General features: G+C 40.2%; 1 protein-coding gene across 4 annotated transcripts; it reads left to right on the plus strand.

Moving 5' to 3' along the window:
- Positions 1 to 17,531: 17,531 nt before the first annotated feature.
- On the plus strand, positions 17,532 to 80,576 carry zgc:174356 (uncharacterized protein LOC100137120 homolog). 4 transcript variants are annotated; one of them, XM_056768214.1, is made up of 7 exons: positions 17,532 to 17,660; positions 19,636 to 20,380; positions 21,510 to 21,607; positions 34,119 to 34,257; positions 45,196 to 45,279; positions 48,945 to 49,101; positions 80,260 to 80,576. In XM_056768214.1, exons 1-7 carry the CDS (start codon positions 17,544 to 17,546, stop codon positions 80,303 to 80,305), a joined length of 1,386 nt encoding a protein of 461 aa, XP_056624192.1. In that variant the 5' UTR covers positions 17,532 to 17,543; the 3' UTR covers positions 80,306 to 80,576. The 4 variants fall into 4 exon arrangements, 1 of the variants encoding a protein (XP_056624192.1); XR_008909132.1 differs by lacking the exons at positions 17,532 to 17,660; positions 19,636 to 20,380; positions 21,510 to 21,607; ... (1 more) ...; positions 48,945 to 49,101; positions 80,260 to 80,576 and adding exons at positions 22,078 to 22,124; positions 22,202 to 22,276; positions 23,079 to 31,090; XR_008909133.1 differs by lacking the exons at positions 17,532 to 17,660; positions 19,636 to 20,380; positions 21,510 to 21,607; ... (1 more) ...; positions 48,945 to 49,101; positions 80,260 to 80,576 and adding exons at positions 22,078 to 22,124; positions 22,202 to 22,276; positions 23,079 to 30,138 and having other exon boundaries at positions 34,119 to 34,250.
- Positions 80,577 to 144,179: the final 63,603 nt, after the last annotated feature.

Consider the following 144,179-nt stretch of genomic DNA (forward strand, 5'->3'; position numbering starts at 1 on the left):
CCAGTACCCTGGCATAGACTTTCCCGGGGAGGCTGAGAAGTGTGATCCCCGGTAGTTGGAGCACACCCTCCGGTCCCCCTTCTTAAAAAGAGGGACCACCACCCCGGTCTGCCAGTCCAAGGGCACTGTCCCCGACCGCCACGCGATGCTGCAGAGGCGTGTCAGCCAAGACAGCCCCACAACATCCAGAAACTTGAGGTACTCAGGACGGATCTCATACACCCCCGGTGCCCTGCCACCGAGGAGTTTCTTGACTACCTCGGTGACTTCATCCCGGGTGATGGGCGAGTCCGCCTCTGAGCCCTCGGCCTCTGCTTCCTCAATGGAAGACGTGACGGCGGGATTGAGGAGATCCTCGAAGTATTCCTTCCACCGCCCGATGATATCCCCGGTCGAGGTCAACAGCTGCCCCCCTCCACTGTAAACAGCGTTGGTGGGGCATTGCTTCCCCCTTCTGAGGCGTCGGACGGTTTGCCAGAATCTCTTCGAGGCCGACCGATAGTCTTTCTCCATGGCCTCGCCGAACTCCTCCCAGGCCCGAGTTTTTGCCTCCCCAACCACCCGGGCTGCAGTCCGCTTGGCCTGTCGGTACCTGTCAGCTGCCTCGGGAGTCCCACAAGCCAACCAGGCCCGATAGGACTCCTTCTTCAGCTTGACGGCATCCCTTACTTCCGGTGTCCACCACCGGGTTCGGGGATTGCCGCCTCGACAGGCACCGGAGACCTTACGGCCACAGCTCCGAGTGGCTGCGTTGACAATGAAGGTGGAGAACATGGTCCACTCGGACTCAATATCTCCAGACTCCCTCGGGATCTGGTCGAAGCTCTGCCGGAGGTGGAGGTTGAAGATCTCTCTGACAGGCGATTCGGCCAAACGTTCCCAACAGACCCTCACAGTACGTTTGGGTCTGCCGAGTCTGTCCAGCTTCCTCCCCCGCCATCAGATCCAACTCACCACCAGGTGGTGATCGGTTGACAGCTCCGCCCCTCTCTTCACCCGAGTGTCCAAGACATACGGCCGTAGGTCAGATGAAACAACAACAAAGTCGATCATTGACCTCCGGCCAAGGGTGTCCTGGTGCCATGTGCACTGATGGACACCCTTATGCTTGAACATGGTGTTCGTTATGGCCAAACTGTAACTAGCACAGAAGTCCAATAACAGAACACCACTCGGGTTCAGATCAGGGGGGCCGTTCCTCCCAATCACGCCCCTCCAGGTGTCACTGTCACTGCCCACGTGGGCGTTGAAGTCACCCAGCAGAACGACGGAGTCCCCAGTCGGGGCGCTTTCCAGCACCCCTCCCAGAGACTCCAAGAAGGCCGGGTACTCTACACTGCCATTTGGCCCATAGGCGCAAACGACAGTGAGAGACCTATCCCCGACCCGGAGGCGCAGGGAAGCGACCCTCTCGTTCACCGGGGTAAACTCCAACACATGGCGGCTGAGCTGGGGGGCTATAAGCAAACCCACACCAGCCCGCCGCCTCTCACCCTTGGCAACTCCAGAGTGGTAAAGAGTCCATCCTCCCTCGAGGAGTGTGGTTCCAGAGCCCAAGCTGTGCGTAGAGGTGATCCCGACTATCTCTAGTCGGAATCTCTGAACCTCACGCACAAGCTCCGGCTCCTTCCCCGTCAGAGAGGTGACGTTCCATGTCCCTAGAGCTAGATTCCGCGTCCAGGGATCGGGTTGTCGAGGCCCCCGCCTTCGACTACCACCCGTTCCACTTTGCACCGGCCCCTTACGGTCCCTCCTGTAGGTGGTGAATCCACGGGAGGGTGGCCCCACGTCGCTCCTTCGGGCTGAGCCCGGCCGGACCCCATGGGGGAAGGTCCGACCACCAGGCACTCGGATACGAGCCCCAACCCCGGGCCTGGCTCCAGGGTGGTGCCCCGGCTGCGCCATACCGGGCGACGTCACGGTCCTCGAAATTGTAGTCATCATATGGGTTTTTTGAACCGCTCTTGGTCTGACCCGTCGCCTAGGACCTGTTTGCCTTGGGAGACTCTACCAGGGGCATATAGCCCCGGACAACATAGCTCCTAGGGTCTTTCGGGTACTCAAACCCCTCCACCACGGTAAGGTGGCAGTTGAAGGAGGGGAAATATTTACCATTGATTTTAATTAAAAAAATCAAATAACACAATTTGTGGGAAAATACTTCTGAACACAATATGGCAAACTGTCTCCCTTTTCCTGGTTAATTTGGCATCTTAAAATGTTTTTATCAGCTGTTTTGTTCTGCTGTTATTATAACTTTGAGATATTTCTTTGTACCAAATTATATTGTATTTGTCACATTTTCTGGGAATAGAAAGGTTTGTATCAGTCAAGCAGTATGTTTTTTTTTTTATGAAGAATAGAACCTCCTAACCTTCACTAACAGGCTGTAAATTGTTGTCACACACAGTTTGTACATTATAAAAACCAGACCGCTATCTGGTTCAGTGTAATTAGTATGCTTCATTTTCTATTTATTTTGTCATCTTACTTGTCACATTTTAAAACATCAAAATTCTGTTTGCTGGATATTGCATTGTCAAAATGACATAATTAGACATGTTCTCTCTAAACGTACACCTTTGTACTCTTTCAACGTATGTACCTGTTTCTCCATAAACAGGTTTAGATTTCATCAACCTCAATTGTCATTCCTCATACTGTATCTCTGTCGCCCAAAACTCTTCCATTTCTTTTGTTTGTGTATATTGTAAATTGGTTAATTCAATTGTTCTCAACTCCAGTCCGCTGGGCCCTCCTTACAAAATATTTTAGATGTCTCCCTATTAAACACATAAACAAGCTAATGAGATAATGAAGTGATGATTCAGTCAGTAATGATTTGTTCAACAGGGAGACTATATTCTGTATAGTGGGCCACAAGGACTGGAGTTGAGAACCGGGTTCATTCAATGCAGTCTTTGGTCATTTTAGAAAATATTTTGTTAGCCGATTTTTTGCATTATACTAGGACTATATAGTTAACATATAAAATGGAAGTATTTCCAAAAAGCCAGTTTGAAAAAACATGTAAGAATAGAGTATCAGGATTATTTACTGCTTCTGACGAAATTTATAATCATGTATCATTTTATGAAGCCAAGAAAGCACAAAAAAACATTAAAAAATAATAATAATATACCAGAAAACTGTGAGCTGGATGGCTCTTTTAAAGTGAGACTGATGTAGATACTAAGAACTGTATTCCGAAGATAAAATGAATGCACTGGTGAATGAATGATGCTCTAGAAGTAAATTCTTTACCTAAGTCACAGTATTCACAGGGTTTCTGAACTGACAGCCATTTAAAAGGTAATTCTAATATAAAGTATGCTAACAGATTTTTCCCCAAGGAACATAATTAAAATAGATCTTTACAGTACCTGACTTTTACTTTTGGAGAGCTCTTAAATGCCTGAAATGGAGAGATTTTTTCTTGTCCACCACATTTCACATCACGGCTTCAAAGAACTGAGCTGCAAGATTGGCAATTGTACCATGCAAATTGCTTTAAGCACAGATTTTGTGGGAGCTTTTCGTCCGTTACCTTATTTGCATAATTTATTTAGTGAATCAGGTGCTAAAACAGCATGGACAACTATCAGTGAGTATAATTTATTCTTGAAGAACTCTTCCTAGTCACACCCTCTCAAAGACTCTTAGCCATCCCTCAATTCTTTTTAATTTGGCATTATCTGATTCAGCCTCTGTCAATTAAGAGTGAGACTAGAGTTAAAAATGACACTTCTGAAAGTAAAATTGTGTAATAATTCTACCCCATATGATCCATAAAATGAATTTCCTGTGTGTAACGTAATGTAGTCAAGTTGAACAGTTACTGAATATATATATATACACAAAAATGCACAATCCAAACTTGCCAAATGGTCATAATTTAGAAATGCTTTAGAAAACAGACCTCAATTTGGTCTCTTATGAAAGAAGATAATTGCTGATCAAAAAATCATTGGTTATTTTAGACCAATTTCTTTTTTAACATAATTTATATTGTAATAAACCGTTTACTATAAACTACATTTTTATAGTTTGTCACAGATATAGATTTAACTTTTCATTTAAAAAATGTCCTCCAAAGTGACATTTAAGAAGTCAATTCATTTTGCCTTGAATAAAAAAGCTATACCACATGAAGCCTATTTTGGTTACCTGAACAAAATATTGCTTATAGTCTTATAGTTGTAAAGAAATTTCAAGTGGATTATTCAGCAGGTGGAAATCTACTCCATTTTTGGCTCACATTCTGTACTGTGTATAGCATTACAATGCTTGGAAAAATAAAAGGATCTCATGCTCCTGACTGGCCTCCCAGAAGAACAGGTCACCCCACCTTCATGTGAGCCTCGGTGTGCACAGCAGGGTTTGTGATGGCTCTGTTAGATGTTGCACAATGGTCCCCTGACACACACACACACACATTTAAATGAACGTTTCAGGGTATACCTTTAGAGTATAAATCATAAACACAAATAGGTCATAAATACATGCTGTATACTGCACAGCAGTGATTTCGTTTCAGGCTAAATTTTCTGTGCAACATGTTTTATGTGTTGCTAATTTTCACTTTCAAGTGGGTCCCTAATGTGTTTTGATATATTTTTTTCCGTCATGATGTCATGAGATGTGTGTGTTGGGCAGGTTCCGGACCCTGTCGGACATGACCCACATGTGCAATAAGAGCTGCTACGGCGAAATGCTCGCTCTGCGTCTGACCTTGCAGTGCATTTGGGTTGCGCTCATGCATAAATGCAGGCTTTCAGTTCTTTTGGACATCATTATCAAATGATACACCTACTAGACAGATATTATATGTTGGATTACACATAAGTGATATATGTGTGGCTGAGAATAAACCGAGAACATTAGGCAAATGTGTTTTGAATCCTTTGTTGTTTTCCTCCCAATGCTCATTTACAACATTATTCTTCGTTTGAACAGCATTCCTCTTAATCAAACGCACCCAAGTGTTACAGAGAACCTACGCCTCATATTCTGTAAAATCATCTTAAAATCCCTTCACACAACCTTCACAGATTTATCTTTATCTAAACAGAAAGCATTGTGCACATGCTGTGGTCTTTAGGCATTCCGAGGCTGCGAAAATGGTTTGAAAGTGCTTTGAAAGTGTTACAAATTGACATTGTGCATGCAGTGTAAACAATCGCTTGTGATGAAGCTACAAAAATTCATCGTTATAAATAATTACAATATGTGCTTTGTGAAGCTAATGACAGTAATAAAAATGTTAAAAGGCTTTGAGGATGAGGCCAACAGCTTAAGACATCAATTTGCTGGCATTAAGGCAGATTTCTACTGAATTTAACAGTAAGCGCTTGAAATGAGTGTAATAAAATTTGACTGAGTGCAAAGTCTTGTTCCAAACTGAAGATCATCATTATTTATCTGCTGCTGTAAACAGTTTAGTTGCTTGAGAAAGAATTGATTTATAAGTCATAAAAACACTGTTGTCACTTTAATTAAAAATGCCAGGGAACAATGAGGGAAACGTTATGGCGTGGATATTGAGCTCGGGAGACAGTGATCTCAGTTATGCTTAATTATCTCAGATGATTTTGGTTAACTTTCCAACAAATGGTTAAAAAAATGATATGTTGTAAAAGTATTGTGCTATAAAGTTTGCGGGAAAGTGTTAAAGTATTCTAAAGTTTTGGTGTGAACAACATTCAAATTCATCTTAAAGGAATAGATCACCCAAAATTGATTTGGATTATTTACTCAACTTCATGTTATTCCAAACCTATATGACTTTCTGTCTGCAGAACACAAAAGAAGATATTTTGGGGGATGTTGGTATAACAAACAACATTGCCCCCTTATGACTTTGTTTGACACAAAAGCACCTCAGCCGATCACCTAAACTGTAAGTGTCATGTAACTGATCAACAAAGATGTTGAAAGAGGAACAAGCAGAACTTGGAAAATCTTGTTTGCCCTCCAGGTACCTCTTTAAAATAATCAGCCAAAGGGGTCTGATCCCCTTTGATAGCAAAACTCAAATAGTTCACTATTTGAAGAACTTATAGAGAAAGATTTGAGTTTGATATGGAAATCGCTGGATTTTGAATAATGCATTTCTAATTCTAACCGCAGTTTAAGCTATTACTGAGATGTTTTCTAAAATTCCATTGAAGAATTAAGATACGAATGGGGCCATTTTAAAGACAAAATCCACCTCCATTTTATTTCCATTTAATCTCAGGGCTCTCTATAAGAAATAATGTCTTTGTGATTTTTCTTTCCTACGCGAGTTAAACATTAATAGTGACATGTAAGCATGTCTCAAACAATGGGATTTATTTACTTTTGCCTTTCAAATTTAATCAACTCAACTCAACTCAACTTTATTTATATAGCGCTTTTTACAATTTTCATTGTTACAAAGCAGCTGTACATGAGACACATTTAATACAAGTATGAATTCTAAAGCAGCCCCCCCGGCCAGGAAGATAGTGCAAAACAATATGCAAACGGTGGTGAGGAACCCAAAACTCCCATCGAGAAAAAAAACCTCAGGGGAACCCAGGCCCAACCAGGGGATTCCAGTTCCCCTCTGGCAAAAGCTGCTGCCTCTGCACAAGCTCATCAGTGCTTGCACAACAAGGCTTAATAAAAATATAAAAATTAAAGATTATCATTAACAATCTAATAGCATTTGAAATGTTGTAGAAAAAAACAAAGTTGTCGCGTCCTTTATCCAGCTCTATCCTCTTAGCACTTGTCAGGTCACCGCTTCCCATTCTCAGCTCTGCCATCAGGTCTGGGCATGAACTGCATCCTGCGGTAACCTTGGAACAAAGAGACAAGACTGGCTGAGAGTAGAGTACTGTTCTGCACTCTTTGATGCAACAAGTACATCATTTGTTGTTGGATGTGTTCCTGGTTCCGGTTGATCTAAATAATGCAGCCTAAATCCTCTGAGGATTAATATTATGGAGGTGTAGTGTATGCAAGATTAAAAAGATGAGTCTTTAGTCTAGATTTAAACTGACAGAGTGTGTCTGCCTCCCGGACCGTGCAGGGAAGAATATTCCAAAGTTTAGGCGCTAGATAAGAAAAGGATCTACCACCTGCACTTGATTTTGAAATTCTAGGTATTACCAACTGACAGGACCCCTTAGAACGTAATGTACGTGGTGGTCTGTAATACAATAGAAGTTCATTCAAATACTGCGGCGCTAGACCATGTAGGGCTTTATAGGTAATAAGCAAGATCTTAAAGTTAATGCGATGCTTTATAGGTAACCAGTGCAAGGTTGACAGAACCGGGGTTATATGCTCATACTTTATTGTACGTGTAAGAACTCGAGCTGCCGCGTTTTGAACCAGTTGCAGTTTTTGTAATAGGCCCGCAGGGCAACCACCTAGAAGTGCATTACAGTAATCTAGTCTTGATGTCATGAATGCATGAATTAATTTCTCTGCATCTGACAGTGACAGCATATGACGTAATTTAGATATATTCTTAAGATGGAAAAATGCAATTTTACAGGTGTTTGCGACATGGCTTTCAAATGAGAGAGTACTGTCAAATACAACGCCAAGATTCTTAGCTGATGACGAGGATTTTATGGAGCATCCGTCAATCGTTAAGCAGTATTCTTGGTTGTTACGCATAGCAGTTTTCGGTCCAGTAAGTAACACTTCTGTTTTGTCCGAGTTTAGTAGTAAAAAATTGTTACTCATCCACATTTTTAAGTCAACTATGCAATCCTTTATTCGATGAAACTGCTGGGTTTCATGAGGCATCGAGGAAATATAAAGTTGAGTATCATCAGCATAACAGTGAAAGCTAATTCCGTGTCGCTTTATTATATCTCCTAGAGGTAGCATGTATATTGCGAAGAGCAGGGGTCCCAAGACTGAGCCCTGTGGTACACCGTACTGGACTTGTGATTTGCGGGACACCTCATTGTTTATTGCTACAAATTGAAAACGGTCGGATAAATAAGACTTAAACCATTTCAATGCTATTCCGTTAATGCCGACGTAATTTTCGAGTCTATGTAGAAGTATGCTGTGGTCAATGGTGTCAAATGCAGCACTGAGGTCTAGCAGCACCAATAACGAAATACAGCCACGGTCAGACGCTAAAAGCAGATCATTTGTAACTCTGATCAAAGCAGTCTCTGTACTGTGACATGCTCGAAATCCAGACTGGAATTCATCATTAATGTCATTCCTTTGGAGGAAGGAGCATAATTGAGTTGAAACTACTTTTTCCAGAACTTTAGATATAAAAGGTAAATTCGATATAGGCCTGTAATTCCCTAGTTCTTTGGGGTCGAGTTTGGTTTTTTTTAAAAGAGGCCTTATAACAGCCACCTTAAATGCTTTAGGCACATGTCCTAATGTCAGAGATGAGTTAATAATACTAAGAAGAGGATCTATAATTTCGGGGAGCATTTCTTTCAGTAGTTTTGTAGGTATAGGGTCTAGCATGCATGTTGATGATTTAGATGATTTAATGATTTTAGACAGTTCATCGTGATCTACTGTAGAAAATAATTGCAATTTCTCCTTAGGGGTGCTGTAGTTAGTTTGTTCAGCGGATTTCACTACAGGTTGCATTGTTATAATTTTTTCTCTTATATCTTGGATTTTACTTGTGAAGTAGTTCATAAATTCATCACTGTTATGCTGATAATCAGAATCTGACGTCGATGACGACTTATTTTTTGTTAATTTAGCCACGGTGTTAAATAAGAACCTAGGGTTGTGATGGTTTTCCTCTATTAGTGTTGAAAAGTAGGCGGATCTAGACGTTTTTATTGCATTCCTGTAATTTCGAGTACTATCCTTCCATGCTATACGAAATACCTCTAAATTCGTTTTCTTAAAGTTGCGCTCCATTTTACGGGATGCTTTTTTTAGAGTCTGAGTGTGTTCATTATACCACTGTGTTGGGCTGCTATTTTTAATTTTCTTTAAACGCAGAGGAGCAACTGTGTCTAATATTTCCGAGAAAGTAGAGTTAAAATTTTCAATAGTAGTGTCAAAATCGTCAACGTTATTACTCATGCTGGATATTTTAGACAATTCAGGCAGATTATCGAGAAACGCATCTTTGGTAGTTGAAGTAATCGTTCTACTATATTTGTAACAAGGAGTTTGATTTGCAGCCGTAGGCCATTGAAGCAAACATAATATCAGATAATGATCCGAAATATCTTCACTCTGCTGAACGATTTTAACATCGTCCACATTTATACCATAAGAAAGTATTAAATCTAAAGTATGATTACGAAGGTGAGTGGGTCCTGACACATGTTGACTAACGCCCATGGAGTTAAGAGTGTCTTTGAAAGCCAGTCCCAAGGCATCTGTATCATTGTCTACATGGATATTAAAGTCACCGACGACAAGGACTCTATCTGCGGCCAGTACTAGTTCTGATAAGAACCCACCAAAATCTTTAATAAAATCTGTGTGGTGCCCTGGAGGCCTATATACAATAGCTAGAATAAATTTTAAAAATGTTTTGTCCTTAGTATTAGGTGTCGATACGTGAAGTACCATGACTTCGAAAGAACTGTACTTAAAATAAGACTTCTGAGAGGTAATAAAAGAATTCTTGTAAAGTGCAGCGACACCTCCCCCTCTACCTTTTAGACGAGGCTCGTGTTTATAGTAATAATCATGGGGAACGGATTCATTTAGAGTAATAAAATCATCTGGCTTTAGCCATGTTTCTGTCAAACAAAGCATGTCTATTTTATGATCGGTTATCAAATCGTTAACAAAAAGTGCTTTATTTGAGAGAGATCTAATATTAAGCAATCCGAGTCGTAACAGCTGATTATCTGTATTTTGTTCATGTTTGATTTGTTTAACGTTTATTAAATTACTTTCAAGAGGTTTACGCAATATCTTATGTTTGCTAATCCGGGGGACAGACACAGTCTCTATTTTATGTTGTTTGTAAGAAGGGATTATTACATGTTGTATATTTTGTGTATTCTGTAACGCGAGACGGCAAGCAGACAGTTGGTTAAGCCATTCTGTCTCCTTCCTGACCTGGGCCCTAGGTAGTCAGACTTTAGCATTATTAAGACTGTGTGCCAAATTTCTAGAGAGGAGGGAAACCCCATCCCAGGAGGGATGGAGACCATCTCGTTTCAACAGGTCAGGTCTGCCCTCAAAACTCTTCCAGTTATTTATAAAATCTATATTATTCTGCAGGCACCACTCAGACAACCAGCCATTTAGTGATGATAATCTGCTATAAATCTCATCACCACGGTAAGCAGTAAGGGGGCCAGAGAATATTACAGTGTCTGACATCGTTTTTGCGAGCTCACACACCTCTTTAATATTATCTTTAGTGATCTCCGATTGACGGAGTCTAACATCATTTGTGCCGACATGAATAACAATCTTACTGTATTTACGATTAGCCTTAGCCAGCACATTTAAGTTTGACTTGATGTCAGGCGCTCTGGCTCCCGGTAAACATTTGACTATTGTGGCTGGTGTCTCTATGTTAACGTTCCGGACAATAGAATCACCGATCACTAGGGCACTTTCAGCAGGTTTCTCAGTCGGTGCGTCACTGAGCGGGGCAAACCTGTTCGAGACTTTAATCGGAACGGTTGAGTGATGTTTTGTCCTGCGACTATGCCGTCTCACCGTCACAAAGTTTCCCAGCTGCAGGGGATTTTCAACCGGAACCGAGCTGTGTGCGCTAACATTGCTCGCATCCGAAGTGTTTTCTACGGTTCTTACACTCTTACTATCCTCAAATAAAGATTGGATGCGAGACTCTAATTCTAAAATCTTCTCCGTCAGCCTAACTACTTCCCTGCATTTATCACATGTAAAACCCTCGCCGCTGACAGAGAAGGCTAAACTAAACATATGACATGAGGTGCAAGTAACAACAATAGGAATAGAAGCCATAACTCACCGGGTATGAAGTGCAATCCTAACTTACCAAGGTTGCTTGATGAGTCTTAGTATATACACTTAAAAAGAGAAACAGTTAGCACACAAGACAAATAGGGGGAGATGATATTCCACAATGTAAACAGAAGGCAAGCTAACACGCTAATATGCTAGCGGCGTTACGTTTCAATGAATATAGGTTTAAAATATAAAGTTATAAATAATTCGGCAACGACAGTGATATGTAACGATAGTAAAATACACTAATAATAAGACCAAGAACAAATGTGAGGTGAAGCAAGTGTCAGAGGATACAAACTAGCCGCCGGCAGCGATGCAATCAGGAACCGGAAACCGTGCCCTCTACACTGTTAAGCTCCACTAGAGCCTTGTCTTGTGGGAATTCTTTACCTATTTACCTACCGGTATTAACAAACACATACACTCACAAATAAGTGCATGCAACTCTTGATTCACCCACAGAATGTACCTAAGTTAATGTGGTTTGGTGAGAGATCCACAAGATCTGTTTTATGTAGAGGTGAAGCCGGATCCCAAGAGATAGATCAAATGGAATTATGATGAGAGAGAAATGGAGAAAGAGACCTGTTACAATGCTTATTGCACCAACTTTTCAGAAACGCTATATGTCTTCACCACCCTTTCTGATTTACAGCACAAAAAAAAGATAAATAGAGAGGCTGTATAAAGGTATTTCAGCAAAAAGATCATTGCCATATCAAAGACCTTGACTGGTGGACTCAGTTAATTAGCATATAATACGAAGTATTACCACATTTAGAGCTAATGGTGTTTTTTTAATTCAAACCTGCAGATGTATTGAAAGCAATACAGTAAAGTAAAAAATTGAGATTTTGGAGGTTTTTGTAACCTTAAATGAGATAGCAACCCAGAAAAAGAAATCACACCGTACGTACTGTAGCGTGACAGGAAACCTACAGTAATGGTGAGAATACCATTTTCTGCATGAAAAGAAACCTGTATTGAATTCTTAACAAAATGAGTGAACTAAAACCAGCGTGATGACGCATGATTCACTGCCCATCAGGAAAAAATGAGAGAGACATTTTTAATAATAAAAATCAATTTATCTCATAACCGGCACATACATCACTGTTTCTAGTTGGTCTGTTTACTGAGAGAGTTTCCTGAACAACACTTCCATTGTTTGTCTGGCCCTCATGCTTTCAAACCTAACTAAAGAGAAATGAAAATGCAACCAAATCACTTTAGTTAAAGGCACAGAATGTAATCATTTTGCATCAAGATGTCCAAAAACTACAAGCACATCAAAATTTGCAATTCTAACCAGTGTGACGTCACTGCACTTGAAAGTCAAGCGAGACGCCCACTGAGTAGCAGAAAGACTGTAAGACTGTAACCGCTATCTGTTCTCTATTTTGAAAGGGGAAAAGTTGTTAGATAGAGCACGGAATCGGAGATTCATTTAAAAGACTGACCTTAAAAAAAAAGAATCACTGCAATAAGCTGAGACAAATGGAATACTGAAAAGTGGATGTTTGCTAGCCATTTCATATTAGACTCTGTGAATGTTTTGTTGAACCATACAAAGTAGCGTAACCTACCTACTTTCTCCAGCGTTGAAATCAGGTACAAAATAAACATCAGGAAACACAATTCCTATGCAAGTCACAAGAATCACCGTCGAGTCCAATTGCTTTTAATATCAGTAAATAATTGAGTGTCTTAGTTCCGGTTTCTTTGTTTCTACTATTGAAAGCAGCCATTTTGCTTGGAATTTTGTCACCAGCATGTTTGCGTGGGAAATTGACATCAGTTTATATTGTCACCTGTCAATGGTATCATTACCATGTTTTCCTCGACTTCCATTTTTACTGTCATGTACTGTAGGTGTGTTTGACTTCGACACTGAATAGACTGGAATACAGTAGGACATCAAAGTATCTTCATAGTGATTTGAAAGCAGTTTCTGTCGAGTTCACTCATGTAATAAAACACACCACATTGTAAAACATGAATCAATTTCTGCAAAGTTTCATGAAAAAAGGCAGACGTGGTAGTTGTAGCCTCTAGCTGTAGTAGACCCATTCTGTTACGTTGAAATGTAACGGCAATAAAACTTTATGAACTTGATTTGTGAATTTCAATGGATTGATATCTATCAGCAACTCCCCATTCGATGCACATTTACAGTGTCAACAAACTATACAACTTTGTTATCGTTTTGTGACCTCTAGGGGGAGGAAATTACATATTGTGCCTTTAACTGTTGACATGTTGCAGTAATTGTGTGTGCAAACCAAAAGGAAATTAATTATTTGCACAAGCAGATTGTGTATAAAGTCAATGCAAAGATAAAAAATAGACTCAAATTCACCTCAATGGGTATGGCGTGAATTGTGCTACGTCATTGCCACAAACAAACAATATTCGCCTCAATCAAACTTGAGCAGAAAAATTGCGAAGAGTTAATTGACAGATACGGTTTGAGACCTCCGCATGCCTGAAGGTACTCCCTTCAAGTGATGTTTTATTCACGCAAATTATGTGAAAACACGTATCCGCAAGTTATTTAAAGCAAGAAACGAGATGATTTGCTTTTGGTGTGAACACACCATTAGGTCTCATTATTAATTCAGATTTGTGCATTTATTTAGTGATGTGTATAAATGTCTTAGTAGGGAGTCATTTTGCTCTGTATTTAATCTCATCGGTCACTAGGAGAGGCAATAAAAACATTTCTTTAGATGGGGTGGATGTGTGTCTGTGCCTGGATCATAATGGCTAAACAGTTTGCGACATTTTCATCAGAGAAACAGCGCTATTTTGACCTACTGCTGTAGCACTATTACAGACTTTGTGCTAAATGCGTTGGCTGTTCAGTGAAGGTCAAAGCATTTATCTCACCCTTCAGAACACAGTGCTCCACATGTCATCACACCGGGCTAATGTATAGTGTGGTGGAGTTCCAAGAAAAAAAACACTGATTCTCTGCACAGAGCTTTTGTGAGTACTATTTTATGAGGTAATTTGGAACAATTACAATTTTCATCTACCGGAATATGCATTCAGTATTCATGCCTGTCTAGGCAAATTCTTTCCATTTTATATCTTCCATCGGTTGTGTAATACAGTTCGTAAATGGGAGGAAGAAAGGAGGTGGGGTCGGTGATACTGGGAGATAATATTGCTTCTTTTATTCGTAATTCGGTGTGTAACAAGACGTTGCGCCACTGCGCTTTAACAATAAACAATAACTCAAAATATTCAACTCCTCTCGGCTTTTCCAGAACTCTGTCCGTAAGTCTCTCAAAGGCAGGTCTGCTGACACGTCTCCCAGTATCGAACTGTCTCATATTCTTTGCCCGTTGTCAGCATTTTAAGTAGTCTCCTCACCATCACTGTAACAAGACGCAGGTGCAGACGTCACTAAACCCACGCCCCCCATGCCACCGGTTGGTTTCGAAATGATTTGAAAAGAGGAAAAAAACATTATGAGTGATATTTATCTTACAAGAGGGGAGATGGACATCAAACTTGTAGATGGAGGGACATTCTCAACATTCTCATTCTCAGTTTTATCATTGCCAGGTTTCTAAGTGTGATATTTACTGTAGACCCAACAGCTATTAAAAAAATCACAAAAAAACAAAGAAGAATTTGTTATAAGGAAATGTAGAATAAGCACACTTTTCGAGTACAACACTGCATAAATAGAAAATTGCTATACCAATTTAATGATTGAGTTATTATTGGAACATTCAATTGTTTAAGTAATAGTTTACCCAAAAATCTATATTCTGTCAGAATATATTCTGCAGAACACAAAAGAAGATATTTTGAAGAATGCAGGTACCCATTCACTTTTATTGTACAGGCACAAAACCAATGCAAGTCAATGGGTGCCGCCATTGTTCAGTATATCTATAAAAGAAACACAACAGACACTTAAAGAAAATCCCCTGGAGGTGAAAAAGCAACCTCCAACAAATTTGACAAATATTTTGTCATGAGCAACTAATCCTAAGAACACACTAGAAATATTACTGAACTAAAATGTGTATATGCATATGTACATATACTCTAAATAGTATTGTACAGCTTCAGCATAAATAATACGTTACAACATTCTTGTACTTGACAAGAAATGTGTTTTTCAAGTTGTACACATGACAAACAAAATGTACCATTTGACGAGGGATGAAGACGATATTGACAAATCTATGAGAGTGCAGTGTGATAGACCAGTCCAGTGTGCAGACACAAATACATCTCCTCAGACAGCTAGCCTGTGTAAATATTTGAGCTCTGCCCAGCAGATATCAAGGTCTCTAGAGAATCTGACACTATACCAGGTGAGAAAGGGCTTATTCCCATACTGCTTGTCTGCTATATCAGATTTTTTCCTGTGTCTCATCTTTATGTTCACTTTGGATATCCAGTCTGTACGAGAAAAACAATTTAAGGCATCTGCACAAAAATTCCTTAAGACCAGATGGAAATTTGTGGTGAAAGAAAAGTTATTATTTAGTCATTGCCTATTGAAACCGAAGAGTGACTTCTGAGTGGTAATTTTGTTTTTACGGTATGACACTTTTTTGTAACAAGTAACAAGTTTGTATCTTTGTTTTTAAAAATTGCTATGTTTTGCTTTAATTGGATTAAAAGGATTTAAAAGGCAGTGCACTGCATGTTGTATCTGCGCTGAAAGCTTGTCAGAAAATAGAAAATTATAGGTTTAGTGAGGTTTGTGAAAGGGAAAAAATATCAAAATACTCTTTCTTAGAAACCATATTTAGAAAATGGGGGGGAAATGCAATTTTAAATGTGGGATAAATTGACAAGAAAAAAATTATAAAATCATCAGTGAACAGAGTCCTTGGTTGTAATAATAAAACATCAGAATTTTTTCATTAATGTTCATCCTATATCAATAAATGTCCCCTAATCCGATGACTCTCAGTGATATTGTTACAGACATGGGTCCCGTGATACCAAATTTCTACTTGATTGCTGTTGATATTCATTTTTTTCCTTAATGACCACTGAATACCCATCTTCTAAAGGCAACTAGCAGATGATATATAACACATCAAATAACTTCTTGAAAATCACAAACAGTCACCAGACCTCAAATCAAACGAGCACATTTGGGGCATGGTTTAACAGTTGATTTGCATTACGAACGTGCAGCCAAAAAATCTACAGCAATTCTGTGTCATGTCAAAATGGACCAAAATCTCTGAAGAATGTTTATATTGAATGAATGCAAGAAAAAAGGCATTTGATGTAAAAAGGTGTCATGAAACTCGAGGTGGTGGAACCCAATTGCAAGGCAGAGTAATAGGCAGGACGAGACAAGATGGTACGGGGTTAAACAGATTTAATAAACAATAACAAGACTATAAAACACAAAACCCACGCGGGGGAAAACAGGAGCAGGAATATATATTACAAAACAAACAAGGACACGGACTAACTAAACTATAAAACCAAAACACTTGAACAACAATGACTAAACTCACTTAGACTGGGGAACACGAAACAGGAACAAGGAACATCCAAATAGGCAACAAGGTACGGTATAAACCGCTACAGCAAGGGTAAGACATACAACAACATCAAACCTCTAACAATGAACGCGCACAGGACAATGAAACATGAGGATTCTTATAGGGAAGATAACAAGAGGGAACAGGTGCAAGGGATTACAATCAAGGAAGGCTAATCAACACAAACTAGGGAACAGGAGGGTAGGAACGATGACGAGACAAGAGAGAGATGAAATCGTCTCTCTCCCACATGAAACAGAGGATTCTGTATGATTCCACCTCTAAACCAAGAAATACCTGACAAGGAGAGGTGGAACCATGACAAAAGGACCAACCTGACACTAGCAAGGTGTACCTATTAAAATGTCTGGTCAATAGGCTAATTTAACATTTTAACAAGAAGTCATCTAAATCAAATTGATTAGAAACAAAAATAGCTGTGATAGATTTAAAAAAAACTGAAGCAGGTAATTTATTCACCTGACTACACTGTAAAAGACCCTACACTTTGTATTATGTAATTAGTACAATAATATTTTCTTCCAGTAAAATTTCATAGTTTTACCTCTGTTTTTCTTGTTTTCCTATAATTTGACTTTTTTTTGACCGTATTTTAAAATAATAGACTATAAAAAAATCTGATTAAAAACAGACATTTTTTTCATCAGCTGGGAAATTTTGATTGGCTTTTGCACGCTTAGAATTCTAAAAGCACGCCCTCTAGAAAAAAGAGCTATTCTATCAGCTTTTATTCTAATGCTGGAGAAATGTGAATCTGTGGGGGATCTGCTCATTGTAAATAAAGGCCAAGCCACTTTTACAACCACGAAAGCACAATTCCTGATAATAGAGCGTCGAGTCAGACAGTTTTTTTGTGAGTTGCACCTGACCCGCGTGTGACTAGCCTCAGAGATTGTTTTAACAAGTAAACACAACTCCCCTGTTCATTATTTCTGTCTGAACAATATAAACGCTTGAGATGGATTTACTCAACATAACACAGCTGTAACACTGAGATTGGGCCCCATTTCCTTCCTTGTTCCTGTGGCCTTCACCGCTAAACTGAATATGTCGACATGGACAGAGAAACTGAGGAGAACTGTTACAGTGGAGCCGGTAATATTCCTCTATATGACCAGTACTTTCATCATGACACCTGCATATCAACAGATGATTATCACAAAGGTAAGAGAACTGGTACTTCATATCACAGTGGCTGATTTTGTAAATTCACAAAGTACAGGGGGAGATAATGGAAAAGGGAAGCATTAATCAAGCTTGTCCGAGCGAGTCAGTGTTGTGTTCTGTGCCCTGAAAAACAGGTCAGCAGGGTACAGAACTGAACACAAAACGGAAATGCCCGAAGCGAAACCACAAGTGCTTGGAGAATTGTAGTGGAGCTCAAGATGTACTCAAAACCCAAAACTACAGCAGGCATTAATCATGCCGAACCGGCCATGACAGTCCCAGAGCAAAACAACAGGCTCCGCTATCACTCATGCAGCAGATTAAACAAACGCCGACAGTCATTGGTCTGGATTCTTGTTGCTGAACTTAAATGTTGGTAGTGGTTGAGATAATTCAATGTCTTTGTTTTAACCTTGTGCTTTGTGTAAGTGCATAGCTAATACAAAAAACAAACCAAAAAATTATTTTCAAATGACTATGCATGCAGGATTAGGATAAATTTGAGATTATTTGTTAAATATACAATGCTCTGACATTGGTCAGTGAAATGTTTTTATGCAACATAATATATAACATGGTGATATACAGCCATGGAATAAATTAAGAAATCATACCAAAATGTTATTAAATCAGCATTTCTAGACATATTGTGCTCATTCCAACCCAGTGTGTTAAATTGCCACAAAATAAAACAAGTCCATAAAGTGAGTTACATAAAGTCATCCAACAGCAATGTGAAAGACTGACAGTGTGACAAGACACATAATACGGATAAAAAGCCAGGTTAACACAAAAAAAAAATTGAACTCCTTAATACATGCAGAAATATTTTCTATTTTCATTTTCTGCGAATAGAAACTATATTTTTATTAAAAATTTGGGAGAAATATTGTTACCAGTTCATAGAATGAAACAAAAATGATAGTTATAGCTTAACACATAATAATAATAATAGTAATAATAATTTTAAAAAGCAAACATTTTCTGTAGCTGTACAAGATATAAACTAAGTATATATATTATACATGTCAAAGCATGAATTAAAAATGAATTAAACGGCAGTAGGAGTAAATGTTAAATGTTTTCAAAATGCAGAGAAATATTTTATTTAAACTGCTTTCAATGTTTATATTAGATTACTCACCAAATCACTCTCTTTTTAGTTCCTGCTCCTGTTACAATGCATTTTTTCTCTCTTTAAATTCTCTTACCCTTCCAATGAACTCTGCGGATCTACACAGAACAGCTTGCAAAAAAATGTGGATGAATATATCATATGAATGAGCACGGCTCTGCGCAGTGAAAACTGTTTAAAGATTAAAAAGGGCCCGATCATTTATTGCAAAGTGCTCACTTATGCCACTATTAATGGCCTTGATTCTTGCCATTTACTTCTCGATATCATCATATTTGTGAGGTTGCGGCTCGTGATCTTCTCTATGACTTGTTCTTACGATAACTGAAGGAGTCCCCTGGCGTGATGAGTTAGTGGGTTCTGAATTAATCCCATAATGCCTCAGAGAATCATTACTGACACCGGATGAAAAATAGAGAGCGGAAAAATCCTAAAAGCTGACATGAGAAGTAAAACCTGATTTTCAGGTAACATCTGCAGTAACTGGAAAAAGAGCGTTAAATGTCAAGACCTCAGTGTGGCCGATGTTATGACAGAAATCAATTGAAGCTTTGCTAAGCCTTGTATTAAAACGTTAGCGACCAATTTTTCCTTCGCAACTGTTGCTCTCCACTTTATTATTTGACAAGCTCTTTCTCTTTTTGTGTTCTCTTTTCTTCATTTTAGTTTTCACTATTACTTTAAAAATGACAAAATGATTGATTCCAATGCTCGTAATAAATTTTTGTACCTGAAAATTGTGCTGTGTACAGTTGATTACTCAAGGATATTCTGCAAAGCTACCAGTGATAACCAAGAGTTAAACAGGGAAATTACCTGCTCTTTTGTGTATTGCAGGTTTGTCATCAATTACTCAAGAATGATACTATCTGCAATAATCCTGAGCACCACAAAGATAATGAGGTTCAAGTGAAGGCATCCTACATCCTTCTCCTCTTCAACGCCACCCTCAGCCTGGTCTCCGTCCCTCCTGCAATACTACTGGGCTCCTGGTCGGACCGCGCTGGCCGCCGTACGGTTATGGCGTTCCCGTCTGTGCTGTCTCTGCTGAGTGGGGGGTTGTTACTGGCTATAGACCTACTGGACAACAGCAATGTTTATTGGACCTTGATGGCTGCTGCCCTAGTAGGCCTGACCGGTGGCCACGTTTCCATCTTCCTTAGCTGTTTCAGTTACCTGGCTGACTTGACCATGGGCTCCAACTCAAGTCGCACCTTACGCATGGCAGTGGCCGAGTCCATGATCTTTGTGGGAGGGATGATTGGCTTTCTTCTAGGTGGATTCCTAGAGCAGAAATATGGGCTGAAGTCATCGTTCGGGGCTTATATGGGTTGCCATGTTCTGGCACTTCACTATATCGTCCTATGGCTTAGAGACCCTATGTCGGTAAAAAGTACATTAACTGTTCCCTCTAAAGATGATACGGTTAAGGAGGAAGCCCAAGCAGACCAGTCTGGAGTGTTTATCATAAAGTACGCCAAGCTTTCTTTTAAAGCAGTATTTAAGAGGAGACCAGGGCAGGACAGACTGAAATTGCACTTTCTCATTATCTGCACCTTTCTAAATAACCTGGTAGCTGTTGGTTAGTATACACAGACTATCTCTCACACATACACACAAATAGCCTATATGTTCAGTAAATTGTAAAAGTATGTTGCTGTCACAAACAATTTACAGAACACATTTAAACCCCAAAATATCGGCTTTGGTTTAAAACAATAAAAACTATATTTTTAGGACTATTGGGTTTTTTTTCAGTGTGTTTTTTATTGGTAGGTTCAAGAAAATAAAGCCTATGTTGTAGGAACATTAAAATGTTAATTATTACTACATTATTATTACTAGACCAACGTTTGAACAAATTAAATCCAATAGAAGATTTATAACCTATTATCTATAATATTTTAAATGATGATATATATATATACATATATATATATATATATATATATATATATATTAAAGATATTTGTTTAATATTTAAATTTTAAATGGTATATAACCGTTTATAATTATCTATACATGAATAAATAAGATACAAATCAGTGCTTCTGGACCAGTGTTTATATCTTGCAACGTCATTCCATATGAATACATGAATACACATTTATAATTGGGTATTTATTCAATGGTCATTGAAAAGTCCACACTGATCACCTATTAATAAAACTCATCTCCAAACATAATTTTTACATGATCTTAACATGTTTATAAGATTCACTCATGTAGATCTGAAGTTATTGTCAATAAATAACAGATATTTACATTAAATCTGCATTTGTCAGACACTTTCATAGGCAATATATTGTAGCGATCAAGCTTTTTATAAGGATCTGATGACCTTGGAATTGCTTGTTCTACAAATTAAACAACAAAACAATTAAAACAGTTATAGCAATGCATAAACGTTCCTCTGTATATGATAACCAGATGATCTTGCTTTGTTAAAGGTTATCAGCATAGCTAATATGTGCCCGCAAGTCTTCTGTTTAGCTTTATAATGCCACTAACTGTACTCACTTCATGCTCTTAAAATACCTACTTTAATTTCATTTAATTATGACATATAATTTCCTTATAATCTAATATGGAACATGAATTACACTTCATATTGCTTTAAAAAACAGTGAGTCTGGTAAGTCATGCCAATAAGCGGTGGAGAGAGAGAAGACATAAATAATGTGTGCTTTTGTGTGTTTATGTCTCCACAGGGGATCAGTCCATCTTGCTGCTGTATCTGAAGTATGAGCCCAGAGAGTTTACAAATGCCCTGTTTGGGGTATTTAACTCTGCAAGGATGCTCTTGTTGGTAAGTGAGCTTCTTTAATGTAGTAATGCTTCCTCTAATGAATCATGGCTTACTGCATCTGATTACTATTATTGAGAAGAGCTCTGTGAATGTCCTTGAAATACCAAGATATCATTAAATTTCAGCCTCTGCGCCTGCAAACACCAGTGGCCCAGCTAAATGGCCATAGACTAGACATGGCTGTGTACTTTTGCCGATTTTTAAAACAATACACTGGTACGCATAAGTAAAACACACAATGGGGGGCTTATGGGGGCGGGGGTCATCATAACCAAAAAATCTAATCACTGTAATTTGACCTGCTTGACACAGAAACACTGGATCAGAATTTTTTTTAATTGGGGCAGAACTCTCAGGCATGTGTCGAAGAGAGGCATATGTAACCCGCATAAGGGTACTGGAGTTTAATTCTCTATTCTGCCTGTTGGTGGCGCATACACCCTAGGACATTTCCCAAATGAGTAAATCAACACACCTTTCCGCCGGAAAAGACGCTGTTAGGAAGAATCACGGACTGGTATGAAATTATCCTCTCAGGGATAGGAATTTGAAGACTATTGAATACCAGATATTAAAGTAGTGTGTGTCCATTAGGTTGGAAGCTGTTGAAGAACAACTGTCAACAATTGTTAAGCCGTGTTGACACTGCGAACCCTTAAGATACCTCCGGTAAGGATGCTAATACTAATGCGAGTGTTATGCTGACTGTGTTAGCTCCGTTAGGGCGAAAAATACCGTTAATCTAAAACCAATCGGAGTTGTGACCCTAATTTTTACTGTTTTATACCATATAGACACAGATTCGGATTGTTTTATGTTGTTTAAGATGCTCGTAAAAGAGAGCTACTCGCGCTAGCCGCATGCTAACCTTTAACACTTAAATGTGAATTTGTTTAGATTTGAGCTCTGCTGCTAGTTTAGCTAAGCTAGTCACCACAGTACCATATTTATTATAGTATTCATACCACGAAATGTGTCTTTATACTCTGTTCTGTTGACTTAGAAGTCATTTGATTGAGGAAATATTTACCCTTGTTGTCATATGTAAAATAAATCTGATTTAGTTCATTTAGTTGCAAATATACATGTTTGATATGTGTATGAAGAACAGAAGTTCATCATAACTGTCATTAAGAATAAATATATTAAAATGTGATGTTTAAAACGTTATTAAGGTGCTTAAATAGCTTTAAAAAGAAAAGTTAAAGAACATAAATATCTTGTTTCAGAAATCTAATGATTTAATTTCTATACTGTGAAATGGAAGTACATGATTGATTGTTGTTCATTGGAACTGACCTATGTTGTGTTGTGTGGTGTGATGTGTAATTATTCATTTACATAATGATTAGAGTATCTATATCCTTTACAATTGGTTATATTTGATCTGACATTTGAATAGAGATAAGTTGATCGAATTTGAACAGAAATGAGGCAATAGTAACTAATGCATTCTGTACTGTATGTATAGATTGGTTTTAAGAGAGGGATAGATCATCTGAATCTGACCCTTGGGGTCAGTGGCGAGCCAACCGCAGAAGTCAGAAAACGGACCAAGAGCCTGGTGTGGCCAGCCGTGGCATCTTTGGAACCATCATCATCCCGTGCCTTCGTTTGAAGTAAAGATAAGAACACACGTAAACCTACCCGGGTAGTGAAAAGAACATACATACTCCAAGAAAAACACACACACACCAAGAACTTTCATGGACTCTTCCTTTGTTTGACGTTGTTTATTTTGGGTTTTATTGTGCGCTTGTGCACTCAGGAAGCCGGCTTAGGTAGGCAGGGATTGTATATAACTGTCTTTAATTTTGTGTAATACACTTCTAAAACGTATCTGTTTTGTGGTATTTGTTGTCTGACTTTTTACTACTTCAGGCTCCGTAGTCGTACCTAGATTTTCTGATTTTAGCCCAGTTTCAATTTATAGCTAATTCAATTAGTTATCGGTTACACTAAAGCGAGCAGAGGGTTACAAGTGGCGAGCCAGCCAGGAGCCTGATTTTGTGTTAGCAGTGAACCACATTACACGTGTGTGAAACGACTTTCAAGTGTGTAAGCTCTTTGTTATCTGTTTAACATATCACCCTTTACTAAAGATGGAGTTCATAACAAGCTCAGGTATCAAAGTCCCCAATGCAGTAATGGTGAGTGGTTTGCTTGAATCACCAGAAGATGAGGAGATCATAGACTTCCTTAGGAGGTATGGCTCCATGAAACTTGTCCCAGTTACTGACACTAACTCAGAGTTTTATAAAAACCTGATTGTTGAGTATCAAGAAGGTGCTGCTTTTGAGGCCTTAGCCCCCCTTCTGCCCTACTCACGTGAACATAAGGACAATCCAGACGTGAAATACTACGTTCAAGCCCTGGCAAGTGTGTACACTACTAAAGTTGGCTGCAGTGTTACCAAAGCCTACCTTGATGAAATAAAGAAGTTAGCGAAATTGAGTGGACGAGGCTTCGAAGAAGTGCTGAAAGACATGATGTCAGAGATCAGTGAGACAATCGAGACTGATGGCAGTGGTGATGATGAGTTTGGAGCCAGACAGCTCAACACGTCGCTTGACACATTTGAACCCACACATTCTCAGCTGCTTCCAGATTCTTCTCGGGAAAAGTTAATTCATAGTGGTGCTGAGCCATACCCACCAGCTGATGTGAAGCGAAGTCTGTCCGTTGTGGAGAGCGACCTGAATCCACCTGAAATTCAAAGGGTCATTGTTGAGCACATTGTGAGGAGAGATGAATTAAACACACATTCACACTTTCCCATCAAGCTTCGTTCATTCTCAGGCAAGCTTCCCAGACCCAATGGTGAGACAGACTACGACACATGGCGTTCACATGTTGAGCTTCTCAGGAAAGACCCAACCCTGTCTAATCTTCAGAAATCACGGAAAATCTTTGAAAGTTTGCTCTTCCCGGCAGCAGATATTGTCAAAAGACTAAGCCCTGAAGCTACTCCTGAGTCCTACCTTCAACTGCTGGATGCAGCCTTTGGAACTGTTGAGGACGGCGAGGAGCTTTTCGCCCAGTTTATAAATACTCTTCAGGATCCAGGTGAAAAGGTCTCTACATACCTCTGTCGCCTTCAAGCTGCCCTGAACCTTGCTGTTAAAAGAGGAGGAGCTGCTGCCGGAGAAGCAGATAGACACATTCTCAAACAGTTTTGTCGCGGGTGTTGGGACAACCACTTGCTCTCTGACCTCAACCTTGAAGAAAAGAAAAGTCACCCACCAGCATTTTCAGAGCTCCTGTTATTAATCCGCACTGAGGAGGATAGGCAGGCAACTAAAGCCACACGTATGAAGAAGCACCTTGGCTCACACCGGCAGAGGATTATGCTAGGTTCTCAGGGTGTATGCGTCTGCAGTCAACAAGCAGCACTCCAGCCTGAGTCCGACCCATTGACAGAGCTTAAACATCAGGTGGCGTCGCTGCAGAGCCAACTCACCACGCTGATGTCTAAGAAAGCCAAGAATGCTCCGAAGACCAAGGGGAACACTGAGCATCCATCAGGAGGGCAAGCATCTAAACTTGACCCTAGAGCACCAAGCTGGAAACCGACCAACTCAAAGACAAACACCCAGCCGAGACCTTGGTACTGTTTCAACTGCGGCGAGGACGGTCACATCTCCTCAGCTTGCAATAGCAATCCGAACCCCACTCTCGTCAATAAAAAAAGAGGTCAATTGAGAGAAAAGCAGCGCCTCTGGGAGGCTAAAGTACAATTACCAGACAATAGGGATTTTTAGATGGAGTCTCAGTTGCAGGGCAAACTGAGGCTAGAGCAGTTCATCAACGCCCTGCTAAGGATAAAAGTGATGCCGGACCCAAGTTCAGTGCTGCCTTGAACCAATCTAAAGTTAGAAAACACCCCTTCAGAGTCCCGAAGAAACTTATAGGCACGAAAAGTACTGCCCAAGTTACCATCCAAGGAAAACAGTTCAGCTGTCTCCTCGACACAGGTTCACAAGTAACTACAGTCACCAAATCTTTCTATAACGAAAACCTACCCGAGCAGCAAATCAAACCACTCTTTAACCTTCTGGAAGTTGAAGGGGCCAATGGTCAAGCTGTGCCCTACCTTGGATATGTTGAAGTCACTATCACCTTCCCAAAACAGTTCCTTGGAGCTGAATATGAAGTCCCAACATTGGCCTTGGTTGTTCCAGAACGCGGCACTTCAGGGTACCAGATACTGGTTGGTACAAACACACTCGATGTAGCATATGGTATGTGCAAAGAGAAAAGTCCAGCAAGCTACCACTCTGTCCCAAACGGCTACAGGACGGTACTGAAAGTACTTCAACTACGACAGGAACAAAGCCTTGACAGTAACATTGGACTGGTGAGGATGCAAGGCCGAGACAGAAAACTCATTCCAGCTGGAGGAACACTTGTTCTGGAGGGAGTGGCATCAGTGAAAGAGTTCCATACTGAGAGGTCTGCTATCATGGAGTACCCTTCATCCTCTTCTCTGCCTGGAGGGCTGCTTGTGAAGCCCTGCCTTGTTGATCTACCAGTCAAACTTCCAGTTGTGGTCTCAAATGAGTCGGAACACGACATTATTATCCCAGCTAAGAGTGTGATTGCTGAGCTCAGTTCAATCCAGGCCATTCTGTCTCATAAACAGAGCGTGACCAATCCATCTGAACCAGAACCCTCCAAGGCAGCTGACCTAGCCTTTGACTTTGGTGAGTCCCCGGTCCCTCCAGAATGGAAAGACAGAATTACCCGAAAATTGAATAGCATGCCTGAGGTCTTCGCCCAGAATGACACTGACTTTGGAAGGACAGACAAAGTCAAGCATCACATCAAATTGTCTGATGAGACACCATTCAAACTCAGGGCTCGGCCAATACATCCACACGATATTGAAGCTGTTCGTCAACATCTTCAAGAGCTTCTTGATTCTGGGGTGATTCGTGAAAGTGAGTCTCCATTCTCCTCTCCAATTGTTGTAGTCAGGAAGAAGAATGGCCAGGTACGCCTCTGTATTGACTACAGGAAACTGAACCTGCAGACGGTGAAAGACGCCTATGCACTTCCGAGGATGGATGACACCTTCACAGCACTCTCAGGTTCCAGGTGGTTCAGTGTCCTCGATCTAAAGTCCGGCTACTATCAGATCGAAGTCAACGAGGTTGACAAACCAAAGACCGCCTTTGTATGCCCACTTGGTTTCTGGGAGTTCAATCGAATGCCTCAGGGAGTGACAAACGCCCCAAGTACTTTCCAGAGACTGATGGAAAAGTGCATGGGAGACATGAACTTGAAGGAAGTTGTCGTTTTCCTGGATGACTTAATAGTCTTCTCGAAAACTTTAGAAGACCAAGAAGCCAGGCTCACCAAGGTCCTCAACCGACTGAAGGAGTATGGGCTCAAACTGTCCCTGGAAAAATGTAGATTCTTTCAGTCCTCAGTCCGGTACTTGGGGCATGTGGTCTCAGAGCAGGGAGTGGAGACCGACCCGGAAAAGATTGCAGCGCTAGAGACCTGGCCAGTCCCTCAGCATCTAAAGGAGTTGAAAGCCTTCCTTGGATTTTGTGGTTACTATAGGAAGTTCATTAAAGGCTATTCAAGTGTAATGAAACCTCTGAACGACTTAACATCCGGTTACCCACCTCCAGGGAAGCACCCCATATCCAAAGAAAGGAGTGGCCAATACTACCACCCCAAAACCCCATTTCTGAACCGTTGGACTCCCGCCTGCCAACAGGCATTCCAGACGATCATCGGCAAGTTGACAACATCCCCAGTTCTGGCCTTCGCAAATCCAGCACTCCCTTACATCCTTCACACGGATGCAAGTTCCACCGGCCTCGGAGCGGCCTTATATCAGGAGCAGGAGGGACAGCTGCGTGTCATTGCCTACGCTAGCAGAGGGTTATCGCGTAGTGAGTCCCGTTATCCAGCTCACAAGCTTGAGTTTTTAGCGCTGAAATGGTCTGTAACAGAGAAGTTCAGTGACTACCTCTATGGCAATCAGTTCACAGTTGTCACTGACAACAATCCCCTTACGTACATACTTACTTCAGCCAAACTCGATGCAACCAGCTACAGGTGGTTAGCTGCTCTCTCTACCTTCTCCTTTAAGCTCCAGTACCGCCCCGGAAAGCAGAATGGAGATGCTGACGCACTATCGCGACGTCCCCATGGCAACCTGCGTGACGACCCCTCATCCCAAAAAGAATGGGACAGGATCCGCCAGTTCACACAGCACCATCTATCAGATCCAGATAACATTGAGGCTGTGGATCAGGGGGTTGTTCATGCCATCTGTGAGAGACAACTTATTTATTGTGCCAATGATGGAATGGGTAGAGATGGAAGTATCTCCCTAGTCGAGAGCCTTGCCATCTCTGGAGAGGCCGTACCTGACAGTTTTGAGCAGGAAGATAAGCTTGGAGGTCTTCCCATCGTCTCGCACCTATCAGAGGCAGATCTCAGAGACAAACAGAGAGCTGACCAGTGCATCAAACATGTCATCTCGCAGATCGAGCGTGACGAGAAACCACCACCCGCTGTGAGAGCTTTGCTTCCAGACCTACCTCTGTTGTTGAGAGAGTTGACCAGACTTGAACTGCGAAACGGCATCCTTTATAGAACACGCCAAGAAGAAGGTCGCACGCAGTACCAGCTAGTCTTACCCGAAGAACTTCGTGAGACGGTCTTAACGAGCCTGCATGACAACATGGGTCATATGGGAAAAGACCGTACGCTGGACTTGGTCAGAGCCAGATTCTACTGGCCGAGGATGGCCTCTGACATTCAGAGGAAAATTAAGAAGTGTAACAGGTGTGTGCTCAGGAAAACCTTACCTGAGAGGGCAGCACCTTTAGTGAACATCATGTCAACAAGACCGCTTGAACTGGTCTGCATGGACTTCTTGTCCATTGAACCGGACAGAAGTAACACAAAGGACATTCTTGTGATCACAGATCACTTCACAAAGTACGCAGTGGCTATCCCAACACCAAACCAAAAGGCTCAAACGGTTGCAAAGTGCTTATGGGACAATTTCATCGTCCATTATGGTATTCCCGAGAAACTGCACAGTGACCAAGGTCCTGATTTTGAGTCGCGGCTGATCAAACAACTGTGTGAAGTTGCAGGCATACAGAAAATTCGAACAACTCCATACCACCCAAGGGGTAACCCCGTGGAACGTTTTAACCGCACTCTGTTAGACATGCTTGGTACTCTGGAAAACCAGGATAAGTCACACTGGAAGGACTTCGTGAAGCCTTTGGTCCATGCATACAATTGTACCAGGAGTGAAGTGACTGGGTTCACACCGTATGAGCTAATGTTCGGACGCCAGCCACGCCTGCCGGTCGACCTTGCATTCGGCTTACCTGTCAAAGAAGAGCAACAGAAGTCACACTCCCAGTACGTAAAGCACCTCAAATCCCATCTCGAGGAGAGCTACAAGATAGCAACAAGGAGTGCTGCCAAGGTGGCTGAAAAGAACAAAACAAGGTTTGACAAGCGTGTGACCCCTTCTGCTCTGGACATTGGAGACAGAGTACTTGTCAGGAATGTACGTATTCGTGGAAAGCACAAGCTAGCTGATAAATGGGAGTCCACTGTCCATGTGGTAGTGAGGAAGGCTGGAGACCTCCCCGTCTATACAGTAGAACCAGAGACCGGAGAAGGCCCTCAGCGTACGTTGCATCGAGACCTCTTGCTCCCATGTGGGTTCCTCCATGTAACACCAGAAGAACAACCCAAACCACTCGAGCGCCGCAAGACACGCCAGAACACTCGCAGTGACCCAAGAGAAGTTCATCAGTCCTCAGATGAGGACGATATCATTCCTGTTATCTGGTCCCAATAAAAACCAGTTCAAGAGGTAACCGGATATATTGTCTCGCGAGATGTTCCAAGACACCATGGCCCAAGCCATTCTAAAGAGAACCTGATGACAGACCTCAACAAGGTGACTGATTAAGTTCCAGATAATGTGAGTAGCCTACCTGATGTTACAGTCAACCGAGTAACACTGGACCTGAACTTACCTGGAAATGAACCTGTGGAAATAAAAGACCTGCCTGGATATGAACCTGCACAAAGAGAGACAAACTTACCTGATAGTGACGACCTTGTGAAAGAGTTGGATGAGGACTGTCCTGAACAACCTCCAGTCCCCTCCGACATGCCAGAATGTGATGAGACAAATGTCTATGAAAATGAAAGAGAAGAGGAGATTAAGGAGACGGAGGAACAAGCACATACTGATGATCTAGTCAGGAGATCCGAGAGGAATCGTCAGCCACCTAGGCGGCTGGACTACACTGAACTGGGAAACCCCTTAGTCACAGTGGTGAAGTCACTCTTTCAAGGGCTGACTACTGGTACCACGGACTGGTATGAAAATATCCTCTCAGGGATAGGAATTTGAAGAATATTGAATACCAGATATTAAAGTAGTGTGTGTCCATTAGGTTGGAAGCTGTTGAGGAACAACTGTCAACAATTGTTAAGCCGTGTTGACACTGCGAACCCTTAAGATACCTCCGGTAAGGATGCTAATACTAATGCGAGTGTTATGCTGACTGTGTTAGCTCCGTTAGGGCGAAAAATACCGTTAATCTAAAACCAATCGGAGTTGTGACCCTAATTTTTACTGTTTTATACCATATAGACACAGATTCGGATTGTTTTATGTTGTTTAAGATGCTCGTAAAAGAGAGCTGCTCGCGCTAGCCGCATGCTAACCTTTAACACTTAAATGTGAATTTGTTTAGATTTGAGCTCTGCTGCTAGTTTAGCTAAGCTAGTCACCACAGTACCATATTTATTATAGTATTCATACCACGAAATGTGTCTTTATACTCTGTTCTGTTGACTTAGAAGTCATTTGATTGAGGAAATATTTACCCTCTTGTTGTCATATGTAAAATAAATCTGATTTAGTTCATTTAGTTGCAAATATACATGTTTGATATGTGTATGAAGAACAGAAGTTCATCTTAACTGTCATTAAGAATAAATATATTAAAATGTGATGTTTAAAACGTTATTAAGGTGCTTAAATAGCTTTAAAAAGAAAAGTTAAAGAACATAAATATCTTGTTTCAGAAATCTAATGATTTAATTTCTATACTGTGAAATGGAAGTACATGATTGATTGTTGTTCATTGGAACTGACCTATGTTGTGTTGTGTGGTGTGATGTGTACTTATTCATTTACATAATGATTAGAGTATCTATATCCTTTACAATTGGTTATATTTGATCTGACATTTGAATAGAGATAAGTTGATCGAATTTGAACAGAAATGAGGCAATAGTAACTAATGCATTCTGTACTGTATGTATAGATTGGTTTTAAGAGAGGGATAGATCATCTGAATCTGACCCTTGGGGTCAGTGGCGAGCCAACCGCAGAAGTCAGAAAACGGACCAAGAGCCTGGTGTGGCCAGCCGTGGCATCTTTGGAACCATCATCATCCCGTGCCTTCGTTTGAAGTAAAGATAAGAACACACGTAAACCTACCCGGGTAGTGAAAAGAACATACATACTCCAAGAAAAACACACACACACCAAGAACTTTCATGGACTCTTCCTTTGTTTGACGTTGTTTATTTTGGGTTTTATTGTGCGCTTGTGCACTCAGGAAGCCGGCTTAGGTAGGCAGGGATTGTATATAACTGTCTTTAATTTTGTGTAATACATTTCTAAAACGTATCTGTTTTGTGGTATTTGTTGTCTGACTTTTTACTACTTCAGGCTCCGTAGTCGTACCTAGATTTTCTGATTTTAGCCCAGTTTCAATTTATAGCTAATTCAATTAGTTATCGGTTACACTAAAGCGAGCAGAGGGTTACACATAGTGTTCAGAAAACCTATTTCAAATGTTTTGTTTTGTTACACAAGTATAAACTTAATTATTTGCACTGAAATTTGGGGTTTATTATTGATGAGACTTTCATAAAAGTCTTTCCCACACCCTGACATCAGCAGAATAGGCATGCGGCTTGAGGTCATTTGTACGGCAACAATGATTCAAAACAGGTTGAAGTCAGCTTTGTTTTTGCTGTCTGTAAAGAGGAACTATGCCTCTCACTGAAGTGAGCAGGTCGATTACTTGTCTTACAGTGACGCTTTGACAAAGACAGCCAGTTAAGAAGCATCTTCCTGATTGGAGTGGTGATGTCTCTCCATTTATTCCACAATGCACCGCCGAGGCACCAGACGCTCATCTACCTTTTGTGTTGAACCTGATTCTATCGATCCGATAGAACCTATTATACATTCTATCTGTAGGGGGTGTCACCTGGCAGGCTGCCACCCAATACACAAAGCCGTAAAAAGTTTTAATTAACTACAATTGAATAAGTCAATTGGAAAAAAGGAGTGAAAGGACAGAACACGAAACTTGAAAAAAGGTATAGCAGAGGTGAACAGACTCCTAAAGATCTGAGGCATCAAATTCTTGGCAGGTGTAAAGGCTGCAGTGAACAGTTTTTGTAAATGGCTGAAGGGCTGGAATTGACTTGTAATTAGGCTGGAGTTGGTGACGAATTATTAAACACTCCAGGCTCTAATGAGTTGATGAAAGTAAAAACACAGAGCAGTGACCTTTTCCATGGAATGTTTATGCATTCACACTATGTTTTCAACTGCAAATCAGAGTCGGTGGCAAAGTCTGTAGACACAGGGCCCTCACCGACGAGGGGGTAATTAAATCAGAACTGTTTGCATAAGCGGGCAGGGAAAATGAGTCAGGATGCGTCTCACATGCACACACCTTCACACGTGTTTCTACACAAATGCAGAAGCAAGTGTGTTTGCTTTCAAATGCTCTCCAACGTTCTGAGTGAGACGCTGACAGTGTTGGACGATGCCTTATCAGGTTCACTCATTGAAGGTTATTTCATTTACTGATAAGGTTTATAATGCATCTGAGAGAATCAGAATATTTCTGGCCTTTTTTAATCAAAAGCTGACCTGAAGAACATTCTATTGCCTACCAATTTCAACGCTGTGTATTTTAGATCTTTTATGAGCATTTTATTATTTCTACATCAACACTTTAGAACAAAATTTAGCTGACTGTAGACTAAAATTCCACATGTTGAACTCTAGGTCTATCTGCTTGTTAAAGGAACAGTTCACTCAAAAAAAATTTGGTGTGATGAACACAGAGAAATATATTTGGAAGAATGCTTGTAACCAAACACTTCTTGGGCAACACTGACTACCGAAGTAAGAAAGATTGCTTTATAAATATATTTGTTCTGTTGAACACAAAAGAAAATATTTTGAAGAATGTAGGACAGCAAAAAGTTCTGGGGCACTTTTGACTACCATTGTTATTTTTCTTACTGAGCTAGTCAATGGTATCCAAGAACTGTTTGGTTACAAGCATTCTTCCAAATATCTTTAAAAAAAAAAATCAGAGATTCAGAACAACTGGTGACTGATTAAATGATGACAGATATTTTTTGTTTTGGTAGAACTGTCCCTTTAAGTGACGTAAGGAATACTGTTACCGGGTCCAAGCCTCCACTTGTTCTGAGGGGGGCTACTATTTTAACAGCCGTTTATTCTTATTTAAGCACACATTTAAGCAACATTTTTAGAAATTCCAATCTCCGGGCTCAAAGAATCACAGATATCAATGTTTCAATAATACATAAAAAATGCATTGCAGTCTGGCCATCTGGGATTTTGTTATGGAGATTAAGTTTAGGACAGTAGTATTCAGACATCTAGGGCATCATAAAAAAAGTAACATTGTTGTTAAGTGAAATTACATGTTTTTGAATGTTATTTTACTCCCATTTTGTAAATCTTCTGTTTATTTCTATATTTTTTTGTTTACCGCATTTCAAAATTCTGTGAAAATTCTGTAAAAAAAACAGTAAAATTCTTTAAATTACAGTTTATTTACAGTGTTGATTAATAAAACATCAGAAGTTTATATTAGAAATGTTTTTGTTTATCTAGTACTTTCCAAGCAAATAGAGTCCAATCGACCTACATTAAGAGACAAATTCTTTTGAATTGAACTGGTAAACAATGCTGTTGCATCTCCTTAACCTGCAATATTTCATTTGTCAAACATTTTTTAGAGAAATGGTTGACCAGCACTAAACAAGCTGTTTTTTATAGCAAAGAACCACCTTTCAAAACCCTAGCCGCCACATTTCATTACCATAGCAACTGCCTCACACACCCTAGCAACTTCACAACGACATCATCAAAATGCGCATAAGCACTATGCATAGTCGTGGTGAGTCTCACACAGGCAAACCTCATTTCTATTTTATCAAAAAGTGATTTACAATGCACTAAAGCTACACGTTATGTCAGCAGGCTACAGGGGATTCAAACTATGCTCTTCCAGTTCTTCCTGTTGAGCTACAGGAAAAATAGCCTCTTTAGAAGATGCTTCAAAAAATCTAAAGAAATGGTTTCATCTTGTTCCAGACACTTTTCCTTTTACTGTTTAGATCCAGATGTATTCATCTCTATCCTGCTCCATTGTAGGGCTTTGGTCTCCTGGGTCTATTTCCTGTGCTGATGAGGTGTATGAAGGAGATGACTCTAGCAAAACTTAGCGCTGTGTTCAGAAGCGCTTCTTACGTCCTACTCGCCCTCTCCAACAATACATGGATGGTCTTCCTGGGTAAGATTCCATGACTTATATGATACAACATATCATGATTTATTTACACGAACAAAGCTATTGTGTATGTAAAAGGTGTGCTATCCAATTCTTTATATTTATTCTGTCATCATTTACTCCACCTATTGTGTGATCCTCACACAAAACAATTCTGAATAATAAAATGCAGTGGGGGATTAGACTACTGTTTATGGTGCTTTTTGTGAAAAGCTCCTTCTCACCATTCACTTTCATTGTGTAGAACAGAACTGTGTGGAAAAAGACAACTGTATGTAAAGCTGCTTTAAAACAATATACATTGTGAAAAGCGCTATATAAATAAACTTGAATTATGTATTTTGGGGTCTCCAAAAGAATCAAAATGGTTGAAACAACATGCGGATGAGTAAATGATGACAGAATGTTGCTGAAGTGATGTTGTGATGTGTTATTTTTACCACGCAATTGCTCACAGCATGGGAGACTTTCCAAAAACAGTTCGAAACAGCACAACTGACCCCGTTTAAAAACTGCCAGAGGATATATCAAAGATGGTATTTCTTCCCTAAAACAATGTAGATTTCTGGTGTCATAAGCAGCAAACTTTTTTCCCACTGGAGGCCGATCGATTTCACTTTAGCTGATTGTCTAACAAATCAAATGCGTAAATGTTCTCCAAAAAAGTCTACCTGACCAGACTTTTTATGGCTCACATCCTTACAACTGTCTGAAGTCTCTGGCTTGTTCCAGGAGGGCTGCACCTCTGAAGGAGATTTCTGAGAATGGCATGTAATGATAACATTGTGTCGAATGCAATAGAAGGACGCTCTTTAAAGAGAGACACAGATTGGCATTAATACCGTTAATTAAATAAATGGTGGTGGAAATTGTTATTTTAATCGATGCCTTTTAAATGAAGATGAGCGCCCACTGCGAGGGTTAAATTTGCATGCTGGGGTTCTGTTGGCTTCGATAATAAGAGGCACAAGCGGCAGCACATGGAAGCAGGGCCGGCCCAGCCTCTGTAGGTGCCCTAGGCAAGATTTAGATTGCACCACTGCTAAGCAAAATAAATAAATAAAAATATCAGCATATTAACTTTTTTCAAAAGCATATTTATTAGTGGTGGGCCGTTAACGCAGTGAGACTCTTATCGCGCGATAAAAAAAATGTCGCCGTTAATCTATTCTCAAAGTTGGGTGGGAGCTGGGTCTATACTACGCAAGCTATGATGACTTTCACCTTGATATTTTAGCGCGGATGTATACCAGCTTAACTGCACTGTACGGGTCGAGAACGAGATTTTTCAACTCGCGTGATTTGCGTCATTCGCGGAAGCAGAAGCCGCCTCATCATCTCATAACCAGGGCTTCATTCGCGTCCTTAGCGCCGCCTCATCATCTCATAACCAGAGCTTCATTCGCGTCCTTAGCGCCGCCTCATCATCTCATAACCAGGGCTTCATTCGCGTCCTTAGCGCCGCCTCATCATCTCATAACCAGGGCTTCATTCGCGTCCTTAGCGCCGCCTCATCATCTCATAACCAGGGCTTCATTCGCGCGCTTCGCGCCGCAAGGTCTATTGCCTCTTTGCATTAACACATAAATCACTCGCGCTTGACACGCCATTTGCGTTTGGTCTGAACACAACATAACGTTACTGTGAAATTACCGCATCAAACGTGACGTGCTAACATGGATGCAGCTATAAAGCCGCCGGGTTTGCTTCAGGGAATATTAATTTTTAAGAAGCTTCCCAATAGAAACATCGACAAGACTAAGGTTGTTTGCACCTTGTGCAATGCGGAATTGGTTTAAAAAAAACTTTCTCTCAACATGTACTGGTCTAGTTTTAGTTGAAACCAGTAACTTTGTATTGAGATCTAATGTATTATGGCTCCTGTATGACATATCGCTTGTTGCTCCCTCACTCTTTGTAAGTCGCTTTGGATAAAAGCGTCTGCTAAATGACTAAATGTAAATGTACTGTAGGAGCTCTTCCAGTCTCAAGTACCACCTAAACGCAAATCATCCCTTAGCTAATGCGGAAGTAAACACAAGTTCATCTTATTGAACATAATTTAATTTTCATCACCAATTATCATTGTAGAACAGCTTTCTCAAGCAGTTTGTGATGCATTTTGGAAACAGGATATGAGCCCCTGGTCTAATGCGCCACCTGGCTTCAGAAACCCGTTCTCAAAGACTTACTTTTAGTCATTATTTGGGTAGCACACATATTCTGAATGCCTTCGGCAGAATTCAAATGAGCCATTTTAATCTAGATTAATCTAGATTAATCTTGGAATTAATCTAGATTAATCTAGATTAAAAAAATTAATCTATGCCTACCACTAATATTTATTTAAATATAACATGAATTGTGATGAACATAAATAGGAAGTAAATAAATAACAACAAATTAAATATTTGTCATAAAAATGTTTCTTATTACGTACTCATTGTTTGTACTCAAACAAAATAAAACTTTCACAATAATACTCTAGTAGAAAATAACAGCTCATAAAACGAATATTTGTGTATTATTATTATTATTTAGATAAATGTCAACTAGAATTTTTTTTACCATTGGTGAAGCTCTGCGCAAACGCAGTAGAGACACAAATAAAAGCTTATTGGATTGTTTGGGATTTTCTCAAATAAATGGTATGACCTTGTCACTGTGTCAGTAAACACTTTTTGCAGCTCGCTTAGTTGAAAGCAGTGAAAAACAGCATGCAGTGTCAGTGTTACCAGTAAAATGGTTCTATCTGGTTTCCGTTACACGTGCATAATTAATGCGTTAAGATTATCAATCATAGTTAATCATAATCGGATCATGATGCAAGAAGGTGTTCACATGTCGCGTATTTAGATTAGATTTTTTTTAGATTAGATTCAACTTTATTGTCATTCCACATATACAAGTACAGTGTAACGAAATGTAGTTTAGGTCTAACCAGAAGTGCAATTAGCAAGTGCAGGATATACAGTGTGAATAAATACAGAATACAATATTAGGAAAATACTATACAATGGCCATGTACTATGAAAATATGACAGTCGGTATGTACTATGAACAATATAGACAGAAGGCTATATACTGTGAACATTAATGTACAGGTGGTTATGAACAGATAACAATATAGACTATACAATAGTGCAAGTGATTTGAGTGTGCATTAGTTACAGACATTAGCTATTAAAGTTACAGTGCAGTAGATGAGTTGATGCGGTTATTAAAGGTACAGTGCAGTACATGAGTTATTGAAGTTATCGTGCAATACATGAGTAGATGCAGTTATACATTTACAGTGCAGTAGATGAGTTAGTGCAGTTATTGAGGTTACAGTGCAGTAGATGAGTTAATGCAGTTATTGAAGTTACAGTGCAGTAGATGCGTTAATGCGGTTATTAAGGTCACAGTGCAGTAGATGAGTTAATGCAGTTATTGAAGTTATAGTGCAATAGATGAGTAGATGCAGTTAGTTATGCAATAGATGCAGTAATGCAATAGATGAGTTACAGTAAAGTATAGAAGTTGGTGCAGTTATTGAAGTTACAGTGCAGTAGATGAGGTAATGCAGTTATGAAAGTTACAGTGCAGTAGATGAGGTAATGCAGTTATGAAAGTTACAGTGCACTAGATGAGGTAATCTAGTTATGAGAGTAGTCCATTAGTGCAAATGAGCATTCAGTGTAATATGTGGTGTGCAAGTGAGCAGTATAGAGTGCAAATGATGCTATGTGTGTGTAAACTGTCCGATAGAGCAGATACATGAAGTACTGGTGTGTACAGTTCAGTCATGCATGGCAGCCCTGTAGTGCAATGTAAACAATTTAATAGCAGCATTAAAGTTAAAGTTATGAGGGGTAGTGGAATCAGTGGGAAGCAGAGTTCAATAATGAAACAGCTCTGGGAAAAAAGCTGTTTCCTAGTCTGCTGGTTCTTGTCCGGAGGCACCTGAAGCGCCTGCCGGAAGGCAGGAGAGTAAACAGTCTATGAGCGGGGTGAGAGGAGTCCTTGAGAATGCTGCGAGCTCGACGCAGACAGCGTTTCTTATGGATGTCCTCAATGGAAGAGAGTGTAGTCCCTGAAGTATTACCAGACGTCATGCAGTTTACTTATGAACACGTTTACTCAGCATCCATTAACTTACAGCGTACATACACAGAACACATACACTTCCGGTGCACGCACACAGCGTGCCTACGTATTACAACATCCCCTCTGTTTACAAGATTGTAAGAACATTTCAGACATCCAAACAATAAGAGTGTCATCATTATTATTTTTAATTTACTGTTTAACAAGACACTCTACAACAGGATAAACGTCTGTCTCCGTAACCCAATACAGTTTTTTTTTTTATTTTTATTTTTTATCAACAATACTAAACCGTTTGATTATGTATGAAGAAAAATTATTCAGTCCATATTTACTGTAATCTTTACGAACTGACTTTCACTCAGATTTACACATAGTCCTTGTACTGTTTTGGCTTGATTATGATCCGTCCGGATCTAGTACATTTTGGTCTTGTTTTCTCAGTGTCTGTGTTGTGTTGCCCTGTTTCAGGAGGTTGTGTGATTGGGTTTTCAACAACATCATTGTGACTTTGTTCAGTTGAATCTTTTCTCGATGTCTCGTTAAATGTTACTCTTTTCTGGACGTTGAATGTGTGTGGTGCATACATTTCATGGAGGTGACTCCTAGTACGTCGAAATGTTTTTCCATTTGGTGTTTGGATCAGCTAACTTCTCGGCTCCTTGCATTTTTTCACAACAGTCCCTGGGTGCCATGTTTTCTTCTCCTTGTCCAGCACTCTTACACACTGTCCAGGGTACAGTGGGGGTGAGTCTCTTCCACTGCATCAGTCATGTAGAGTTTTCATCATATTTGTCCTCTTTTCTAAGTACTGTCTGTGTTCCAGTTTTCCTGGTGCTGTGTGACTTGGTAGGAGTGTTGTTATGGGTCTCCCGAAGAGCAACTCTGCTGGGGATGGCAGGTCACTATCGATGGGTGTCGCTCGAACCTGTAGCATGGCCACTTGTATTTCTCCTGTGCGTTGTAATGTTTTCTTGATGATGGATTTGATGTGTCTCACATGCCTTTCAATAAATCCATTGCTCTTTGGATAGTGTGGTGAACTTGTGGTGTGTTTTATTCCCCAGTAATCTATAAATTTCCTGAAGGGTTGCCCTGTGTACTTTGGTCCATTGTCTGTTATCAACTCATCTGCACGTCCAAATAAAGACATGTAATTTTGCATCTTTTGTGCAACTGCATGAGTGCTTACCGATGTGGGCATTTCATCAACCAGTGGATATTTAGAATATCTGTCCACGGTAAGTAGGTAATGATGTCCATCAATCTCAAACAGATCAGACGCCAGGTATTGCCATGGCTTTGTGGGTACCTCGTGTGGAATGAGAGGTTCTTTTGGTTGTGCATCCTGGTGTTCTGCACAGGTACTGCAAGATCTGCACATTTTCTCAATATCTGCATTTATATTTGTCCAGTATACACTTTCCCGTGCCAACCTTCGTGTTTTTTCAATACCTTGGTGTGCCGCATGGAGTTGTGTGAGAATGTCGTCGATCATTGACTCCGGCATAAGTATTTGTCTGCCTTTGAAGATAACTCCAGCTTCTATGGCGAGTTCGTCTCGAAAAGGCCAATAGCTGCGCAGGTCTTTGGGCAGTTCTTGGAGTTTCTCTGGCCAGCCCTGATGGATGATTTCTTTTAATGCACTGAGCTTTGGGTCATTTGCAGTCTCTGTTCTCAGAGTTTCCTGTTTACTCGGAGAGAAGTTTACCATAGCAATGGTATGATGCTCAGGTTCTTCAAATTCAGCATCCAATCCATCAATACGTTCATCTAGCTCAATGTCTTCATTGTTTTCAGGGTTTGGCAGTCGGCTGAGGGCCTGCGAGAACCATTTGGTTTCCAGGACGGTACACAATGTTGTAGTTGTATCCTTGTGTTTTGATCAGCATCCGCTGTAGCCTGGGTGGGGCAGCATGCAGGGCTTTTGTGCATATGGTGACAAGTGGCTTGTGGTCGGTCACGACTGTAAATGATTTGCCATACAAGTATGTGTGATATCGCTGCATTCCATACACGATAGCAAGCATTTCTCTCTCAATGTTGCTATATCTTGACTGGCATTCGGTTAATGTCTTTGAGCCAAAAGCAATGGGTCTGTTGTCTTGCACCAGAGCTACACCAATGCCTTTTTGCGAAGCATCTACCTCCAGTATGAGGTTGGCTGTTGGGTTGTAGTACTTAAGGCAGGCTTCCACAGTCACTGTTGCCTTTAGGTCCTCAAAGTATTTTTTATAGTCAGTGTCCCAAGCCCACTGTGAATCATTTTTTAGTAATCCTCTCATGCTGTGTGCTTTATCCGCAAATTTCGGAATGTAAGGGGACAAGTAATTCAACATACCCATGAAACATTTTGTGGTGTTGGCATTTTCTGTATGTCATCCACTTTGGCTGGATCTGGTCTGATTCCTTCATCCGTGTAAAGGTTTCCGAAGAAGGATATGCTCCGCTGCTTAATAGTGCATTTGTCACTGTTAAACACCAATCCTGTTTTCACAGCTCTTTCCATCAGGTTTATTAGGTTCTTGTCATGTTCTTCTCCATTAGCTCCACACACTGCAACATCATCTGCTATGCTAATAACACCTTGGAGGCCCTCCAGGATTTGATCCATTTTTGCTTGGAACAGGTCTTGAGATACACAAAGGCCGAATGGTAAGCGTTTCCAGCAGTATCTGCCAAACGGAGTACGAAATGTAGTTAGAACTTGTGATTCTTCATTCAGGTGCATTGACCAGTACCCAGCTTTTGCATCCAGTTTGCTGAATACTTTCGCGTTTGCAAACTTGGGGTTTAGTTCTTCCACGGTCGGAATTTTGTGAGGACACCTCTTCAAGCTTGCATTCAATTTTTGTGGATCCAAACAAATTCGGATTGATCCGTCTTTCTTTGTGCTGAAGGCGAGACTGGAACACCAGTCTGTGTGCTCCTCTACTTTTCGCAGAACTCCTTGATTAACAAGTTTGTTTAACTCATTTTGTAGTTTGTCCTTGATGTGGATGCTGCATTTACGTGGCGGGTCAATGAATGGGTTTGCATCCTCCTTCAGAATGAGCTTTGCTGTGCCTTCAAAACTGCCAATTTTGTCGAAATTGGTCTGGATATTTTTCTTTTAGGTCGCTGATGCTTTTTATGCCTTGCTGGATGTTCACTTTTGGTTGTTCTTTCACATGACCATCGTCTTCTCCTTCAGCCATTGCATCCACATTTACAGTCACAAGGTTAAGGAGCTCACTTGTGGGTAATCCAACTACAGCTGGTCCTGGTACGTTGACCACATAGAATTTTGTATCTATCCATCTGGACTCCTTGTACTGGCACAACATGTTAATAGTTCCAAAGCAGGGAATCTCATCACCTGTATATGATGTTAACTTTACCTTGGATGCTGGCTTTATATGTTCCATGCTCTGTGGTGATGTACCATACATCTGTTTGAATGTGCGCAATGGAAGTGTATTCCCTGATGCCCCAGTATCAATTTTCAGACGAAGCGTGTGTCCACATCCTTTCAGGTGGGGTGGTTTGACATTCAGAGTTGTGAAAGCCTCATCTCTCGGCTCTTTTACATGGATGCTGTGCAGGCATTTTGCGCTAATAGTTATCGAGTAGAAATGTTTTTGGTACGAATACTCATCGTCATCTTTGTTGCAATCCACACTGTTGATGCTGGCCTCTTGATGTTTGTGGTCTTTTCTCTGGATGAAGTTGCCTTGGTATTTGTAGCGTGTTTCTGACTTACTCCTTTTGTGCTGGCTGGATTCCTGTCTTTGTCGTCTGCTTTTACAGCATCGTGCCCAATGGCCTCTGATGCCACACATAGAGCATGTATCGTTGTATGCAGGACACTGCCTTGGCTTGTGATTCTTATCACATTTCTGACATGTTCGTCCTCTTCCAACAGCATGGAATTTTTCTGTATGTGACAAGCTGAGCTGCTGTATTTGATCATTTCCAGCTGCTAAGGCTTCATACTTCCTTCCTTCTGCTAGTACATCAGCAATGGGATATCCTTTAGGCTTACTGTACAAGTCATTTCTTAATGCATCAAATGGTGTGCTGGCAATAATAAGCTCGACTAATCGTTCATTAAGCTCCTCGTCATTGAATTGGCATTTCAGTGCTAAAGTTCTGGCTCTAGTCACAAAATCATCTATGCTTTCATTTGTTTTTTGTCTGTACTGCATTAATTGAAGCCTGTGTATTCTGAAGTTTACGTTAATCTTTAATTGTCCTTCAAAGAATTTCCACAAGGTGTCAGGCTTTCTCTTGTCTGCGTCACTGAGTCCGCTTGCATTGAGTCGCTTTAATCCTTCATCTCCTATGCCTCTGCATATTTTTCTTGCTTGTTTCTCTGCATCTGATATTTCTTCATCTTCCAAATACAGATTCATTTTTTGTTGAAACAATGACATGGTTTCACTCAGATCAGGATCGGACCAGTTCATCATTGGTATATGCAAAGCCATGATAGCGCTTGTATTTTCAATGTACTCACGTTATTAGTAGCGGTTTATTCTCCTTGTTGTATTGTCTTCTTTGGACCGATTAGCACTTATCACGCAGACAACGTGCTGCTTCAGATCCCGTGTGTGCACACGAGCATATCAGAGAATAGCGTTTGCCGTTCGCGTCAGCTTTTTCAGTAGCCATACACTGTATTTGCTCGTGGTTTCTGCTTCACCGGACACGAACACTTATTAGACGATGCAATAGTTCGTTTAACCGCTGCCACCATGAAGTATTACCAGACGTCATGCAGTTTACTTATGAACACGTTTACTCAGCATCCATTAACTTACAGCGTACATACACAGAACAGATACACTTCCGGTGCACGCACACAGCGTGCCTACGTATTACAACAGTCCCTGTGATGCGCTGGGCTGTTTTCACCACCCGCTGCAGTGCCTTGCGCTCAGCAACAGAACAGTTCCCGTACCAGACTGTGACACAGTTGGTCAGGATGCTCTCTATCGTGCAGCGATAGAAGTTCACCAGGATAGTTGAAGACAGTTGGTTCTTCTTCAGTGTCCTCAGAAAGAAGAGACACTGGTGAGCCTTCTTGACCAGGCATGAGGTGTTGGTGGTCCAGGACAGGTCCTCCGAAATATGGGTCCCCAGGAACTTAAAACTGGAAACACGTTCAACAGCCATCCCGTTAATGTGGATTTAAGGTCTCGTCTGGAGCCCCTCTGGTCATTTTGCGCCCATAGGCAACTGCTAGGAATACTTTTATACTTAGGTATTTGCAATACCCTGGATCAAACCCACAACGTTGCTTTGTTAATGCAATGCTCTTACCACTGAGCTACAGGAAAGCTGTGACCGGTATAAATAGAGTCCGGGGTGATTAGCTGCAGGTGCGGGGTGCCATATGTCGCAAGTGTGGGTATACTCAAGGTGGAGTTCGGTGGAGGGGGTGATGGGAAATGGAGTTTGAGGCATTAGTATTTCAAGATTGTGAACTCAACTCAACTCAACTTTATTTATATAGCGCTTTTTACAATTTTCATTGTTACAAAGCAGCAGTACATGAGACACATTGAATACAAGAAAAATAACTAAAGGCATATACCTGTAAAAACAAGAAAAAGGTGAAAACAACAAAAGACAGACATACAAATGCTCCACACACACAATATGCATACATAGTTACACACATTGACAGAGACGCACACACGCAAACACACTCGCACACACGCACAGTGAAAGCACACATAGGAGAGAGAACCACAGGTCAAATATTAAACAAACTATAAATTCTTATATGCAATATTAATTATGTCTAACTTCTAAATTCTAAAGTTTCTAACTAACATAGGGCCCTATAATACAAAATATTTTTGCTAGTTTCAGCCTAACTCAAATATAATTTTTAAGTCATGCACCACATTGTTTAAAAAGCAAATGCATTTGCGCCCATTTGGCGCCCATGGGCATGCTGGTCTGAAAACAAGGTTTTCATGCGCATTGTTGGCGCGTTTCTATTTTGAGGAGACTTAAACCAACTTAAACCAGGTCTAAGGTCAAGTGTGCAATATTTTTTGAGGTTATTTAAAGAGCTTGTTAGTATTATGCGCCTATAGAACACAGTGGGACGCAGCACACAAACGAGCCAAATATCAAAAATAAAAGGACAATATAAAAGATATATAATACGAAAACTAAAGGATTCTTATTGTGTACATAAAAATCTAAATCTATGCGTAAAGCGCCTGAGCAGACAATCTACAGGACAAGTCGGATTTTTATCTTTTTGTACACAATAATAATAATGTGTGCTGTTTCCTCGCTAGAGAAGTGTCCAAGTCTTTTTTCTTGCAAATTTCGCCGTGTAAATAGTAAATTCGCCATGGTGTGAGTGCAACGGTCTCTTAAAGGGAATGGGAGATGAGACTTTGATCGGTTTACTGCACATTTTCCTAAAACATACTCATTACTCATTAAGAAAATAGGGACAACCCATTTAGACCATGCGCATGGCGCGCCAACCATTTTTCCCATCGTTTAACTACCAAAAGTGAATTCAGAAACGCTAAGTGCACCTGCGCCATGCACTTCAGACCATGCGCTTAGATTGTTAAAATAGTGCCCATAGTGTTCATAGATTATCAGGTTTTAAACAAGCATGTGAAGTCTACGCCAGATCTAAGTGCACGAATTGCATGTCTAATGATGAAATTCATGCTAATGTTTCAATCCAAATTTTTTCTCAAATTGTTATGCTGGAAATCAAAATTGTATTAATGAACATAGAAATTTCCATTAGTTGACCACATTGTATATTCTATTAATGTAGTACTAAGCATATATGTTTCTGAGGGTGCGATGTATCCTGTGTTGTTATAGTGGCTTTGGTTGGAGCTCCAGCTGGGATCAGTCAAGCAGTGATTCGTTCTTTGTCTTCTGCTATTGTGGGACCACAGGAACAAGGTAAAACATTAAACCTAACAGAAAGTGAAAGCAATGCTTAAGTGAGAGAGGAAGAGAGTGACACCTCCAGCGTTCAAATCACATCAGAGATCTTGAGGAAGAGAGCCCTGCCCTTCATTTCTGAAAGATGATTTACAGTTTTTTTCTAATAACAAAGGCCAGGATCTGTAGTGTCAGACCATTCTATAAACATTTCACTTTTGTTAAACTGCCTTTGGTGCATGTGGATACGTTTAGACCCTTCTGACAGAAAGTCAATTTTGGACCATTGGAGAATGGTTGCAAAAACAAATAACGGTTATGTTATCTCCTTGGTAATAGTATGATGTTCTGTAATATAATAATACCATGATTTTTAAGGATACCATGAATATAGTAGAACCATGTTATTTACTGCACATACTGTACAAACTGCAGTGAATAAAAATAAAAATATATTTTTGCATATTTTGATGTTCTAGGGTATTGCTATCTGACATCATTACTGTACCATGCTTTCACAACAGTGCTGTTTCCTGAAGGTCGTGCTCTATTCTTTAATGTTTATATGACATCATGATTTACTATCCTACTGTTTGATCATCAGGGCCAGAAATGAGCTGAAATACCTTCAGTAAGCACAAAAGTGTTTTGACCCACACTACGACAAATAGATTTGAGGCATGCTTTTCTACAAAATTTTCACTTTCTCTAACATTTGTTTCTTCCTGATAACATAGGCAAAACCCAAAGATTTTAATCTACATTGTCCTTTCACAAACACTTAACCAGAGGCGTTACAGAGTGTGTAATTCACTAGGGAATCGAAGGCCTTTTCAGAAATCACTGAATTATCAAACTGCTAAGTGGATAAAAATGCAAGAGAAATTAACTAAAGCTAGAGTAGACATTCATATTCAGGACCACACAGACTCCTTTCACACAGTGTGAAGCTATTAGCCAAACTCACAGGAAATATCCACTTTGTTCGAGGATACAAGCATCCTTCTCTCCATTAATGTTATTTATCTTCTAGTTGATATAAGAGTGACAAGCCTCTGAATGGACATATTGATGACAAGTTATGCCCAAGCGTGAACGCAGCATTTCTTCTCCATTTCGACAGCCATTTTCTCAATCTGCGTCTCAGATTGCATGTGTCACTGAATGTACTGCTGTTTGCACTCATTCAGGTACACTCAGGCAACTTCCACATTCAGCTGAGATCAATAAGTATTGCATGTTTCAGGCCCTTAATGGCTACCTTGATTCCCGTTGGCTTATTCTGCTCCAGTTAGTCAGAGTGGTCACGAAGTTTAGAGAAGGTCTTGGAGATATTTTATCAAAGTGGATCAAGCCATTATTCATGCCGACGATCCACTGCACACACATCAGATTCCAAGGCCATTATTTTTTCATTCAGATAAAATCGCGGGTTATGAATTTCAGGTGCGTCCACAGGATATTAAAGACTGTCACGATCTCACTTGGTGTTTCCCCGTTATTTTGGACTTTTAGTGCCTGTTGGCGTACCATGTTTGTAGTCTTTTTTGTTAATTAGTTTCCTCAGGTGTTTCTTGTTTCCTTTTTATCCTAGTGATTTTAAGCCCTAGTGTTTCCTATGTTTGGTGTCGGTCTTTGTTTCATGCTTTGTTTTTGTGCCTCCTTCATTCTAAGGATTACCTAGGTTTGTTTTATCTTGTATTATTTTCTTTAAGTAAACATTGCACATGGACATGGGTTTGATCACAAGGGAACACAAACTGATATACCATGACCATACCAGTCATGTTGAAAAAATATTTAAGGGTCATTGTTGTGGTCAACATTATTTTTCTGCTATCTCTGTTATTACATTTTACTTTGATGAACCAATTTTAAAGAACTCAAGAACTGAAATACAATAAAATACAATACAAGGGCTTTGTGGTATTTATCGGCCTAAAATCCACAGTGAAATATACAGTTGAAAGAAAAAGTATGTGAACCCTTTGGGCTTACTTGGATTTCTTCATAAATTCGTCATACAATGTGTTCTGATCTTCATCTAAGTCACAACAATAGAGAAACACAGTCTGCTTAAACTAATACCGCACAAACATTATACGTTTTCATGTTTTTATTGAACACAACATGTAAACATTCATAGTGCAGGGTGGAAAAAGTATGTGAAACCCTAGGCTAATGACTTCTCCAAGAGCTAATTGGAGCCAGGAGTCAGCCAACCTGGGGTCCAATCAATGTGCTGAGATTGGATATGTTGATTAAAGCTGGCCTGTCCAATAAAAAACACACACCAGTTTTGAGTTTGCTGTTCTGAAGAAGCGTTGTCTGATGTTTACCATGCCTCGCACTAAAGAGCTCTCAGAAGACCTACGATCAAGAATTGTTGACTTACATAAAGCTGGAAAGGGCTATAAAAGTATATCTAAAAGCCTTGATGTCCATGTGTCCACAGTAAGACAGATTGTCTACAAATGGAGAAAGTTCAGCACTGTTGCTACACTCCCTAGGCGTGGTCGTCCTGTAAAGACGACTGCAAGAGCACAGCGCAGAATGCTCAATGAGGTTAAGAAGAATCCTAGAGTGTTAGCTACACACTTACAGAAATCTCTGGCAAATGCTAACATTTTTGTTGACAAATCTACAATAAGGAAAACATTAAACAAGAATGGACTTCATGGGAGGACACCACGGAGGAAGCCACTGCTGTCCAAAAAAACATTGCAGCACGGTTGAAGTTTGCAAAAGAGCACCTGGATGTTCCACAGCACTACTGGCAAAACATTCTGTGGACAGATGAAACCAAAATTTAGTTGTTTAGAAAGATCACACAACGCTATGTGTGGAGAACAAAAGGCACAGCACACCAACATCAAAACCTCATCCCAACTGTGAAATATGTTGGAGGGGGCATCATGGTTTGGGGCTGCTTTGCTGCCTCGGGCCCTGGACGGATTACTGTCATCGATGGAAAAATGAATTCCAAAGTTTATCAAGACATTTTGCAGAAAAACTTAAGACCATCTGTCCACCAACTGAAGCTTAACAGAGGATGGACGATGCAACAGGACAACGACCCAAAGCATAGAAGTAAATCAACAACAGTATGGCTTCAACAGAAAAAATACGCCTTCTGGAGTGCCTCAGTCAGAGTCCTGACCTCAACCCGATTGAGATGCTGTGGCATGAACTCAACAGAGGGATTCACACCAGACATCCCAAGAATATTGCTGAACTGAAACGCTTTTGTAAAGAGGAATGGTCCAAAATATCTCCTGAACGTTGTGCAGGTCTGATCTGCAACTATAGGAAACGTTTGCTTGAGGTTATTGCTGCCAAAGGAGGGTCAACCAGTTATTAAACCCAAAGGTTCACATACTTTTTCCACCCTGCACTATGAATGTTTACATGTTGTGTTCAATAAAAACATGAAAACGTATAATGTTTGTGCGGTATTAGTTTAAGCAGACTGTGTTTCTCTATTGTTGTGACTTAGATGAAGATCAGAACACATTTAATGACCGATTTATGAAGAAATCCAAGTAAGCCCAAAGGGTTCACATACTTTTTCTTTCAACTGTAAATGTACTCAAATATGTAGTTTCAGGTTCAACCTGGTCCAAACTAAATTTCTGTGTATGTCTGTTTCATGTTTTCATTGACTTGAATTTTGATGTCCTCAGGTGCCATGTTCTCCTTCTCTGCCTCAGTGGAAGCGACCTGCATTCTTATTGCTTCCTCGATCTTTAATGGCCTCTACCCTCTGACCTTGTCCACCTTCCCTGGGATGCCCTTCATCATCATGGCTGCCTTCATGCTTATCGAACTCATTATTTTACAGTAAGTTCATCATTATTTTAAATGAACACGCATTTTAAACAGTAATAAACTGATCCCACAAAAATGGAATTTTGTTCCAACAAAAACTGTCAAATTCTTCCAAATCTGTTTAAATTACCATAATACGAAAAATGTCTTCGTTAATTTACATGCTTTTTATTATGAATTACTGTTCAGTGCAATTGGGTCTACCTATAATCATTATTATTATCAGTTCAATCACGACTTTCTTGGGAAGCAACTCTGTGACAGCCTTACCCACCTCTGCTCTGCCATAAGTTCATAATATTTTAATAGAAAATCATAATTGATTATGTTAGGACTTCCACAATTGCTAATAGTGACTTTATTTTTGGCATGGTAACTCTTTTGGTCATGAGGAGATACAACTATGGTGTAATTTTAATGATAATTGCACCATTGGTATTGAGGATAATTGCTTAGGACTTTTGTTTTTAAGGTAATAGCAAATTAATGCATCATTTGTTCAGAAAAGCTACAACATTTACTGACCAACAAAGTGTCTCAAAAATATTTTAATAACCTTTATGTCTTCAATACGAATACGAACAAATGATGTAAACTCTAAATACTTTTCTGACAGTGGTGGAAGTGTCTCCAATGTTTAGTGTGGCATTGTTTAAGTTTTTTGCTATGAAGTCTCGATTGATTTCGTTTTCATTTGGATGGAGAAGAGCATAACATTTTGTGTGCTAATAGTATCGCATAAGTACATATTTCTCACTGATATACGAAAACACTGAAGATGACAAATTAGGTATTGATCCATCTCTTAAGTGTTTTTTAATGGAAGAATGGTGATCTTAACACACTTCCATTGTTTAATCTAGTGCAGTTCTAAAAATAATTATTAAAAATAACTGAGGGACATTTTAATGAGGGGATTTTCCTTCATTGGGAGAAATTCAAGCTTTGTTTTTTTGTTTGTTCTTATTTTTGTGAATCCTCGGTATGCAGTATTTACTAGGCAATATACAAACCACCACTATTTAATTGTCATAACATAAAATTAGTCTGAAGCCTTTGACACAACTTTCTGGCATTCTCAAACATCTAGACTGAGCAAAGTGGAACAGAACATTGGTGTCTTTTAACCCCAAGGGGTGTTCAAAGAGAGCACATTCTTGTGTTTAAAAATGAAACTCATAATGCAACATTAGGGAAACATATTTGTTTGAAAAATCAGAAAAGAATTAAAGCCTTTGTCTACATAATCAACAGCACCAGGTCAAACTAAGACTAAAGTTTAGTTTAAATAAGTTAAGCTTGATTTAGAGGGTTTTTAAAAGAAAAATATGTTCTTAAAACTCAGTGTGGAACTTGTGCTGATGTAAGGGTCTCCCACTGTTAAATAGCTCTTTATAAAACATCAAATACTTTCACCTGTCAGACTAGAGGGCTGTCTACTGTAGTTTGTGAAAGAATGTAAACTTCTTATGTCCCCTATCTAAACAATATTCTACGGTTGAAGAGTCTAGTCGACGGAACACACAGAGTTTCTGGATCCAGGAGACAAAGTTTGACACAGACACAAGTGCTTGTTCAATCAGAGTCCCAAGTTTACTATTTTAGGACTAATACTTATAATTTTGCCTTAGGAGGCGTCATATAAAACCACCAAAACAGTGGAAAATCACCAGACTTTCTGTTTAGTCTTTCCTCCTGAACAATCAGATATGATTACATATTCAATATTACAATAACAAAACCATCATCCATAGGCATCATTAGGAACCTTGATATGGAGAACAACAGATACTTATATCAACATAAGACAGCATGACATGATAGAACTTTCAACGAGGTTAAACAACAAGAATGAAAGGCACATCTAATATGAATAGAAGCTAATATTAATAGGAATGAATACGAATGAATACATATGATACATGAACTTTGTATTAAACACAGATGCAATATTTGTAGAGGACAGGACGAAATCCAGATTCTCACAATGGCCACTTTCAGACCAACGGTCTTACAAGCAGTCCTGTGTCCCTTTAAAGAACAAGGTGTTAATACAAAATCTTTAATAAAATGAAAGTTCCATTCGCGTATTTTTAAGTGGTTTTCCTTCTTGAATATTCAGAGTCATTTGTACTATTAGAGACATTTGTTTTGGCATCTCGTAGTTACCATCATCATTTAAAATCATGTCTGTTGTAAGCAGTTAATTTCTCTCTAATTTTACTTCTTAATTTAGGATTATACCAGTGATTATTATACTTATTAGGATTAGAATAATCGTTGTTCCACGCAGTCCACCTGGCTGACTGAACGGGTGCCATGGCCTGTTAGGTTCTATCATTTAAGAATTTAAGAATATCTGGGCCAAACATAATAAGGGCTTCTGTAAGTGTGCACGCAGTATAGGAATTGATATCTAAGAATTCCATGGGAAATTTGCACTTAGGATAACAATTTTTCCCTTTTTCCTTTTAAGAATAGAATTTGGCCCTCAATGCACCTCAGGGGAAGCTACAGAGTCAGCACTGTTGGTTCAATGGGCCTCCTATCTTCTTGCTTTGGGTGGCCCCCACCTCACGAAAGGTAGTTCTTTCCTCAGCTTAGTCAGTGCTTTCTGCACCCTGAGGTGTAGTAAGGTGAATCCCCTGTTGAGATTCTATGTTAAATTGGAGCTTGTCTGCTCTCCTGAAGAACACAACTTCAGTCTGGAAGCGTTTATCCACTGTGGCTGGTAGTCCGTCATAACTCCTGTCCTTGTTACGGCAATCACAGTTGCTGGTCCGTGGTACTTTGGTTCTCCAACCTTTGTTGGCTTCAGATTCCTCACAAAGACCTTTTGTCCTGGAACAAAGTTATGAGTAGGCTGCTCTGAGGGAAGAGCAAGGCACAAAGAAACATCAGCACATATAAATTTTAACTTTTCGACTAGGGAAGTCACATAGTCCTCCTGGATCACCTTCAGATCACCTAAAGAAGAAATACCAGACCGGCCTTTGACCCAAGGGGTCGGGAAAGGTCTACCCATTAGTATTTAGAACGGTTACAATTTTGTCGTGGAAGATGGGGTCATTCTTATTTCTGCCAAGACTGCGGGCAATAAATCAACCCACTTTCTTCCTGTATCGAGTACAGCTTTTGTTAGTCGTGTTTTCAGTGTTCGATTACATCTCTCCACAACTGCTGCACTTTGCGGATGATATGGAATATTAAAATGCCAATCAATAGACAATGTTTTTGCTAAGAGCTTTGTTACCTTTGACGTGAAACTCGTCCCGTTATCCGATTCCAATTTGGCCGGTACGCCCCACCTTGGCACAATCTCCTTCGTTAAGATTTTTACCAATGTTTTAGCATCTTCCTTTGCGCATGGAAATGCTTCAGGCCACTTCGAGAATCGATCAACAATTACCAAAAGATATTTTAAGTTACCTATTGGCGGCATGTGCGTAAAATCAATTTGTAAATGTTGAAAAGGAGCTTCCGGATGTGTCAATGCATCGTGCTTAGCTGATTTGTGCGGATTTACCTGTTAAGCATGCATCCAAAACAAGCTTTGCTGTTTTATGAACATCGGCTATACAGTTCAATTGATTAATTGCTTGAACTACTTTTGCACAACTGGTGTGAGATAACCCATGGTAATGTCTAATTAGGATGATTAACCCTAATTTCGGTAGTGCTATTCTACCCTGTCCATCTCTTATAATCCCTTCCTTATCAGGAGTGCAAACATTTTTTCTCCAATGCTCTAAGTCTCCCTGTGTTGTTTGACTTTGCAGGAATTTGATATCAATGTCAGATACATTCGTTATGTGCACCGTCATTGCTACCTTTGATTCATTTTTTGGATGAAATGGTGATTTAATCTGAGCTTGGGCTGCTGCCTTTGCGGCTTCATCAGCCCTTCTGTTGCCTATAGCCTGTAAATCCTCCCCCGAAGCGTGACCCTTGACCTTTACTATGGCCACTTCGAGCGGAAGCTGAACTGCTTCAGTTAACTGTCCTATCAGATTTGCATGTGCAATTGTCTTTCCATCAGCAGTTTTAAAACTTCTCGCTTCCCACATTCTGGCATAATGGTGAAGAACACTCCAAGCATACCGAGAATCGGTGTGAATTGTTACTCTCTTTCCTGTCATCAGCTCACAGGCCCGGATTAATGCTATCAACTCTGCAGTTTGAGCCGAATTGTAATCTAGAGCAAAAGCTTCTTTTACCTCTCCTGACTCGGAAACCACAGCATAGCCAAAGAGGTAGACACCGTCAGATTGATGGCTTTGAACAAGACCCATCAACATAAATGTGTTCCCCCCCCCCTCTAGGGCGGTATCCAACAGATCGAACCTAGAAGAGTAAGAGGTGGTCAGTTCAAAGATGCAATCATGTTCAACATTAAAATCTGCCATGTCTACCATACCCAAAATACCCAGCAAAGCAGGATTAATGTTTGCTGTAGTTTGAATGCTAAGATTTTTCGTTGCCAACAGAGTAGCCTCGTAACCTGAGCGTCGTTGCGCTGTCATGTGTTGTGTTTGCATGTTGTGTAAAATTACACCTACCTGATGGGATGCTTATAATATTAAAGGGTGTGACAGCACAGTTTTCTCAGCCATCTGTACAATCAGAGCAGCTGCAGCCACAGCACGAAGACATGCTGGCATACCTGTGACTATGTTATCTTACTTTTTAGACAGATATGCAACTGGCCTATATGTTGAGCCATGAAGTTGCAATAGGACCCCTAAGGCGGCAGCCGCTGTCTCCCTAACATGCAAGTGAAAAGTCTTGGTGTAGTCCGGCAGGCCCAATGCTGGTGCTGTCGTGATGGCTGCTTTCAAAGCATTGAAATGTTCATCAGCTTCCGCAGTCCACTCCAATGCTGTGTTTGGCGGAGCTTTGTGATCTATCAGACCCCTCAGGTGCCTATCGTGAATCGCACAGTCAGGTATCCACTGTCTACAATAGTAAATTAGTCCCAGAAAGCTTTGTAGCTCCTGTATTGTTCGTGGGGACTTAACCTTTCTGATCAGCTGGACCCTATCTGTAGATATTGCTCTGAGACCCTGCATCAACACATGTCCCAGATAGGTTACCTTGGATTGAACCCATTGCAGTTTCTCTTTCGAGGCTTTAAAACCTGTTTCGGCAAGTACATTGCAAACAATTATAGATGCTTTTTCACAGTCCTCCTCCGTCTCCCCCGACAGGAGTATGTCATCTGCAAACTGAAGCACACACACGGTTGAAGGCAAATCAGTCATTTTGGCCAAAGTTCTGTGCACTGCTGCAGAAAAGACAGCGGGTGAGTCAACATAGCCCTGAGCAAGGCGTTTCCATGAATATTGCTGCCCCTTAAATGTAAATACTAACAAAGGCTGAGTATCTGGGTGTACAGGTACAGAGAAAAAGGCTGCACACAAATCAATTACTGTAAAATACTTGTGCGAATGTGGCACTGAATTCATAACAGTCAAAACATCAGACACAATTGGTGCGAGTGGTATGATTAATTCAATTCAATTCAAGTTTATTTATATAGCGCTTTTCACAATGTGTATTGTTTCAAAGCAGCTTTACAGGGGCAAACAGGAAAAACAGAAAAGTTAAAACACAGCACAGTGCTGTGTTTTAACTGATTAACTGCTCTTAAATCTTGAGTTAATCTCCAAGTTTTCCCATCCGCTTTCAAAACAGGATTTATTGGTGTGTTATATGGTGAGTGTGTTTGTTCGAGGACACCCTGCTTGACAAAGTTTTCAATCAAATGTTGAATGCCTTGTTCCTTATCTTTAGACAAAGGGTATTGTTTAATGTAGACAGGTTTGTTTGTTTTAAGTTTAGCCCTATAAGGTTCCATGTCAATGAAACCAGTTTCATCCCTGAACTGAGACCATAACAAAGGGTTAATCATGATGTCCGCCCCTATAGATATGCTGCTACCGGAGGGAGTTACCCTTGAGCCGCTTATCAGTCCACTCGTAGGCAGAGGATCGACGGATGCCTGTAAACTAGACAGAAAGGAAAAACAACGTTGTTATCAGTAAACTTAATGTCCATGCCTAATTTATGCATCATATCACGACCTAAAAGATTTAGTGGAGCACCTGGAATAATTGTGAATTTGTGGAAAAATGGTTTAAGACCATGGCCTCCACATTACTCGAAAATGTTAGGGTTATCTCACATAAATTAGAACCGACATCTCTCTGTGAGTATCCCTATGCTTGAATTGAATGCCACTCAGTAGGATATGAAGCACCCGTGTTCTCATGTCTGCTCTGTTGTGTGTGTGTGTGCGAAACTTGTGCAACTCTCTGCACTCTCGTTTGTAATGGCCCCTCCTTCGCAATGAAAGCAGATTATTTCTGATTTCTTCCTTTGACTAGGATGCGGCAATTGCGGATTTACAGACGTTAGTTCAATGTTCCTTTTTCCTAGATAGCCTGTAAACATGGCATTCTCTAAAGTCATATCATGCAAGTTATTCTGATCAATTGCGCTTGTTTATGATTCATGTTTTTTAACAGAGTATTGACAAATAGAGGCTTTATGTCATTATTTAATGGCAATGTAGAATCTTCAATCCATGCTTTCTTAAACGCACAAAGAATTGAGCAGCTGAGTCTCTCTTGCTGCCTGTTTCAAAAGATAAGACCTGTTGACTCCCTAGACATTTATAAAGAAACACTCTTATCTGTCTAAAAGAAAATTTCAACATCTGTAAAAGTTTCCCAACCAACGCATTTGGGTTTGCCCCCGTATCGCTGTTTGTGATTTTATAATTTTCAATTGATAATTGTGGGGAAGGCAAACTTTTCTTAACGGTCTATCATTTAGCGTGTTACCAGCTCTTACCCAAACCAATGAATTTTGAGGGTTTGTAGTTACATTAGGTTTATCAATTAATTTTTCCGGTTTCATCTCTATTGGTTTTATCGACAGTGATGGTGCAGAGGGAGAAGTCTGTTTTTGGCAAGGGGCAGTTTTGATTTGCATACGCAACAATTTTTGTTTTTTCCGGACCCTGGTCCCAAAACCTTTTTCATGTCTTTCCATACTGCTTAAGCTTTATTCATGTATGGATAATCCCATATTGGGTCTCCCCAGCATGCCCTTTGCCAATAACATACACTCATCAGAAAAGGACCCTTCCCTCGGATAGGGAATATCAATTTTCGGTTTTATTCCCTCCGACCATCCTGCGAGATTGCTAACATATGGATCTGTATAAAATCCCTGATTATTTCTGTACATACAGGCGACTGGCGTTTCGCCCGGCAGTGGCCTCGAAACAGAATTTTCCATCTTACACTTTCAAACCCGGCGGTGATAAGACAGTACAGTACAGACAAAACAATGAAAAACCCTCGTGTTCAATCGACCAACAGTTTCAACAGTGCTGCATGTATTATATTGTGTTCAGAGGTGGATAATACATTCACCGTCCTTTTCTGACACCAATATTTCAATACATGCAGTAACAGTGATATCAATAATATTTTCAATTTGAACTGTAAGCATGTTATCTTTTAGAATAACCATTAAACAGATTTTATTTCTTTTTATTTCTTTTTTGTGAGTAACAAAGCCTTTACCTCAAAGCTAACACTTCGATCCCAAATTACAGTGTGATCAAGACTGCATTAACCATTCATATTCGTGCGTTAATAATTATTTTATTAATTACTGTTGCCAGCCTCGCTGTCACAACAATGGGAAGTCGAATCCCACTAACATGAATTGAAACCTATTCATATTCGTTAATAATTATTTTACTAATTACTGTTGCCAGCCTCAGTGTTACAACAATGGGAGAATCAACTCCCACTAACATGAATTTAAACACACAAGAATCCAACAGGGTAAGCGTTAGATTTCTGTAAGTCATAAAAAACTGTATAGAAAAACACTTACCCCTTTTAATGTAGGTCTGTGACCGATCGTCAGTGCGCTTGTTAGGTCTTTGTTCTCTAGGTTCTAAGAGAGAAGAGTCTCCCCTCTTTCGCAGACGAGCCCCCAACTGAAAGAATGTAAACTTCTTATGTCCCCTATCTAAACAATATTCTACGGTTGAAGAGTCTAGTCGACGGAACACACAGAGTTTCTGGATCCAGGAGACAAAGTTTGACACAGACACAAGTGCTTGTTCAATCAGAGTCCCAAGTTTATTATTTCCGACTAATACTTATAATTTTGCCTTAGGAGGCGTCATATAAAACCACCAAAACAGTGGAAAATCACCAGACTTTCTGTTTAGTCTTTCCTCCTGAACAATCAGATATGATTACATATTCAATATTACAATAACAAAACAATCATCCATAGGCATCATTAGGAACCTTGATATGGAGAACAACAGATACGTATATCAACATAAGACAGCATGACATGATAGAACTTTCAACGAGGTTAAACAACAAGAATGAAAGGCACATCTAATATGAATAGAAGCTAATATTAATAGGAATGAATACGAATGAATACATTACATATGATACATGAACTTTGTATTAAACACAGATGCAATATTTGTAGAGGACAGAACGAAATCCAGATTCTCACAGTTTGTCTTGACCATTTTCATATTCTTTCTACATTACAAATATGTGGTGATGGCTCTTCATGCCCGATAACCTGCCTATTTTCATAATGATCTCAATAAACTACGTCCACCCAAACACATTACAATCAGCCTCAAAATATCTGGCCCCCAGACTGTTAGTAACATGTAAATTGTATTCAAATACAAACAACAACATAAACAAACGTTACTACGCATGCACATTTTTGTGAACCCAACTGAACTTCTGGTACACATTCACAAACAATAGAGTTCCTGTAGATAATTTCTTATAAAAATCAACAGAAACCGCATAGAACCATTATTGGCAAAACTTTGTCGCCTTGTAATTATATAGGTATATCTGCAGTCTGAGTAGTTTTAAGATTTTGAGCTTTAAAGTTTTTGCATTTCATATAGAAATAATGATATGAGGAACAAATCTATTTTATGAATGAAAAAGACAGGGACCCTTAATGTATTCCAAATGTACAATATCAACATTTTCTGAAATTTGTTCATGGGGTTTTTTGGAACTTGTCAAACCTTCTGATTCTGAAAAATACCTTTCTGTGTAGAATTATAAGTTTCTATCTGCAAAACATTAATTAAAGCAATACATTTTCAAGCAACAAAAACAATTTACTTATTACTTTTGTTAAAACATGAAATTAGTATATAGTAATGTGTAAAAAAGGTACATTTACATGTTTTTTATGACACCTATATCATATTTTAGGAAGACTTTTTCTTGTTCAAGTTAAGCATAAAAGGCCGTGCTTATTGTTATATCGATGTTTTATCCACAGAAGATGGGACATATCAAATTCCTTTTTAGAAATGGGTGTGGCTGAAAAAAAAGATAATAATATTTATTGTTGTAATTTAGACTCTTTGGCCTTAACTGAATCATGAGAGTCTATGTAAAACACAGGTATTAGGACGCTAGCGCTGCTGGCTAGTGTTGTGTCTATAAATATTAAAAAATGAATCTCCTCAACAAAACCTAAAACATAGCAAAAAATACTGTCGTTTGAGATGCACCCGTTGACAAGAGTATCAATAGAATAGTCAACCTTGACGTTTCCTGTCACATAGGAGTCTGGTGACATGACAAAGAAAGCAAATCCTGATTGGTCCTCTTGTGTGCATTCAAAGTGCTGATTGGCTCTTGCAGATAGAACCTTATAGCATCAAATTTTAATTGGATTTTGTAGAACTCAATTTTGACCAAACTTTCAGATAGAACCTTATAATTCTAGGGCGACGACTTGTCTCTCCAATATTTTTAATTTAGACTCCGATACCAAACTCAACCACTAGATTACCATACAGTTTGTTTAAATGCGACGAACTGCAGGACCCATTTAACAAATTGTTTATTTAATCAATGAACATACAAAAAATTCAACAAATCGTTTATTACAATTATTATACAAGAGACTGTAGTGAATTCAATGAGGAACAGTATTATTTAAACACTATTCTTCATCAAATATGTAAGAATCATCATGAGCTTTGATCACAATTATAAGTAATATATTCTCCACCACCCTTTGTAAGGGAAACAAATATCAACCCGAATTGGGATGAATTTAATTAATAATGATCAATTATAATTATCTGGATCAAATTCATGATTTGGGGAAATCACTTAGCATTACGAGCAGGTAGCAAGAATCGGCATGTTTAGGGACTCCGGATTATGAGCATGAACTACAAACAACATCACGTGTGAAATAAAACAGGACTTTATTACCTAGACTAGGCACATACTAATCTAACACACAGACATACAGTTTAGCATTGGAAGAAGGTTGAAGTTGAAGCAGAGAGAAGAACAGAGTATGGATTTATGGCAGTATATGATATTCAGAAGATCAATAGCCTGAACTAAACATCAGTTTCTTCTTGTAAAGCACCTTTGTTAAAAGGATTAATAATGCCCTATGCATCCATTAATAAGACTAAGTTTGATACTTGCACGTCTTGCCCATCAAAAGAAAGAAAGTGTCCTGATGCAATTTCTTAAGGCTCCAGGTGATCTTGGCTGAAAGTGATCAGAGAGAATCAGTTTTATGGAGAGGATCTGTATCTGGAAAGACGAGGCCGCAGCCTGGCACAAACTTATGGGTCAAAGGTGAAGTCTTCTTCTAGTTCATCCTTTGGAGATGCAGAACGCAAGGAGAGAAAGAACAAACCCCCACAAACTGCAAACCTGAAGAACAACTCCTAAAACCTTGACACAAGAACCAAAACAAAAAGACTCTTCTCGTGGTCTCTTTTAAACTGTAAGGATGTCACATCCTACAGACGTGACTGATCCAATCAGGAGATGGCAACTTTGGAGGGAAAGTTAATTGTCTTTGTCTCTCAGATGGTGTTTTGCATGTGAGAGCTGATTGGATGTTCACTAAGAAGATTTCTAAGAGTTTGATAAAACTAATATGAAAAGAGTTAACAAAACACAACAAACATCAACATTAAGGAAATAACAAATGTAGCTCATAGACACCAAACATGATCTAAATATCATCTTGGTTAAATGAGTTACTACAAATCTAATAATTCCAGTAGTTAAACACACATCCATGGATACTTTGGATTAATGTTTAAAACAGACGTAACAACAAGAACATTAATACATGGAAATGGTATAAATGAATATATGTACATTTCCATATAAATGCATTTAGAATTGTATGTCTGTCCCCAAAGTGAGTAAAGAGAGTTCAGCTCCATACATTCCATTCGGTCGTAAAATACTCTATCTTGATGGATTGGTGTGAGTTGCTATGGTCACCAGAGATCTTCTCCTGCTCTTGGTGTAAGTTACAGATTGGGGGTAGACCCCAACCGACTAGCTTGCTGGTGGGGTGAGGGGTGTTGTTGTAATATTTAAGAAATTTAATTTGTTATGCGTGTCTGATCGGTATCAGGTACTACATATCCCCCCTTTCGCACGTTTTTGTCTGACCTAATAGACAACAACAAGCGACAAATAAAGATGTACATGAAGATCAGACGTGTCCAACACGCACTGCAGGTAGCTCGGGTGGACTCATTGGCCATCGGTGCTTCCTGGAGAGGTGGGACAGCAGGTGTCAAGACATCATCAGATGTTGGGTGAGAGCTGTGTGAAAAGCTCTCTAACTAGTTTAAGCAGCTCCTGTGACTCAGGCGTAGGTAAGTCCGGCTCTCTTTGTGAGGACTCAGATCGGCACCTGTGTGTTGCATCGGATGATGCTGTCAGTGGCTGTTGGACAGCCAGTGGTGTTTCCCAAGAAGAATTTTGTCGTCTCCATGGTTTCTTCCAGTGGTTGGTCTGGTACCTGGCCCTATTACGATGGTGACGATTTTGTCTTCTGGCTGGAAGCTTTCCTGGCATATCGTTGAAGGACATTGTGTCGTAGTGACAATGTCTGCCTTCTGGTGAAAACTTTTGAATGTTACAGTTCAGACTAAATGGTGCCGTAGAGGCCTTTCTTTCAGATGTGGCCTTATGTTTATTAAAGGCCTTCTGTGTCAGGTCACGCAGCTGATGAATGGTCATCGTATGAGGACAGGCCATGATGCCTAAATGGTGGCTTACAATTGGATGTAGATTTCTGAGGAACAGGCTCTTGAAGCTGATATCCTCCTCCATCTCGGGTTCATTGAGAGCTCCAAAATAAGCTTGTCTGAGTCTGTTAATGTAAACTCGGGGAGTTTCCTGTCTTCCCTGTTTGAGGTCCAGGGCAGCGACCAGTCCATATTCTCTTTCTGGGTCTGAGAATTCTTGTATTAGAGCTTGTTTCAGCCGGTGGTAGTCGGATTTGACAGCGTCTGGCTGCCGTTCTAGAAAGCTCTTTACCTCTGTACCAGAAGTTATCCAAAGCAGATGGAGTCTCTCCCGTTTGGTCACATTCGGCATAATTTGCAGGTGAAAGTCTACATCCCGCAGATAGGCATGGACATCGTGGTCTCCTGCAGAATTTGGAATGAAGCACTTGATGACTCTAGCCAGTTTGTTGAGGTCTTTGAGGGCCGCTCCATTTACCTTTTCAGGGATTATCTGGAGAAGTCCCTTCCCTTCTGTGGCTTCAGATGTTTTTAGGATGCTGGCTGGTGAGGTGTTAAGCAGAGAGGTCAGGCCCCCCCCTTTGTATCTTTGTACTGGGCTGAGGGACTTTGCTCTGCTTCCCTGCTGTGACAGTAGGGGATGTGTCTTCCCCTGTGGTTCCCATTGCAGCTTGTATGGGTGTTTGAGTTCTCTTTGGACCATGTCAAGCTCATCTCTTGTATTGTCCAGCTGCTGTGTCAGAGATTCAATTTTGGCATCTCTATCTGATAGTTCAAAATGGGCTGTTACTAATAATGACTTTGTATCAAACAGTTCTTTTTCCAGCTCTTCTTTGGCTGCTTTTTCTAGTAGTTGTCTTTGCTCAGCAGCTGACAGAGCTATCTGAAGTCTGTTAACCTCCTCCTGTTGTTCTATCTTACCAGACATATTTTGTGTGGTCGGGCTCTCACCTTCCAGTTGGGCTATGCGACTTTGAGCATGCTTAAGTTCCTCTTGGGACTCTGTTGCGTGCAGCTTTAGGTCGTTCACCTCGTTTCTCAGGTCTGTGAGGTTGTGGGCTAAGGAGAGGATGATGCTGGTCAGCTCCTTGTGGTCATAACTCTGGCGTGGACCGTGTGTCATTTGTCTTCTTCCCTCTTTGTCCAGTTGCACCTGTCTCTGGTGTGGGAGGTCATCAGCAGTTCTAGGTGGTAGGGCGTCCATCACCATGCCTTGCCAGGCCGTTAGATCTTCCATCTGAGACATTGGGGCACACTTGTTCTGAGAGTTAGGGCAAGAGACTAATGCAAGACCATACAAGAGATTTAAAAATAAAGCTAGGTGTATGTTGTGCAGCTAGATTTTACCAGGTGTGGTTAACTGCTTTAGGTAGCCAGTGAAGTGTGAACACTATTATTAACTTAACGGCCTATGGCTGGAAGCCAAGATTTGTATGCAACCAGAGAATTAACAATGATGTAAGACTGGTTTAAATCATTTAATCAAAACTCAAAACATACTGATGGTTCTTAACAGGCTTGATCTCTGAATAGTGAAGAACAAGAAGTAAACAGAGAAAGAAGAGAGCTTTCCCGATTCCGATTATGTTAATTAGTGGTGCTCAGAATTATAATTATGCCCTAACAATCATCTAGATTGTGTAGCAGAGTCATATTTCTGGAGCACATATTTAAAATAAGCAAAATCGAGAAAAAGAGATTTGACATAGATAAATAAAATAAAATAAATGGATGACTGCTATTAATAAAATTAACCAGTAAAAAATAAAATAGAAGGGAAGTGATCTAGTACTGGGAATAATCAATAGTACTGACATTTAACCATATAGGTCAGTGTTGGGCATCACTCCATTGTTGGCTAAGGCTGCTGCGTGTTCAGCTCCCATGCCTATGCCATTCAAAGTGTGTGCACTTGAGGGTCAATGTTCTATTCAAAATCCCAATACCTCTAAGAATTCTTCTCTGGGTAGGCAGTTAAATTTAATTAAGTTTGGTTCAATTAAATGAGTAACTGAGCAACAATGTTCAGGAAGGAATGCACCTGAACTTAGTTAGAGTGAGTCTGAGAAGAATTAAGGAAAGAGAGTGGAAATCAGAAAAATAGAGATTTTGTTAAGAGGGAATAGTTTCAATCACTTTACACTGCAATACACGCAAGCACTACTTAATGACTTCAATTATATATACTATGCTAACCACTTACTACTGAAGTTAGGTATTAGTAAGCTCATCTAAGGCCGTTGGGCCGCTAGGTCATGTTAGCTTAGCTTAGCAAACAAATATGGCTTGTTTACAATATGGCACCAGCCAATGACAGCTATGGTAGGTGGAGTCAAACTGGTTGACAAGTCGTTGTCATGGGAACCAGTGCACCCCAGGGCACTTTAGTTCTCAAAGAGTGTCTGCACAATTCTAACAATCTCAAATAATTAAAGTGGTACACAGTTGGTTACAACATGGTGTACTGACTTAAATCAATTCAACACTTTTCTTTAGCAAGCCAAAATGCAAATATAGTTGTATTCACTAATTTTGATTATGTATGCTTTTGCTTCTCTTTTAACAAGTACTTTAAACAGGTTTCCTGTCCTTCTTTAAGGAGTACTTACACATTCACTGTAGGTTTACACTCATTTACATACATACAGCTGTTTGTGCCTTACACACAAATACTGAAGCATTGAGGTACACACTATTTTCATTCGGCAATTGTAACAGTAATGATCACCATTTAGCTAAGCTTATATATGCAGAGTCAAAGTTTAGATGAATGGCATAGATCTGACTATAATTTAAAAGGCCCTTACAATGTAGAAAGAGGAGAATAACTCAAATCTACCTTTACATAACACCGTACTGAGATTCCTTCGTCAGAAAACAGGTTAAACAATATTGCAATTGGGATTTCTTCGCCAAAGCATATTAATTCTGGAACAGTTTCACATGCAGCTTATCTGAGTTTCCTTCGTCAGAATAGATTTATGCATTTATTAAATACTGAAATTGGGATTTCTTCGCCAAGTCAGATTAACCTTACACTGATACCATTTAAACTGTGTTAAGACTTTTTCAAATCATAGCAGAACTACCAAATCAATCTATCACTATCTACATTAAACAAGCCGCAAATAGCAACATACATGTGTATAGCCTGTTGCATCATAACGTCCTGATTTAAAACACACTTAGGCTGACAGTAGTTTAAGCTCATAACTTTTGTTTAATCATGCCCGCATTCTCCACCAATTATGTAGTGAATTCAATGAGGACCAGTATTATTTAAACACTATTCTTCATCAAATATGTAAGAATCATCATGAGCTTTGATCACAATTATAAGTAATATATTCTCCACCACCCTTTGTAAGGGAAACAAATATCAACCCGAATTGGGATGAATTTAATTAATAATGATCAATTATAATTATCTGGATCAAATTCATGATTTGGGGAAATCACTTAGCATTACGAGCAGGTAGCAAGAATCGGCATGTTTAGGGACTCCGGATTATGAGCATGAACTACAAACAACATCACGTGTGAAATAAAACAGGACTTTATTACCTAGACTAGGCACATACTAATCTAACACACAGACATACAGTTTAGCATTGGAAGAAGGTTGAAGTTGAAGCAGAGAGAAGAACAGAGTATGGATTTATGGCAGTATATGATATTCAGAAGATCAATAGCCTGAACTAAACATCAGTTTCTTCTTGTAAAGCACCTTTGTTAAAAGGATTAATAATGCCCTATGCATCCATTAATAAGACTAAGTTTGATACTTGCACGTCTTGCCCATCAAAAGAAAGAAAGTGTCCTGATGCAATTTCTTAAGGCTCCAGGTGATCTTGGCTGAAAGTGATCAGAGAGAATCAGTTTTATGGAGAGGATCTGTATCTGGAAAGACGAGGCCGCAGCCTGGCACAAACTTATGGGTCAAAGGTGAAGTCTTCTTCTAGTTCATCCTTTGGAGATGCAGAACGCAAGGAGAGAAAGAACAAACCCCCACAAACTGCAAACCTGAAGAACAACTCCTAAAACCTTGACACAAGAACCAAAAACAAAAAGACTCTTCTCGTGGTCTCTTTTAAACTGTAAGGATGTCACATCCTACAGACGTGACTGATCCAATCAGGAGATGGCAACTTTGGAGGGAAAGTTAATTGTCTTTGTCTCTCAGATGGTGTTTTGCATGTGAGAGCTGATTGGATGTTCACTAAGAAGATTTCTAAGAGTTTGATAAAACTAATATGAAAAGAGTTAACAAAACACAACAAACATCAACATTAAGGAAATAACAAATGTAGCTCATAGACACCAAACATGATCTAAATATCATCTTGGTTAAATGAGTTACTACAAATCTAATAATTCCAGTAGTTAAACACACATCCATGGATACTTTGGATTAATGTTTAAAACAGACGTAACAACAAGAACATTAATACATGGAAATGGTATAAATGAATATATGTACATTTCCATATAAATGCATTTAGAATTGTATGTCTGTCCCCAAAGTGAGTAAAGAGAGTTCAGCTCCATACATTCCATTCGGTCGTAAAATACTCTATCTTGATGGATTGGTGTGAGTTGCTATGGTCACCAGAGATCTTCTCCTGCTCTTGGTGTAAGTTACAGATTGGGGGTAGACCCCAACCGACTAGCTTGCTGGTGGGGTGAGGGGTGTTGTTGTAATATTTAAGAAATTTAATTTGTTATGCGTGTCTGATCGGTATCAGGTACTACAAGACTAATAATGCAAATGTTTATATAAAATATTGACATAAGTTAAATATAAATAGTTATATTATTAGACACGAGCCAAATATTCTGTACTGTAAATACTGCACATACATATTTTTTGGATGGATGGAAGGATGGAAAGGGAGTGGATGAAACAGAAATTAGTGTCAGATAATGCACCAACAGATTAGATAGAATGTTATTAATAACTGCACATTTCTTATTCAATTTAAATTCCACTGGAAGCAGAATTAGTTTGTCTCTAAAAAGCAGCTCCTTTGAGAAGTCAAATAAATGTCACGGAAAAGTATACAAAATGGCCAATAGTGTTGACTTTTAAACAAAAAATATATAAAAACTCATGTGAGTTTACTGTTTGAATCCATGTGATTGTCATTTTATCTCTAATATCTTTCGCTGATTGATCAAACAAGATAAGCAGCTATCCTCTATGAGGCAATATCGCAGTAATATATCTTTCACGGGATTCCTAGAAAAGCTTAGATACAACTAACGCACTTGTCAGTTTAGCAATAACTGCTTTTCCGCCCCCATTACCAGTCATCAAATTGATTCTGACATGCATTTGATGTTCTCCCTCAGACTATATAATTAAGCAATTGTCTTTGGTAATGTTTTAAGTAATGTACACCTGCAATAAAGCCTCTATGTGGTGGGTAGTGAAGTGTGGCGTAGTTATCACACCCAGGCTGTAATTACAGAACTAATGGGCTGTTCCCAGAGGCGATGCCTGCTCAGGGTCGCAGAGTTTCCCATGATTCTTGTCCTCTTTCCTTCATGTGCACAGCAGCCTGTAATTAAATGCGTAGTTTAGAAAAAAATACATACTTAATCCATATTTAATCCCTTATTTTGCTGGGAAGTGATACGTGTCCAATCAGAAATTGCAGGCTGTGTGAAAGCTCAAATTGCTGTCCTTAATGTTGGCTTTTTGACTTGCGAACAGTATCTGCATTGAGTGAACGTTAAGTGTGTCATGTAGCGGCAATGATAAACAGCTATGTGTGTTTGAACCTGCCGTCACTCACTTTCGACAGAACTTTTACTGTATGTAAATCCCCTCTAATCGACCTGGGGCCCGTTTCAATAAGGAAGTTCAACCAACACTGAGTTAAAATCTGAACCCTGAGTTGATTTACTCAGAGAATCGTTACTCTGAGTTTTCAGTTTCAGAACAGCTGATTTGAGTTAGTTTAATCAACCCTGAGTAAGTTCACTCTAGGTTACGCGCGTGCAGCATGGCGATGAAAAGCCATCATCAATTGAGTGAAGATAGCACGATTCACCATGGCAACGGCACGTGACAAAAAGCGCTCTGTTCATTTCTCGCCAATCAAATTGAAGGAACTGTTACAAGCGTATAGTGAATATGAGCAGATATTTAGAAAAAAGTGCAACACAGCCGCAGCAGCAAAAGAAAGAGAGTTGGCGTGGGAGAAAAGTGCTTCACGTGTTAATGCGCAAGTTTATATGTCAATCACTTTTATATTTATTTTGTTGAAACTGTGAAAATGTAAATTATATTTAACTCTCTTGCTCTCATGTAGGTGAAATCCTTCTGCAATAAAAAGATCTTGGCAGCAGCTGAATATGAAATATACGACGGCGTCGTAAAAAAAAGATTTCGAGAATAAAGTCGAAATGTCAAAATCTGACATGAACTACGAATTAACTCCCTGATTCAGATGACGTACTTAAACATAATTTAAACTCTTAAACTACAACTTTCACGAAAATAAAATACGTATTACGACGAGTTTATTCTCGTAACATTTTGACTTTATTCTCGTAATCTTGAATTTATGTTATTTTTAACGTGGCACTAAAGCGCCGTGGTAGAAATACAATAACATCATTCATTCAGGAAAGTTTAAAGAAATAAAATAGTCTTGCTAGTAGGATGACTGATTGGGAAATGTTAAATATACTTCTTAAACTGGCCTTAAAAGTTAAGATAAAACGTCCAAACGGGGCCTCAGAATTCTCTCCCGACATAAATATAATTCTCTGCGAATTAATGCAGCTTCCTCATCTATGGGTTCATGAATAAACGAACATGCTACTTTAAGTTCTGTGTGACTAAATAGAGCGCGATTAGGAACTCTAATCAATAAACATATGACGTATGTCATTTCAACCCGCTCGCGCTTCGAAAAGGGGGCGGAGATTGTAACAAACCCTGCGTTTGCGGAATAAAACCTGCTCCCGACCAGGTTAGGTTCACGGAGTAGGTTACTCTGGTTACTCACCCGGAGTATAAGATACCTCGATTTCTGAAATGGGCTTGACTTACTCCGCGGTCGCGGGTTTGACATTCCTCGCGTTCTGAAACCAAAAACCCTGAGTATTCCGTTTTCTGGGGTTGACTTACTCGGAGTTTGCACTTACCCTGCTTTCTGAAACGGGCCCCTGAAAAAGCTTTTCAGAGAAAACAAATGATATGTACATGTTGTTTTGTTCATTGCTATCAGTGCCAAGAATCTCACCATGTTACCTTCTCAGCCGTCAGTCTAATTTCTGTTCAGTCAGTGTATGAATAAGTGAAACTGTGGAATGAATTCAAGAATCAAGTGCGTCCACTGTTGTCTTCATTCACACACACTATTCCTATAGAAATGATGCAGATGAAGAAAGTTGCTCTTCCATAGTTTACTAGACTTAAAGATATAGTTCACGCAAAAATGAAAATCCTATCATAATTACTTTTCCTCTTGTCATTTCAAACCTGCATGACTTTCTTTCAGAAGATATTTTGATGATATTTTGATAAACGTTGGTAACCGAACAACAGTGACACCAATTCCCTTCGATTTTATGGACACAAAACCGGTGCAAGTCAATGGGGACCGCTGTTGTTCGGCTACCAACATTCTTCAAAATACTTTCTTCCGTAGACCACAAAAGAAGATGAGTCATACAGGATTGGAACGACAATAGGAAGAGTAAATTAAAGTGTTGCTCGGTTGAATGAATGAATATTGTTCTGTTGAACACAAAATTTGATATTTTGAAGAATTTAGGAAACAAACAGTTCTGGGGCACCTCTGACTTCCATTTAATTTTACCTACAATCGTAGTCAATGATGTCCCAGAACTGAAAATTAGTAGCGTTCTTCCAAATATCTTTTGGAAAACCAAATATACAGGTATGAAATTAAGGAGTTTAGATTTTTGGGTGAACTATCACTTAATCACAATAATATGCAACAATTTTTTTTTTAAATAAAGAAATTGCATCAACTTCATTCCATTTATTCCTGTTTTAATGCTCTTCTTTCTACAATCGACATAATTTCAAATATTATTCTTTTTATTTTAGTTTTTAACTTCTCGCTTTTAATTGTCGCAGTATTAATGCTGACACTTTGCAGCATATACGTTTTACCACGTTTAGCACTTGGAAATTAAGCTATATTAGCCTAAATCCAATATACGCAAAAGTGGAGCTGTTTAGTGAATTGTTCCTGTGTGTGCATTTATGTGTGTGTCCGGGGATGTCAGTAAAACAGAAGGAATTGCGGCGTGTATGATACCTGACCCTATGGAATATTGAAGTGCCTGAGGAAAAGGGAATAAAAGAAAACTAATGACAGAGCAGGGCTGTAGAAGAATAGCATGCCTCTGTGGTGCCACGGACGCTGAAGGCTCAAGAGTTAAAATGGGTCTTGATCCATTCATCAAAGCTTCTCTAATTATGCTAGACAGCCACTATGAAGGAGTTGTCTCTTTAAATCTAACTTCAACCATTCTTTTCTTGTATTTATGCACTTAGGCTCTCTACCTTTTCTCTTTACCGCCAGCGTTGTTTTCAAATGTTATTGCATATCTCCCTTTAAACAAAGTAATTCTACACTATTTACACAGTGTTTACATCAGTAAACCAGTGCCACATGACACAATGAGGATGCAAAATGAGATTAGTAGTGATGAGAGCAGAGAAAACATTGGATTGTATAAATATTACAAACAGCAGCAGTTTGCTGCTGGAAAGGAAGGTAACATTCACTGTTGAAAGTGAAAATGATTTTTTCTTATCTGTAGTTGGAATGGAAATCTAAGACATAAGAATAAGTGCAAATACTGTGCAGTATCACAGATGGATTCCGAGCCATCCATATTGTGAGACATCAGGTAAAATATTCAGTATTCAGAATTCTGGACTTGGTTATGCATTTGCTCAAGATGTTGTGCTGCTCATCCAGGCGAAAACTAGCGAAAACGTTTTTTTCACATTCATATTTTAGAGGGGTGCACAGAGAATGTTTTTTCATGCATCGTTCACATGAATGTGCCTGCATATGTGCAAACATACACATACAGTAAAAAGCTGTTCTGTTCAATTCTAGGTTTAAGTGTTGGATGTATGTGCACATGATAGATATCTTTTTAGATGAAACTATAAAAAAAGGCTCAGAATATTGGTCAATACGAGCCTGAAATAGTCTCATGTAGATTTGATTGACAGTTTGGACATATAGGCATTTAGTTGAAACTACTGTGATGATTCAGACAGGATTTACTGCTGCTTCAGCCAGACCTTGATTGTACATCAACAAACTAAAATGTGAAAGGAGTCAATTCATTCCTCTTGTTTAATTGTTTATTTATTTATCAGCTCTACATTTTGTTTTTGTATTGCTGTTAGCCTAGAGGGAAGTACAGTGTCGAGATGAAATTGTGTGTCTGGTCACCATTGTGGCACCATGACAATAACTCTTGGTTGGCACCGTGAATCCATAATGATTGGGCGTTCCAGTCTGGATATTATAAAGAGATTTGTGATAGCCACGGCCAAAATACACAATGCTGCATTTCAAGTTTTATAATGCAGCCATTTTCATTTCAGTAATTAATTTCATTTTGCAGACTGCTGTTAGGATTCATGTTTCATGGCTCTCTTTACTATTTTTGACAGACGCAGGACGAGGCATGTGCGTTTTAGAATGTAGAGCGAAGGTCTTTTGGATGCCTGCATTTAAATATGCAAGACCATGAAGTTTTTTTTTTTTTTGTTAGGAGCGACAGCAATGAGAGGGGGGGGGAAATCTGGTTCGGTTCTCCTATACACTGCCGCTTGGTCCTCAGCCAGCCGAGAGGCTTTCCCTCATGGAGCCATGCGATTGTACTGGACGCTCTGTGGACGGCTCAATCCTCCTCCGCCCCCTGGCGGCCGGCGATGGCTCCTCTCGCTGAGGGCAGCCGGTAGCAAGTCCCCTGTTCCCTGCTCCTCATCTTCATGGCAGACGGCAGCAAGCTCCGGCCCAGGGCGGCGCCTCCTATGCTCCCTCTCGGACGACAGCCATCCCACCTTGGCCTAGGAACACGGCAGCGAGGTCTCAGTCCCATCCGAATATTCGCTCCAGCACCACCCCCTAGGGCAGCCACTAAAGGACTTTCCTCCTTCACGCTGCCCAAACTCCTCAGCACCTCAATCCTCCTCAGCAGCGAGGGCTCGAGTGCATGTCCCTCCTTCCTCCCGGGTTTTGGCACCGATGCAAGAAAGTTCAAACTATGGAAGAAGGAGGCGGGAACCAGCGAACAGTAAACACAAACTTTTAATAAAAGAAATAACCAAATGAAAGTAAAGGGCCAACAGCTCCCTCAAAGTCGACTCCCACACAAACATGATAAAACATAACATAAAATCTAGGCCTGGTCCTCTCTCGTCGTACAGTCCTGTCGCTCGTCCTTTTATAGTTCCGATCTCCTTTGTGAGAAATGCGAGACCGGTCCAATGCTCTGCTGACACTCATTATCACTGGCATCACAAGCCTCCCGTCGTTCCCCCACGGCTCTCGTACCCACCTCGCTCGATACAGTGTATATTAAAGAAATATGAGGAATATACGGTAAGGTAATACCGTAGCTCCAGTAGCGCCAATTGATGGGAAGGTCCTCCTTCTACCGTGGCATACTAGGTCACTGCCGGCGTGAGCTTCCAGTCGGTCTGGAGAATGAAGGGGCAGCCAAAGTCGGCAGCATGCAGCAAAGGGCGACGAAGAGAGCGTCCTTTAGGGTCTGAAACACAGTTTTGGTCCCCAGGGTCCACTTCACGCTCTCGGACTGACCCTTTTTGGTCAGGTCGGTCAGGGGACTGGCTATGGAAGAGAAATTTGGGGTGAAACAGTGATTGTATCCCTCTAGTCTTAGAAAAGCACGTTTTGTTGAGCAGACGTGGGGTGTTTCGGATGGCTTCTACCTTTTTCTCCTGTGGTAGGATAAGGCCATGGCCGATCCGGTAATCTAGGTACTGTACCTCTGCTACTCCAAGGTGACACTTGTGATTCGCTATCAACCCAGCCCTCCGTAGCTCCACGAGCACTCTCCGCTGTCTGTCCAAGTGATCCTCCCAGTTCCCAGAGTGGATGATTAGGTCGTCAATGTAGGCGGCCACATATTCCTGGTGGGGCCGCAGGAGGACGTCCATCCTCCATTGAAATGTTGCTGATGTCCCATGCAACCTGAACCGGTGCCAATGCCCTGATGGTGTGGTGAAGGCCATCTTTTCTTTGGCAGCGGGGCTCAGGGGAGCCTGCCTCAACTCAACTTAACTTTATTTGTATAGCACTTTTTACAATTTTCATTGTTACAAAGCCGCTGTACATGAGACACATTGAATACAAGAAAAACAGCTAAAGGCATATAACTGTAAAAACAAGCAAAAGGTCAAAACAACGAAAGACAGACATACAAATGCTCCACACACACAATATGCATACATACTTACGCACATTGACATAGACGCACACACGCAAACACACTCGCACACACGCACAATGAAAGCATACATTTGGGATAAAGGAGAGAGAACCACAGGTCAAATATTAAACGGACTATAAATTCTTATGTGCAATATTAATTATGTTTATCTTCTAAATTTTAAAGCAGCCTCCCGGCCAGGCAAATAGTGCAAAACAATATGCAAATGGTGGCGAGGAACCCAAAACTCCAAACGAGAAAAAAAAACTCAGGAGAACCCAGGCCCAACCAGGGGATTCCAGTTCCCCTCTGGCAAAAGCTGCTGCCTCTGCACAAGTTCAACAGTGCTTGCACAACAAGGCTAAATAAAAATAAATAAATTTACGAATGAGGTAAATTATAGATTTAAGATTATCATTAACAATCTAATAGTGTTTGAAGTGTTGTAGAAAAATCGTGTCAAGTTGCCACGTCCTTTATCCAGCTCTATCATCTCAGCTCTTGTCAGGTCATCGCTTCCCATTCACAGCTCTGCCATCAGGTCTGGGCATGAACTGCATCCTGCGGTAACCTTGGAACAAAGAGACAAGACTGGCTGAGAGTAGAGTACTGTTCTGCACTCTTTATGCAACAAGTACATAATTTGTTGTTGGATGTGTTACTGGTTCCGGTTGATCTAAATAATGCAGCCTAAATCCTCTGAGGAATAATATTATGGAAGTGTAGTGTATGCAAGATTAAAAAGATGCGTCTTTAGTCTAGATTTAAACTGACAGAGTGTGTCTGCCTCCCGGACAGTGCAGGGAAGAATATTCCAAAGTTTAGGCGCTAGATAAGAAAAGGATCTACCACCTGCACTTGATTTTGAAATTCTAGGTATTACTAACTGACAGGACGCCTGAGAGTGTAACGCACGTGGAGGATTGTGATACAATAAAAGTTCATTCAAATACTGTGGCGCTAGACCATGTAGGGTTTTATAGGTAATAAGCAAAATCTTAAAGTTAATGCGATGCTTTATATGTAACCAGTGCAAGGTTGACAGAACCGGGGTTATATGCTCATACTTTTTTCTACGTGTAAGAACTCGAGCTGCCGCGTTTTGAACCAGTTGCAGTTTTTGTAATAGGCCTGCAAGGCAACCACCTAAAAGTGCATTACAGTAATCTAGTCTTGATGTCATGATTGCATGAATTAATTTCTTTGCATCTGACAGTGACAGCATATGACGTAGTTTAGATATATTCTTAAAATGGAAAAACGCAATTTTACAGGTGTTGGCAACATGGCTCTCGAATGACAGATTACTATCGAATACAACGCCAAGATTCTTAGCTGACGATGCGGATTTTATGGAGCATCCGTCAATAGTTAAGCAGTATTCTTGCTTGTTACGTATGGCGTTTTTTGGTCCAGTAAGTAACACTTCTGTTTTGTCCGAGTTCAGTAGTAAAAAATTGTTACTCATCCAGTTTTTTAAATCAACTATGCTTTCCATTATTCGATGGAACTGCTGGGTTTCATGAGGCTTCGAGGAAATATAAAGTTGAGTATCATCAGCATAACAGTGAAAGCTAATTCCGTGTCACTTTATTATATCTCCTAGAGGTAGCATGTATAATGCGAAGAGCAGAGGCCCTAAGACTGAGCACTGTGGTACACCGTACTGGACTTGCGATTTGCGGGACTTCATTGTTTATTGCTACAAATTGAAAACGGTCAGATAAATAAGACTTAAACCATTTCAATGCTATTCCATTAATGCTGACGTACTTTTCGAGTCTGTGTAGGAGTATACTGTGGTCAATGGTGTCAAATGCAGCACTAAGGTCTAGCAGCACCAATAACGAAATACAGCCACGGTCAGACGCTAAAAGCAGATCATTTGTAACTCTGATCAAAGCAGTCTCTGTACTGTGACATGCTCCAAATCCAGACTGGAATTCTTCATTAATGTCATTCCTTTGGAGGAAGGAGCATAACTGAGTTGAAACTACTTTTTCAAGAACTTTAGATATAAAAGGTAAATTCAATATAGGCCTGTTATTCCCTAGTTCTCTTGGGTCGAGTTTGGGTTTTTTGACAAGGGGCCTTATAACAGCCACCTTAAATTCTTTAGGCACATGATCTAATGTCAGAGATGAGTTAATAATACTAAGAAGAGGATCTATAATTTCCGGGAGCATTTCTTTCAGTAGTTTTGTTGATATAGGGTCTAGCACGCATGTTGTTGATTTGGATGATCTAATGATTTTAGAGAGTTCATCGTGATCTACTGTAGAAAATAATTGCAATTTCTCCTTAGGGGTGCTGTAGTTAGTTTGTTCAGCGGGTTTCACTTCTGGTTGCATTGTTATAATTTTTTCTCTAATATCTTGGATTTTACTAGTGAAGTAGTTCATAAATTCATCACTGTTATGCTGATAATCAGAATCTGAAGTCGCTGACGACTTATTTTTTGTTAATTTAGCCACGGTGTTAAATAAAAACCTAGGATTGTGATGGTTTTCTTCCATTAGTGATGAAAAGTAGGCGGATCTAGACGTTTTTATGGCATTCCTGTATTTTCGAGTACTATCCTTCCATGCTATATGAAATACCTCTTAATTAGTTTTCTTAAAGTTCCGCTCCATTTTACGGGACGCTTCTTTATAGCCTGAGTGTGTTCATTATACCACGGTGTTGGGCTGCCATTTTTAATCTTTTTTAAACGCAGAGGAGCAACTGTGTCTAATGTTTCCGAGAAGGTAGAGTTAAATTTTCAATAGTAATGTCAAGATCGTCATCGTTTTTACTCATGCTAGATATTTGAGACAATTCAGGCAGGTTGTTGAGAAACGCATCTTTGGTAGTAATCGTTCTACCATATTTGTAACAAGTGGTTTGATTTGCAGCGATAGGCCGGTGAAGCAAATATAATATCAGATAATGATCCGAAATGTCTTCACTCTACTCAACGATTTTAACATCGTCCACATTTATAACATAAGATTGTATTAAATCTAAAGTATGATTACGAAGGTGACTGGGTCCTGACACATGTTGACTAACGCCCATGGAGTTAAGAGTGTCGTTGAAAGCCATTCCCAAGGCATCTGTATCATTATCTACATGGATGTTAAAGTCACCAACGACAAGGACTCTATCTGCGGCCAGTACTAGATCTGATAAGAACCCACCAAATTCTTTAATAAAATCTGTGTGGTGCCCTGGAGGCCTATATACAATAGCTGAAGTGCAGCGACACCTCCCCCTCTACCTTTTAGACGAGGCTCGTGTTTATAGTAATAATCTTGGGGAAAGGATTCATTTAGAGTAATATAAACATCTGGCTTTAGCCATGTTTCTGTCCAACAGAGCATGTCTATTTTATGATGGGTTATCATATCGTTAACAAAGAGTGCTTTATTTGAGAGAGATCTAATATTAAGCAATCCGAGTCGTAACCGTTGATTATCTGTATTTTGTTCATGTTTGATTTGTTTAACATTTATTAAATTACTTTCAAGAGGTTTACGCATTATTTTATGTTTGCTAATCAGGGGGACAGACACAGTCTCTATTTTATGTTGTTTGTGAGAAGGGATTATTACATGTTTCTCTAACATGAGACTGCAAGCAGACAGTTGGTTCAGCCATTCTGTCTCCTTCCTGACCTGGGCCCCAGGAAGTCAGCTCTCGCATTATTAAAACTGTGTGCCAAACTTCTAGAGAGGAGGGAAACCCCATCCCAGGAGGGATGGAGACCATCTCGTTTCAACAGGTCAGGTCTGCCCTCAAAACTCTTACAGTTATTTATAAAATCTATATTATTCTGCAGGCACCACCAGCCATTTAGTGATAATAATCTGCTATAAATCTCATCACCACGGTAAGCAGTGAGGGGGCCAGGTTGGCTGACTCCTGGCTCCAATTAGCTCTTGGAGAAGTCATTAGCCTAGGGTTTCACATACTGTACTTTTTCCACCCTGCACTATGAATGTTTACATGTTGTGTTCAATAAAAACATGAAAACGTATAATGTTTGTGCGTTATTAGTTTAAGCAGACTGTGTTTCTCTATTGTTGTGACTTAGATGAAGATCAGAACACATTTTATGACCAATTTATGAAGAAATCCAAGTAAGCCCAAAGGGTTCACATACTTTTTCTTTCAACTGTATATGTATATAGAAACTAAGGTATAAAACTATCTATTATTACTCATTTAAAATTTAATTTTATTATTAATAAAAAAAAATGTTTCTCAACATTTCACAGGATCAATTGAAACATACTAATTGAAAGACTGCTATTGTACTGTCCAATGTGTGAAATTGAAATTCTTTGTCACGATTTTGAGGGGCCGCCGGCTGTTATTATTTATATTAAAACTTGATTTAAATGTCTGAGGGTTCCCGCCTCCTTCCTTCCATATCTTGAATCTTGTTACAAATGCTAAGGAAAACTTTTGAACAAAAGCAATGCAAGTGTCCAACTAATGCTACTCAGCACCTGTACTCTTTCACTAAGCATGGAAATGAAAGACTGTCTGCCAAAGCCAAATGCATTCAGAATGAGCAGTGTGACACACCTGCACTCTGTCTGACAACAACAATTAGCTGTCCTGCAGTATCTCAAACCTTCTGCAGAATCATTTTAATTAGTGTCATTCAAGGGCTGCATTGTGTCTCTTTCAGAGATTACTCAAACAGACGGAATGGCTTAGAATATTTATTTTCAACTGTCTCATACGCTCATGTCTGGAAAACCTACAGGCTACTTTAGCTGGAAATTGAGATTGAATTGGATTAATGTGTCTTAGAGTTTGAAAAGGCTCTTCATTATGGATTTGCACAAAGGAACTGACAAATTCCGTAAGCTGTTGTCAAAAGAATTTGGATTCGATTTAGCAACAGCCTCTAAGGCACACATACAGTCAGAACCATGGCAAATCAGATCCCCTCATTATAAATGACATTATACAACAGTTCTCTGCAATGTCACAGAATATGGTGAAAATACCGTTAATTCTTTCACATTAGTTAACTGAGTCAAAAGGCTATGCAAAGTAAAACGTGTGAGTCATGATAGTTTTATGAGGTAAAACTGTAAGCATTCAAGCATTTTTCTGGCAATTACTTAAAATGTTCTATGAAGTAATCTCTATATGTTTGTTAAAGGTTTGACCAACAATTGGAATAAAAGTTTTAAATTTAGTTTATGAATATCCAGAATATATATGACTGGTGACATCTTTTTTTTAATAATAGTGTGAAACATCATTTTTTAAATTTGGAAGTCATCGGTTGTTCTAACCTGTATAGCTGATTTTAGCGGCAGCAACTTAAACAAACGTTGTGTGGCCCAAACTTAACTTCAGCTAGACCTCTGCAAAGAATGAATAACTGTTGAGTATTTTTAATTTAATTTAATACCATTAATAATAAATTAAATATTAATATAAATTAAATATGAAATAAATTGTTGTATTACTAGCCAGACCACAGTCGCTGATGTAAAAATCTGAAACCGTGGTGATCCTGGTGAAATATCTCATGGCTCTCAGCCAATCAGATTTGAGAACTGTGGTATAAAATCACTTAATTCATTAACACTTTACAATAATCTTGCCATTAATCGTTATTATTAATCACTCTTTATGTTTGCCACTGGGTTTTGCAAATATCTAAAAAGTATTAAAAAGCGTTTGTCAAATTTGACCACAACATATTTAATCATTGGCAAAGTACATTTTATTTTTCATTTCCTGAAAAACTGTGAATTTGATCATCCAAGGTTTCATTAGAACAGCAACGACCCACATTTTTCATTCATACGTTTCTTTACAAACATTATAATATAGTGAGTACTTCACATTCGATTTAGAATATAAAACATTAAAAAGGTTTACAATGAAATTTATAAAATGTCAAATCTAATCTAAATCTTATGGAAAATTAAGGGTTTTTATGGTAGAACTATTAGAATGGAGATAGAATTGCACAGGAGATATTGTACAATGATAAAGTAAACTTATATCAGTTTTGGCCGCAGAGGATCGAAGGTCGATCAGGGAATCGAGTCTGCCCTTGACATCGCATAACCTTGCTGTGAATAATGAATGGCCTGTTTATAAGACCTGGTGATCTGGTGCTATTCCTAAACCTATCCTGATTTACTCATCTATCATATAATAATTTTCTACGATGATACATTTATTCCCTCAACATTTTTTGTATTTTAAATAGCATGCAACTAAAACCACGCTTAATGGGATAGTTTACCCCAAATTTCAAGTTCTTTCATCATTTACTCACCCTCAAGTTGTTCCAAATCTCTATACATTTCTTGGTTCCGTTGAACACAAAATAAGATATTTTGAAGAATGTGGGAACTAAAAAGTCCAGGGGCACGTTTGACTTCCAAAGTAAAATAAAATCTATACTATGGAAGTAAATAATGTCCCAGAACTGTTTGGTTACAAAAAATTCTTACAAATATATATCCTAGTGTTAAGCAGAAGAATAGAGTTTCGAACAACTTGAGGGTAAATACTGACAGAATTTAAATTTTTGGTTGAACGATATCTATAACTGTCATGCCCCTTTTTTGAGGGTGGAGAGTAATGTGATTTCAACATTTAAATTAGAGTTACTCTGGAATGCTTTGGTATAGAGACCTAATCTTGGTCTTGTTTTAAAGAAAATATTCTATACTTTATTGTAATAGTGTATGGACTTGAGAAAATAAGGAAAAAATATATAGCAGTTTAATTGTACATTAAAAATAATAAATAAATAAATAAAAATTATTTTATGTCACCAAAACATAAAAAATCTCCTAAAAAACACCAGAAAATTAAAGACATAAATCATAAAATATAAAAAATGTGGTTTCTGTGATACTTTTAATCGCAACACCAACAACGGCCATTAGGTGTCATATAGGCTCCAATGGTTTGCTCCATACAAACTAAAAATTTATAAATTTTATCATTATATATAAGAAGGACAAGCTTTTCAATTATATTGAATTTTTTAAGATTTATTTTTAGATTTTCAATAAAATATGATTTTGATTATGTAGTATTTATAATGGTTCCAAATGGACCCAGTGACATTTGATAAAATTAGTGTGATTTAAGTGATTTCGTGATTTCTATTGCAAAACAAATCCAAAATATAAAAACTACATTCTTAGAGTTTGTCAGGATTAAAATGGGTTCATATTGCATAATTTCAGTGCTCCACTGGAACGGTGAAATTTAGACCCATTTAATTGGTTTAATGCTCACTTTTGTCATAAATGAATAAATTACTACCCCTACATATTTCCTTTTTTAAACACTGGTCAAATATGTATTCTGGAGTCTTATACCTTTCCAACTATATATAGTTTGTTATGATTGGATTAGATTTAGTTGTTAAATACTAAAGTAAACCTAGGTGTTCCAATATTGGAACAGTGACAGTAAAATATCTTGGAAAAGGCTGTTTAAAAGCCAGAGGAAAGTATATTGTGATGAAAGTGTTTCAGTTGCTTAGATGTTTTTGCACATGCCCCGTTTGTGAGTTACATGTGTCTTTTTTCTCGTTACAGGTGGATTAGCGAGATGCCCACCACTCTACCTCGCCTTGTGCTTTAGTACATAGTCTGCTACTGGGTTACTCTTCAAGCACAAAGTGTATCCATAATTGGATATTGTACAGTTTTCTTAAATCATGTATAAAACACAATTTAAATGTCCTCGTCCTTAGAGCTGCTGTTTGTAAAACCAAATATGTTGTTTTCATAAGGGTTGTGCAACATTCAGAAGTGAATTTTGGACATCTTTTCCAATATAATTTCAAACTGAATGCACTACTTAGAGCTACCCCTTTTATTTTGATCCTAAATGTAAATTCAATGCAGTTGAAATTGCCAGATGCACTTTAAACCAATTACTTATGTAAGTACCTCTAAATAAATATCAAACTACAGAATAATATCATGTAATGACTGTTATTGTATAATGCCTGAGGCACCGTATAAGTAAAACGTGTCGAGGTACACTGCAGATCTCAGTGGTGATGTTTTGAAATAGGTTGCGATCTGACTGGGTGTGTGGAGGGAAGAATTAATAACCCCTTAATAAAATTAGAATGGTGAAAGGTCAGCTCCAGAACTGGAGGAAGTAATTGAGAATTGCTGCTTTAAATTGTTCTTCCCGATAAGCCATTCACCACAATTAGACCACAACAGCTTCTTGGCTTCCATAAAAGAATGCTGGAATGGTTCTTTAATTAAATAAGATGCATGCCATCATGGAAAGCATAGGATCTTTAAAAGCATATCCTCCATTAACTCTGCCAACAGACGTCCCTCTCTGTAGCTCCTCATCTCAAGTCTTAGTGACAGAAAACCATATGGGCTCTGAAGTCTACCACAACACTTCAATCAAAGGTAGTCTGTTGGGCAAGAACCTAAATATAGAAGAAAGGAAGTTGTCTTTGGAATTTTTGGAACTATGCATAGCTCGCTCCTAAAATATTTACTTGAAATGGGTGTCAAGAGAGAAAACACAAGTTTATAAAACAGCTCTATTGGCATTCAACCCTGTCAACATGAAACTGTTTGCAATCTATTTTATTTCATAATTTGACATATGAGAGTGAAATAGGTTATTACAAAGGATTGTGATGGGGCTGATGCTTTCCTGTAGCTCAGTGGTAAGAGCATTGCTCACAGGTCTTGAATCCGTAGGAGATCGGGAGCATATAAGAGAACGAGCGACCAGACCGTCGATGAGAGAGATGTTTATATAATGTTTATATAAATGTCTGCCGGTTCCCGTCTCCTTCCCTACTTTGAATCTTTCTACAATTGCTTTATGAAACAGAAGAAGGTCCATGCTGCTCTTTCCCACACAATTCAATTCAATTCAAGTTTACTTATATAGCGCTTTTCACAATGTGCATTGTTCCAAAGCAGCTTTACAGGGGCAAACAGGAAAAACAGAAAAGGTAAAACACAGCATTTACATTTAGTCATTTGGCAGACGCTTTTATCCGAAGCGACTTACAGTGCACTTATTACAGGGACAATCCCCCTGGAGCAACATGGAGTAAAGTGTCTTGCTCAAGGACACACTGGTGGTGGCTGCTGGGATCAAACCAGCAACCTTTTGATTTACCAGTTCAGTGGTTTAACCCACTAGACCAGCATCTCCACACAGCACAGTGCATGGTGTTTATAGAACAAGCAAGATCATTCTAATAAATAATATCTAATTAATAAATGAATAAATGCAGTCTCCCGGTGAGCAAGCCAGCACTGTCCTGCTGTGGCGAGGAACCCAAACTCCAATGATTGATTAATGGAGAAAAAACCTTGGGAGCAACCAGGCTCAGCTGGGAGGGCCAGATCCCCTCTGACGTGTCATAGCTCTACTCAGTGACCCCGACCAAAAGCCACCGAGCAAATATCCACGAGGAAGAGGGAGACCCCACCATCTGCAACCCAGAAAGTCACACTCATTGAAAACCGTGCAGGTTCAACCCGGTCCCACTCCACGATCAACACCAGAAAAGCAGAGGAACAACCAGGGAAAATAGTAATGGCATGTTGTAGCTTTATTCCTCTGTTGTCCGACAACGACCACAAAACAAGGCCAAACCGGACCCACACAGCCCCAGCAGATGAATCCCCACAGCCATCGAGCCCCCCCAATCAGGGCCACCGAATGCAGCTATAACTTCAAACTGCTGACATGTGATGTAAGTTTAGCATTAAATACCAAATGTTACTTCAGCATTAATGTGACAAGTAGTCCGTCTTTGCTCTTGGTTGGGGATGTAGTCGTCTGAGCTGGGATGGTCCGATGGTCGTATTTCTCTTGGGTGGTGGTGGAATTGCCTTAGATGGAGCTGGGATGGTCAGTCAGTCTGCAGCTGTTGCTGGCGTAATCTCTAGGTGGGGATGGGCATATGTTGATCATCTGGACCTGGCCGAATTTCTACCTACCTCGGGATGGGCATCCCGAGGCAGGAATTTCTTCCTACCTCAGGATGAGCATCCCGAGGCGAAGGCAGAAGGAGAATAATTAGCGTAGCTGCTGTTCATTAACTATGCATTAAGTGAAAGCTTGGCTGAAAAGATATGTCTTTAATCTAGATTTCAATTGGGAGAGTGTGTCTGACCCTCGAATAGTATTAGTAAGGCTATTCCAGAGTTAAGGTGCTACGTATGAGAAAGCTCGACCCCCTATAGTGGATTTAGTTATCCTAGGTGTCATCAAAAGTCCTGAGTTTTGAGATCGTAGAGAGCGTGATGGGTTGAAATGTGATAAAAGCTCAGTTAAGTAAGTAGGGGCTAAACCATTTAAAGCTTTGTAAGTAATTAAAATAATTTTTAAATCAATATGATACTTAATGGGCAGCCAGTTAAGCGATGATAAAACTGGGGTTATGTGATCGTATTTTCTTGATCTGGTAAGAAGGTCTGCATTCTGAACTAACTGTAGTTTGTTTATTGATGATACAGGACAAGCACTAAGTAGAGCATTACAATAGTCAAGTCTTGATGTCACAAATGCTGAATAAGCTTTTCTGCGTCATCAACACATAAAATATTTTGTAATTTGGCAACATTTCTAAGGTGGAAGAAGGCTGTTTTTGTGATATTTAAGATGTGATTTTTAAATAACAGGTTGCCGTCTAATATAACGCCTAGGTCTTTATCTGTATTTGTTGAAGTAACAGTGCAATCTTCAATTTGCAGGCTGTAATCGGAGATGTTCCGTTTACGTGTCTTTGGTGCTATAAGTAATATTTCCGTTTTGCCAGAGTTTTAAAGAAGGATATTACTAGTCATCCAATGTTTTATGTCCTCGATGCATTCTGCCAGTTTGGATATGTGAGGGGAAGAAATGCAAGTAATTTTTTTGTGATTGTTTTCTTTGATCTCTTCTCTTTTAAAATGCATCGACTTGTTTAGCTGGTAATCATGAGTGGGATCTAAAGAGACAATGTGCATTACAATGCAAAATGTCATCATGTGGGTGCTTCATATTGATTGTCTGATTGTGATTGGTCGGAGAATTGGGAAGCCCCCTAAACAGCTGTGCTTCCTCCTGCCTCAAAGATGCTTGGACACATGCGATCACATCTATGCACACATTACCACATGCGCACAAACATGCACACACTTATGCATACGAGCAGTAAGAGGCCGATGGCTCCCCAAACTACCATCTCCCGTAATGAATCTCATTACAAATGAAATTTGTTAGCAGCCGCCACACACACGCTCTCACTGATATACACACAGCGTAAATGGTTCCCATCAGTTGTAATTATCATTGGTATATCTAATGCAAGCGCTAGCAACATCAATCCAATCATTGCACTGCAGCGTGACTAAAATTAAATTGCGTTGTATTTAAATGATTTGACTGATACACTTATCAAGTTTCAGTAAATGCTCAAACTGTACAACTGGACAAAGCCATCCTCTAAAAGCCATTCATACTGGAATTGTGAAAGCTTCTATTTTCAGTCGCTGTTTTTTGTACAATGGCATGTACACATCATAAACCCAGAGCAGAACGGTCTCCAAGCTCCCTGTTTGTGTTTCAGGACACTGAACTGCCCTTGAGCCGCAGGGTAAAGATGGTGCTGACATCCACAATAATGAGAAATAAAAAAAGCCATTAATTGCCTGGCATACATTCTGGCGCGGTCGAAAAACCCATTTAATCCCTACGCATCTCTCAATGCAATATCCATGTATAAGAATAGAAAATTATTATTATTTTCCATAGTTCCCCCTAACTGCTACTCTGATCAATACAATTCCGCATGACTGGATGGAAGTGGAGTACACCCTGTACAGCTTTATTGCATCACTGCCCATCGGAGTGCTGACCGCAGGAGGTTTCTGTGCCAATAGTGCTTGTCGAAACAGATTGAAATGTGCTGTTTTGAAGTTTGTCCAAAGTTATAAGTTATTGTGTTGTAATTGTGTGATACATAAGATTTCTTATTAAAAATCATAGTTGAATAAATTTCTTGTGATTAAAATGTTTCAATGTTCAATATTTATTAGAAAATACTAGGGCTGTCAAACGATAAATCGCATCAAGAATAAACAGTTTTGTTTACAAAATATATGTCTATGTACTGTGCATATTCATTTTGTATTTATAAACATAAATCATACACATATGTTTATAAATATATATATATATATATACCTTCTCGTTTGGCTCTCATCGGAGGCGGTCGCATTTTCTCACTCCCCGTCCTTGCCCATATCTTCCCTGCTATGTCTCCTGTCTTGTCTCGTCTCATCTATTGAGGACATTGAAGATATCTACCTTTTCGGAACCATGATAACAGGTATTATGCTGATTGGATTATGCTTTGCCCTGGGTTATCGAAAAATTCATAAAACGGGAACAGCTGTCCAAAGCCTCACAAGGCTTCCCGTTTTGACGGAGGCCGTGGGAAGAGCGGTCAGCACTGAGACTGAGACTATTAATCGCAATATGGATTATATCTTGAAAAAGCTCACGGCTATGGAAAAGAAAATTGATGATGCTAGAGACCAAAATGGACAAAGAGAGTAGCCGTGGAATTGGAATGCGGTTTACTGCGTTTTAAGTGCAATCTTATCTTTTCGGCCCCCCTGAACCAGGAATGGCCTTGGCCGAGGCTGATACTGGAGAAACAACCCTGAAGGGCAATATGGCGAGACGCTCTTGCGTTCCCTCCCCCATCATACACACAAACACACAGACTTTTGGACCTTCCTCATACAGACACACACACAAACACAGACTCTGACCGATTCCAAACCTCCGTCGCTTTGACCCGCCAGCTTGCCGGAGCTGGATTACTTACCCTGTTGCAAGTCTTGTCTATGTGTACTGTGTGCTTGTTTTTCCTCCCCACCTTCCTCATGTTATGCTGTATTTCCTCATCTTTCAAGATCTTTCTCATCTTATCATATATATATATATATATATATATATATATAGTATTTGTTTATACTTACCCATTATTAACCAAAATTATATATAAGCATCTATTAATTTTTATATTTTATATTTTTCTTAAATACATGCATGTACGTGTATGTGTTTATAATTACTAAATTAATATGCATAGTACACAGGCATATATTATGAAAACACAAACAGTTTTTCTTGATTCGATTAATCATGATCAATTGTTTAACTATCAAAAAAAAAGAAATTGTAAAAAATATATAAAAAAATTAAATGTCAGTTTTCAGAGGGGCCCAAGGACTGGGTATGGGGCCTGGGAGGCAGTATCCACCCGGCTCTGATCATGAGACTGTTTAAAGGGACCACAGAATTATGGTGTTGGCCTTTACAAAATAACATAAAACACAATACAGTAATGATACAGAAGGGATTTCACACATCTACTTTGACACCACAAACTGGAATTAAAAAATAGGCTAATTTGTAAACGAAAAAATGAAAAGCATGATTTGTTTTAGGTGCCATATATATTACAAAGCTAGAATTAGATGTTTATTTGAATGTGTCTCTCTCTCTCTTCCCCTCTCCCACACAGTGGTTGTGCTCTTATTGGCTCAGACATCATGACAGCACTCACAGTTCTGTAACCCACAATTTCAGACACTGTCAGAACTTTGATTCATTTTGAACGTTAATAATCATTGAGTGTGTCACACTCAGTGATCTAAGTCTGAACACTTAGCCCCAGAACAAAATAATCGTTTGTGATTCCATAAAAACCAATGCTGTACCACAGTATATATGGTTTAATAGGGTTGTTTTTAAACCTCAAATGTCCTTCTGTCATTTATTACTGCATTTATTTATTTATTAATTAGATATAATTTATTAGAATGATCTTGCGTGTTCTATAAACACCATGCACTGTGCTGTGTTTTACCTTTTCTGTTTCTCCTGTTTGCCCCTGTAAATCTGCTTTGGAACAATGCACATTGTGAAAAGCGCTATATAAATAAACTTGAATTTAATTGAATTTAACTGTCATGGCAGTAGACAGTTTAAGCATCTGAAGCAAGTGAAGCTATTATACTATACTTTTTCGCTACCAATTTCCCAATAATTTTCTCAAGACCTGGTGTGTTGTCAGTAATAGCATTACACACAATGGTAAGAAATCCACTGGACATGTTGTAAACAGATTCTGTCCTGAGGAGGCATTCATATGGTTAATACTGTACAGCTCAAACTTTCTCCCCCAATGCCAAACACATAAAGAGTCTTCAAGCTGTGGCCCTTTGGCCCTGAGTTAAATCAAATACTTGTGTGAGGCATTTACCATCATACCTCTGAATTTGAAGGGCGGAAGAGAGGGAGAGAGTGAGCTATAGAGAAATAAGCGAGAAAAATGAAGGAAGAATTTTGCCACCTTGACACCCAGAAACTCAAGACATTCATGCCTGACATGTAATTCATCGCTTTCATCTTGAAGTCTTTTATAACATGCTTCAGATGGACTTCAGATGGACAGCAAAGAAGACACATGATTTGTAATTTTAAAGAACTTCACATAACACTGCTCTGTTTAATGCAGAGCCATACAATACATTTCTATACAGTACTTAAACTGACAGCACTATTGAATAATATATGTAGGCAGTATAGGGTTATCAAAACTGATTAAACAAACCATTGACATAAAGGTATTTACAATGCATTTCATTGTATGTTAAGCAATGCAAGGGACATATAATGTAATACATCACTATAACCAAAAAAATCTGTACAAATAGGGAACATTGTGTATTAACCCTCCTCTCATGTGCACATTTTAGCAATGAATTAACATGTGGAGTTATAGTGACCACACATACAGTATGTACCGGCCAGATCCCTACGCTCTGCAAATGAACAACGTCTTGTGGTGCCATCCAAAAAGGTAAAAAATCTTTCTCACTTCTCTGGATCGGTTCCACAACTGTGGAAAGATCCGCAGATTCTGTAGCCATCTTTAAGAATCGTCTGAAAACACATATCATCTGTCAACACCTGACCAATCAGTTCTGACTTCTATCTCTTTATACTTTTACTCTTCTTTTAACTTCGCTCTGGATACTGTGGAAGGCTATATCAGACCAGTTTTTTTATTGCGCTTATGCTTTGTGTTGTCCTTATGTTGTTCCAATTTCTTCCATTATTTATCTCATCTGTAAATCGCTTTGGATAAAATCGTCTGCTTATGACTAAATGTCAATGTCATGTTGTAATATATGATAAATTACTCACATTTAAATTGTATTTGCCTTTTACTCATATAATTAGTTTTTTAATCATTGAAATAAAATATTAGCACAAAGCATAACTTTTTGATTTGTATATATTTAATTTGTACATTTGATTGCTGAGTTCTCTGAATTGAGTTTCTGCAAAAACCCCAATTTTCTGATTGTCATAGGGGCTTAAAACAAAACAAATAGAAAACATAACACAATACATAAGAAAAACACCTCACATCATTCAAGCTCTAGTTCTAGAAGTGGTAAGCATAGGTGTCCAATGTCGGTCCTGGAGGGCCACAGTCCTGCAGAGTTTAGCTCCAACTTGGCTCAACACACCTGTTTTCGAAGTTTCTAGTCTGCTTTGTGAGACCTTGATTGGCTGTTCAGGTGTATTTGATTAGGGTTGAAGCTAAACATTGCAGGACACCAGCCCTCCAGGACTGACTTTGGACACCCCTGGCATTGATGAATATGAAATACGAAAATATATGAAAACTGAAAACAACTTTTATTTTCATGCTTTTATCATAGAAATGTGTGTATGTATTTGTATGAATACTTGTATGTATTCAAATGTACCTGTGATAGTTTGTGAGCTTCGTTGTGTTACCGTGTCGTGTGCTGTAGTTCTTGTTAAACCATCACCCCGTAGATTTCATTGCCCTGCCATGCCATGCCCTGCCCTGCCTTGCCTGTTTGTAAGACTTTGTGTCAGTTTGTTTTTTAGTTTAGTTTTTGCCCCCTTGTGGGAAGTCTTTTTGTTTCTTGTTGCGATATATTATTTAGTCTTGTCTTGTCAACCCCCATCGTGGGCTTTTATTTTGATCCTGTTTTGAGTAAAAATAAATTTGTGTTAAAACCCCTTCACCAACATCTGCCTGCATCTGGGTTCTTTCTGCCCCAAAACCACAATATTGAAAAATTGTCAAATAGCAAGTATTATAACTCAGACAAACTACATTTAAGAGTAAAAAAACAATGCAATAAACACGAAACTAATGGTTAACGTTGGATTAAATATACTAGTAACCCACTTAAAATCATTGACCTGTGTAATGGTAATGTGAGAATATAAATCTTTAAATCACACGAATATGTAAATACAAAAATAAAAACATTTTATGAAAAAATTAAATAAAAATGTGTTAACTAGCACTAGTTGCACTGGATAAACATGTACAGTGTATGCTTAGACTCCATAGAGTTACGATTAATATGTACGCTTCACATATCTGATACAACTTCATTAGCCTATTGGTTGGTTTTGTGACTGCAAATACTGGTCTGACTGCCTGGGTCTGGAATTTATTGTTTCAGTCTGACTTTCATAATGGCCTATTTCATTTAGCCATTGATAACAAGCCAAGTGATAAATTAGACTGTTGCTTTAGCTGTATTTGTTGGTGGTACTGGGCAACTTTTAACAAATTTTGAGGTTGTATAGCCAATCATTAAACATTGACAAAAGACACCCAAAATTCCCACTGATAGAGAAATTATATTAAAATAAGCAGCAGCTTTTTGTTTCCAAGCAGAGAATTACTATCAATTTTATTTGTGAGAGCAGAATGACATCCTGGATATTCACTCAAGGCAGATGCTCTCTAATTGAATCACATTAGACCTCCTAATGTTGCCTTAAATTGTGAATGACTTATAGATCAGAGACTATAATGTAAACACTTATTTTATTCAGCACTTGATTTTCTGTTCTGCAGTCAGCCGTGTACAGGACAACGATGATTTTCCTATTCTTTCACACCCCCCCATTCATTTTGTTCATCTCATTTGAAGGTCACAGAGATGTTGCCAGCAGTTGAATGAAACTAAAATCATCTTACATGACCAATTCACCTTTGCTTCTCCACACTGAAGAGCTAATGCTCAGCTGCATCTAGTCAGCTTTTGTCCAATATATTCACAGACCTTTAAATCTAAGCTATTAAGCTTTTGCTTTATTTTCTCCATTAAGAAAAAAATAGCAGTTGGGCAATTCCGTGAAAATGTCAACCTTACCACAAAAAATAAGTTTTTACCAGCAATTTTTACTATGGTAGCAGCACAGATATGAACATTTGGTGGTTCAAACCCATGTGAGATCTTTCTTCAAATTAGTTTTATTTTTAGTGCATAATTTTATAGTCAGGTAAGTGCCCTTTTCAGGATTGTCACATCCATAACGCTACATATTTTTCATAAATGGACACATGAAAATTAATATAAAGTAAGTATTTTATGTTCTATGAAGGTGCATCCTTTCTCCATTTATTGGGTATTATTACTTCAGGATAGTCGTTTTATTTGACAGAAATCCTACAAAGTTTATCGTCTCCCAAAAACCTTTTTTGTCAAATCACTTTTTTTATATTATTATTTTTCATAGACTGACATTTTTTATGTTTAGACTCTATCAACATGGTTTCAGTAAAATATAAACAGATGGTTCAATTTAATCGTAACAAATTCATAATCTGAGCAGTTTTTTATGTCACGTCCATAACTCAAAATGTCACGTCCATATAATGCTGGAATCGCCCAGTAAGTTTAAATTGCGGGGCATGTTGTCACATGGGTTAAGGTGTCAAAAGCGGAAGCTGTTATTAGAAAGGCTTTTAGGTATAATAGTAAATAGCTTGCCCCAATACAAATTTGAAAGCTTCCTATGAAGTGACATTTATAAAAAAATAAGCTTGTTCTTAGAGAAAAAAGCAGTTTATTATGTAGTTGACCCTTTTTTGAACTTGTGCTAGTGTGGTTCTACAGTTCTATTGCGTTCACTTGTGCACCCAGCAGCTATTGCAAAATTATGATAATATTGAAATTTTAGTGTGAAGTACAAAACATTTTATGTTATGCACGCAAACACGACCATAAGCACGCACACAAATATAAAATAAATATAATTAGTACAAATCTTACAGTATAACATAGTAAATCTGAAGGGTATGTTTTGCTAAATTATATTAATTCAGAAAAATCTACCAAGAACATGAATGTAGTGTACTTCTATATTCCTTAATGAAATAATCAAGTTTTCAGACCAGTTTATTTTTTTCTGTTGTACCTGCACAAAGGTAATTTGAAAAGCAAGGACTGTGCAGGTGAAAGGCAATCAAGCATAGGGGTAGCCAGGTTAAGGAAACTGTGCTTGTGTCTTTGTCACATTAAGCAACAAAAGAACGACCACGTTGTCACTGCCCCACGATGATACATTGTTTGACATTAAGGCTAATTACACTACGTATACACATTTGTAAACATCACTTTATCCTTTTCCTCAAAGTTTTAGCTTGAGCACGCCATTATTTTCTGACACAGACGCACACAAATTGAAATACAAAGTGTAGTGGCAGATGCATGCACCTCACACACAACTGACTCAAATAAATAATTCACAACCGGCATTCACTCAGAGAAATGCATGTGGCCCCTTTAAGGAGGCGGAGCCTTGATGGTTGTGGTTCCTTGTTGTTAGTTTTCTGATTCATTAGTCTGATTAAAGGTGCTGCGTTAGCAGCGGTTATCATATACTGTTTCCTCGTGTTTATTTTGTTAGCACAAGTGCTACATTGGTGACCCCGAGTCGGAACTACTAACGCACAATGTCGACGAACGCTGTCTCGCTAAAGCTGCCGGAGTTTTGGGAACAACAAGCGCCTGTGTGGTTCGCCCAAGCCGAGGCTCAGTTCGCTTTACGAGAGATAACCGCGGACGACACGAAATACTACTATGTGGTTGCAGCCCTCAACAGTTCCACAGCCGCACGAGCGATCAGCATCCTAGAAAATCCCCCGGAAACACGTAAATACGCTGCACTGAAGACGTACCTTTTAAAGACTTTCAGTTTATCAGAGACCGAAAGAGCACGTCGTTTGCTCTCGCTGCCGGGGCTCGGTGATTCCCGTCCGTCCGAGTTGATGGATCATATGCTAGCACTGCTAGGTGAGCATAAGCCATGTTTCCTGTTTAAAGAGTTGTTCCTACAACAGTTGCCACAGAACGTTCGCACCTCACTCGCAAACAGTACGGTGGCTGACTACAGAGAGCTAGCACAGCTAGCAGACGAATATCACACAGCTTCGCGCAAATGTGGGCCTAATGACTCGGTAACTACGTCTGTGTATCCTGTAACGAGAGCTGCAGCACGTGGTCCTGACCAACGGCCGTCATTTACTACACGGCAGCCAGACGATCAAGGATTTTGTTTTTTTCACGCCCGTTTTGGCGCAAAAGCTAAGAGGTGTCGTACACCTTGCACGTTCAGTGCGAGTCGTGGCACGCCAACAGTCAGCAGTGTAGTGGCACATTGCGCTGAATATCTTCTATTCATCACTGACTCTCTATCGGGACGACATTTCTTGTGTGACACGGGGGCTCAAGTTAGCGTGCTTCCTGCTTCACCGGTGGACAGACGATCAGGGGAAACTGGCTCACCTCTCGAAGCGGCCAACCAAGGCAAAATTAAGACGTATGGAAAACGGCTAGTCCCACTGTGTTTCAATGGACAACGTTTTACGTGGGAGTTTGTTTTAGCAGAGGTGTGCAGGCCCCTCCTGGGTGCAGATTTTTTGTGCTCTCAGGGACTGTTGGTTGATGTTAAGAACTGTTGCTTAGTCACTGCGGAAGGTTTCAATGTGTTAACTTGTTCACGAAGCACTTTTGCCACGACTACGCTCTCCAGCGCATTGACCGGAGAGTGTGAGTTTGCTCGAATACTCAACGACTTTCCCAAGCTCACTAAACCCACTTTCTCATCTACTTCGGCCAGCCATGGGGTCGTGCACCATATTTCTACGTCTGGACCACCAGTGCATGCCCGAGCCCGACGTTTGCATCCTGAAAAGATGGCAGTGGCTCAGGCGGAGTTCACTAACATGGAAAACCTGGGTATAGTGCGACGCTCCAACAGTCCTTGGGCTTCACCCCTACATATAGTCCCCAAAAGTGATGGCGGTTACCGCCCGTGTGGGGATTATCGTCGGCTAAATGATGTTACTACACCTGATCGATACCCGGTTCCTCATATTCAGGACTTTTCAGCCCGCCTAGCTGGGTCAACCATCTTCTCCAAAGTGGATTTGGTGCGAGGCTACCATCAGGTGCCAGTGTTCCACGAAGACATTCCGAAAACAGCTGTGATAACGCCGTTTGGGCTTTTTGAGTTTTTACGAATGCCTTTTGGTCTCAAGAATGCGGCACAAACTTTTCAGCGTATGATGGACTCTATCTTACGAGATTTTGAGATTTTATATTCGTCTACTTGGATGACATCCTGATCGCCAGCAACTCCACATCCGAACATCTGACTCATCTACGCTTGCTTTTCGCCCGACTCAGTCAACACGGGTAAATAATTAACCCTGCCAAGTGTCAGTTTGGCCTGCGGGCTATCGACTTTCTTGGTCATCGAGTAACAGACATGGGGGCATTCCCCCTACCAAACAAAGTCGATGCCATCGAACATTTTCCTGTGCCCCACACTATCAAAGCGCTGCAGGAATTTCTAGGGATGGTGAATTTTTATCACCGTTTCATTCCTCGTGCCGCTGAGCTCATGCGACCTTTGTACAGGGCCCTCAAAGGGCACGGCAAGAATAAACCGATCACTTGGTCAGAGGAGATGACCCAGTCGTTTGTGGACACTAAGCGAGCTCTAACACAAGCTACCTTACTATCTCATCCGATTCCTGGCGCCCCTATCGCTATCTCCACCGATGCCTCAGACTGGGCAGTAGGCGCAGTGCACGAACAGCTTGTAGGAGGTATTTGGCAGCCCCTTGCATTCTTCAGCCGTCAGCTACGTCCGAATGAGACCAAGTACAGCACATTTGACAGAGAGTTGCTGGCCCTATACCTAGCTGTCAGACATTTTCGTTTCTTTCTTGAGGGCCGTGCATTTACAGCGTTCGTGGACCACAAACCCTTGGTTCATGCGATGGCCAAAGTTTCCGAGCCTTGGTCGACCCGCCAACAACGTCATTTGGCTTTCGTTTCCGAGTTCACGACGGATATCCAGCACATTGATGGAAAAAGCAACGTTGTGGCGGATTGCCTTTCAAGATCTACAGTGCAGGCAGTGCATTTAGGCATGGACTTTGTCCGTTTGGCAGCGGACCAACATTCTGACCCCGAAGTACAGGCATTCAGGACAGCGGACTCGAGTCTGAAAATCGCTGATGTCCGTTTTACTGAGGCAGGAGTGACCCTGATGTGTGACGTCTCATGCGGCCATCCTCGCCCTATCCTCCCCATGCAGTGGAGACGTAAGGTTTTCAATAAGGTCCACTGTTTGTCACACCCTGGGCGGAAAGCTTCGCAAACTCTGGTCTCGTCCAAATATGTGTGGCATGGATTGAAAAAAGATGTTCGAGATTGGGTTGCTGCCTGTGTGGAGTGCCAGCGGGCTAAAGTACAAAGGCACGTCAAAGCACCTTTGGAGATATTTGAGGTACCAGAGCGTCGATTTGAGCATGTCAACATCGACCTGGTGGGTCCATTGCCGCCCTCCCAGGGACGACGTAGAGTTGAAAATCAGTTTGTGGAAGAACTGGAGTCCGCTTAGGTAACCTCTGATGGAGCTGGTCTGAAGGCTTTTGGCAGTGTTGAGAAATGAGATGAAGGAGGTGATAGTGATGAGTGAAAAATCCAGGAAGGAAATGCTGAAAGCCCTGTGAAATGAATTGAAGCTTCTCCACGCTGTAAGGTATGATTGCAGGGTTCTGGGGGAAACTACCTGAGCAATGGAATTGAGAGAGGCATCGAGAAGGTTGTGAAGTGGTTGATTCACTGAAAGATCAACTCCTAATAAGGTGGAACAGGGGTGGGCACAGGTTCCGCTTCGGGTGCTAGCAGCTTGAACTTCTGCCAAAATCTGCTCTCTGACTCCGCTGGAGACTTGTGGAGGTTCCAGCGCAGGCGCATCTGGAGGCGCGGGCATTGCGATCGCCGTAGCCAGTGAGAATGCTGGGCGTGCCTGTTGAAGAGAGAGAGAGGAGGGAATGGCGGCCGTTTGCGCGTCGTGTGGAGACATGCTCGCGCTTACGTTGGAAGCGGCGGCAAAGAAATGAGGTCCAGAGACCGGAACTCTTGATTCTAGGGGGGGGCATCCTCATGCTAGAAACTGATTCCGACGCTGCGGGCCAGGAGCCTGGGGTGGGAAAGGTGGATCTTACGCCGGCTGCTTGTGTGTCTAGCGGAGACAGGGTCTAGCAGCGGCAGCTGCACCGAAGAATTGTGGTCCTGAGACCAATGCTTGTGTCCCTAGCGAAGGCACCTTGCGCCAGAGACGTGATGTTGAGCCGGTGCTCCTAAAGGTTTCCGGCCGGCTTTTCCTTGGAGACCCACTGCTTACGAAGTGATGTCATGCGCGTCGAGCTGAGATGCCTCGGCCTGTCTGAGGTGCTTAGCCGGGATGTCCGCGGCTTCAAATGCAACTGGTGCAGTACCTGGATTAGCTGAATGTTTGCTGCGGCGTCTCGAGTGAGAGAGGCCATGCCGAGCCGCGGAGGTAGATTGCTCGTGCCTGGAATGGACGGGACCTCGAGCCGAGCCTGACTCGTCGTTGGCAGCCATTCGGGCCGACCTGACCGGTTGGGCGTCAGTCTGGGACGACACGAAGAGGGTGCAGAGCTATAGTTTTGACATCCTCCCGCTGAATGGGATTTCCGCGTTGGTGAGGGCCCTATGAAGACTCTGGACCGTCCATTTGCGGAATGATGGTATCTTGGGGTTTGCAGAGGCGTAAGGCGACGCCGGTGAATGAGGTGGAGATCGCCCTGGTGGGAGAGATGCCGATGCCTTCCGCTTCGATGCGCGCCGCTCCGAGCGGCGTGGCTGGCGGCCTCAAGGAGAAGGTTGGGAAGCGTCCGTAGAATCTGACTCTGAACTGGAGAGCTGGGGTGCGCAAGATGCCGTCGAAAGATCTGGAATAACCGATACACTGTGAACTACTGGAGTCTCAGACATCATAAAGGAATTTGACAATGTTTTAGTGGCGAGAAGCATCAGGTAAGATTGTTTGTCTATTTATAATGGAGCTTGCTTGGGCTTATAGGTTAGATGCTGTGATTGCTAATGATGTACCAGCCGAGATGGTTGTGCTGAGATTGCGTGCTCGGCTGATAGGTATTTGCCGGTGATGGAACGGCGTGCTGATTTATATGCTTGGGTTCCTCCCGAACTTTGTTAACAAAACATCATTTAACATTTTTTTGTCAAAGATTCCGCCCAGACTGCACTCATCATTAAACTGAACAATCAGACTGAACAATCATTAAAAATCTCTAAAACATGTACGTTCTAGGTTCTGTGATTCTGTACTTTTTCCCAATGGTGTGTAATAGCGTCACCTGCTGTAAAACAGTACTAACACTGATTGCCGTAAAAACTCGTCTTTGGCGGGGAACCGTTTTTTTTAAATGGCGAGATAACTCGTCAATGGCGGTGAAAGATTTAATGAAGAATTCCAGTCTGGATTTCGAGCATGTCACAGTACAGAGACTGCTTTGATCAGAATTTCAAATGATCTGCTTTTTGCGTCTGACCATGGCTGTATTTGTTATTGGTGCTGCTAGACCTTAGTGCTATATTTGACACCATTGACCACGGCATACTCCTACATAGACTCGAAAATTATGTCAGAATTAATGGAATGACATTGAAATGGTTTAAGTCTTATTTATCCGACCGTTTTCAATTTGTAGCAATAAACAATGAGGTGTCCCGCAAATCGCAAGTCCAGTACGGTGTACCACAGGGCTCAGTCTTAGGGCCTATGCTCTTCGCATAATACATGCTACCTCTAGGAGATATAATAAAGCGACACGGAATTAGCTTTCACTGTTATGCTGATGATACACAACTTTATATTTCCTCGAAGCCTCATGAAACACAGTAGTTCCATCGAATAATGGAATGCATAGTCGATTTAAAAAACAGGATGATTAACAATTTTTTACTACTGAACTCCGAAAAACAGAAGTGTTATTTACTGCATCAAAAACCGCCATACGTAACAACTAAGAATACTGCTTAGCTATTGACGGATGCTACATAAAATCCTCGTCGTCAGCTAACCAGATCCCCTCTGTCATAGCTGCACTTAAACTGGTGACATGTGATTTTAGTTAAGCATTTAATACTAAATATTGTAACTTCAGCATTAATAAGACAAATAGTCCGTCTTTGCTCTTGGTTGGGGATGTAGTGGTCTGAGCTGGGATCGTCCGATGGTCATATTACTCTTGGCTGGTGGTGGAATTGCCTTAGATGGAGCTGGGATGGTCAGTCAGTCTGCAGCTGTAGCTGGCGTAATCTCAAATTGGGGATGGGCATCAGTCGGTCGTCTGGACATGGTGGAACTTCTTCCTACCTCGGGATGGGCCTCCCGAGGCAGAGGCGGAAAGAGAATAATTAGCGTAGCTGGTGTTCATAAACTATGCATTAAGTGAAAGCTTGGTTGAAAAGATGTGTCTTTAATCTAGATTTAAATTGGGAGAATGTGACTGACCCTCGAATAGTCTCAGGAAGGCTATTCCAGAGTTTAGGTCCTACGTATGAGAAAGCTCGTCCCCCTTTGGTGGATTTTGTTATTCTAGGTGTTGTCAAAAGTCCTAAGTTTTGAGATCTTAGAGAGCGTGATGGGTTGTAACGTGGTAAAAGCTTGGTTAAGTAAGTAGGTGCTAAACCGTTCAGGGCTTTGAAAGTAATTAAAAGAATTTTAAAATCAATACGATACTTAATGGGTAGCCAGTGAAGCGATGATAAAACTGGGGTTATGTGATCGTATTTTCTTGACCTAGTAAGAACTCTGGCAGCTGCATTCTGAACTAACTGTAGTTTGTTTTCCGATGATACAGGACAGCCACTAAGTAGAGCATTAATATAGTCAAGCCGTGAGGTCACAAATGCATGAATAAGCTTTTCTGCGTCTGCAACACATAAACTATTTCGTAATTTGGCAACATTTCTAAGGTGGAAGAAGGCTGTTTTTGTGATATTTGAGATGTGATTGCCGTCTAATATAACGCCTAGGTCTTTAACTGTATTTGTTGGAGTAACAGTGCAGCTTTCAATTTGCAGGCCGTAATCGGAGGTATTCTGTTTACTTGATTTTGGTGCTATAAGTAATATTTCTGTTTTGCTAGAGTTTAAAAGGAGGAAATTACTAGTCATCCAATGTTTTATGTCCTCGATGCATTCTGCCAGTTTGGATAGCTTAAAGGAATCATCTGGTCCTGATGAGATATATAGCTGAGTATCATCTGCATAACAGTGGAAGCTAATTCCATGTTTTCTAATAATGTTGCCGAGGGGCAGCATGTATATGGAGAAAAGCAAGGGTCCTAAAACCGATCCTTGAGGTAATCCATAATTTACTTGCGTAAGATTTGACGATTTCCCATTTAAATGGACGTATTGATATCTGTCTGTTAAGTAAGATCTGAACCATTGCAGTGCCTGTCCCTGAATACAGATATAATTGTGTAAACGATCTAGTAGTATTTTATGGTCTACAGTATCGAAAGCAGCACTAAGGTTAAGCAGGACTAAGAGTGAGATGTTACCTTTATCTGAAGCAGGTCATTTGTAATTCTAACGAGTGCAGTTTCAGTGCTGTGATGCGGATTAAAGCCAGACTGAAACTTTTCGTTCATGTCATTATTTTGTAGGAAGGTACACAGGTGAGTTGACACTACTTTTTCTAGTATTTTAGACAAGTACGGGAGATTTGAAATCGGTCTATAGCTTCCAAGTTCATTGCGGTCTAAATTTGTTTTTTTGATAAGAGGCTTAATTACAGCCAGTTTAAAGGGCCCTGGGACATGTCCTAGATTAATTGACGAGTTGATTATGTTACAAATGGGCTCAATTACAGCAGGTAGTAACTCTTTTAATAAAGTAGTCGGAATGGGGTCTAATAAGCATGTCGTCGGTTTGGATGTTGCCATAATTTTAATTAAATCTTCCTGATTTATAGGAGAAAAACACTCTTTTTGGGTGACGGTTGAAACTAATTCTTCCGACACACTTGGAGGTTTGGTTTTAGCTATGTTGTCTCGTATTATTTCGATTTTCTCAGTAAAAAACTTTATGAATTCATTGCTACCAAGGTGTGGCGGAATACCCAGGTCAGGTGGAGTCTGTTTGTTTGTTAGTTTAGCAATTGTAATAAATAAAAACCTTGGATTATTTTTGTTATTTTCTATGAGGTTACGGAAGTGCTCGGGTTTTGCTGCTTTTAGTGCCTTTTTGTAACAGCTTGCACTCTCTTTCCATGCAATTTTAAAGACCTCTAATTGGGTTTTGTTTCCATTTTCGCTCCAATTTACGAGTTGCTCTTTTTAGGGCGCGAGTGGTGTTATTATACCATGGTGCTATGATCTTTCCATTAATCCTTTTTGACTTCATAGGTGCGACCGCTTCTAATGCATTGGAGAAAATGGTGCCCATGTTGCTGGTCATGTCATCGAGCAATTCTATATTAGTTGGAAAGGTTATTAGAGGAGTCAGATCTGGCAAGTTCTTTACGAAACTATCTTTAGTAGTTGAGGTGATTGTTCTACCCTGTCGATAACGAGATATACAACTGATTTCTGCAGTGCGCAGTGTACATGTTATAAGATGGTGATCGTAAACATCGTCGCTTTGAGGTATAATATCGATATTGCTAAGATCGGCTCCGTGAGATATAATCAAGTCTAGGGTATGATTAAGGCGATGAGTAGGTCTATTGATGTATTGTGTTACACCACAAGAGTCTAGTAGTTCTTTAAATGCCACAGCTAATGGATCGTTAGCAATATCTACGTTGATATTAAAATCTCCAACAATCAGTACTTTATCGACGTTAACCAATAGATCCGATAAGAAGTCTGCAAACTCTATCAGAAAATTAGTGTAAGGCCTATACACAGTAACCAATGTAAGAGAGACCAATGATTTTTTACTTTTGTTTGGAACTGTTATGTTCAACGCAAGCATTTCAAATGATTTAAATGTATGCATTGTTCTCCGTGTAACGGTAAGAAAGTCTATAAAGATTGTTGCGACACCACCACCTCGACCAACCGGACGTTGCTCATGAATATAACCATTTAGAGCGAAGTAATCATTTGGCTTAAGCCAGGTTTCAGTAAGGCAAAGTATTTCAAAACTGTTGTCTGTGATCATTTCATTTACAATAACTGCCTTTGGATTTAGTGATCTAATATTAAGTAGCCCAAACTTTAGGCGTTGGTTTTGCTCATTAAATATATTGTCTTTTGGTTTAATCATAATAAGATTTTTTCTCTGACTTTTAAATAAATTATTATTTGGTTGTATTATTCGGGGGACCGACACAGTCTCTATGCATTTGAAAGCAGTAACATTCTTAACTGTAACATTCTTAACAGTTGGGTGAGAAGAACACAGACTATGGTTAAAATGTGTACTTACTAGTCAAATGGTGCGTAGCGTCTTTGAGATGTTGTCAGACAGAATTTCCGCTCCAATGCTGCTGGGGTGCAGGGCGTCGGGGCGGAAGAGCCTTGGTCGCTCCCAGAACAGATCAAAATTATTTACAAAGAGCAGCTTCTGTTCAGTACACCATGACATTAACCAATTATTAAGCGTTAATAGTCTACTGAACTTTTCGTTCCCTCGTCGGTAAGTAGGAAGCGGCCCTGATACGATGATCCTCCCCGGGGGCGATGCGTTGCGAACAGTATCGACCAGACTCCTGAAGTCCCTCTTCAGGATCTCCGACTGCCGCATTCTCACATCATTCACCCCCGCGTGCAGAACTACGGCTCCCACTCTTGCATCCTCCTTCAGAATCGCAGTTACCTGCGCAGAGACATCGAGAACACGGGCGCCAGGAGTGCGCACCTTTCCTTCATTGAAGGAGGCCCGTACGTTCCGGACGATTGAGTCTCCGATGACCACACTGTTGGATTTCGTCTCGCAGAGGGGAGCATAGCGATTTCTCGTAGAAATCTCGAAGACCGGTGGCGGCGGTGGGGGAGAGTTCATCGCTCCGGTCCTGCATTTCAGTCCGGGATGTTTCCAGTGCCATTTTTCATTCTCGCAGACGTGTTTGCCTCTCGAGTAGATCGTGGATCTGCTTCTCCAATGCTTCCAGTTCTGACTGAAGTGCAAAGAAAGATTCATCATCTGCACTCAAAGGTAACGTTATACACATATCTGAATCATTAGCCAAGTGGTGTCATAATGAGAACTGTTAGTTAAGCAGTTACTCAGAAAATAAAGGCTGGGAATGCTAACAGCCTGAGTGCTAATAGCGAATGGTCATACAAAGCAAATTTATCTGTGTGTTATATGACGATATTTGGTATGGGATACACTTAAGGATAGGTTTAACCCTCTGTGAGTTATCAGTTTAGAACATAAATATTAAGAAATAACAGGAATAAACGATATATTTAGAAAAAGTTTGACGGAGCTCTGTCTCAAACCACGCTCTCTCAGCAAACAGGAAGTGCTTTTATTCATGCATTCATGACATCAAGGCTAGATTACTGTAATGCACTTTTAGGTGGTTGCCCTGCAGGCCTATTACAAGAACTCCAACTGGTTCAAAATGCGGCAGCTCAAATTCTTACACATACAAAAAAGTATGAGCATATAACCCCAGATCTGTCAACCTTGCACTGGTTACCTATAAAGCATCGCATTAACTTTAAGATCTTGCTTATTACCTATAAAGCCCTACATGTTCTAGCGCCGCAATATTTGAGTGAACTTCCATTGTATTACAGTCCTCCACATGCATTACACTCTCAGGCGTCCTGTCTGTTGGTAATACTAGAATTTAAAAATCAAGTGAAATTTAAAAAAAAATACAATTGTAAAAAGCGCTATATAAAAAAAGTTGAGTTGAATGGGAGCCACCTTTGTACGAGTTCTAACACTCTTTAAAATATATGAAGAAGAAAGTAAGTCATACAGGTTTGAAATGACAAGAGGATGAACAAAATAAAACCAGAACCTTTTTATTTTTGGGTAAAATATTTATTTTAAGGAATAACATGATTTTACATTATAAATTAGTATTCAATTAAGTGTAACATTTTTTTTTTCTGCAATCCACAAATCTTTCTGAACAGTCCTGAAACTCACTTGCTTGGCCTCATACCAACCATTGATACCCACTGTTTTACATTCTCGTTTAAGATATCTTACACAAAAAAAGAGTCTTATTTTCTGCTCTGGCTGTGGTGAACGTTTCGGAAATGTGTGGACCAAAATGAGCATATTTTAAGTTCTTCCTTTTGTTAGTCAAACTGGTTATCAATCATGTCGCGAGAATGTGCCTCGTAAAATGTTGAATTACACAAGGTTCTTTATCTCTATGTAAATATTATGCAAATAGAGCTGAGCTAGTAATCTTAGATGCTATGCTGCTTTTCATTGATGACAATGGAATGAAAAGGTGAAATGCGACAGCTGCCTGGTGCTATATGGAGACCGATAGAAGCCTGGCGACACATGATAGATGAGGTTATCCATCTATAGGGTTATCAGTCGAGAGCAGTAGTGTTTGCGTCTTTTCATACAAGCAAACCACCTCATAGCTCGTGTTGCCTTGTTCTGTTTCAAATTTGTCTTTTTTCAGGTTCCTTGGAATTAATGTTGACCATAAACATGACTGTCACGATGCCGTTGTGTGCCATAAAGCCTGGGAAAACTGCTATCTAGAAAAAGTCGGAATTTATTGATACCACAACTCCTGAGAAACCGTTAGGGGATGGCCAACATATATAACTAAAATGCACCCAATCAAATAGTTTTTCATGCACAAACTTTCAAGCTGTGTTTTTGCCGTTAGGCTGAATGTGGGGGAGCATTTGGTAGTTGCTAGATGCCCACAGGCGTGAAGTATTCTGTTTTCTTCACTCATGGGCACCTTTGGAGATTGTGACAATAGCTTTGGTAAAGCTGGATCTGAAGAGTGCGCAGTGACCTGGTTATGGTGACACAAGCAAGAAATGGCATGCGTGATTGCGGTTTGATGTTTAATCCCCTGTTTGTGCAGAGCAGGAGGGTGGATGGTGCTTGCGCAGCTTCTTAGCTGGCGCCTTAGGCAGCACCACTGGCTAGAATTCACTTAGGCTGGATTGAGAACTGATGCGATGCTGTTTGCTGAGAAATGCACGCTGAAGCTCAATATATGTTGCACGCTCCTCAAGCACATGTCCTAGATAAACGAACACAAACAGACAATGACTAGACTCTGTGCAAGTGGTTGGTGTTATCTTTTCTAAATTAGCCTCTTTACTTTTTGCTTAGTTGTGAAGCATACGCTAACGGTCAAAATCTTTAGAATACCTGAGTGAAATATTTCTCATGATCTTAAAAAGGTTTTTATCATTCTGAAGGTGTAAGCTTAAAGGTCAAGTCTGTGAAATTAAGCGGCATCTACTGTTGTGATAAAGCATCTAGGGGTGAGATGGCGAAATTGCAGCCAGCTGCTCACTTCGCCGCTCCCCCCCTCCCTAAGGAGGCTGACACAGGACTAAGATGTCATTTGTTTTTTGTTTATTAGCCGAAGGAGATAACCTATTTATGAAATGTGCTCTGTAGAGCAATTTGTCCATTTAGTGCTACTGTAGAAACAACATGGCGGATTCCATGCAATGGGACCCAAGGTGTATGTATAAATAGCTAATTTTAAGGTAATAAAAACATAACACTTTATAAGGTCTTTATACACCTCTAAAGACATAGTTATGTATATTATGTTGGATTTCTTTCAATAGATTTTCCAAAAAATTACACACTGGACAGATAAGTGTCTAAAATGTGTTTCTTAGACAAAAATAAAATATATCAACTTTTTTCATACCAAATTAAAATGTGATTTATTAAAATGAAATGGATGACTTTGACTGAATAAAATTGTTTACAAAGCAATTCAGGGTGAAAGCCTAAGATGCTGCTTATTAAAATTACGAATTCTAAACAAGTTTTTCGGTTAAAAAAAACGTTTTACATTTTAAAGTTTTATTTTTTCTTTAGATTTTTTTATATTTTATAAAATATGAATAAGTCAGTAATTGGTGTATGCCCCACTGATACAGTCAGAGACTGAGTTCAAACAAACAGAAAGTTCAAAGTCTCTTGGAGAACAATTGAGGAACACTGCGTGATGCAGTTTAATTTGTTAACATTAATGCATTAGCTAACGTGAACTATCAATGAACAATATAATTGTAAGCATACTGTGAACTGGCAGTTTTCAAGAATTTACTGCACAGTGTTGCCAAAACGACCACGGAAACTGACAAAAAAATATATAACCCATGAAACATTAAATTGCAGACTTTCAAATGTTCAAATGTCTCCTTATGGGTTTGTATTGTACTGTACTATTTAATGTAAACTTCTTCAAAGCGCATAAATGTTAATGTTCTCAGCATGTGCTTCCAGAGCGAAGCGATCTTATCAAGCCAACTGCTTAACTTAAAAAATTTACACTTTGTGAAAGATGTCAGACCTTGCTGTATAACTGTGAATGAGCAGATGGAATTTACACTGTAGTTATCTGGAGTGGATTAATTTAAAATAACAGCAATTTGTTTAAATGTGTTTTTCAAACAGACATCTCATTTTCAGAGTTGTTAATGCGGCATCTGTGACTTTAACCTAACCTCAATTCATTGAAAAATACCACTTAAAAACATTTACAAGTAGAACTCCTGTGAGGCTGTTTGAGCCTGAGTGGATCTGACTGAGACTGTATTTGGTGTAATATGAATTATACATTTTTCCTGTTTAAGACGCTGTAGTAGTATATGAGTTTTTAATACACTATTTAATGCAATTGAGTATCTCCTCTAAGGGAAATAAGGGCTGAAGGGATAAAAGTGCTTCATGAACTGTTCTTTTGAAAGAATCAGCTTGATATACGTAGACTTACATTTTTTTACTGTACTGTACAGAAACACAAGCATCATAATAAATTACAGAGAAAAGCATAAATTACATGCATAATGTGCTTTTTCATTTAGTTGCATTAGCAAGAAAAAGCTTCCTGTGTTTGTCAGTACATGAAAAAGCATAAATGTTCAATTCACACTGTAATTACAATTGCATAACTTGTTAGCATGAGGGACTTGAAGTCACAGGTCTGCTGAAACAAGTTCCAGTAAATTAATTCATAAAATATTTATTATTAATAAATTAAGCTATTTTTCAGTCTTTTTAAACTTCAACCCGATGCAACCAAAAGAAATTCATGAACTCCAACCTAAAAGCCAACAGTTTAATTCTTTCAAATGTGTGAAATAGACCTGTTATAAAGAGTCGCATAGACTGTTTTACAACATGGTAAACCCATGTGTAAAGTGAACTGGGTTTCCGAACATAAGGTATTAAAGAATTCCCTTGCAGAGTAAAAAGGATAGAAAGAAAATAAAATCAGTTTTTAGAGATCAAAGGAAATAAAGCTCAGAGGTCTCTGTGGTCTGATATGTCTTCACCACAGGCCATTATTCAGACATGGGGAGAAAAGCAAGAGGTGTTCTCCTGCTGGGGGCATTCAGAAAAGCGATGTCTTTTTCCTCCACGCGCCGATGACAGCCAGCGCCCTGGTACCGCGGCAACACGGGCTTCATCATCCATTTTCACATGCAGAGGAGTAGTTTAACTGCTGTGGCTTCGCGCTGCATGCATTAGAGAGGCCACAGAATACTTATGAGTACAAAACCAGTGGCTCAGATTCACTCAACCTCAAAGAAAACTTTTAATGATGGCTCTAAGTAAAAGTGTGGAATTCCCGGAGGAACGAAGCACTAGTTTGTGAAAAATTTGGTAGGAGATACAAAGATGCCCCCGGGTGGCGATGTTGCTGTGATGTTGGTGTCGCATATTCGGTGGCATCGAGTGTGCGACAAATTCAATTTATTTTATGGAAAATCAGCTCCGGGGAAGCTCTTACTATGAAGTCCCAAATCATAATCTGACCTTGAGCGTTGCTGACAAATGCATTAGTATCTGTGACAAATAAATACTGACGAGCAAGTCTTAGGTCACATAGTGTTATTAGAACTAGAAATGGAGTTACCAGCTCAAAACATTCGGAACAAAATCATATGTATTTAAGTCACCATATATCAAATGTCACAAGTTTTAAATTGTTAATCTTTCTCATGGGATTTCTCGAATTTCTCAGCATATTTTTTATATATAATTTAAAAGCTGAAGGTCATCTAAACTAGTGGCCCTTTTGGATCATCTTATAACTTACTAAAATATCACATAAAGTACTTTAAGTTTATTGTAGAGTACACTGTACAAGTTTATTGTACAGTACAATTTTGTCAAATAACATTGATTCACACTGTTTACTCTCTTGACTTGAATATAAATAGAATCATAAAATGTATATTGTAATCACGCTCATTTGAACGCAGTGAAGTTCAGCCCAATGTTATCTTTTACCTGAACTGTTTGCCGTTCATCGTTTGCTTGAACATGGACAGGATCACAAATGCATCCGTCAAAATAAAACAAAATATAATGATAACTCAAAAGATCACACACACACATGAATTTACAGTACACTATAGTAGTAACAAATACTGTAGTGTACTATATTATTTACATTGTGGAAAATTCTGTATTCTGTAGTATATAACAGTAATTATACTATAGCATAAATAGTACGTTAATAGAAGTACTATACAGATAGTATTGTATTCTGCACTTAAAATTGATAAATTGATACTGTATACTGTAGGAAAACTTTATTATACTTATTTAATATAGGAAGGTCGAAAAACAGTATAGTATTTACAGTAGGATATAGTATACATTTTTTCATTAAAAATTAAATTACTATTGTATATTGAAAACACAGAATTCAGAAAATTAAGACATAAAAACAGACGTTGGAAAAAATTTACTACATTTGGGGAGAAATAAAATAGATTTACTTGATATTTGAAAATGCAACATGAACATTACCTTCACATTCCAGCATCACAATACATTAAAAATAGCGCTAGAATTCTTTAACATCGAAGCCATACTGCAATACATGATCATCAAGTTAAAAATGTCTTTCTCAATCTCCCACTGTTTTATTAATGTATTCTCTGTACTTCACATTTCTCTTTTTTTATATAGGTACCTGTCAGGTCAGTGCACAAATGTCTATGAAATGGAGATTAAAGTCTATACATATCGTCAATAAACCCTTATCAGGTAATTGTTGCTATAAGCTTTCAATTGATTACATCTGAAGGACTGTCCTCCTGAGAGCAACACAACAGGCCTGAGCAGAACTTATCAGATGCCACGACAATCGGTCCAGTATGAATAAGTCTTCCGGGATGAGGTGTGCAAGGGTATTTAACACGTACGCATCGAGTGGATGAATGGACTGTATCCATTATCCATTAGTACGAGGCAAAGACTTCATAGTAAATTATCAAGCCGCTGTCCCGCACCGCTCTTCTGACACATATAGCATGACATCACAGCCTCTCCTGGACACTGCCTCTCCGAATTTGTACCATTCATCACTATTCCGGCATGTTTGGAGCAGCTTAGGTGACCTTTAATTAACTGTGACTTTCAACATTGTAACAATTATGCCTCACGCACGCCTGACTGGGTTCCATTTACCACAGTGTGGCTTTGTTATGACTGTTTATAATTGAGAATGCGGAGGCTGTTGAGATATCACAGTTATCATTAATTGGGAGAGCACATGTACAAGGAGTATGTAATTGCTAAAGGTTTGCTTGCTTTGTATGGTATGCTTGAGCATCCATGCTGTGATGATTGTGCCATTTTGTAATATTTATGATTTGGAACATTTTGTGTGCTATCGCCCTACTCAAAGTGTAGAGCTCCTTCAGCTGAGGGTGTGAATGACAAGAGATCATTCTGTGGAGAAATGTGTGTTTTTATAGCCAAAAAAGGAAATATGCAAGTGAATAAGAAAGATGGATATGAATGACATTCCTAAAAAAAAGCTGAAGGTTGATGCTTGTAAGAGCGAATGTATATGACAGATTTATGACCTTGTAAAAAACATATTAATACGTTTTTCCCCAATATTTTAAGAATTGATATAACAAATACAGATTGATTTAAAAAGCATTCACCCCGGAACCTTCTCAGGTTGAACAATTCATCCTTCTTGTCTAGTCTAGATATACTATACTAAACCGAAAAAAAACAGTGTCATCATTTAATCTTCCTTTTGTGATTTCAAACCTGTATGATTTTCTTTCTTCCACGACATAAAGCAAGATATTTTAGAAAATGTTATTAACTGGACACCATTCACTTTACATTGCTTTGTGTCCGTACAATAAAAGTGAATGGGGTCCAGTGCTGTTCGCTCACCAACTTTCTCCAAAATATATTTTCTGTGCAGAAAAATGACAATGACAAGTGGGTAGGGAAAGATTACAGAATAAAAAAACTGCAACATTATACAGATTTTGCAGAAGTTACCGTCCAGATGTCCCATTCATCAATAATTAATTTTATTGCACATAACATAACCTTGTCGATCACTTAATAGATCAAGCAATCACAAAAACAAAAAAATATTTTGTCAAATCAATGTCCAAATTTTGCTACAGTCACTCCTAGAGGTGCCACAACATGCGTCCTTTTTGTGGTTATCCATAGTCCACCACAGCCACTAGAAACCGGATGTGTAACTAAACAGTGGCACGTGCAAGAGCTCTTGATTATGCCACTGGAAACCGGATGTGACACCGGACGTGACACTAAATGACATGTGCCAATGGCTTCTGTGCATGAGATTAGGGTTAGGGTTCATTTTGATTCTTGCATTTTTCATATTTAAAAAATAAATATATAGTGAATATGTTCCTTTACTGCTTGACACTGTTCATGATTTTAGTTTGATTGAAAACTAATTTGCATCCAAAAGTCTCATGTTGTTTAAAACACATATTACTTTTGGTATGTAACTAATATGGTATATTAGTGCTTGGGTGCTTAAGAGAAAACAGTTGAATAGTTCCGGTTCCGGTTCCTGATTGCATCGCTGCCGGCGGCTAGTTTGTATCCTCTGACACTTGCTACACCTCAAATTTGTTCTTGGTCTTAATATTAGTGTATATTACTATCATTACCTATCACTGTCGTTGCCGAATTATTTATAACTTTATATTCTAAACCTATATTAATTGAAACTTAATGCCGCTGGCATAGTATTAGCGTGTTAGCTTGCTTTCTGTTTACACTGTGGAATATCATTGTAGTGGAGTAGGCGGGGCGAGACCGTGAGTCGAGGCCGGTGAGTGAGTGTTAATGAGCGTCAACTGTGCGCGCACCTGTGTCGTATCACGGAGGAGATCGGGAGAACGAGCGACCGGACCGTCGATGAGAGAGGACCAGGCCTGGATTTTAGTTGTGGTTTGTTTAATTCGCCTGGAGTCGGCCGTGAGGGGCTGCTGGCTGTCTTTTTACTTTGTTATGTTATTAAATGTTTGCCGGTTCCCGTCTCCTTCCTTCCTTTTCATTAAACCTCATTACAATCATCTCCCCTTATTTGTCTTGTGTGCTAACAGTTTCTCTTTTTAAGCGTATGTACTAAGACTCATCAAGCAACCTTGCTAAATTAGGATTGCACTTCATACCCGATGAGTCGTGGCTTCTATTCCTTTTGTTGTTACTTGCACCTCATGTCATGTGTTTAGCTTAGCCTTCTCTGTCAGTGGCGAAGGTTTTACATGCGATAAATTCAAGGAAGTAGTTAGGCTGACGGAGAAGATCTTAGAATTAGAGTCTCGCATCCAATCTTTATTTGAGGATGGTAAGAGTGTTAGGATCGTAGAAAACACTTTGGATGCGAGCAACGTTCACACACACAGCTCGGTTCCGGTTGAAAATCCCCTGCAGCTGGGAAACATTGTGACTGTGAGACGGCATAGTCGCAATGCAAAACATCACTCAACCGCTCCGATTAAAGTCTCAAACAGGTTTGCCCTGCTCAGTGACGCACCGACTGAGAAACCTGCTTAAAGGTTCCTAGTGATCAGTGATTCTATTGTCCTTAACGTTAACATAGAGGCACCAGCCATCATTGTCAAATGTTTGCCGGGAGCCAGAGTGCCTGATATCAAGTCAAATTTAAATGTGCTGGCTAAGGCTAATCGTAAATTCCGTAAGATTGTTATTCACGTCGGTACAAATGATGTTAGACTCCGTCAATCGGAGATCAATAAAGGTAATATTAAAAGAGGTGTGTGAGCTCGCAAGAACAATGTCAGACACTGTAATATTCTCTGGCCCCCTCACTGCTTACCGTGGTGATGAGATTTATAGCAGAATATCATCACTAAATACCTGGTTGTCTGAGTAGTGCCTGGAGAATAATATAGATTTTATAAATAATTGGAATAGTTTTGAGGGCAGACCTGACCTGTTGAAACAAGATGGTCTCCATCCCTCCTGTGATGGGGTTTCCCTCCTCTCTAGAAATTTGGCACACAGTCTTAATAATGCTAAAGGCTGACTACCTGGGGCCCAGGTAAGGAAGGAGACGGAATGGCTTAACCAACTGTCTGCTTGCCGTCTCACGTTGCAGAATACACAAAATATTCAACGTGTAATATTCCCTTCTCACAAACATCATAAAATAGAGACTGTCTCTGTCCCCCGGATTAGCAAACATAAGATAATGCGTAAACCTCTTGAAAGTAATTTAATAAATTTTAAACAAATCAAACATGAACAAAATACAGATGATCAACTGATACGACTCGGATTACTTAATATTAGAGCTCTCTCAAATAAAGCACTTTTTGTTAACGATAGGATAACCGATCATAAAATAGACAGGCTCTGTTTGACAGAAACATGGCTAAAGCCAGATGATGATATTACTCTAATGAATCCGTTCCCCAAGATTATTACTATAAACACGAGCCTTGCCTAAAAGGTAGAGGGGGAGGTGTCGCTGCACTTCACAATAATTATTTTATCACCTCTCAGAAGTCTAATTTTAAATACAATTCTTTTGAAGTCATGTTACTTCACGTATCAACACCTAATACTAAGGACAAAACATTTTTTACATTTATTCTAGCTATTGTATATAGGCCTCCAGGGCAACACACAGATTTTATTCAAGAATTTGGTGGGCTCTTATTAGAACTAGTACTGGCCTTAAATAGAGTCCTTTTAGTTGGTGACTTTAACATCCATGTAGATAATGATACAGATGCCTTGGGAATGGCTTTCAAAGACACTCTTAACTCCATGGGCGGTAGTCGACATGTATCAGGACCCACTCACCTTCGTAATCATACTTTAGATTTAATACAATCTTACGGTATAAATGTGGACAATGTTAAAATTATTCAGGAGAGTGAAGACATTTCGGATCATTATCTGATATTATATTTGCTTCACTGGCCTACAGCTGCAAATCAAACTCCTTTTTACAAATATGGTAGAACGAATACTTCAACTACCAAAGATACGTTTCTTGGTAATCTCCCTGAATTGTCTCAATTCTCTAGCATGAGTAAAAAAGTTGAAGATCTTGATATTACTATTGGAAATTTTAACTCCACCTTCTTAAAAAGATTAAAAATGGCAGCCCAACACTGTGGTTTAATGAACACACTCAGGCTATAAAGAAAGCGACCCGGAAAATGGAGCGGAACTTTGAGAAAATTAAATTAGAGGTATTTCGTACAGCATGGAAGGATAGTACTCGAAAATAGGAATCCCATAAAAACGTCTAGATCCGCCTACTTTTCATCACACATAGAAGAAAACCATCACAACCCTAGGTTTTTATTTAACACAGTAGCTAAATTACAAAAATAAGTCGTCAGTGACTTCAGATTCTGATTATCAACATAAGAGTGATGAATTTATGAACTACTTCACTAGTAAAATCCAAGATATTAGAGAAAATTTATAACAATGCAACCAGAAGTGAAACCCGCTGAACAAAGTAACTACAGCACCCCTAAGGAGAAATTGCAATTATTTTCTACCGTCGATCACGATGAACTCTCTAAAATCAATAGATCATCTAAATCAACAACATGCATGCTAAACCCTATACCTACAAAACTACTAAAAGAAATTCTCAAAGAAATGATAGATCCTCTTCTTAGTATTATTAACTCATCTCTGACATTAGGAAATGTGCCTAAAGCATTTAAGGTGGCTGTTATGAGGCCCCTTGTCAAAAAACCCAAACTCGAACCTAGAGAACTAGGGAATTACCTGCCTATATCGAATTTACCTTTTATATCTAAAGTTATGGAAAAAGCAGTTTCAACTCAATTATGTTCCTTCCTCCAAAGGAATGACATTAATGAAGAATTCCAGTCTGTATTTCGAGGATGTCACAGTACAGAGACTGCTTTGATCAGAGTTACAAATGATCGGTTTTTTGCGTCTGACCGTGGCTGTATTTCGTCATTGGTGCTGCTAGACTTCAGTGCTGCATTTGACACCATTGACCACAGCATACTCCTACATAGACTCGAAAATTACGTTGGCATTAACGGAATAGCATTGAAATGGTTTAAGTTTTATTTATCCCACCGTTTTCAATTTGTAGCAATAAACAATGAGGTGTCCCGCAAATCGCAAGTCCAGTACGGTAAACCACAGGGCTTAGTCTTAGGGCCTCTGCGCTTCGCATTATACATGCTACCTCTAGGAGATATAATAAAGCGAAATAGCTTTCACTGTTATGCTGATGATTCTCAACTTTATATTTCCTCAAAGCCTCATGAATCACAGCAGTTCCATCGAATAATGGAATGCATAGTCGATTTAAAAAACTGGATGAGTAACAATTTTTTACTACTGAACTCCGACAAACAGAAGTGTTATTTACTGGACCGAAAACCGCCATACGTAACAACCAAGAATACTGCTTAACTATTGACGGATGCTATATAAAATCCTCGTCGTCAGCTAAGAATCTTGGCATTGTATTCAATAGTAATCTGTCATTTGATAGCCATGTCGCCAACGCCTGTGAAATTGCATTTTTCCATCTCAAGAATATATCTAAACTACGTCATATGCTGTCACTGTCAGATGGAGAAACATGTATTCATGCATTCATGACTTCAAGACTAGATTACTGTAATGCACTTTTAGGTGGTTGCCCTGCAGGCTTATTACAAAAACTCCAACTGGTTCAAAACGCGGCAGCTCGAGTTCCTACACGTACAAAAAAGTATGAGCATATAACCCCGGTTCTGTCAACCTTGCACTGGTTACCTATAAAGCATCCCATTAACTTTAAGATCATGCTTATTACCTATAAAGCCCTACATGGTCTTGCGCCGCAGTATTTGAGTGAACTTCTATTGTATTACAGTCCTCCACGTGCATTCTGTTTGTAATACCTAGAATTTCAGAATCAAGTGCAGGTGGTAGATCCTTTTCTTATCTAGCGCCTAAACTTTGGAATATTCTTCCCTGCACTCTTTGGGAGGCAGACACACTCTGTCAGTTTTAATCTAGACTAAAGACGCATCTTTTAAATCTTGCACACACTACACTTCCATAATATTAATTCTTAGAGGATTTAGGCTGCATTATTTAGATCAACCGGAACCAGGAACACATCCAACAACAACTGATGTACTTGTTGCATCAAACAGTGCAGAACAGTATCCTACTCTCAGCCAGTCTTGTCTCTTTGTTCCAAGGTTACCGCAGGATGCAATTCATGCCCAGACCTGATGGAAGAGCGGAGAATGGGAAGCGGTAACCTGACAAGAACTGAGATGATACAGCTGGATAAAGGACGCGGCGACTTGACTCGATTTCACTACAAAATTTCAAATGCTATTAGATTGTTAATGATAATCTTAAATCTTTAATTTACCTTATTAGTAAGTTTATTTATTTTTTATTTAGCCTTGTTGTGCAAGCACTGTTGAGCTTGTGCAGAGGCAGCAGCTTTTGCCAGAGGGGAACAGGAATCCCCTGGTTGGGCCTTGGTTCTCCTGAGGTTTTTTTCGCTATTGGAGTTTTGGGTTCTTCGCCAACGTTTGCATACTGATTTGCACTATTTGCCTGGCCGGGGGGCTGCTTTAGAATTCAGAAGTTTTACATAATTAATATTGCATATATGATTTTATAGTCCGTTTAATATTTGACATGTGGTTCTCTCTCCTTTATCTTAAATATGTACTTTCACTTTGCGTGTGTGCGAGTGTGTTTGCGTGTGCGTCTTTGTCGATGTGTGTAAGTATGTATGCATATTGTTCATGTGGAGCATTTTTATGTCTGTCTTTTGTGTTTTCACCTTTTTCTTGTTTTTACAGGTATATGACTTTAGTTGTTTTACTTGTAGTCAATATGTCTCATGTACAGCTGCTTTTTAACAATGAAAATTGTAAAAAACGCTATTTAAATAAAGTTGAGTTAAGTTGAGTTGAGTATACTTCTCTTCTCAGATCTGTGAAGAGTTCTTGAGAATCAGTGGCATGTCACTTGAGTACACATTTATGTCACAGTTGGACAGGCAAACTCCAAAGCTGTTGTCACTTTTCTACTCCGAAGGAGGAACCGTCGGTCAAATAATCAAGTCCCAAATTATGAAACTCATCCAGATAAGAGGGGAAAAAAATGGTCGTATGTAAGGGATTTCAGAGTAGGAAGAACCCAAGCACAGGCAGCAGTGAAGGGGTCACACAAAAGATCTTTATTTAAACAAAACACCCTCGATGGGAAAATGAACATTTTCATAACCCTAACCCTAACCCTAACCCTAAGGCAGTAAAGTCACAAAACAAAGACAAACAGGGGCAAAAAACATAAGGACGGGGTCAAAGCATAAACTTAAACGATTAACATGACTGGGAACACAAGGTAATCTCCAAAGTAAGGTAAGGTAATCCACTAGATAAAATACACTACTTGGCAGTGTATTGGTAAAATGGAGGAACATTTTAAAGGGAGACAGACAGAGGATAATTAACATGGGGCAGGTGTGGGTAATGAAACACTAGAGTTAACGAGGAATGAGATGGCAGGAACAGAGACGAGGACCGGAGAGACAGTATGGAAGGCCGAGAAGGTCTAAATCTCTCTCTCCACATAAACCCTAAGTCTATTCAATTCAATTCAAGTTTATTTATATGGTGCTTTTCACAATGTGCATTGTTCTAAAGCAGCTTTACAGGAGCAAATAAGAAAATCACAGAAAGGTAAAACACAGCCCAGTGCATGGTGTTTATAGAGCAAGCAAGATCTTTCTAATAAATAATATCTAATAAATAAATAATTAAGTCTCCCGGTGACCATGCCAACACTGCCCTGCTGTGGCGAGGAACACAAACTCCAATGATTGATTAATGGAGAAAAAAAACTTGGGAGAAACCAGGCTCAGCATGGAGGTCCAGATCCCCTCTGACGTGTCATAGCTTCACTCAGTGACCCCGACCAAAAGCCACTGAGCAAACATCGACGAAGCAGAAGGAGAGCCCACCACCCGCTACCCAGGGAGTCCCACTCGCTGAAACCGTGCAGGTCCCACCCGGTTCCGCTCCCGCTCCACGATAGTCACCAGAAAACAAAGGAACAACCACGGAAAAATTGTAACGGCTTTATTCCTCTGTTGTCCAACATCGACGACAAAACAAGTCCAGACCCACACAGCCCAAACAAATGAAATCCCCACATGGCTATGCCATGACTCTGCCACAAGACCAAGAATAAACATGACATGATGGCGGAATCATGACAGAATAAGCTTTCCTGTAGCTCAGTGGTAACAGCATGGCACTAACAATTTCGTGTGTTCGATCTCAGGGATTGCACATACGTAGGAACAAACTTATAGGATAATGTAATGTAAGTCGCATTGGATAAAAGCGTCTGCCAAATGCATACATGTTAATGCAAAATGTGAGCCAGTTGTTAAGACACATGGGGAGCAAATTCATACTACCTAGAGACTGATCAAAACACCCTATATTGTCAGAACCCCCCTCTCTCATTCTTTAAATGACAACTACATTAAGAGGAGCATAGTTTAAGAGGATAGTTAGCCCCAAAGTTAGTGACAGTTAGCTGGCTTCATATGCATGTAAGCGCATAGGTGATGCAATTCCCTCGTCACCATTTTCCAAGAGTGTCCCTAGCTCCTAAGCAGTCTCTTTACACATAAAAATTCCAATAAAAGATGTTTAAGAAAGCATTTGAGGTGAGAAATAGACAATGTACTAATAGAAGCTTGATTCCTATTGATTAACACAGCCTACTTGGACAGTTAAATCTCAATTTTGTGAACTGTCCCCCACTGTTTTTGAGTAAACAACATGCACATATGTTTTTTTCTGAGATGCTGGTGAAAGTGTGAGATCTTGTAGTGGTGTGTGTGTAGTAGGACCTTTTAGGACCTATTCCCTCGACCTCAAGTATCCCTCAAAACTGGTGTAAACTTTTGAAATAATATCAGAGGCTGTTTGCGGGATTGGACCCCATGCGCCCAAACTATCATCCAAGTATGCAAATCTCCCCATCAAGTTGCCTTCGATGATTTCTCAATGGCATCTGGCATTGTTTTAGAATTTTTAAATAATTAGTCAGATTTTTTTGCCTCAATTAATGTGGACTTTGGACTGTAAATATATAGAAATACTGTACTCATTTGACATTGCAGGTACAGTGTGATACAATGTGATGTTATGGCTCACATTTTCCTTTATCTAAACATTGCAGATTGGGCAGTTTGGACATTTCACTTAACTGTTCAAAGAAGGTTGAAAATACACTTATACAGAGTTTGTTTTATATTGTTATGTGCGTGTGTGGCCACATTTATTGGCTGTTTTGTAGTCACTGTTAAAAAAATTCTTCACATATGATTAGGTTTATTTTACTAAGAACATAAAGTTCATAAAACCTCATTAAAATGAGCACAAGTTACATGTAGCAACTCATAAATACGTTACCTTTGCCAAGAAAAGTAGTTTTTTTCTAATACTAGTACTATTAGTTAAGTCAACTTGATTTTGTTGCGTTTATATTAAGTAATGTTACAGTGTTTATTATACCTAAAAACCTATGCAAGTTGACTCAATTTAAAATATCCAATGCAGCCACTTGCCTCACTTTTTATAAGTTAGATCTAGGTATTACTTTTTACAGCAGCACCCCTGAGTTCCGGAGTATGCTATTTAGGTGTGGAAAAACTATTTCTATGTGTTTTTCTGTTTGGTTTTACCATCCACATAGGCTAGTACATTAACCTAACATTGTTTTATCTTTACCACATAATCTCAGTCCCAGCACATGATCTTCAAAAAAACGTTACTGAGAAATTCTACAAACCATCTTCTCTATTACCACTGCATTCGTCCTGTTGTCCATGCTAATATATCCCCTTTGTGACGTGCATCCCGAGCTACAACCAGCGTTGCCCTGGAAACGGACAAGGAACAGCTGTCGACCCTCACGTGTTGATCGGTCACAGCTGCAGACGATCAGCGGGCAGGCTTATAAGCAGCCTGAGCGTCAGAGGAAGGTGAGGAGCCTTTTGACCCAGGAGATGCTTACTCTTTCTCTTTCTTCCAGACAGCAGCGTGTGACTTAACCCCCCAACGAAGAGCACCAGAGGTACTCAGGAGCGGACACGGACATCACACCTCGCACCACTGATAGAAGGAAACACTACCACACTCACAAGATCACCACCTTTATTTAATAAAACCCATCCTCCGGGGACTTGTTACCACCTTAACCTTGTTGTTAACCTGGCAAACGTACCGGATACCACGATCCTTAAGGGGGTGCTCCCCAGAGGTCTACACGATCTCCCAAGAGGTCTACACACACCGTACACTCCTGGATGACAGGCTGTATTGTGCACCAGGACCTCCCCATCGGAACTCATGGGGCGGACATGACCGTGAACGAACGCGCGTTCAATGCTCTCTTAGACTCTGGCAGCACGGTCAGCCCCGCATCGCCCCATCCCGAGGTGAGTCTCAGACTTTCCTCTTGATCACCTGCGTGCATGGGGATACCAGACACGTACCCGCCCGAGTGGTGACGATATCCACAGGCATCGGTTCCTGGCCAGTCGAGGTCGGAGTAGTCGAGGACCTCCCAGTGCCAGTACTATTGGGAAGGAACTGGCCTGGGTTCAACCGGCTCCTGACCGCCGCCATGCAGTCTGCCAGCCGGTAGAGGGGTCGCCGCCACAGGAGGGCCGATCATAGAAACAGACATCACCCCTCCCTGATGACAACGGACAGTGGGAGAGAAGGTGAGGGCCCCCAGTTGAACCCTAACCCTTTCTGCGATGTGTTTCAACAGGCAACGGGGGGAACTCGTTTGCCAGAGAACAGCATGAAGACGACCGCCTGAAACACCTCTGGTCCCAAGTTAGGACGGTCGATGGCAACGTAACACACCCTGGTCCTCACCCTCTCCCACACTTCGTGGTCAGAAATGGCCTGCTGTACTGTGTCGCCCAGCAGAGAGGGAGGTAAAACCCTTATTAGTGGTACCCCGATCGAAGACAGAGACTGTGCTGGAGCTCGCCCATTCCCATCCAATGGCCGGTCACCTGGCCATCAGCAACACCATCCAGCGCATCAGGGACCGCTTCCATTGGCCAGGGTTGGATGCTTGGGTCCGGCGCTTCTGTCAAGCCTGCCCGACCTGCCAAAAGACGTCTCAAAGGACCCCTCCCCTTCGAGCGCATAGGATGGACCTGGTAGGGCCACTACCAAAATCTGCTCGGGGCCACGAACACATCCTGGTAATTGTCGACTACGCCACCCGGTACCCGGAAGCCATACCATTGCGGAAAGCGACTGCTAATGCCATCGCTCAGGAGCTCTTCACCCTCTCCAGCCGGGTCAGGATACCACAGGAGATTCTGACCGACCAGGGGTCCCCTTTTATGTCCCGGCTAATGGCAGACCTGTGCAAGCTCCTAAGGGTGAAACAATTGAAGACCTCCGTATACCACCCCAGACGGACGGACTTGTTGAACGCTTCAACAATACACTGAAGCAGATGCTACGGCGGGTCACGGCCGAGGACAAGCGGGACTGGGACCTCATGCTCCCCTATGTCCTCTTTGGTATACGAGTGGTCCCCCAGGCATCAACAGGTTTCACCCCTTTCGAACTCCTGTTTGGGCGACAACCTAGAGGACTGCTGGATGTGGCCAAGGAAATTTGGGAACAGCAATCCACGCCCAACCGTTCCGTCATCGAGCACGTCCAACACATGTGGGAAAGGATCGACAGGGTGATGCCATTAGTCCAGGAACACCTCGTCACTGCCCAGAGAGCCCAGGAACGGCTTTACAACCGGTCCACTCAGCCCCGTGAGTTCTGCACCGGTGACAGGGTGATGGTCCTCGTCCCCAACTCCGCTTGCAAGTTCCTGGCTAGCTGGCAGGGGCCTTATACTGTAACAGAGAAACTCGGCTACCGGATCCACCAGCCAGGGAAGCGGAAGCAGTCACAGATATACCACATCAACCTCCTGAAGAAGTGGACAGGGACACGATACGAGCTCGCCGCCCTGGCCACCGTGGATCCAGTTGTCGTGGACATAGATCCCCTGTTGTCCGCAACACAGAAGACGGAGCTGGAGCACCTGGTCGGTCAGTTCCAGGATGTGTTCTCCCCAAACCCTGGAAGGACAAATGTGGTCGAGCACGAGATCCAGACAGCATCAGGGGTCACTGTCCGGCAACGGCCCTACCGCGTCCCAGAGGCTCGTCGGCAGGCTATTGAGTCGGAAATCCAGAACATGCTTAAGTTGGGAGTGATTGAGCCCTCCCGCAGTCCATGGTCTAGCCCCATCGTGATGGTTCCGAAGCCGGATGGCACCCTCCGATTCTGTAATGACTTCTGGCGCCTGAATGAAGTCTCAGAATTCGATGGATACCCAATGCCTCAGGTGGATGAACTGCAGGACCGCCTGGGAAGGGCCCGGTTTATTTCCACCCTGGACTTAACAAAGGGGTACTGGCAGGTACCCCTTTCGAAGGCTGCCAGATCGAAGACTGCTTTCAGCACGCCCAGTGGCCACTGGCAATACCGGACTCTTACCTTGGGGCCACATGGAGTTCCCGCCACGTTCCAGCGTATGATGGATATCCTGCTGCGGCCACATCAACCCTACGCCGCAGCCTACCTGGATGACATGGTGATCCACTCGGAGCATTGGGACGACCATGTGGATCATCTCCGGAGGGTGTTGTCTGAACTCCACAGGGCTGGCCTGACCGCCAACCCCCTGAAGTGTGACCTGGCCCTCTCCGAGGCGAAGTATCTGGGCTTTCAAGTGGGGCGCAACCTCATCAAGCCACAGGACAAGAAGGTGGATGCAGTCCGTGCCGCGCCCAGACCCAGCTCTAAGACCCAGGTACGGGCGTTTTTGGGGTTGGTGGGGTACTACCGCTGTTTCGTTCCCAACTTTTCTTCTCTAGCCGCCCCCTTGACAGACCTGACACGAAAAGGGCAGCCGGGCATCGTGGCATGGACACCCGAAGCGGAAGAGGCATTTTTGAAGGTGAAGATGGCGCTCACGTCGGAACCGGTCCTGCGGGCCCCGGACTTCGACTGCCCTTTTCTCCTACAGACCGATGCCTCGGACACGGGACTGGGAGCTGTCCTTTCCCAGGTACAGGAAGGCAGTGTACATCAGCAGGAAGCTGACCCCAGCCGAGAGGAACTATGCCACCGTGGAGAAGGAGGCTCTGGCCATCAAGTGGGCTGTCCTGGAGCTCCAGTATTACCTCCTCGGCCGAAAGTTCACCCTGAAAGTTCGCTCCAGGACTTCCACTTCCTCCTTCGACACCGGGCCGGCACGGCCAACTCCAACGCCAATGGCCTCTCTCTGAGCTGGGCAGCTTACTCTGGTCTGTCGGAGGTCACAAGTTTTTCTCCAACCCAAATCAAATCAAATCTTGAAATCTTTGATTCTGGCATGCAGGTTTGGTAAGGGTTGGAGTTAAACTCTGCAGTATTGTAGCCCTCTAGGAACATGACTGGACACACCTAGCCAATAAAGAATTGATCTGAGACAAAAAAAAGTTCACTTTGCACTTGGAATTTATTGGAAATATTGGGAATTTAATTATTTGTAAATTCTATTTGTGGAAAATCAGTCAAATTTAGAATTTGTCTTTGAATGCTGTCAAGGGACAACTGATTCTATCAGAGTGGAAATCTTACATATATAATAATTTGTCTGCAGGCAGTGCCCAGCTGAGAACTTGCCCAATCTTGTAGTGTGCGTGTGTGTGTGTGTGTGTGTGCGCCTGATGTCTGTTGTAATGGCATCCAGACCGTATGCTTCTCATCAAATCGGTTAGAGCTGCCATCTTCAATCCAGGTTTAGAGCCTCAGTGTGTCTCTCCTGCTCTTGTGGGCTCAGACAAGTCCCCTCTCTGTACTATCAGAATGTGAAACCACTCACGACAATTCTGGAAGTCTCACAAATTCTAGGCATAACAGTAAACACGAACAGTAAACAACTTAAAAATAAGATTTATTTTGAAGAAAACCAGTTCCAGGATCAAGAAAAAAATACATTAGTGAGTGAAAACATTTGTCTGTCCATTATACAGTACATTCAGCAAACTAATGATAACACATCTTGGGGACACTGGGGCTAGTTGTCATACTTTTAGCATTTCTAACTAATGCTGTTTGTTTTTTAAGATGACATGCATACTTTTAAAGGTAAAAATCCATGCTGTAATAACAGATTTAAGCAAATTTGGTTAATTCAATAAAACAGCTATTTTAGTTGTACAGAAGTATATGATAACCAGTGTTGCCACAGTTACTTTGAAAAAGTAATCTGATTACTGATTATGCCTTTAAAAAGAAATGAGTTACTATACAGATTACTTGCTTTTAAAAGTAACAAAGTTAGATTACTTTATCAGTTACATTCAGCAGCTGCCGACAACATAAAAATGACAACCGGTTTTGCCAACACTCACTTAATTGGAAGTGAATTCTTTACAGTAATGTCATAAATGTTTCTCCTGACATTTTAAATTGAACTTAAAAACTATTTCCTGAAAAAATACATGTTTTTAATAAAACTAAAATAAAGACTGATTTTCTTGATTTCACTTAACATAATTACTTGTCTTTCTTGACCTGCCATATTTAACTGTTAACACTTTAATAATGGCAAAACTTACTATTTATAATCCACATTATTTATAAATGTAAGTATTTAATTCTTTTTAACATGTTTTATGAACATTGAACCTGTTGTTCACAGCATTAGAGCAGCAAGGAGTGGTTTTACAAAACAAAAGTGTAAAACAAGTGTAAAACGCACGAAACAAAGAGATGGGCAACCGTGTTTAAGAGCAGCATTTCCTCTACAACATACTGCCCGACCAACTACTTCAACTCTCCCCCACTTAAGGATTTTGCACCAAAGTCCAGTATTTGTTGTTTAGGTGGTGGGGGACCAGAGAAGAAAGCAAAAAAATCTATTTTTTTAATAGGGAAATTGACGAAAATAGTAACGCACAGTGATTTGGATAAATAATCTTAATCTGATTAATGGTTTGGAAATAGTAACGCGTTAGATTACTCGTTACTGAAAAAAGTGATCGAATTAGAGTAACGGTATCACCGATGGTAACATGTATCGACTTGTCCAGTTATAACAGTTTGCTTACAAAAGCAAAATATACAGTACCTTGTAAAAGCATTTACCCCCCTTGGAGTTTTCCATTTTATCTGATTTATACATCATGTCCGGAAATTGAGTTGCTGCTCCAGGTCCACCTATAGCTGTCAGTCGCTCGCAGTGGCCAGGATGCCTACAGATGTTTTTGCAGCTGGTCTTGGCTGCACTCCAACTCTGATGAAGTTGATGGCTTGCTTGGAGGGGCGGGAGTGCTTGGCACACTCGACTCCTGCAGCAATGGCTTCAGCGATGGCCTTCAGCACCTGGTCATGTCTCCACCTGTACCTACCCTCTCCCAGTGCCTTTGTGCAGCAACTCAGAATGTGTTCTAATGTTCCACGCCTGGAGGACAGTGGACCTGCCAGTGTCTCCACTTTGCCCCATATGTGAAGGTTTGATTGGCTAGGAGGCACATCATTTACTGCCTAGATAAGAAACTTGATCCGCTGTGGCTCTGCCTTCCACAGCTCTGCCCATGTCACCTTTCTCTCGATCGCGTTCTCCCATAGTATCCAGGCCCCCTGCTGCCTCATTCCCACTCTCCTGCAGGGTTCTCTCCTCCTCGACCACTGCTCTCACCTCCTCCTGGACTAGGCGACGCCTTTGCTTCCCTCTGATGGTGTCAATGTGAGGAGTTGAAAAGGAACCCAGTCCACACCTGCCTCTTGCTACCATTCCCTCCAGCCTGTTGTGATCTTACCTTGGCTCTGCTTGTTGAACAGCCCCCTCAGCCTTCCACTTCCAACCGGTCCTAACTTCAATTCCAGCCTTTGCCACCTTTGGATCGCTTGAGTCTCTATACTGCAACGCTTCCCTGGCTCCCGTTACCTTGAACTCCTCTTCCAAGGACTTGAGTGGCAGTTGCAGTTTCTTGTGGTGCCCATAGAGTGCCACGCTACTTAGACTTTTTGGAAGTCCCAGCCATTTTCTGAGGTGGCTGCTGACTTTCCTCTCTAAGGTTTCCACAGTCGGGATTGGCACTTCTCAGACGAGGAGTGGCCACAGGACCATGGGAAGAATTTCATGCTGGTATAGCCAAGCTTTGAACTTCCCTGGCAATCCAGACTGGTCCACTGACTTCAGCCATCTGTCCAGCTCAGTGCAGGTTGACTGGATGGATGCTGTGTCCCTCAGGGTGCTGTCAAACACCTTGCCTAAGCTCTTAACAGGCTTCTCGGTGATGGTCGGGATTGTTGCCCTGGCGACACTGAACCAGGAATGGTCATCTACAATCTCGACTTAGCTGGTTTGAATTTCATCCATGCCTACTCCATTAGCTTTTCGAGACCCTTTAGAATCCAACGGCAAGTCCTGACTCTGTGGTGACTGTGAGGTCATCCATAAATGCTCTTATTGGTGGCTGACGTAATAATCTTGATCTTGTGCCGGCCTGATGTCACTGCTCCTGAAGAGGTTCTCATCGTGAAATTTTGGTAATAATCAGCGATGAGGTCTCTGACCCTAGCGGGGACGTGATGTTTTGTCAGAGTAAGCTGCACAAGCTTGTGTGGGATTGAGCCATATACATTTGCCAAATCGAGCCACAGCAATGACAGCTTGCCTTTGTTCTCTCTGGCCTCTCTGATAGACTCGTCACCACACCTGTGTGTTCCAAGCATCCAGGCATTCAGGCCATAAGAGCGTAGATGGCGGCGCGTGAACATCGCGAGGCTCAGCGTCTCTCCAGTTTTAGCATTTATATAGTGTTCTTCTTGCTCAACTCGGGCCTGTTCGTTCAGAACAGTTGTGCATTCACATCGTACACCCGGCATGAGCTTTTGGATTTCGGTTTGCGCATTCCCGGAAGTCTTATCAGTAACATTCAACTCGTCCATGAGATCGCCAAAACACCCGATGCTACGCACCCCACACGGCCGGGCGGAAGTGCTCGCCGGCGGCGTCGAGATCATAAACAAAGGCGGGGTAAGCGTGGAGGGCTAAGAGCTAAGCTAAAGCTAACACCACACCAGCTCTCTTTACCCAGCATTTTCCTTGCTAATATACGATCATTAGTGTTCAAAATGGATGAGATTCGACTCCGCATGATCAACAACAAAAGACTTTTGAACTGCAATGTCATAATCTTCACGGAAACATGGCTACACAGCGGCATATCGGACAACGCTATTGAGGTAGTGGGCTAAAACACACAACGGGCGGATAGAACAGCAGAGGAATCCGGTAAAACAAGAGGAGTCGGACTGTGCATTTATGTCAACAAAGCTTGATGCACAAACTCTGTTATTGTCGGGAGACACTGCTCTGCTAGCCTTGAGTTTCTCATGGTTAAATGTAGACTGTTTTATCTGCCACGGGAATTCACTTCCACCATTATAACGGCCGCTTATTTTCCACTGGATGCTGATGCCAAGCTTGCTATGAAAGAACTTCATGCAGCCATCAGTAAACAACAGATTGCTCACCCGGAGGCTGCATTTATTTTTGCGGGAGATTTTAATCACTCTAACTTAAAGACAGTGCTCCCTAAATTTCACCAGCATGTATCCTGCCACACAGGAGGACACAAAACTATGGATAATGTCTATACAAACATGGCTGAAGCTTACGCCGCGACCCCCCTCCCCCACCTGGGTCAATCTGATCACCTTTCTTTGTTCCTCACCCCCAGGTATTCACCTATCATTAATCGTGTGAAGCCATCAGTGAAGACCAACTCAGTGTGGCCTGCGGGGGCTGACTCTACGCTCCAGGAAAGGTTTATACACACAGACTGGAGTATGTTTGCTTCTGAGGCCAGCAGTGGCTCTCACACGGACATAGACAGCTACACCTCCTCTGTATTGGACTACATCAATACCACCATTGGTAGTGTCCCAATTCAGAAGCAGATCACCATATACCCCAATCAGAAGCCATGGATGAACAAGGAAGTGCGCCTCCTGTTGAAAGCACGCAACGGTGCCTTCAGATCAGGTGATGCACAGGCCTATTGTACTTCAAGGGCAAATCTGAAGAGGGGCATCAAAAAGGCCAAGCACTGCTACAAGTTGAAGCTAGAGGAGCATTTTTCCAATTCTGACCCTCGACGCATGTGGCAAGGCATCCAGGCCATTAGTGACTACAAACCCAACCACTCCAACCCCATAGCCACAGATGCCGCCTTCCTGTGCGAGCTTAATGACTTTTATGCACGCTTTGAGAGAGACAATAAGGAATCCACCACCAAGCTCACACCCTCTACTGACCACCCAATCATCACACTAAACTCCACAGATGTTTACACTGCACTAAGCCGGATAAACTTGCGCAAGGCTGCTGGCCCAGATGGCATCCGTCGTCGCGTACTCGGGCCATGTGCGGAGCAGCTCGCTGGGGTCTTCACGGATATCTTCCACCTGTCCCTCGCCCAAGCAGTGGTTCCAGCATGTTTTAAATCCACCTCCATTGTGCCCATTCCGAAAAATTCCAGCCCGACATGCCTGAACGACTACCGCCCTGTAGCACTCACACCCATTGTTATGAAGTGCTTCGAGCGGCTGGTCCTGGCACACCTAAAAGACTCTCTACCATCCACACTGGACCCATACCAATTTGCCTACCATAGCAATAGGAGCACATATGATGCAGTGTCCATGGCGCTGCACTCCGTGCTCACACATCTGGACAATAAGGACACTTATGCAGTTTCCAGTTTTAAGTTCCTGGGGACCCATATTTCGGAGGACCTGTCCTGGACCACCAACACATCATGCCTGGTCAAGAAGGCTCACCAGCGTCTCTTCTTTCTGAGGACACTGAAGAAGAACCAACTGTCTTCAACTATCCTGGTGAACTTCTATCACTGCACGATAGAGAGCATCCTGACCAACTGTGTCACAGTCTGCTACGGGAACTGTTCTGTTGCTGAGCGCAAGGCACTGCAGCGGGTGGTGAAAACAGCCCAGCGCATCACAGGGACTACACTTTCTTCCATTGAGGACATCCAGAAGAAACGCTGACTGCGTCGAGCTCGCAGCATTCTCAAGGACTCCTCTCACCCCGCTCATAGACTGTTTACTCTCCTGCCTACCGGTAGGCGCTTCAGGTGCCTCCGGACAAGAACCAGCAGACTAGGAAACAGCTTTTTTCCCAGAGCTGTTTCATTATTGAACTCTGCCCCCCACTGATTCCACTACCCCTCACAACTTTGACTTCAATACTGCTATTACATTGTTTACATTGCACTACAGGGCTGCCATGCACAACTGAACTGTACACACCAGTACTTCATGTTATCTGCTCCACTGGACTGTTTACACACACATAGCATCATTTGCACTCTATACTGCTCACTTGCACACCAGGAATATTATACTGAATGCTTATTTGCACTAATGGACTACTTTCCAACTGCATTAACTCATCTACTTCACTGTAACTTCAATAACTGCACTAACTTATCTACTGCACTGTAACTCTATTTACTGTATCTACTCATTTACTGCACTTTAACTTCAATAACTGCATTAACTCATCTATTGCACTATAACTTCAATAACTGCATTAACTCATCTACTGCACTATAACTTCAATAACTGCATTAACTCATCTACTGCACTGTAACCTTAATAACCGCATTAACTCAAATACTGCACCGTACCTTTAATAACCGCATTGACTCATCTATTGCACTGCAACTTTAAAAGCTAATGTCTATAATTAATGCACACTTAAGTCAGTGCACTATTGTATAGTCTAAATGGTTATCTGTTCATAACCACCTGTACATTAATGTTCACAGTATATAGCCTTCTGTAAAGTATTTTCATAGTACATGCCTATTGTATAGTATTTTTCCTAATATTGTATTCCGTATTTATTCACACTGTATATCCTGCACTTGCTAATTGCACTTATGGTTAGACCTAAACTACATTTCGTTACAGTGTACTTGTATATGTGTAATGACAATGAAGTTGAATCTAATCTAATCTATTCCTGTGATTCCCCCCTTCTCAACTGATGTGTCTATAAACGTATTCTTTGAGAGGAAGGTGCACAGCCGGTTAGAGACAGCACTGAAGAAGATCTTGGCTTCACACAAAAGGGAGATGATGCAGAACTGGTCTATCTTTTTTAAGTCTCCTCCTTTGGAATCCAGACCCCTTCAGCAACTCTCCACTGTTCAGGAATCCTGCCCCTCCTCCTGATGACACGCAGGAACTTCCACAGGTGATGCAGGAGTTTGTGACAGTTCTTATACACTTTGCATGACGTGCCGCCTGGTCCTGGAGCAGAGCTTGCTCGTGCTTTCAAATTTAAATCTTGGTATTTGATGGCATTTGTTGGATCATTGTGAATTAGCTATGGATAGATATTCCAATCTTCAATGTAGATCTCTCCAGCTCCTTCACTGTTTAATTTGATTAATGACCTTTTTGTCAAGTCGGTGAGGTTTGGAGGATTGTCTTCTCCTGGCAGGTTTGTGATGTTATTCACTTTAGTTATAATGGATTTAATAATGCTCGGTGGGATGTTCAAAGTTTTGTTTTGTAACCACCCCTGATCTGTATACTTCTCCACAACTTTGTCTCTGGATCTTAATCCACTATTTACGTGACTTCTAAAGATAAATGCTTGGACTAGATTTAGGGATTTCATAACATGCCACCATTAACTCAATTCAATTCAATTCAAGTTTATTTATATAGCGCTTTTCACAATATGTATTGTTTCAAAGCAGCTTTACAGGGGCAAACAGGAAAAACAGAAAAGTTAAAACACAGTACAGTGCATGGTATTTATACAACGAGTAAAATCATTCTAATAAATAATATCTAATTTCTAATTAAATAAATGAATGAATGCAGTCTCCCGTTGAGCAGGCCAACACTGCCCTGCTGTGGTGAGGAACCCAAACTCCAATGATTGATTAATGAAGAAAAAAATGTCGGGAGAAAGCAGGCTCAACCGGGAGGGCCAGATCCCCTCTGACGTGTCATAGCTGCACTCAAACTGGTGACATGTGATTTTAGTTTAGCATTAAATACCAAATATTGTAACTTCAGCATTAATAAGACAAATAGTCCGTCTTTTGCTCTTGGTTGGGGATGTAGTGGTCTGAGCTTGGATGGTCCGATGGTCATATTTCTCTTGGCTGGTGGTGGAATTGCCTTAGATGGAGCTGTGATGGTCAGTCAGTCTGCAGCTGTAGCTGGCGTAATCTCAAATTGGGGATGGGCATCTGTCGGTCGTCTGGACATGGTGGAACTTCTTCCTACCTCGGGATGGGCATCCCGAGGCAGAGGCGGAAAGAGAATAAAGAGAATAATAAGCTGAGCTGCTGTTCATTACCTATGCATTAAGTGAAAGCTTGGCTGAAAAGATGTGTCTTTAATCTAGATTTCAATTGGGAGAGTGTGTCTGACCCTCAAATAGTATCAGGAAGGCTATTCCAAAGTTTAGGTGCTACGTATGAGAAAGCTCGTCCCCCTTTGGTGGATTTAGTTATTCTAGGTGTTGTCAAAAGTCCTAAATTTTGAGATCTTAGAGAGCGTGATGGGTTGTAACGTGATAAAAGCTTGGGTAAGTAAGTAGGTGCTAAACCGTTCAGGGCTTTGTAAGTAATCAAAAGAATTTTAAAATCAATACGATACTTAATGGGTAGCCAGTGAAGCGATGATAAAACTGGGGTTATGTGATCATATTTTCTTGACCTAGTAAGAACTCTGGCAGCTGCATTCTGAACTAACTGTAGTTTGTTTATCGATGATACAGGACAACCACTAAGTAGAGCATTACAATAGTCAAGCCGTGAGGTCACAAATGCATGAATAAGCTTTTCTGCGTCTGCAACACACAAACTATTTCGTAATTTGGCAACATTTCTTAGGTGGAAGAAGGCTGTTTTTGTGATATTTGAGATGTGATTTTTAAATGACAGGTTGCCGTCTAATATAACGCCTAGGTCTTTAACTGTATTTGTTGGAGTAACAGTGCAGCTTTCAATTTGCAGGCTGTAATCGGAGATATTCTGTTTACTTGATTTTGGTGCTATAATTAATATTTCCGTTTTGCTTGAGTTTAAAAGAAGGAAATTACTAGTCATCCAATGTTTTATGTCCTCGATGCACTCTGCCAGTTTGGATAGTTTGAAGGAATCATCTGGTCTTGATGAGATATATAGCTGAGTATCATCTGCATAACAGTGGAAACTAATTCCGTGTTTTCTAATAATGTTGCCAAGGGGCAGCATATATATGGAGAAAAGAAAGGGTTCTAAAACCGATCCCTGAGGTAATCCATAATTTACTTGCGTAAGATTTGACGATTTCCCATTTAAATGGACGTATTGATATCTGTCTGTTAAGTAAGATCTGAACCATTGCAGTGCCTGTCCCTGAATACAGATATAATTGTGTAAACGATCTAGTAGTATTTTATGGTCTACAGTTTCGAAAGCAGCACTAAGGTCAAGCAGGACTAAGAGTGAGATGTTACCTTTATCTGATGCAATTAGGAGGTCATTTGTAATTCTAACGAGCGCAGTTTCAGTGCTGTGATGCGGTCTAAAGCCAGACTGAAACTTTTCGTTCATGTCATTATTTTGTAAGAAGGAACACAGTTGAGTTGACACTACTTTTTCTAGTATTTTAGACAAGTACGGGAGATTTGAAATCGGTCTATAGCTTCCAAGTTCTTTGGGGTCTAAGTGTGTGTTTTTGATAATAGGCTTAATTACAGCCATCTTAAAGGGCCCTGGGACATGTCCTAGATTAATTGACGAGTTGATTATGTTACAAATGGGCTCAATTACAGCAGGTAGTAACTCTTTTAATACAGTAGTCGGAAGGGGGTCTAATAAGCATGTCGTCGGTTTGGATGTTGCAATAATTTTTATTAAATCTTCTTGATTTATAGGAGAAAAACACTCTAGCTTTTCTTTTTGGGTGACGGTTGAAACTGTTGAAATTGACATTGTTTCGTATTATTTCGATTTTCTCAGTAAAAAACTTCATGAATTCATTGCTACCAAAATGCGGCGGAATACCCAGGTCAGGTGGAGCCTGTTTATTTGTTAGTTTAGCAATTGTACTAAATAAAAACCTTGGGTTGTTTTTGTTATTTTCTATGAGGTTACGGAAGTGCTCGGCTTTTGCTGCTTTTAGTGCCTTTTCGTAACAGCTTGCACTCTCTTTCCATGCAATTTTAAAGACCTCTAATTGGGTTTGTTTCCATTTTCGCTCCAGTTTACGCGTTTCTCTTTTTAGGGCGCGAGTGGTGTTATTATACCATGGTGCTATAATCTTTTCATTAATCTTTTTTGACTTCATAGGTGCGACCGCTTCTCATGTATTAGAGAAAATAGTGCCCATGTTGCTTGTCATGTCATCGAGCGATTCTATATTAGTTGGAAAGGTTATTAGAGGAGTCAGATCTGGCCAGTTCTTTACGAAACTATCTTTAGTAGATGAGGTGATTGTTCTACCCTGTCGATAACGAGATATACAACTGATTTCAGCAGTGCGCAGTGTACATGTTATAAGATGGTGATCGGAAACATCGTCGCTTTGAGGTATAACATCGATATTGGTTAGATCGGCTCCGTGAGATATAATCAAGTCTAGGGTATGATTAAGGCAATGAGTAGGTCTATTGATGTATTGTGTTACACCACAAGAGTCTAGCAGTTCTTTAAACGCCACAGCTAATGGATCGTTAGTAATATCTACGTGGATATTAAAATCTCCAACAATCAGTACTTTATCGACGTTAACCAATAGATCCGATAAGAAGTCTGCGAACTCTATCATAAAATTAGTGTAAGGCCCAGGGGGTCTATACACAGTAACCAATGTAAGAGAGACCAATGGTTTTTTACTTTAATTTGGAACAGTTATGTTCAACGCAAGCACTTCAAATGATTTAAATGTATGCATTGTTCTCCGAGTAACGGTAAGAAAGTCTCTAAAGATTGTTGCTCAACTCAACTCAACTCAACTTTATTTATATAGCGCTTTTTACAATTTTCATTGTTACAAAGCAGCTGTACATGAGACACATTTAATACAAGTATGAATTCTAAAGCAGCCCCCCCGGCCAGGCAGATAGTGCAAAACAATATGCAAACGGTGGTGAGGAACCCAAAACTCCCATCGAGAAAAAAAACCTCAGGGGAACCCAGGCCCAACCAGGGGATTCCAGTTCCCCTCTGGCAAAAGCTGCTGCCTCTGCACAAGCTCATCAGTGCTTGCACAACAAGGCTTAATAAAAATATAAAAATTAAAGATTATCATTAACAATCTAATAGCATTTGAAATGTTGTAGAAAAAAACAAAGTTGTCGCGTCCTTTATCCAGCTCTATCCTCTTAGCACTTGTCAGGTCACCGCTTCCCATTCTCAGCTCTGCCATCAGGTCTGGGCCTGAACTGCATCCTGCGGTAACCTTGGAACAAAGAGACAAGACTGGCTGAGAGTAGAGTACTGTTCTGCACTCTTTGATGCAACAAGTACATCATTTGTTGTTGGATGTGTTCCTGGTTCCGGTTGATCTAAATAATGCAGCCTAAATCCTCTGAGGATTAATATTATGGAGGTGTAGTGTATGCAAGATTAAAAAGATGAGTCTTTAGTCTAGATTTAAACTGACAGAGTGTGTCTGCCTCCCGGACCGTGCAGGGAAGAATATTCCAAAGTTTAGGCGCTAGATAAGAAAAGGATCTACCACCTGCACTTGATTTTGAAATTCTAGGTATTACCAACTGACAGGACCCCTTAGAGCGTAATGTACGTGGTGGTCTGTAATACAATAGAAGTTCATTCAAATACTGCGGCGCTAGACCATGTAGGGCTTTATAGGTAATAAGCAAGATCTTAAAGTTAATGCGATGCTTTATAGGTAACCAGTGCAAGGTTGACAGAACCGGGGTTATATGCTCATACTTTTTTGTACGTGTAAGAACTCGAGCTGCCGCGTTTTGAACCAGTTGCAGTTTTTGTAATAGGCCCGCAGGGCAACCACCTAGAAGTGCATTACAGTAATCTAGTCTTGATGTCATGAATGCATGAATTAATTTCTCTGCATCTGACAGTGACAGCATATGACGTAATTTAGATATATTCTTAAGATGGAAAAATGCAATTTTACAGGTGTTTGCGACATGGCTTTCAAATGAGAGAGTACTGTCAAATACAACGCCAAGATTCTTAGCTGATGACGAGGATTTTATGGAGCATCCGTCAATCGTTAAGCAGTATTCTTGGTTGTTACGCATAGCAGTTTTCGGTCCAGTAAGTAACAATTCTGTTTTGTCCGAGTTTAGTAGTAAAAAATTGTTACTCATCCACATTTTTAAGTCAACTATGCAATCCTTTATTCGATGAAACTGCTGGGTTTCATGAGGCATCGAGGAAATATAAAGTTGAGTATCATCAGCATAACAGTGAAAGCTAATTCCGTGTCGCTTTATTATATCTCCTAGAGGTAGCATGTATAATGCGAAGAGCAGGGGTCCCAAGACTGAGCCCTGTGGTACACCGTACTGGACTTGTGATTTGCGGGACACCTCATTGTTTATTGCTACAAATTGAAAACGGTCGGATAAATAAGACTTAAACCATTTCAATGCTATTCCGTTAATGCCGACGTAATTTTCGAGTCTATGTAGAAGTATGCTGTGGTCAATGGTGTCAAATGCAGCACTGAGGTCTAGCAGCACCAATAACGAAATACAGCCACGGTCAGACGCTAAAAGCAGATCATTTGTAACTCTGATCAAAGCAGTCTCTGTACTGTGACATGCTCGAAATCCAGACTGGAATTCATCATTAATGTCATTCCTTTGGAGGAAGGAGCATAATTGGGTTGAAACTACTTTTTCCAGAACTTTAGATATAAAAGGTAAATTCGATATAGGCCTGTAATTCCCTAGTTCTTTAGGGTCGAGTTTGGGTTTTTTTAAAAGAGGCCTTATAACAGCCACCTTAAATGCTTTAGGCACATGTCCTAATGTCAGAGATGAGTTAATAATACTAAGAAGAGGATCTATAATTTCGGGGAGCATTTCTTTCAGTAGTTTTGTAGGTATAGGGTCTAGCATGCATGTTGATGATTTAGATGATTTAATGATTTTAGACAGTTCATCGTGATCTACTGTAGAAAATAATTGCAATTTCTCCTTAGGGGTGCTGTAGTTAGTTTGTTCAGCGGATTTCACTACAGGTTGCATTGTTATAATTTTTTCTCTTATATCTTGGATTTTACTTGTGAAGTAGTTCATAAATTCATCACTGTTATGCTGATAATCAGAATCTGACGTCGATGACGACTTATTTTTTGTTAATTTAGCCACGGTGTTAAATAAGAACCTAGGGTTGTGATGGTTTTCCTCTATTAGTGTTGAAAAGTAGGCGGATCTAGACGTTTTTATTGCATTCCTGTAATTTCGAGTACTATCCTTCCATGCTATACGAAATACCTCTAGATTCGTTTTCTTAAAGTTGCGCTCCATTTTACGGGATGCTTTTTTTAGAGTCTGAGTGTGTTCATTATACCACGGTGTTGGGCTGCTATTTTTAATTTTCTTTAAACGCAGAGGAGCAACTGTGTCTAATATTTCCGAGAAAGTAGAGTTAAAATTTTCAATAGTAGTGTCAAAATCGTCAACGTTATTACTCATGCTGGATATTTTAGACAATTCAGGCAGATTATCGAGAAACGCATCTTTGGTAGTTGAAGTAATCGTTCTACCATATTTGTAACAAGGAGTTTGATTTGCAGCCGTAGGCCATTGAAGCAAACATAATATCAGATAATGATCCGAAATATCTTCACTCTGCTGAACGATTTTAACATCGTCCACATTTATACCATAAGAAAGTATTAAATCTAAAGTATGATTACGAAGGTGAGTGGGTCCTGACACATGTTGACTAACGCCCATGGAGTTAAGAGTGTCTTTGAAAGCCAGTCCCAAGGCATCTGTATCATTGTCTACATGGATATTAAAGTCACCGACGACAAGGACTCTATCTGCGGCCAGTACTAGTTCTGATAAGAACCCACCAAAATCTTTAATAAAATCTGTGTGGTGCCCTGGAGGCCTATATACAATAGCTAGAATAAATTTTAAAAATGTTTTGTCCTTAGTATTAGGTGTCGATACGTGAAGTACCATGACTTCAAAAGAACTGTACTTAAAATTAGACTTCTGAGAGGTAATAAAAGAATTCTTGTAAAGTGCAGCGACACCTCCCCCTCTACTTTTTAGACGAGGCTCGTGTTTATAGTAATAATCATGGGGAACGGATTCATTTAGAGTAATAAAATCATCTGGCTTTAGCCATGTTTCTGTCAAACAAAGCATGTCTATTTTATGATCGGTTATCAAATCGTTAACAAAAAGTGCTTTATTTGAGAGAGATCTAATATTAAGCAATCCGAGTCGTAACAGCTGATTATCTGTATTTTGTTCATGTTTGATTTGTTTAACGTTTATTAAATTACTTTCAAGAGGTTTACGCAATATCTTATGTTTGCTAATCCGGGGGACAGACACAGTCTCTATTTTATGTTGTTTGTAAGAAGGGATTATTACATGTTGTATATTTTGTGTATTCTGTAACGCGAGACGGCAAGCAGACAGTTGGTTAAGCCATTCTGTCTCCTTCCTGACCTGGGCCCTAGGTAGTCAGCCTTTAGCATTATTAAGACTGTGTGCCAAATTTCTAGAGAGGAGGAAAACCCCATCCCAGGAGGGATGGAGACCATCTCGTTTCAACAGGTCAGGTCTGCCCTCAAAACTCTTCCAGTTATTTATAAAATCTATATTATTCTGCAGGCACCACTCAGACAACCAGCCATTTAGTGATGATAATCTGCTATAAATCTCATCACCACGGTAAGCAGTAAGGGGGCCAGAGAATATTACAGTGTCTGACATCGTTTTTGCGAGCTCACACACCTCTTTAATATTATCTTTAGTGATCTCCGATTGACGGAGTCTAACATCATTTGTGCCGACATGAATAACAATCTTACTGTATTTACGATTAGCCTTAGCCAGCACATTTAAATTTGACTTGATGTCAGGCGCTCTGGCTCCCGGTAAACATTTGACTATGGTGGCTGGTGTCTCTATGTTAACGTTCCGGACAATAGAATCACCGATCACTAGGGCACTTTCAGCAGGTTTCTCAGTCGGTGCGTCACTGAGCGGGGCAAACCTGTTCGAGACTTTAATCGGAACGGTTGAGTGATGTTTTGTCCTGCGACTATGCCGTCTCACCGTCACAAAGTTTCCCAGCTGCAGGGGATTTTCAACCGGAACCGAGCTGTGTGCGCTAACATTGCTCGCATCCGAAGTGTTTTCTACGGTTCTTACACTCTTACTATCCTCAAATAAAGATTGGATGCGAGACTCTAATTCTAAAATCTTCTCCGTCAGCCTAACTACTTCCCTGCATTTATCACATGTAAAACCCTCGCCGCTGACAGAGAAGGCTAAACTAAACATATGACATGAGGTGCAAGTAACAACAATAGGAATAGAAGCCATAACTCACCGGGTATGAAGTGCAATCCTAACTTACCAAGGTTGCTTGATGAGTCTTAGTATATACGCTTAAAAAGAGAAACAGTTAGCACACAAGACAAATAGGGGGAGATGATATTCCACAATGTAAACAGAAGGCAAGCTAACACGCTAATATGCTAGCGGCGTTACGTTTCAATGAATATAGGTTTAAAATATAAAGTTATAAATAATTCGGCAACGACAGTGATATGTAACGACAGTGATATGTAACGATAGTAAAATACACTAATAATAAGACCAAGAACAAATGTGAGGTGAAGCAAGTGTCAGAGGATACAAACTAGCCGCCGGCAGCGATGCAATCAGGAACCGAATATGCCAGCCCTCCCTCAAATTTGAAACAAAGTTCTTGTCACCACCAGTGTGTCACCACCACCTCGACCAACCGGACGTGGCTCATGAATATAACCGTAGCTTGGTGGAGTAGACTCATTTAGACCGAAGTAATCATTTGGCTTAAGCCAGGTTTCAGTAAGGCAAAGTATATCAAAACTGTTGTCTGTGATCATTTCATTTACAATAACTGCCTTTGGATTTAGTGATCTAATATTAAATAGCCCAAACTTTAGGCGTTGGTTTTGCTCATTAAATATATTGTCTTTTGGTTTAATCATGATCTGACTTTTAAATAAATTATTATTTGGTTGTAATATTCGGGGGACAGACACAGTCTCTATGCATTTGGAAGCGGTAACATTCTTAACAGGTGGGTGAGAGCAACACAGACTATGGTAAAAATTTGTACTTACTAGTCAAATGGTGCGTAGCGTCCTTGAGATGTTGTCAGACAGAATTTCCGCTATTATTTACTGTAATTATCATAGTCATATCCTTTTAATTTATTGCCTCAAACTAAACTCTTTCAACATTTAATGCCAAAACTGTGCAAACTTTGCCAAGTCCAGTGAAAATTTTATTTCTGGAAGCACCTGATGTTGTTGCTTATTTGTATCCACGCAAACTGATAAAACCAGACTCCTGGAGGTGTGTATTATAGCCATCAGAAAAATCCTGGCAGAATTTGTCAACTACAGCTGTTTTGTGAACAATATGCATTAAACAGTGAGTAAAATGTCTGTAGTGGACCACTTGAGGGTGGGATGATTTCAACCCACAATGACCTGTAAGTGAGGTCCATATAACAGAATGACTTATGAACTCTAACCCACATGCAAAAACACCCAAAGCCAAAAAGTCACATTAGCAAAAATGACCAATAAACATAATTTAAGGCATTTTTCTACACATTCAAGTAGCAGAGGATATATATGATGTATAGGATGAAATTGCCTGCAGTATGATAAAGAGTCATATTTTTATTTCACACTAATAATAAAGTTGAATTTGGAGGGGGGAGACTGATCATGTTTTACAATTAAACTAACATGTCAAAAAAATTAGGTTTTAACAAGATACATATCAAGAAAAATGATTTTAAGTTTGCTATTTTTGTTTGAGTATTAATTGATGTATATATCATTCTTATCATCTGCACAATGCAGCACACAGTCTTTAATGGAATTGTTCCATTAAAACTATGAATTGGCAATAGCCAATGTTATTTTAGGGGTCAAAGGCTTTTTTTTACTTTATTTTAATCATCTTCTTTGCAATATTCATCTGCCAATGCATTGTTTATCTCAGAGGGTCAGATTTGTAATTATTTTCAAATTAACTCAAGACAAACAATTAATTTCTGCTGTGGACTGATATAGAAGCTAAACTGCACTGGTTTCTCTGGGTTATTTTTTGTTAGGCTTCGAGGACAGCAGAATTTGGCCATGAAAGCCTCCTCTTGTGACTTTGGCCAGACGTTATTCAATATGAATCCATTCCATTCGGAACACAGCAGGGTAGAAATTGGTGTAACAATAGGCCCTGAATAACCTACAAGCATACCACCAAGACTCCTGAATGTACAAGATTGTATTCAAATAGTGCAATGCTTTTCTATTACAAATCCCAAATAACACAGACTTTTTATAGAGCTTGAATACAGTCTTCAGAAACTGCTTAAGGCCAATTGTGGAAATGCATTATATTATTATATTATATTATTATAATATATTATAAATATTTATTGATTTGAATAATGAAATACAAGAGAGAAAGGGGCTGATGTTTGTGAATGTTTAGTTTACCTATTCACTATAATCAAGATATACAAATCTTCACTTATCAGTGAGTTAACAGGTTTTAATGAAAATTGCAGATTTCACACAATGAGATTGAATTTGGGTAACACCTGTATTTGATTGAGTCCTCGCCGCCGAGTGGCCTCGCGGTGCCGCAGAGTTCGGGCGCGGACGAAGGGCTTCCGACAGTGGCTGCCCGAAGCGGTGGCTCTGGGGAAATGGAAGTGCACAGTGTGGCCACCGTCAAAGCTTTGGTTGAACTGCGACCTTTGCTGCCGCGCCCCTTGGTCGAGGTGGGGTGGCTATCGTCCAAGCGGGACGGGGGGAGTTGCCGCCGTTCGCCAGAGGCCGGAGGCTGCGTCCGTCCATAGAGGGGGAGGAGCAGGGGGCGGGAGTGCCGAGTGCGGCCACCGCCTGCCAGAGGCTGTAGCCTGCGTCCGTCCGCCCAAGGGGAAGGAGCAGGGGACGGGGAACACGCCCCAACTCCCTGGCCGATCCGTCCACCGAGGGCCCAGTGCCACCGAAAGGCACCGCGAAGAAAAAAAAGGTTCAAATTGCCACCTATACATGTCAAGTGAACCAATTTTTAAAAAAAAATCTTAGTATGAATAATCACCACAGTTAAGAATAGCTATAAAATTAAATTAACATCTTTAGCACAATAAACAAGTGGAAAACATTTTTAATCATATATTTTGTGATATTATATTAAAGATCTCAGCTGGGTATTTTGGACACATTCAGCTTTATTTCTCCCCTTATCATTATTTACAGTATAAATTACGACTCAAATTAAATCAAAGTCAATTATTACTATAATTTAGATTATTGAGGGGATTATTTAGATGATATAGATATTAGTGTCATGATTCCGCTATCATGTCATGTTTATTCTTGGTCTTGCAGTGGAGTCATGGCATAGCCTTAGGTTTTTTGTGAGAAAGACATGGCTTTGCTTATATATTGGCTGTCATGCGCTTTCTTGTGTCTCGTCTGTGTTTCCAGCCCTTTTGTCTCATTAGCCTTCCCCTTAGTCTTTCATTGCCCTCACTAGCTTCTTGTTAATTATCCTTTGTCTGTCTCCCCTTTAAAACATCCTCGTGTTTATTGTCCTGTGCTCGTTCATTGTTCATGTTACCATGTACCTTGTACAGTTGTGTTCAAAATTATTCGACCCCCACTGAAATTGATTGTTTTGGTCGGTTTGACATTGATTATGATCATTCAGTCATCCTGCTTACAATTAAATCAAAGAGGCACGTGTAGGTCAGACAAATATAACATAACATTTATAATGAAATAACCACAAATGTCTTTTCTGAGCTCACATCATTATCAGTTTTATTCAACCCCCAAGTGACATTCAATCTTAGTACTTAGTACAACATCCTTTTACAGTTATAACAGCTTTTAAACGTGAAGCATAGCTTGACACAAGTGTCTTGCAGCGATCTACGGGTATCTTCGCCCATTCATCATGGGCAAAAGCCTCCAGTTCAGTCACATTCTTAGGCTTGCGCACTGCAACTGCTTTCTTTAAGTCCCACCAGAGGTTCTCAATCGGATTTAAGTCTGGTGACTGCGATGGCCACTTCAAAATGTTCCAGCCTTTAATCTGCAACCATGCTCTAGTGGACTTGGAGGTATGCTTGGGATCATTGTCCTGTTGAAAGGTCCAACCTCTTCCAAGCCTCAGGTTTGTGACGGACTGCATCACATTTTCATCCAATATCTCCTGGTACTGAAGAGAATTCATGGTACCTTGCACACGCTGAAGCTTCCCAGTACCTGCAGAAGCAAAACAGCCCCAAAGCATGATTGACCCCCCCGCCATGCTTCACAGTAGGCAAGGTGTTCTTTTCTTCATAGGCCTTGTTCTTCCTCCTCCAAACATAGCGTTGATCCATGGGCCCAAACAGTTCTAATTTTGTTTCATCAGTCCACAGAACACTATCCCAAAACTTCTGTGGTTTGTCCACATGACTTTTGGCATACTGCAGTCGACTCTTCTTATTCTTTGGGGACAGCAAGGGGGTGCACCTGGGAGTTCTGGCATGGAGGCCTTCATTACGCAGGGTGCGACGTATTGTCTGAGCAGAAACTTAAGTACCCACATCTGACAAATCTTTTCTCAGTTCCTCAGCAGTCACACGGGGACTTTTCTCCACTCTACGCTTCAGGTAGCGCACAGCAGTCGAAGTCAGCATCTTCTTTCTGCCAAGACCAGGTACCGTTTCAACAGTGCCCTTTGCCTTGAATTTGCGAATGATGCTTCCTATGGTGTCTCTTGGTATGTTTAACGTCTTTGCAATCTTCTTATAGCCATTGCCCTTCCTGTGAAGAGTAATCACCTGTTCTCTTGTCTTCCTGGACCATTCTCTTGACCTCACCATGTTTGTAACCACACCAGTAAATGTCTAGAAGGAGCTGAGTATCACAGTCATTTTAAAGCTGCCTAATTGGTGCTTATTAGGCTTTATTGCTGCTCCCTGATATCCACATGTGTTTTCAATACCTGATTGAAAACACTTCATTGAACCTCTGTTCTTCAGAGTGGTAGTCTTCAAGGGGTTGAATAATTATGTTAATGAAGAATTCACAAAATAAACATTTACTACTGTATTACAAAACTAATTGATGTCATTTTAGTTGCATATGGTTCTTTAAGAAGTCCTTGTAGGATTTCATTCTTAATACAATTACAAATGTACACTAAATTCTAGAGTTGAGCCGGATACTCGGCTGAAACGAGTATCCGGTACGGATAAAGCACTTTTGCCGAGTACGAGTATTATACGAGTAATACGAGTCAATATCTGTGCTCGGATTGAATAAAAATCCTCATTGGGTAGCTGACTGTGTTTGCGTTCTGTGATAGTCACAGCGCCCCTCCCCTACACACATACAGATGTATTGTGTTGCTGACTGTGTTCGCAGCTCTCTCTCTCCGTCTCTCCCTCAGTCACTCAGGTTCGCGGGTCTTTTCCGTTAACGTTTAGGGTTTCTTCAGCTTCAGGTTTGTTTTTTATTTCGGTTTGTAGTACTTACTTATTAACCAGTAGAGTCTTGGTAAACGTGGGGTTTGTTCAGACGTGGTGCTTGGTAGAATGCGACTCGCCTGTCTCTGCCTGTCTTTTTTAAACCGTCAGCTGGCTCTAGCCAGTTTTTAATTAAAAGTTAAAAAAATTAAGTTATGTTGAGATGAAAACTCTTGTTCATTACATTTTACTTCATAATTGTAACCGCATGTGTTGTATTCATTGTTGCAAAATTTATTCTGTATATAGTTCGTTTGTCATCGTGATCAAAACCATTGATCTGAAGCTCAATGCTGATGCTGTCATGTATATATTTTTCTAATCAGCATTAAATATAACAATGTCTGATCAACCCATATCAATTGCATGCTTAAAATATCATACCGGTTAAAGCCCCGCCCATCTCAAGACAACCCGACCCAATTTCCGGGTTAAATCCCGCCCACTTCCTGGTTAGGCCACGCCCAGTCCGAGTACAGATACGGATACAGATAATTCATATGGTTAACAGATACAGATACAGATAATGCTGTACTCGCTCATCCCTACTAAATTTCCTAAAACCATTTACAGCATTGGGGGTTGAATAAATTTGAACACAACTGTATGCTGTACGCTGTAGGAAATTCAATGAGGAACAGAATTATTTAAACACTATTCTTCATCAAATATGTAAGAATTATCATGAGCTTTGATCACAATTATAAGTAATATATTCTCCATGACCCTTTGTAAGGGAAACAAATATCAACCCAAATTGGGATGAATTTAATTAATAATGATCAATTATTATTATCTGGATCAAATTCATGATTTGGGAAAATCAATTAGCATTACGAGCAGGTAGCAAGAATCGGCATGTTTAGGGACTCCGGATTATTAGCATGAACTATGAACAACATCACGTGTCAAATAAAACACGACTTTATTATGCCTTGGGAATGGCTTTCAAAGACACTCTTAACTCCATGGGCGTTAGTCAACATGTTTCAGGACCCACTCACCTTCGTAATCATACTTTAGATTTAGTACTTTTTTATGGTATAAATGTGGACGATGTTAAAATCGTTCAGCAGAGTGAAGATATTTCGGATCATTATCTGATATTATGTTTGCTTCAATGGCCTACGGCTGCAAATCAAACTCCTTGTTACAAATATGGTAGAACGATTACTTCAACTACCAAAGATGCGTTTCTCGACAATCTGCCTGAATTGTCTCAAATATCTAGCACGAGTAAAAACGATGACGATCTTGACATTACTATTGAAAATTTTAACTCTATCTTCTCGGAAACATTAGACAAAGTTGCTCCTCTGCGTTTAGAAAAGATTAAAAATGGCAGCCCAACACTGTGGTATAATGAACACACTCAGGCTATAAAGAAAGCGTCCCGTAAAAAGGAGCGGAACTTTAAGAAAACTAATTTAGAGGTATTTCGTATAGCATGGAAGGATAGTACTCGAAAATACAGGAATGCCATAAAAACGTCTAGATCCGCCTACTTTTCATCACTGATAGAGGAAAACCATCACAACCCTAGGTTTTTATTTAACACCGTGGCTAAATTAACAAAAAATAAGTTGTCAGCGACTTCAGATTCTGATTATCAGCATAACAGTGATGAATTTATGAACTACTTCACTAGTAAAATCCAAGACATTAGAGAAAAGATTACAACAATGCAACCAGAAGTGAAACCCGCTGAAAAAACTAACTACAGCACACCTAAGGTGAAATTGCAATTATTTTCTACAGTAGATCACGATGAACTCTCTAAAATCATTAGATCATCCAAATCAACAACATGGGTGCTAGACCCTATACCTACAAAACTACTGAAAGAAATGCTCCCGGAAATTATAGATCGTCTTCTTAGTATTATTAACTCATCTCTGACATTAGGACATGTGCCTAAAGCATTTAAGGTGGCTATTGTAAGGCCCCTTTTCAAAAAACCCAAACTCAACCCAAGAGAACTAGAGAATTACAGGCCTATATCGAATTTACCTTTTATATCTAAAGTTCTTGAAAAAGTAGTTTCAACTCAATTATGCTCCTTCCTCCAAAGGAATGACATTAATGATGAATTCCAGTCTGGATTTCGAGCATGTCACAGTACAGAGACTGCTTTGATCAGAGTTACAAATGATCTGGTTTTTGCGTCTGACCGTGGCTGTATTTCGTTATTGGTGCTGCTAGACTTCAGTGCTGCATTTGACACCATTGACCACAGAATACTCCTACATAGCATCGAAAATTACGTTGGCATTAACGGAATAGCATTGAAATGGTTTAAGTCTTATTTATCCCACCGTTTTCAATTTGTAGCAATAAACAATGAGGTGTCCCGCAAATCGCAAGTCCAGTACGGTAAACCAAAGGGCTTAGTCTTAGGGCCTCTGCGCTTCGCATTATACATGCTACCTCTAGGAGATATAATAAAGCGAAATAGCTTTCACTGTTATGCTGATGATTCTCAACTTTATATTTCCTCAAAGCCTCATGAATCACAGCAGTTCCATCGAATAATGGAATGCATAGTCGATTTAAAAAACTGGATGAGTAACAATTTTTTACTACTGAACTCCGACAAACAGAAGTGTTATTTACTGGACCGAAAACCGCCATACGTAACAACCAAGAATACTGCTTAACTATTGACGGATGCTACATAAAATCCTTGTCGACAGCTAAGAATCTTGGCATTGTATTCGATAGTAATCTGTCATTTGAGAGCCATGTCGCCAACACCTGTAAAATTGCATTTTTTCATTTTAAGAATATATCTAAACTACGTCATATGCTGTCACTGTCAGATGCAGAGAAATTAATTCATGCATTCATGGCATCAAGACTAGATTAC

Source organism: Triplophysa dalaica, chromosome 15 (genome assembly GCF_015846415.1).
Source record: "Triplophysa dalaica isolate WHDGS20190420 chromosome 15, ASM1584641v1, whole genome shotgun sequence".
Taxonomy (NCBI): domain Eukaryota; kingdom Metazoa; phylum Chordata; class Actinopteri; order Cypriniformes; family Nemacheilidae; genus Triplophysa; species Triplophysa dalaica.

What these genes read in the sequence shown, in the direction of transcription:
- zgc:174356 (XM_056768214.1), top strand. Translation starts at nt 17,544, where the DNA reads ATGTCGACATGGACAGAGAAACTGAGGAGAACTGTTACAGTGGAGCCG. An exon ending in CTGCAAGGATGCTCTTGTTG is followed by an intron (nt 21,608 to 34,118) that starts GTAAGTGAGCTT and finishes GCTCCATTGTAG; the next exon opens with GGCTTTGGTCTCCTGGGTCT. An exon ending in TACATGGATGGTCTTCCTGG is followed by an intron (nt 34,258 to 45,195) that starts GTAAGATTCCAT and finishes GTGTTGTTATAG; the next exon opens with TGGCTTTGGTTGGAGCTCCA.